The 144,179-nt window shown below is 46.4% G+C and overlaps 1 protein-coding gene across 3 annotated transcripts; it reads right to left on the bottom strand.

Annotated features, from left to right (window-relative positions):
- Positions 1–60,491: 60,491 nt before the first annotated feature.
- Positions 60,492–113,113, bottom strand: NCOA4 (nuclear receptor coactivator 4). 3 transcript variants are annotated; one of them, XM_063958837.1, is made up of 10 exons: positions 112,800–113,113; positions 76,181–76,329; positions 68,166–68,306; positions 66,857–66,945; positions 66,514–66,622; positions 65,821–65,919; positions 65,468–65,617; positions 62,899–63,903; positions 61,966–62,058; positions 60,492–61,735 (listed from the first exon to the last, which is right to left on the bottom strand). In XM_063958837.1, the coding sequence occupies exons 1-10, from the start codon at positions 112,972–112,974 to the stop codon at positions 61,730–61,732; spliced, it is 2,016 nt and encodes a 671-aa protein (XP_063814907.1). In that variant the 5' UTR covers positions 112,975–113,113; the 3' UTR covers positions 60,492–61,729. The 3 variants fall into 3 exon arrangements, with proteins under 3 accessions (XP_063814907.1, XP_063814910.1, XP_063814909.1); XM_063958840.1 differs by having other exon boundaries at positions 112,793–112,876; XM_063958839.1 differs by lacking the exon at positions 112,800–113,113 and adding an exon at positions 77,545–77,648.
- Positions 113,114–144,179: the final 31,066 nt, after the last annotated feature.

Here is a 144,179-nt window from a genome sequence, read left to right as displayed (position 1 = left end):
ATTTCATCAAAGTCCTCGGATTTGGACCGGGCTCTGAAAATCTATGTGAAGAGTACTGCTCGTCATGGAATATCGGACTCTGTTTGTCCTGTATGGTCCCAAGAAAATTGGGTGTCTTGTTTCTAAGCAGATGATCTCTCGCTGGATCCGGTTCACTATCCAGCATGCATATTCTATGGCAGGATTGCCGTGTCCTACGACTGTCAAGGCCCACTCTACTCGTAAGGTGGGGTCTTTCTGGGCGGCTGCCCGGGGTGTATCGGGAGTTAAAACTTTGCCGAGCTGCAACTTGGTCGAACACGTTTGCAAGGTTCTACAAGTTCGATACTTTGGCCTCTGATCTGAAGGTCAGTCAGTTCTGCAGGAGCCTGGAGCTTTGGTCCATCCCCATGGTACTAATGTGTACCCCAGGACGTAAGAGAAAAATAGGATTTTGATTACCTACCGGTAAATGCTTTTCTCTTACGTCCTAGAGGATGCTGGGGACTCCGTAAGGACCATGGGGTATAGACGGGCTCCGCAGGAGACATGGGCACTATAAATAACTTAGTATGGGTGTGCACTGGCTCCTCCCTCTATGCCCCTCCTCCAGACCTGAGTTAGATTTTGTGCCCAGAAGAGAGAGGGTGCATTACAGGAGCTCTCCAGAGTTTCTCTGAAAAATAATTTTGTTAGGTTTTTTATTTTCAGGGAGCACTTCTGGCAACAGGCTCCCTGCATCGTGGGACTGAGGAGAGAGAAGCAGGCCTACTTAAATGATAGGCTCTGCTTCTTAGGCTACTGGACACCATTAGCTCCAGAGGGAGTCGGAACGCAGGTCTCACCCCGCCGTTCGTCCCAGAGCCGCGCCGCTGTACTCCTCGCAGAGCCGGAAGATAGAAGCCGGGTGAGTATAAGACGACTACAAGGCGGCAGAAGACTTCAGATCTTCACTGCGCGCCATTGCTCCCACACGCTACACCCACAGAATGGGCACTGATGGGTGCAGGGGGGGGCGCTCTGGGCAGCAATACACCTCTGGTCTGGCAAAAAAGGGTACATTAGGCTGCGGAGGCAGTAAATGAAGACATACCCCGCCATTTTTTGAATATTGAAGCGGGACCGAAGCCCGCCACTGGAGGGGGCGGAGATTGATCCCTCAGCAGTAACAGCGCCATTTTCTCCACAGAACGCTGCAGAGAAGCTGGCTCCCCGGACTCTCCCCTGCAGAGGGCTGAAAAGAGGGGGGGCACATGTTTAAGGCGCAGTGAGTGTATAACATTGATTATATATATAAAAAGTGATATCTGGGTTATTCCAGTGTCAGTTTGGCTCTGGGTGTGTGCTGGCATACTCTGTCTCCCCAAAGGGCCTTGTTGGGGAATTGTCCCCTTATAGATATATCCCTGTGGGGGTGTCGGTACGTGCGTGTCGGCATGTCTGAAATGGAAGCTCGTCCAAGGAGGAAGTGGAGCAGATGTGTCGTGTGTCTCCGTCTGCAACGCCGACTCATGATTGGATGGACATGTGGCATATGTTAAATGCGAGTGTGGCCTCATTACATAAAAGACTGGACAAAGCAGAGTCCAGGGAGAAAGCAGGGAGTCAATCCACGGATTGGACTGGGTCACAGGGCCATTCTGGGTCTCAAAAACGTCCCCTATCCCAAATAGTTGACACTGGTACTGACACGGATTCTGACTCCAGTGTAGACTACGATGATGCAAAATTACACCCAAGGGTGGCAAAAAGTATTCAGTGTATGATTATTGCAATAAAAGATGTTTTGCATATCACTGATGACCCCTCTGTCCTTGATATGAGGGTGCGCATGTATAAGGAAAAGAAACCTGAGGTAACCTTTCCCCCATCTCATGAGCTTAACGAGTTATTTGAAAAAGCTTGGGAAACTCCAGATAAAAAACTGCAGATTCCCAAAAGGGATCTTATGGCGTATCCTTTCCCTGCACAGGACAGGGTACGTTGGGAATCCTCTCCCAGGGTGGACAAGGCTTTAACGCGCCTGTCCAAGAAGGTGGCGCTGCCGTCTCCGGACACTGCAGCCCACAAGGATCTTGCTGATCGCAGACAGGAGACTACTTTAAAGTCTATTTATGCGCATACGGGTGCTTTGCTCAGACCGGCAATAGCATCGGCATGGGTATGTAGCGCAGTTGCAGCATGGACAGATACCTTGTCAGCTGACCTTGATACCCTAGACAGGGATACCATTTTATTAACCTTAGCCCACATTAAAGACGCAGTCTTATATATGAGGGACGCACAAAGAGACGTTGGGCTGCTGGGTTCCAGAGCCAATGCCATGGCTATTTCTGCGAGACTAGCTCTATTGACCCGCCAATGGACGGGTGATGCAGACTCGAAGAAGCATATGGAGGTTTTACCTTACAAGGGTGAAGTGTTGTTTGGGGAGGGGCTCGCGGACTTGGTTGCCACAGCTACTGCGGGTAAATTTACCTTTTGTTCCCCAATAGCAAAAGAAAACTCCACAGTATCAGATGCAGTCCTTTCGGTCGCATAAATCCAGAAGAGGTCGGGGTCCTCCCTTGCCAGAGGTAAGGAAAGAGAACACCTGCTTCGGCTAGTTCCCAGGAGCAGAAGTCCTCCCCGACCTCTACAAAATCCACCGCATAACGCTGGGGCTCCCCTAAGGGAGTCCGCACCAGTGGGGGCGCGCCTTTGACTTTTCAGCCAAATCTGGATTCTTTCAGACGTGGATCCTTGGGTGATGGAAATTGTTTCCCAAGGCTACAAGCTGGAATTCGAAGAGGTGCCCCCTCGCCGATTTTTCAAGTCGGCATTGCCAGCTTCACCCCCGGAGAGGGAAGTAGTGTTAGCTGCAATTCAAAAGCTGTGTCAACAGCAAGTGGTGGTCAAGGTTCCCCTGGTCCAACAGTGAAAAGGGTATTATTCAACCCTGTTTGTGGTCCAGAAGCCGGATGGTTCGGTCAGACCCATTTTAAATCTAAAATCCCTAAACCTGTACTTGAAAAAGTTCAAATTCAAGATGGAATTGCTCCGAGCTGTAATGTCCAGCCTGGAAGGGGGGGATTTGATGGTGTCACTGGACATAAAGGATACCTTCATGTCCCCATATTCCCCCCTCATCAGGAGTACCTGAGATTCGCTGTACATGACTGTCATTACCAGTTTCAGACGTTGCCGTTTGGGCTTTCCACGGCCCCGAGGATTTTCACCAAGGTATTGGCAGAGATGATGGTGCTCCTGCGCAGGCATGGAGTCACAATTATCCCATACTTGGACGATCTCCTGATAAAGGCGAGATCGAGAGACCACTTGCTGAAGAGCGTGTCGCTCTCCCTAAAAGTGCTGCAACAGCACGGTTGGATTCTGAATCTGCCAAAGTCACAATTGGTTCCAACGACTCGGCTATCATTCCTAGGCATGATTCTGGACACTGAACAAAAGAGGGTTTTTCTCCCATTGGAAAAAGCCCAGGATCTCCAGAACATGGTCAGAGACCTGCTAAAACCAAAAAGAGTGTCTGTTCATCAATGCACTTGAGTTTTGGGGAAAATGGTGGCAGCCTACGAGGCCATCCCCTTCGGCAGGTTTCATGCGAGGACTTTTCAGTGGGACCTTCTGGACAAGTGGTCCGGGTCCCATCTACAAATACATCAGAAAATAACCCTGTCCCCCAGGACCAGGGTGTCTCTCCTGTGGTGGCTGCAGAGTGCTCACCTTCTAGAGGGTCGCAGGTTCGGCATTCAAGACTGGGTTCTGGTGACCACGGACGTGAGCCTCCGAGGATGGGGAGCAGTCACACAAGGAAGAAAGTTTCAGGGGCTATGGTCAAGCCAGGAGGCTTGTCTACACATCAACATACTGGAATTGAGGGCCATATACAACGGCCTACGACTAGCGGAGAATCTTCTTCGCGACTTACCGGTTCTGATTCAATCAGACAACGTCACAGCCGTGGCTCATGTAAACCGCCAAAGCGGGACAAGGAGCAGAGCGGCGATGGCGGAAGCCGCCAGGATTCTTCGCTGGGCGGAAAATCACGTAAGCGCTCTGTCAGCTGTCTTCATTCCGGGAGTGGACAACTGGGAAGCAGACTTCCTCAGCAGACACTATCTCCATCTGGGAGAGTGGGGACTTCATCAAGAAGTTTTGCAGAGATAACAAGTCTTTGGGGAATTCCTCAAATAGACCTGATGGCGTCACGCCTCAACAAAAAGCTTCGGAGGTTTTGTGCCAGGTCTCGGGACCCTCCGGCAGTAGCAGTAGACGCCCTGGTGACACCATGGGTGTTTCAGTCGGTCTATGTATTTTCTCCTCTTCCTCTCATCTCAAAAATATTGAGAATCATAAGACACAGAAGAGTGCAGATAATACTCATTGTCCCAGATTGGCCTCGAAGGGCCTGGTACTCAGATCTTCAGGAAATGCTCACAGAAGATCCGTGACCTCTTCCTCTCAGGGAGGACCTGTTACAGCAGGGGCCATGTGTGTTCCAAGACTTGCCGAGGTTACGTTTGACGGCATGGCGGTTGAACACCGAATCCTAGCTGGGAAAGGTATTCCGGAGGAAGTTATCCCTACTCTGCTAAAGGCTAGGAAGGAGGTGACTGCAAAGCATTATCACCGTATCTGGAGGAAGTATGTATCTTGGTGTGAAGCCAAGATTGCTCCTACGGAAGATTTCTATCTGGGCCGGTTTCTCCACTTTCTACAGACAGGAGTGGATATGGGCCTGAAGTTAGGCTCCATTAAGGTACAGATTTTGGCCCTATCTATATTCTTTCAGAGGGAATTGGCTTCTCTCCCAGAAGTCCAGACGTTTGTGAAGGGAGTGCTGCACATCCAGCCCCCCGTGGCACCATGGGACCTTAATGTGGTGTTAAGTTTCCTGAAATCTCACTGGTTTGAACCTCTTCAAACTGGAATTAAAATTTCTCACGTGGAAAGTAGTCATGTTATTGGCCTTGGCATCTGCAAGCCGGGTGTCCGAATTGGCAGCCTTGTCCCACAAGAGCCCCTATTTGATTTTCCATGTGGATAGAGCAGAGTTGAGGACACGTCCTCAATTTTTGCCTAAGGCGGTTTATTCATTTCATATGAACCAACCTATTGTGGTGCCTGTGGCTACGGGGGACTGGGAGGACTCCCAAGTCCCTGGATGTAGTCAGGGCCTTAAAGATTTATGTAGCCAGGACGGCTAGGGTTAGGAAAACAGAGGCTCTGTTTGTCCTGTATGCAGCCAACAAGGTTGGTGCTCCTGCTTCTAAGCAGACTATTGATAGCTGGATCTGTATCACGATTCAGTAAGCTCATTCGATGGCTGGATTGCCGTTACCAATTTCGGTTAAGGCCCATTCCACTAGGAAGGTGGGCTTTTCTAGGGCGGCTGCCCGAGGCGTCTCGCCATTACAGCTTTGCCGAGCAGCTACTTAGTCGGGTTCAAACACTTTTGCTAAATTCTACAAGTTTGATACCCTAGCTCAGTGTTTCCCAACCACGGTCCTCAAGGCACACCAACAGTGCAGGTTTTACTGATATCCGGGCTGCAGCACAGATGGTTAAATCAAAATAACTGAGCTACTAATTAAGTCACCTGTGCTGAAGCCTGGATATCACTAAAACCTGCACTGTTGGTGTGCCTTGAGGACCGTGGTTGGGAATGCCTGCCCTAGCTGATCGTTTGCTCAGTCGGTGCTGCAGAGTCATCCGCACTCTCCTGCCCGGTTGGGAGCTTTGGTATAATCCCCATGGTCCTTACGGAGTCCCCAGCATCCTCTAGGACGTAAGAGAAAATAAGATTTTAAACCTACCGGTAAATCTTTTTCTCCTAGTCCGTAGAGGATGCTGGGCACCCGTCACAGTGCGGACTGCATCTGCAAGACTTGTATATAGTTGTTGCTTTCATAAGGGTTATGTTACAGTCGGAATCTGTCATTGACTGATACTGTTTTTTGTTCATACTGTTAACTGGTTGTATTCCAGGTTAAATGGTATGATTGGTGTGGGCTGGTATGAATCTTGCCCTTAGATTAACAAAATCTTTTCCTCATGTTGTCCATCTCCTCTGGGCACAGTTCTCTGAGGTCTGGAGGAGGGGCATAGAGGGAGGAGCCAGTGCACACCCATACTAAAAGCTCTTTATAGTGCCCATGTCTCCTGCGGAGCCCGTCTATACCCCATGGTCCTTACGGAGTCCCCAACATCCTCTACGGACTAGGAGTGAAAGATTTACCGGTAGGTTTAAAATCTTATTTTCTCGTAGTCCGTAGAGGATGCTGGGTGCCCGCCCAGCGCTTTGTTTTCCTGCTGTCGTTATTTGGTTCAGTACAACTTCGTTTTAGTTGAGTACTGCATTGTTACTTGGTAACAATGCAGTACTACACTAAAAGGGTTAAACATGTCCCTATGAGATGTGTCTTCATTGGCCAATCACCTTTTATTTGTGAAGTGCAACAAATTCCACAGTGCCATGCAGCACACACAACAAATTAGCACATGCGTACCTGTTATATGCTACAATAAGGGAGCAAAAACACAAAAATCATTCCTAAAAAGCCAAATACAAGATGAGAATAATACCGTAGCATTATATCAACACACAAAACAGTGGTTAAAGGATGGGAGTTAGTATGGAGTGCCCTGCTTGTGATATTAAATATACTAGGGCGTTGGAACAAACATGATGAGAGAAGTGGGAGTTTGGTGCATGGGGCAGATGGAAGGTGACTTAGGACAAGACTGGGAAGGTAACTGAAGAAGTGAGTTATTAAGGGAGCTATTGAAAGAAAAGTTTGGAGGAGAGTGGTCAGACAGGACAGGGAGTCCATATGGTGGGGAGCAGGGTTGGTGAATTCCTGCAGGTCTTAGTGTGAGTGGTTGATGGAGGGGATGAATGGTGATGTTCATGAGTAGTGTAGTCTAATAAGAGTATTTCATAGCTTTATAAGTAAGCAGATTAAGATTTTCAAATAGGTTGGCTATAAGGACTGTTTCTTAAACCTGTATAAATCAGATCCAAGTTAGGAGTTGATGTGGGGGATGACCAGTTTTGCCATTGATGGTGGAGATCTCAGTGATTGAATTTATTGTGATATGCTAAATAGCTTATCACAATAAATTCAAAGAGGTGGATCATATATTACAAATATTAAGAACCAATATTTAAATCGGACTTTACTGTCAGCTGCATAAATAGTGTCCAAAAACTGATACAAAGTAATTCCCGCACTGCTTTAAAGGTGCTTATCTTGTATAATGGAACCAAATGATACTTTGCAATAACAGTTACTGTTCTTGAATAAGAATAGTTCCTCTATGAGGAAGCTTCAGTCGGAGAGAAACGCGTCCGAGAAGTTACCCATTGGAGATCTAAAGTCGACTCATCTGTCACTGCATTCGTCTCCGACATTACAAAGCTGTTATAACATTCTGAGGAGCAGGTTACTCTAGGAGACGGAGGACACTATAGGCCTAATTCTGAGTTGATCGCAGCAGCAAATTTGTTAGCAGTTGGGCAAAACCATGTGCACTGCAGGAGAGGCAGATATAACATGTGCAGAGAGAGTTAGATTTGGGTGGGGTGTGTTCAATCTGCAAACTAAATTGCAGTGTAAAAAATAAGATTTTACTCACCGGTAAATCTATTTCTCGTAGTCCGTAGTGGATGCTGGGAACTCCGAAAGGACCATGGGGAATAGCGGCTCCGCAGGAGACTGGGCACAACTAAAATAAAGCTTTTAGACTACCTGGTGTGCACTGGCTCTCCCACTATGACCCTCCTCCAAGCCTCGGTTAGGATACTGTGCCCGGAAGAGCTGACACAATAAGGAAGGATTTTGAATCCCGGGTAAGACTCATACCAGCCACACCAATCACACCGTATAACTCGTGATACCATATCCAGTTAACAGTATGAAACATAACTGAGCCTCTCAACAGATGGCTCATAACAATAACCCTTTAGTTAACAATAACTATGTACAAGTATTGCAGACAATCCGCACTTGGGATGGACGCCCAGCATCCACTACGGACTACGAGAAATAGATTTACCGGTGAGTGAAATCTTATTTTCTCTAACGTCCTAGTGGATGCTGGGAACTCCGAAAGGACCATGGGGATTATACCAAAGCTCCCAAACGGGCGGGAGAGTGCGGATGACTCTGCAGCACCGAATGAGAGAACTCAAGGTCCTCCTCAGCCAGGGTATCAAATTTGTAGAATTTAGCAAACGTGTTTGCCCCTGACCAAGTTGCAGCTCGGCAAAGTTGTAAAGCCGAGACCCCTCGGACAGCCGCCCAAGATGAGCCCACTTTCCTCGTGGAATGGGCTTTTACTGATTTAGGATGCGGCAATCCAGCCGCAGAATGCTCCAGCTGAATTGTGCTACAAATTCAGCGAGCAATAGTCTGCTTAGAAGCAGGAGCACCTATTTTGTTGGGTGCCTACAGGATAAAAAACGAGTCAGTTTTCCTGACTCCAGCCGTCCTGGAAATATAAATTTTTAAGGCCCTGACTACGTCCAGTAACTTGGAATCTTCCAAGTCCCTAGTAGCCGCAGGCACTACAATAGGTTGGTTCAAGTGAAAAGCTGATACCACCTTAGGGAGAAACTGGGGACGAGTCCTCAATTCTGCCCTATCCATATGGAAAATCAGATAAGGGCTTTTACATGACAAAGCCGCCCATTCTGACACACGCCTGGCCGAAGCCAAGGCCAATAACATGACCACTTTCCACGTGAGATATTTCAAATACACAGTTTTAAGTGGCTCAAACCAATGTGATTTTAGGAAACTCAACACCACGTTGAGATCCCAAGGTGCCACCGGAGGCACAAAAGGGGGCTGAATATGTAGCACTCCCTTTACAAATGTCTGAACTCCAGGCAGTGAAGCCAGTTCTTTCTGGAAGAAAATCGACAGAGCCGAAATCTGGACCTTAATGGAACCCAAGTTTAGGCCCATAGTCACTCCTGACTGTAGGAAGTGCAGAAAACGACCCAGCTGAAATTCCTCTGTTGGGGCCTTCCTGGCCTCACACCACGCAACATATTTTCGCCAAATACGGTGATAATGGTTTGCGGTTACTTCTTTCCTGGCTTTTATCAGCGTAGGATCCGGAATTCAACCGCCATGCCGTCAAACGCAGCCGCGGTAAGTCTTGGAACAGACAGGGCCCCTGCTGTAGCAGATCCTGTCTGAGTGGTAGAGGCCATGGGTCCTCTGATATAATTTCTTGAAGTTCTGGGTACCAAGCTCTTCTTGGCCCATCCGGAACCACGAGTATCGTTCTTACTCCTCGTTTTCTTATTATTCTCAGTACCTTTGGTATGAGAGGCAGAGGAGGGAATACATAAACCGACTGGTACACCCACGGTGTCACTAGAGCGTCCACAGCTATTGCCTGAGGGTCCCTTGACCTGGCGCAATATCTAGTTTTTTGTTTAGGCGGGACGCCATCATGTCCACCTGTGGCCTTTCCCAACGGTTTACCAACAGTTGGAAGACTTCTGGATGAAGTCCCCACTCTCCCGGGTGTAGGTCGTGTTTGCTGAGGAAGTCTTCTTCCCAGTTGTCCACTCCCGGAATGAACACTGCTGACAGTGCTAAGATGTGATTTTCCGCCCATCGGAGAATCCTTGTGGCTTCTGCCATCGCCATCCTGCTTCTTGTGCCGCCCTGTCGATTTACAGGGGCGACTGCCGTGATGTTGTCTGATTGGATCAGTACCGGCTGGTTTTGAAGCAGAGGCCTTGCCAGACTTAGGGCATTGTAAATGGCCCTCGGTTCCAGAATCTTTATGTGTAGGGACGACTCCTGACTTGACCAAAGTCCTTGGAAATTTCTTCCCTGTGTGACTGCCCCCCAGCCTCGAAGGCTGGCATCCGTGGTCACCAGGACCCAGTCCTGTATGCCGCATCTGCGGCCCTCTTGAAGATGAGCACTCTGCAGCCACCACAGTAGAGATACCCTGGTCCTTGGAGACAGGGTTATCAGCCGATGCATCTGAAGATGCGATCCCGACCACTTGTCCAAGAGGTCCCACTGAAAGGTTCTTGCATGGAACCTGCCGAATGGAATTTTGCTTCGTAAGAAGCTACCATTTTTCCCAGGACTCGTGTGCAGTGATGCACCGATACCTGTTTTGGTTTCAGGAGGTCTCTGACTAGAGATGACAGTTCCTTGGCTTTCTCCTGCGGGAGAAACACTTTTTTCTGTTCTGTGTCCAGAACCATCCCCAGGAACAGTAGGCGTGTGGTAGGAACCAGCTGTGACTTTGGAATGTATAGAATCCATCCGTGCTGTTGTAGCACTTCCCGAGATAGTGCTACTCCAACCAACAACTGCTACTTGGACCTCGCCTTTATAAAGAGAACGTCGAAGTACGGGATAATTAAAACTCCCTTTTTTCGAAGGAGTATCATCATTTCTGCCATTACCTTGGTAAAGACCCTCGGTGCCGTGGACAGTCCAAACGGCAGTGTTTGGAATTGGTAATGGCAATCCTGTACCACAAATCTGAGGTACTCCTGGTGAGGATGGTAAATGGGGACATGTAGGTAAGCATCCTTGATGTCCAGGGATACCATGTAATCCCCCTCCTCCAGGCTTGCAATAACCGCCCTGAGCGATTCCATCTTGAACTTGAATTTTTTTATGTATGTGTTCAAGGATTTAAAATTTAAAATGGGTCTCACCGAACCGTCCGGTTTCGGTACCACAAACAGTGTGGAATAGTAACCCCGTCCTTGTTGAAGTAGGGGCACCTTGACTATCACCTGCTGGGAATACAGCTTGTGAATTGCCTCTAGCACAGCCTCCCTGCCTGAAGGAGTTGTCGGCAAGGCAGATTTGAGGAAACGGCGCGGGGGAGACGCCTCGAATTCCAGCTTGTACCCCTGAGATACTACTTGAAGGATCCAGCTGTGAGCGAGCTCACTGATCGCTGACATTTTTGAGGCGCCCCCCCCCCCACCGTACCTGGCTACGCCTGTGGAGCCCCCGCGTCATGCGGTGGACTCAGAGGAAACGGGGGAAGAATTTTGATTCTGGGAACTTGCTGACTGGTGCAGCTTTTTCCCCCTTCCCTCGTCTCTGTGCAGAAAGGAAGCGCCTTTGACCCGCTTGCTTTTCTGAAGCCGAAAGGACTGTACCTGATAATACAGTGCTTTCTTAGGCTGTGAGGAAACCGGAGGTAAAATTTTCTTCCCAGCTGTTGCTGTGGATATGAGGTCCCAGAGACCATCCCCAAACAATTCCTCACCCTTATAAGGCAGAATCTCCAAGTGCCTTTTAAAGTCAGCATCACCTGTCCAGTGTCGGGTCTCTAATACCCTCCTGACAGAATGGACATTGCATTAATTCTGGATGCCAGCCGGCAAAATATCCCTCTGTGCATCCCTCATATATAAGACGACGTCTTTAATATGCTCTTATGTTCGCAAAATAGTATCCCTGTTTGACAGGGTCACAGACCACGCTGCAGCAGCACTATCTGCAGGTCTCAGTCTAGTACCTGAGTGTGTAAATACAGACTTCAGGATAGCCTCCTGCTTTTTATCAGCAGGTACCTTCAAAGTGGCCGTATCCTAAGACGGCAGTGCCACCTTTTTTGACAAACGTGTGAGTGCCTTATCTACCCTAGGGGATATCTCCCAGCGTAACTTATCCTCTGGCGGGAAAGGGTACGCCATCAGTAACTTTTTAGAAATTACCAGTTTCTTATTGGGGGAACCCACACTTTTTCACACTTCATTCACTCATTTGATGGGGGAACCAAACACTGCCTGCTTTTTCTCCCCAAACATAAAACCCTTTTTTAGTGGTACTTGGGTAATGTCAGAAATGTGTAACACATTTTTTATTGCCGGGATCATGTAACGGATGTTCCTAGTGGATTGTGTATATGTCTCAACCTCGTCGACACTGGAGTCAGACTCCGTGTCGACATCTGTGTCTGCCATCTGAGGGAGCGAGCGTTTTTGAGCCCCTAATGGCCTTTGAGACGCCTGGGCAGGTGCGGGCTGAGAAGCCGGCTGTCCCACAGCTGTTACGTCATCCAGCCTTTTATGTAAGGAGTCGACACTGTCGGTTTATACCTTCCACCTATCCATCCACTCTGGTGTCGGCCCCACAGGGGGCGACATCACATTTATCGGCATCTGCTCTGCCACCACATAAGCCTCCTCATCAAACGTGTCGACACAGCCGTACCGACACACCGCACACACACAGGGAATGCTCTGACTGAGGACAGGACCCCACACAGCCCTTTGGGGAGACAGAGAGTATGCCAGCACACACCAGAGCGCTATATAATTTAGGGATTAACACTATATTGAGTGAATTTTTCCCAATAGCTGCTTGTATATACAATATTGCGCCTAAATTTAGTGCCCCCCCCTCTCTTTTTAACCCTTTGAGCCTGAAAACTACAGGGGAGAGCCTGGGGAGCTGTCTTCCAGCTGCACTGTGAAGAGAAAATGGCGCCAGTGTGCTGAGGGAGATAGCTCCGCCCCTTTTTCGCAGACTTTTCTCCCGCTTTTTTATGGATTCTGGCAGGGGTATTTATCACATATATAGCCTCTGGGGCTATATATTGTGATATATTTGCCAGCCAAGGTGTTTTTATTGCTGCTCAGGGCGCCCCCCCCCCCCGCGCGCGCCCGCGCCCCCCCCCGCCCAGCGCCCTGCACCCTCAGTGACCGGAGTGTGAAGTGTGTATGAGGAGCAATGGCGCACAGCTGCAGTGCTGTGCGCTACCTTGGTGAAGACTGATGTCTTCTGCCGCCGATTTTCCGGACCTCTTATTGCTTCTGGCTCTGTAAGGGGGACGGCGGCGCGGCTCCGGGAACGAACACCAAGGCCAGTTCCATGCGGTCGATCCCTCTGGAGCTAATGGTGTCCAGTAGCCTAAGAAGCCCAAGCTAGCTGCAAGCAGGTAGGTTCGCTTCTTCTCCCCTTAGTCCCTCGATGCAGTGAGCCTGTTGCCAGCAGGTCTCACTGTAAAATAAAAAACCTAAAATAAACTTTCTTTCTAGGAGCTCAGGAGAGCCCCTAGTGTGCATCCAGCTCGGCCGGGCACAGAAATCTAACTGAGGCTTGGAGGAGGGTCATAGTGGGAGGAGCCAGTGCACACCAGGTAGTCTAAAAGCTTTCTTTTAGTTGTGCCCTGCGGAGCCGCTATTCCCCATGGTCCTTTCTGCAAATGTTATATCTGCCCCCTCTGCAGTGCACATGGTTTTGCCCAATTGCTAACAAACTTGCTGCTGCGATCAATTCAGAATTACCCCCTATATGCGGCGGTTATAGGACGGGAGCTCGTTCAGCTAAAGGCACCTGCGGTGGGCCGAGCCCGGTGCCGGACTAAAAACCTCTGGAGTTGGATGTCATCACTCCCGCTTTTCAGATCGTTTACTTTGTTGGAAATTATATGTAACTATTCTTATTCAAGAACATTAACTGTTATTGCAAAGTATCATTTGGTTCCATTATACAGGATAAGCACCTTTTAAAGCAGTGCGGGAATTGCTTTTGTATCGGTTTTTGGACACTATGCAGCTGACAGTTAAGTCCGATTTAAATATTGGTTCTTAATATTTTTAATATATGATCCACCTCTTTGAATTTATTGTGAGATGCTATTTGGTGTATATATATTTATTGTGATTAGTCATTATTGAATAAAATATTTTTTTCCTTTTAATTTCTGGATCAGGTGTACCCCATGCCTTAGTGCTTCATTTTAATTTAATAGCGCAGGAAAAAGAAAATGAATTGTTTAATTTTGTGGTTGACCTGATTGTTTCAAGTGAATCGTATTGGTTCTTTCCACGAGTCAATTATTTTCACTGCTGCTAGGTGTATAAGATAGTTCTTACCAATTGGGGTTTGAAATATTATTTGTATTTTATATAAATAATATTGTTTAATTTAGCGCCAGGCATTGGTGGTTGTGGAATTTCATTCCATAAATGGCTAAACCTCAGATGGTCATCCCTAATCTGCTGATGTTGCATCTTTGCTGCAGATGCACATATATACTAGGATTAAAGTTATATGTAGCTTGAGATTTATGCAACTAAAAGATGAAAAATAAGAATTTACTCACCGGTAATTCTATTTCTCATAGTCCGTAGTGGATGCTGGGGACTCCGTAAGGACCATGGGGATTAGCGGCTCCGCAGGAGACTGGGCACAACTATAAAGAAAGCTTTTAGACTACTGGTGTGCACTGGCTCCTCCCACTAAGACCCTCCTCCAGACTTCAGTTAGGATACTGTGCCCGGAAGAGCTGACACAATAAGGAAGGATTTTGAATCCCGGGTAAGACTCATACCAGCGACACCAATCACACCGTATAACTCGTGATACAATACCCAGTTAACAGTATGATAACAATTGAGCCTCTCAACAGATGGCTCAACAATAACCCTTAAGTTAAGCAATAACTATATACAAGTATTGCAGACAATCCGCACTTGGGATGGGCGCCCAGCATCCACTACGGACTATGAGAAATAGAATTACCGGTGAGTAAATTCTTATTTTCTCTAACGTCCTAAGTGGATGCTGGGGACTCCGTAAGGACCATGGGGATTATACCAAAGCTCCCAAACGGGCGGGAGAGTGCGGATGACTCTGCAGCACCGAATGAGCAAACTCAAGGTCCTCCTCAGCCAGGGTGTCAAACTTGTAGAATTTAGCAAACGTGTTTGACCCCGACCAAGTAGCTGCTCGGCAAAGTTGAAGAGCCGAGACCCCTCGGGCAGCCGCCCAAGAAGAGCCCACCTTCCTAGTGGAATGATCTTTTACTGATTTAGGATGCGGCAGTCCAGCCGCAGAATGTGCAAGCTGAATCGTACTACAGATCCAGCGAGCAATAGTCTGCTTTGAAGCAGGTGCACCCAACTTGTTGGGCGCATACAGGATAAAGAGCGAGTCAGTCTTTCTGACTCCAGCTGTCTTGGAAACATAAATTTTTAGGGCCCTGACTACATCCAACAACTTGGAAGCCTCCAAGTCATTTGTAGCCGCAGGCACCACGATAGGTTGGTTCAGATAAAAAGCTGATACCACTTTGGGGAGAAACTGGGGACGAGTCCTCAATTCTGCCCTATCCATATGGAAAATCAGATAAGGGCTTTTACATGACAAAGCCGCTAATTCTGAAACACGCCTGGCCGAAGCCAAGGCCAACAACATGACCACTTTCCACGTGAGATATTTCAAATCCACGGTTTTCAGTGGCTCAAACCAATGTGACTTTAGGAAATCCAACACCACGTTGAGATCCCAAGGTGCCACTGGAGGCACAAAAGGGGGCTGAATATGCAGCACTCCCTTAACAAAAGTCTGAACTTCAGGTAGTGAAGCCAATTCTCTCTGGAAGAAAATCGATAGAGCCAAAATGTGGACCTTAATGGAACCCAATTTAAGGCCCATAGTCACCGCTGACTGTAGGAAGTGCAGGAAACGGCCCAGCTGAAATTCTTCCATTGGGGCCTTCCTGGCCTCACACCACGCAACATATTTTCGCCATATGCGGTGATAATGGTTTGCGGTTACTTCTTTCCTAGCTTTAATCATGAAGGAATGACTTCCTCCGGAATGCCCTTTTCCTTCAGGATCCGGTGTTCAACCGCCATGCCGTCGAAAGCAGCCGCGGTAAGTCTTGGAACAGACAGGGCCCCTGCTGCAGCAGGTCCTGTCTGAGCGGCAGAGGCCATGGGTCCTCTGACATCATTTCTTGAAGTTCCGGATACCACGCTCTTCTTGGCCAATCCGGAACAATGAGTATAGTTCTTACTCCTCTTCTCCTTATTATCCTCAGTACCTTTGGTATGAGAGGAAGGGGAGGGAACACATAAACCGATCGGTACACCCACGGTGTTACCAGAGAGTCCACAGCTATCGCCTGCGGGTCTCTCGACCTGGCGCAATATTTTTCTAGCTTTTTGTTTAGGCGGGACGCCATCATGTCCACCTGTGGCTTTTCCCACAGGTTTACAATCATTTGAAAGACTTCTGGATGAAGTCCCCACTCTCCCAGGTGGAGGTCGTGCCAGCTGAGGAAGTCTGCTTCCCAGTTGTCCACTCCCGGAATGAACACTGCTGACAGTGCTAACACGTGATTTTCCGCCCATCGGAGAATCCTTGTGGCTTCTGCCATCGCCGTCCTGCTTCTCGTGCCGCCCTGTCGATTTACATGGGCGACCGCCGTGATGTTGTCTGACTGGATCAATACCGGCTGGTTTTGAAGCAGGGGTTTTGCCTGACTTAGGGCATTGTAAATGGCCCTTAGTTCCAGAATATTTATGTGCAGGGAAGTCTCCTGACTTGACCATAGTCCTTGGAAGTTTCTTCCCTGTGTGACTGCTCCCCAGCCTCGAAGGCTGGCATCCGTGGTCACCAGGACCCAGTCTTGTATGCCGAATCTGCGGCCCTCTTGAAGATGAGCACTCTGCAGCCACCACAGCAGAGACACCCTTGTCCTCGGAGACAGGGTTATCAGACGATGCATCTGAAGATGCGATCCGGACCACTTGTCCAACAGGTCCCATTGAAAGGTTCTTGCATGAAATCTGCCGAATGGAATCGCTTCGTAGGAAGCTACCATTTTTCCCAGGATCCGCGTGCAGTGATGCACCGACACCTGTTTTGGTTTTAGGAGGCCTCTGACTAGAGATGACAGCTCCTTGGCCTTTTCCTTCGGGAGAAACACTTTTCTCTGTTCTGTGTCCAGAACCATCCCTAGGAACAGCAGGCGTGTCGTAGGGACCAGCTGTGACTTTGGAATGTTTAGAATCCAGCCGTGCTGTTGTAGCACTTCCCGAGATAGTGCTACCCCTACCAACAACTGCTCTCTGGACCTCGCCTTTATCAGGAGATCGTCCAAGTACGGGATAATTAAAACTCCCTTCTTTCGAAGAAGTATCATCATTTCGGCCATTACCTTGGTAAAGACCCTCGGAGCTGTGGATAGACCGAACGGCAACGTCTGGAATTGGTAATGACAATCTTGTACCACAAATCTGAGGTACACCTGGTGAGGATGGTAAATGGGGACATGTAGGTAAGCATCCTTGATGTCTAGCGATACCATGTAATCCCCCTCCTCCAGGCTTGCAATAACCGCCCTGAGCGATTCCATCTTGAACTTGAATTTTTTTATATATGTGTTCAAGGATTTCAAATTTAAAATGGGTCTCACCGAACCGTTGGGTTTCGGTACCACAAACATTGTGGAATAGTAACCCCTTCCTTGTTGCAGTAGGGGCACCTTTACTATCACTTGTTGTGAATACAGCTTGTGAATTGCCTGTAACACTGCCTCCCTGCCTGAGGGAGTGGTTGGCAAGGCAGATTTGAGGAAACGGCGGGGAGGAGACGTCTCGAATCCAGCTTGTACCCCTGAGATACTACTTGAAGGATCTAGGGATCCACCCGTGAGCGAGCCCACTGATTGCTGAAGTTTTTGAGACGGGCCCCTCCGCCTGTGAAGCCCCAGCGTCATGCTGTGGACTTAGATGAAGCGGGGGAGGACTTTTGCTCCTGGGAACTGGCTGTATGCTGCAGCTTCTCTCCCCTACCTCTGCCTCTGGGCAGAAAGGACGCGCCTTTAACCCGCTTGCCCCTATTGTTCCGAAAGGACTGCACCTGATAATACGGTGCTTTCTTTGGTTGTGAGGGAACATGGGGTAAAAATGTAGACTTCCCAGCTGTTGCTGTGGAAACGAGGTCCGAGAGACCATCCCCGAACAATTCCTCACCCTTATAAGGCAGAACTTCCATATGTCGTTTGGAATCTGCATCACCTGTCCACTGCCGAGTCCATAACCCTCTCCTGGCAGAAATGGACATTGCACTAATTTTGGATGCCAGCCGGCAAATATCCCTCTGTGCATCCCTCATGTATAAAAGTGCGTCTTTTATATGCTCTACGTTTAGCAAAATAGTGTCCCTGTCTAGGGTATCTATATTTTCTGACAGGGAATCTGACCACGCAGCAGCAGCACTGCACATCCAGGCTGAAGCTATAGCCGAAATACCTTACTGACAGCGCCTAAATAAATAAATCAATCTACCAAAATGCAACCGCACCTGCGTGCTGCCGATAATAGGCACTGTGCGTGTGCCTATGGATGCAGTATTAAAAAGAGGAAAAAGGAAGTCGGCTGCGCTTAGGGTGCTTTACAAATGGGTATAGATAATGGAGAGTTGACAGATTTATATATAAAAAGGGTTTATTATGATATAAAATACATCAACAAATCATATATAACATAATGAATAAATAACTGTACTCTGAAACACCGTTATGTAAGCACACAGTATCGGTCAAGCTCTATGTATAATATTCCCCTGATTCAGGGTTTCGGATTGATACTTGTTAACAATTGTAATCAGGATGAAACTTAAATGGTTACAATTAAACTCTGCAATAAATTGTAACTTAGAAATGGGTGGAGACAACAAAAAGTTTTTTTCCTCCAATAGTCGGAAACAGAAATGCAAAGGCCCAGCGATCAGAAATAAAATAGGCAGTATACAGTTTTTACCTCTCCTATGGGCTGGTACTACCGAGCGTCCTCGGTACAGTCCTGTGTTGAGCCCACCGTATGATGTTTGAGGAGAGAAATTTGGCTGAAGAAATATTTATCCCAGTTTACTGTGGGGTTGGTGAGTCCCGGATGCAGGATAATTACCTGTGTTTTACCTAGGGCTGGTGTAGATCCTTTAGGTGCCCTGAGCATAGGTATTACACATCTTCCAGGGCATCAGAGTAACACACGCTGTTGCCGCTAATTGCGGTGAGGACTCACAGGTGCAGTGCCGATCGGAGCTGCCGCACCGGCATGCACGAGAATGAAGCGCTGTCCCACGTCCAAAGATCTGATACAGGCTAGCGTTACCAGGTGTAGCTGTAGGGCGGTGATACGGGCTGTAGTTTTCCCACTGCCGGGAGACAGCTGTCAGAGCTCGCAGTGTCCCGCGGCTAGTGTCAGCCGTCAGACGCCGTTCAGAGATAGCAGTATAGCCGCCGTGCAGGCTGGATAACTCTCCGTGGAGGGCAGAGTTTCATGGTGCTGGTGAATCAGAGACAAAATAAAAGGGGAGGAGCCTAACGCGTTTCGTCACGATTAACGTGACTTTTTCAAAGGAAATTTAAGTTTCATCCTGATTACAATTGTTAACAAGTATCAATCCGAAACCCTGAATCAGGGGAATATTATACATAGAGCTTGACCGATACTGTGTGCTTACATAACGGTGTTTCAGAGTACAGTTATTTATTCATTATGTTATATATGATTTGTTGATGTATTTTATATCATAATAAACCCTTTTTATATATAAATCTGTCAACTCTCCATTATCTATACCCATTTGTAAAGCACCCTAAGCGCAGCCGACTTCCTTTTTCCTCTTTGAAGCTATAGCCGGTCTCATTATAACACCTGTGTGTGTGTGTATATATAGATTTCAGGATAGCCTCCTGCTTTCTATCAGCAGATTCCTTCAGGGCGGCCGTATCCGGAGACGGTAGTGCCACCTTCTTTGACAAGCGTGTGAGCGCTTTATCCACCCTAGGGGATGTTTCCCAGCGTGACCTATCCTCTGGCGGGAAAGGGTACGCCATTAGTAACCTCTTAGAAATTACCAGCTTTTTATCAGGGGAAGCCCACGCTTCTTCACACACACTTCATTTAACTCTTCAGATGGAGGAAAAGCTACTGGTAGTTTTTTCTCTCCAAACATTATACCCTTTTTTGTGGTACCGGGGGTAACATCAGAAATGTGCAACACATTTTTCATTGCCTCAATCATGTAACGTGTGGCCCTACTGGAAGTTACATTAGTCTCATCGTCGTCGACACTGGAGTCAGTATCCGTGTCGACATCTGTCTGCCATCTGAGGTAGCGGGCGTTTTAGAGCCCCTGAGGGCTTTTGAGACACCTGGGCAGACACAGGCTGAGAAGCCGGCTGTCCCACATTTGGTATGTCGTCAAACCTTTTATGTAAGGAGTCGACACTATCACGTAATTCCTTCCACAGCACCATCCACTCAGGTGTCGACCCCGCAGGGGGTGACATCACATTTACAGGCATCTGCTCCGACTCCACATAAGCCTCCTCATCAAACATGTCGACACAGCCGTACCGACACACCGCAAACACACAGGGAATGCTCTGACAGAGGACAGGACCCCACAAAGCCCTTTGGGGAGACAGAGAGAGAGTATGCCAGCACACACCAGAGCGCTATATAACACTGGGATCCCACTATCAATGAGTGTTTTCCCTTGTAGCTGCTTTTTTTATATATATATATATATATATATATATATATATATATATATATAAAATCTATACTGCGCCTAAATTTAGTGCCCCCCCCCTATCTTGTTTACCCTTCTGTAGCGTTCAGACTGCAGGGGAGAGCCAGGGAGCTTCCTTCCAGCGGAGCTGTGAGGGAAAAATGGCGCCAGTGTGCTGAGGGAGAAGCCCCGCCCCCTTTTCGGTGGACTTTCTCCCGCTTTTTCTGGAATACTGGTAGGGGTAATTTTACATCTATATAGCCTCTAGGACTATATATGATGTATATTTGCCAGCCAAGGTGTCATATATTGCCCTCAGGGCGCCGCCCCCCCCCCCCCCCCCAGCACCCTGCACCCATCAGTGACCGGAGTGTGAGGTGTACATGAGGAGCAATGGCGCACAGCTGCAGTGCTGTGTGCTACCTTGGTGAAGACCGAAGTCTTCTGCCGCCGATTTTCCGGACCTCTTCGTTGCTTCTGGCTCTGTAAGGGGGATGGCGGCGCGGCTCCGGGAACGAACACCAAGGTCGGGTCCTGCGGTCGATCCCTCTGGAGCTAATGGTGTCCAGTAGCCTAAGAAGCCCAAACTACCACCTGTTAGGTAGGTTCGCTTCTTCTCCCCTTAGTCCCTCGCTGCAGTGAGTCTGTTGCCAGCAGATCTCACTGTAAAATAAAAAACCTAAATATACTTTCTTTCTAGGTGCTCAGGAGAGCCCCTAGTGTGCATCCAGCTCAGCCGGGCACAAGAATCTAACTGAAGTCTGGAGGAGGGTCTTAGTGGGAGGAGCCAGTGCACACCAGTAGTCTAAAAGCTTTCTTTATAGTTGTGCCCAGTCTCCTGCGGAGCCGCTAATCCCCATGGTCCTTACGGAGTCCCCATCATCCACTTAGGACGTTAGAGAAATTAAAATGTGACTGAATAGCATCAGTACAATAAGATCTCTTTTTGAAGACTCAGTTGCAAAAAGAGTCCTCAAAGTCCTTGAGTGCCCAGCCAGAGCCCAGACTTGAATCCGACTGAACATCTCTGGAGAGGTCTGAAAATGGCTGTGCACAGACGCTTCCTATCCAACCTGAGAGGTGCTGCAAAGAGGAATAGGCGAAACTGCCCAAAGATAGGTGTGCCAAGCTTGTGGCATCATATTCAAAAAGACTTACCGCATTGAGGCACAGAAATTTTTTTTTTATTGATTTTATGTAATATTCTAATTTTCTGAGATCTTGGATTTTCTTAAACTGTAAGCCACAATCATCAAAATTATAACAAATAAAGGCGTGAAATATATCACTTTGCATGTAATGAGTCTATATATTATATTCGTTTCACCTTTTAAGATGAATTACTCAAATAAATGAACTTTTGCACGATATTCTAATGTTCAGAGTTTCACCCGTATTCCTAGGATCAGTCCCATGTGTGCAGAACATTTGCACGCTATTCACACATATAGTCACGTTCAACTAAAGACCAATGGGTTCTCAACATCATAAACAAACAATGGTTACAACATAGTTTCATCAGTATCCAAAAAGAAGTGGTTTTTTTAATTTATTTATTGAGGACTCCATCAGAAAGAATTAAGGGGTCTATGCACTAAGCCGTGGAAAGAGATAAAATGGACAGAGATAAAGTACCAGCTCCTGTCAGTTTTCAAACACAGACTGTAACATGGCAGTTACCAGCTGATTGGCTGGTATAAGCTTACAGAACAGCCTACAAGTTTATGCAGTTGCCGGAGAAACTTGAAATCAAAAGGGCAAAGGCTTTTACTCTATATCTGTCAAGAAATGAGTGAGAGCCTTTGGTACTATATACCCAAATTGAGGAGGCTAAACGAGTTGTCAATACCAGACAATTTTCAAATTGAATCCTTGAACTCAATCTTCTTGATTAACAGCAAAAATGGCTTTCTGACCTACATAAAATTGCAACATGCTGTAATGTTGCATTAGCAGCTAAGCAGAGAATTTTTCTGAATCACATGATATGGCAAGGCCTTCAAGAATATTTTTGAAAAGTTTGATACCACAGCAGTTGCAACTTCCAGGGCAACAACCACCTTACAGAATAAACTTACTGTTATAACAGTGGTTCCCAAGACACCCTAAGGCAGAGGTTCTCAAATGCGGTCCTCAAGGAACCCTAACAGTCCAAGTTTTAAGTTTATCCATGCTTGTCCACAGATGACTTAATTAGCACCTCAGTCAATTTGATGTAACCATCTGTGCTGAGCCATGGATATACCTAAAACCTGGACCGTTGGGTGCCTTGAGGACCGTGTTTGAGAACCTCTGCCCTAAGGGGTATATTTACTAAAGTGTGGGTTTACGAAAGTGGAGATGTTGCCCATAGCGCTATAACGAATCATATTCTAGCTATCATTTTCTAGAAAATGCTAGATAAATGATAAGTAGAATCTGTTTGGTTGCTATAGGCAACATCTTCACTTTTGTAAACCAACACTTCAGTAAATATACCTCTAACAGACCAGGTTTTAAGGATACCCATGCTTGTGCACAGAAGGTAGGATCAACCTGACTGAGGTATTAATTAAGTCTGCTTAGCATGGTATCTTTAAAAAAAATAAAGTCAGGTGTATTTTCTGGTGCACAATGAATTTGGGATAAGGCAAACTCATATAAAAGGGAACACCACATTCTTTGCAGGAAAACAATTTTCATAAATAATATTGTGTAGAGTATGGCGCTTTAAAAAATATATATATGTACTGATTTTTACCTTAAAACATCAATATTTCCAATTCAATGTATATTAAAAGCAAATACAATTTATTTTCTATGCAGTTAAAAAGACATCAATTGCAAATGAATAAAGCTAAAAGTAAATATAAAGTGCAATTTACTTTCAAAATATATGTAAACAAGTGAATACAGCACTGATCCCAAAAGTTCATAAAATCTCACCCTCTATAGGTGCTGCGGTGAGCTCATGCTTAAAAGAAATGTGGGTTCTGGGTTTAGCAACTCTGCACCACCGCAGTGAGCTTTTTCAGATGTTGGATACGGGCATCAAAAGCTTATTTTAACAGAAGTTCTTTCATGCCGCCCAAATTGATATGTACTCCTTCCTCAGGCTTGGATCCATTTTGGCTACAACAAAGTGGCTTAAGAGATGCATTAGGAGTATCATGGCCTCTACCACCTAATCTAGGTCTGCTATTTTAGAGTCCAGTCTTCCACTCAAATATAGAGGAAAAAGGGGGGCCTGGACTGCACACCCTATTACTAAAGATATTAAGACGTGTTATCATACTGAGGCTTCTAATACTATGCTGGAGGAAAAGAAATGCAGATGCACACTCCTAGCACTACACAGATAGTAAGAATAATTTAAATAAACCCTCACAATTAACATGGAGTATAATTGAAGTTCATAGCACACATTTGTGCAAATATGCGGGATCATGTACCGCGATCAGGCGAGTTCATCACATGGGTCCCTAACATTCTTATCGCATTATATAAATGTATCCAGGACTTACCTTTAAATAGTGCCCTTATCAATGTGTGATCTGAAATGCAGTCCCTCTATATTTGTGTATATATTATATAATGGAAAGCAAGGCTTCCTTCCTCTGGTATTGGCAACCCTCCCATTTTCCCTTAGGTGTTTTAATTAGCAAGGTTCCTACATTTCAGAACACACATTGATAAGGTCACTATAGGTAAGTCCTGGATAAATTTATATAATGTGATAGTACAGTGATCGCCAACCTGTCGCTCGCAAGCTACTGGTAGCTCACCGAAGTAGTTTCAGTAGCTCGCAAGTGGATGGGCTTGGCAAATCACTGGCACTCCTCCCCTCTTTCACTATGGTGCCACCGTCAGCCAATCGGTGCTCGCGGACCGGCAGCGGCGGCACCTGATTGGCTGCCGGACCACAAGCTTTGATTGGCTCACTTACCGGCGCCATATTTCAAATGCCCGCCGCCGCGCCACTACTGCCGCCGGAGACTTTGTCACCCCACCTCTCCCAAGAGTCCGGACTGCACAGGAGAGGCGCGCACTGCGCTGTCCTCCCCTTCCGTCCCTACAAGAGGAGCAGCACCGGCGCCAGCAGCGGTGAGCACTGCGGGGGGCACTGTATCTGGCACTGTTGAGGCATTGTATCTGACACTGCTGGGGGCATTATTTGTATATCTGGCACTGCTGGGTGGCATTATTTGTGTATCTGGCACTGGTAGGGGCATTATTTTTGTATCGGCACTGGTAGGGGCATTATTTGTGTATCTGGCACTGTGGAGGCATTGAATCTGGCACTGGGGCACTATATCTGTCACTGTGAGGACACTGTATCTGGCACTGCTGGGGGCATTATTTGTATATCTGGCACTGCTGGGTGGCATTATTTGTGTATCTGGCACTGCTGAAGGGCATTATTTGTGTATCTGGCACTGCTGAGGAGCATTACTTGTGTATCTGGCACTGCTGAGGGGCATTATTTGTGTGGCTGGCACTGCTGGGGAGCATTATTTGTGTATCTGGCACTGCTGGGGGGCATTATTTGTATATCTGGCACTGCTGGGTGGCATTATTTGTGTATCTGGCACTGCTGAAGGGCATTATTTATGTGTCTGGCACTGCTGGGGGGCATTATTTGTGTATCTGGCACTGCTGAGGAGCATTATTTGTGTATCTGGCACTGCTGAGGGGCATTATTTGTGTGGCTGGCACTGCTGGGGAGCATTATTTGTGTATCTGGCACTGCTGGGGGGCATTATTTGTATATCTGGCACTGCTGAGGGGCATTATTTGCGTGGCTGGCACTGCTGGGGAGCATTATTTGTGTATCTGGCACTGCTGGGGGGCATTATTTGTATATCTGGCACTGCTGAGGGGCATTATTTGTGTATCTGGCACTGCTGAAGGGCATTATGTGTGTCTGGCACTGCTGGGGGGCATTATTTGTGTATCTGGCACTGCTGAGGGGCATTACTGGTATATCTGGCACTGCTGAGGGGCATTATTGGTGTATCTGGCACTGCCGAGGGGCATTATTGGTGTATCTGGCACTGCTGAGGGGCATTATTGGTGTATCTGGCACTACGCGGGGGGGGGCAATACTTGTAGTTGTGAGGCCACACCCACTTTTGCAGGAAACGCGCGCATTGGGGGTAGTTTTTTTTCTGAGGTTTTACTTTCCGAAAGTAGCTCACACCCCAATTAAGGTTGGAGACCATTGTGATAGTATTAGGAATGTTAGGGACCCATGTGTTGAAGTCACCTGGACGCGGTACATAGGCCCGCATATTTGCGCAAATGTGTGCTAAGAACTTCAATTATACTCCATGTTAACTGTGAGGGTTTTTTAAAATGATTCTTACTATCAGTGTTCCTAGTTCTAGGGGTGTGCGTCTGCATTTCTCTTCCACTCAAATTTGCAACAACTAGATATGGTGGCATAGAGATTGAATAGAATCTGCTCAGATATTAAGGAATATTGTAGTTCATAAACAGTACACTCAAACTCTAAAATCAATTCCTATGAGTTCATCTTGGGCACACTGACAGATGTGGGTTTAGAGGGGAGGCTGAGGAGTAGGCACTAAATAGTTAAGATATTGAAGCTGATCCTCCCTAGCCCCCCCTCCCCCTCCCCACCACCACCCCAAGCTGCCCTACCTCCTCTAGCTAACCAGATAAGGAGTGTTATGGTAGACTTACCATGGTTAACACTCTTTCTGCGAGGTACATTGGTTCCACAGGAAAACATTGGGGATAGAGTGGATCTTGATCCAGAGGCACCAACAGGCTAATGCTTTAGGCTGCTCCAGAATAAACTGGGGCCTCCCCTATAAACCCAGCTTCCAGGAACTGAGAGCTCAATTTCATTAACCAGTCCAATGCAGGAGCAGGCAAGAGAGAAGGCAGATGTTAGTTACATAAAACCACATTCTCACAACCGGAGAAGGTACCAGTTGCTAATGTCATACAAATCCAAAGAAGCAAGGTGCGTCAGGGTGGGCGTCCTGTGGAACCAATGTGCCTCGCAGAAAGAGTGTTAACCATGGTAAATCTACCATAACACTACTTTTCTGCAGCAGGATACATTGGTTTCCACAGGATACATCCAAGATGTCCTAAAGCAGTTCCTCAAGGGAGGGGAAGCGCCTTAGCAGGTATGAGAACCAGGCATCCAAAGGAAGCATCCTGGGAGGCGGAAGTATCAAAGGCATAGAACCTAATAAACGTGTTCACTGAGGACCACGTAGCCGCCTTGCAGAATTGTTCTGTGGACGCGCCACGGCGAGCTGCTCTAGAAGGTCCAGCAGACCGAGTAGAATGGGCTTTAATAGCAGCAGGAGCTGGGAGTCCAGCCTGCGCATAAGCTTGTGCAATCACCATTCTAATCCATTGGGCCAAGGTTTGCTTATTCGCAGGCCAGCCACATTTGTGGAAACCAAACAGGACAAAAATGGAATCTGACCTGATAGAGGCAGTCCTTTCCATATAAATACGGATAGCCTTTACCACATCCAAAGAACGCTCTTTGGAAGACAAGTCTGAAGAGATAAAGGCCGGAACCACAATCTCTTGGTTAAGGAGAAAAGATGACACCACCTTAGGCAAATAACCTGGTCGAGTTCGTAGAACTGCCCGGTCATGGTGATAAATCAAATAGGGTGGACGACAGGACAAAGAGCCTAAGACCGACACCCGTCTTGCAGAGGCTATAGCCAGCAAGAAAAGGACCATGGCCGTGAGCCATTTAAGGTCCGCCAACTCAAGAGGTTCAAATGGGCTTTTAATACAACAGTCAAATCCCATGGAGCCACAGGAGGCTGAATCCTAAATACACCCTGAGGAAAAGTATGAATGTCAGGTATAGATGCAATTTTTCTCTGAAACCATACCGATAAGGCAGATATGTGAACCTTGAGGGAGGCTAAACGGAGACCTAAGTCAAGGCCTCATTGCAGAAAAGCCAGAATTCTGGAAGTTCTGAACGTAGAGATATTATAATTCTTATCAGCACACCATGTGAAGTAAGAATTCCAAACCCTGTAATAAATCCGGGCAGAGGCCGGTGTGCGGGCTTTTGACATAGTCTGGATAACCGTGTCAGAGAAACCTTTGGCCCTCAGGAGGGTTGCTTCAAGAGCCACACCATCAGAGCCAGTCTGGCCAGGTATGGGTAGACACAAGGACCCTGTACGAGAAGGTCTGGTCGCTGAGAAAGTATAAGGGGATTCTCTGTCGACAGCCTCTGTCGAGAACCATTGTCTTCAAGGCCACGCTGGAGCGTTTAGGAGTAGTATTCTCCTTCTTGTTTGAACTTCCGTAGTATCCTGGGCAGGCGTGACACTGAAGGGAACACGTGGGGCAGCCGAAAGTTCCATGGAACCGCCAGTGTGTCCACGAACACTGCTTGAGGGTCCTTGATCCGAAGAACGGAACTTTGTGATTGTGTCGAGACGCCATTAGGTCTACGTGCGATAGGCCCCATCTGTCCACTAGGAGTTGAAAGACTTCCGGATGAAGACTCCACTCTCTGGCGTGCATGTCCTGATGACGGAGGAAGTCCGCTTCCCAGTTTAGGATGCCCAGAATGAACACTGCCGATATGGCTGTCAGATAGCGTTCCGCCCAACAAAGGATTTTTTTACACTTCCATCATTGCCATGCGGCTTCGAGTGCCGCCTTGATGGTTTATGTATGCCACCGTGGTGGCGTTGTCTGATCGTACTTGAACAGGCCTGTTCTGTACCAGAGGCAGGGCCAGAGATACTGCCTTGAACACCGCCCTCAACTCCAGAATGTTTATTGGGAGGAATGATTCCTCCTTGGTCCAATGACCCTGAAACGAGTGTTGCTCCAACACCGCACCCCATTACCTCAGACTGGCGCCCGTTGTCAACAAGACCCAGCCAGGGATCCAGAAAAGACGGCCCCTGCTTAACCGCTGGTCCTGTAGCCACTAGGTCAGCGACAGACGAACCTCCATATTCAAAGTGATCATCTGAGATCTGATCCATTGAGGTAGGCCGTCCCATTTGGAAAGGATTAACCTGTGTAGTGGGTGGGAATGAAATTGAGCGTACGCTACCATGTCAAATGCTGACACCATCAGGCCAAGGACTTGCATCGCTGAGTGTATCGACACTCTGGAGTGACAAAGGAAGCATCTTATCCTTCCCTGAAGCTAAAGGACCTTTTCTGGAGACAGAAACAGCCATTGACTGTGTGTGTCCAGAAGTGCCCCAAGGTGCACCATGCTCTGAGCTGGGACCAGCGAGGACTTCTTCCAGTTGACAAGCCACCCGTGGACTTGCAGGAAGTTTACTGTCAGTTGCAGATGACGGAGGAGGACATCGTGGGAATTTGCCAGTATCAGGTCGAGATATGGCAGGATTCTGATCCCCTGGCGACGGAGATATGCCGTCATCACGGCCATGACCTTAATGAAGATCCGAGGAGCCGTATCCAGTCCAATAGGTAGAGCCTGGAATTGAAAGTGTAGGTTGCCAATAGCAAACCGCAGATACTGCTGGTGTGACATGGCAATAGGTATATGCAAGTATGCATCCTGTATATCCAGAGATACCATATAGTCTCCAGGTTCCATAGCCAGTACAATTGAGCGCAGTATTTCCATATGAAACCTGGACACTATCACAATCTTGTTCAGGGATTTGAGGTTGAGTATAGGCCGGAATGACCCATTTGGTTTCGGGACAAGAAACAGGGTCGAGTAATAACCTCTGCCTCTCTGGTACTGAGGTATCGGCACAACCACTCCTGTACTTAGGAGAGAACTGACACTCGTTTGCAAATCTTGCGCCTTTAACGAACCAGAAGGTAGAACCATGGTGCAAAACTGGTGAGGGGGATGTTTCATGAAAGAGACAGCGTACCTGTGAGAGACAACTAACAGCACCCATGCGTCTGAAGTGGTCTTTAACCAGACCTGGGCGAACTGTAGAAGTCGGCCTCCCAGCTGGGATCCCCCAGGCGGAGGCCCGCCCCATCATGAAGCAGGGTGACGGGCTGCCCAGGATTGCTTGGCCTTGGTGAGCACAATATTGTCTCGGTATGCCTGATCTTTTGCTTTCCCTTGAGGCTGAGAAGAATGAAAGGTGGCACCTTCTGCCTTCTGTGCAGAAGGATTAGCATTAGGGAGGCAAGCAGTCTTAGAAGCTGCTAACTCAGACACACTTTTTTATTCAGGTCTTCACCAAACAAAATGTCCCCAGTCAAGGGGAGTACCTCCAAGGTCTTTTTGGAGTCTAGGTCCACCTTCCATGACCATAACCACAGAATACAGCGAGTCAGGACAGACGTAGTCGACGCCTTGGCCGCCAGCACACCTGCCTCAGAGGACACCTCCTGAATGTAATTGGCGGTGGTGGTAATGTGAGACAGGTATTGTCTGGCACTGTCAGATATATCCTCGGGCAGCTCTTCCTCTAATACCTGAACCCACGCTTCAATACCTTTTGCAGCCTAGGAGGCAGCAATAGTGGGCCTATGCACAGCTCCTGTAAGGTAGTAAATAGGGGTTCACTACGGCTGGCCGGCGGTCGGGCTCCCGGCGACCAGCATCCCGGCGCCGGGAGCCCGACCGCCGGCTTACCGACAGCTTGGCGAGCGCAAATGAGCCCCTTGCGGGCTCGCTGCGCTCGCCACGCTACGGGCACGGTGGCGCGCTACGCGCGCCACACTATTTTATTCTCCCTCTATGGGGGTCGTGGACCCCCACGAGGGAAAATAATTGTCGGTATTCCGGCTGTCGGGCTCCCGGCGCCGGTATACTGAGCGCCGGGAGCCCGACCGCCGGCAAACAGAAGACCACCCAGTAAATAGATTTCAGGCATCCCACAACACGCTTATCTGTCGATTCCTTCAGTGAGGTGACAGTGGTGACAGGCAGAGTTGATGACACCATGAGTAGGGTGATGTGAGAATCTACCAGCGGCAAATTTTCCCACTTGCTACATAACTCTGCTGGATGAGGATAGTGAGCCAAGACCCTTTTATGCAGAACTAATTTCTTCCCAGGAGTAGACCAGGGTTCTCTTCTGATGTCCACTAAATTACCAGAATGGGGTAACAGAGTTGTAACCACTTTCTGCCATTTAAACATATCAGTTTTCTCATACGTCCTAGAGGATGCTGGGGACTCCGTAAGGACCATGGGGTATAGACGGGATCCGCAGGAGACATTGGCACACTATAAGACTTTGAATGGGAGTGTACTGCCTCTGTGCCCCTCCTCCAGACACCAGTTAGATTCTGTGCCCAGGAGAGACTGGTCACACACTAGGGGAGCTCTACTGAGTTTCTCTGGGAAGACTTTATGCTAGGTTTTTTATTTTCAGAGAGACCTGCTGGCTACAGGCTCTCTGCTTCGTGGGACTGAGGGGAGAGAAGTCAGACCTACTTCTGTGAGTTAAAGGCTCTGCTTCTTAGGCTACTGGACACCATTAGCTCCAGAGGGTTCGATCACTTAATGCGCCTAGCTGTTTGTTCCCAAAGCCGCGCCATCAACCCCCTCACAGAAGACAGAAGCCGAGTGAGTATTGGAAGAAAAGAAGACTTCAGTGACGGCAGAAGACTTCAGGTCTCGGAGGTACTGCGCAGCGGTCGCGCTGCGCGCCATTGCTCCCACTCACAAGCGGCACTACAAGGGTGCAGGGCGCAGGGGGGGCACCCTGGGCAGCAATATGGGTGTGGTTCATCAAATGGACAGTATCTAGGTCGACAATGTTTAGGTCGACCGTCACTAGGTCGACATGGATGGAAGGTCGACAGGGTTTCTAGGTCGACATGTGCTAGGTCTAAAGGTCGACATGAGGATTTTTTTTTTGGTGTCGTTTTCTTCGTAGAGTGACCGGGATCCTAAATTAGTGCACCGCTTCGCTCGCCATGCTTCGGGCATGGTGCCTTCGCTCGGCACAGATTACCGTTCCAATCGTAGTCCACGTGGATCGTTAAGTATGAAAAAAAGAAAAAAAATGTGAAAAACTCATGTCGACCTTTAGACCTGTCGACCTAGCACATGTCGACCTAGAAACCCTGTCGACCTTCCATCCATGTCGACCTATAGTGGTCGACCTAAACATTGTCGACATAGATACTGTCGATCTTCAGACCGGATTCCAGCAATATACCTCTTCCTGACACTGGCAAAAGATGTATACAGTGCATAGGCACTGTATACGGACCCCCGCCAGTATAAATATGAAAAATATTAGCGGGGCTGAAGCGCGCCGAGAGGGGGCAGGGCTTAGCCCTCACAACTTGTTACAGCGCCATTTTCTCCTCATGTCCCCGCCAAAAAGCACTGTTAGGCAGCTAACAGTGAAAAACGAGGGGGGGGGGTGATTTTAGTACAAAATAGATAAATATAGCACTATATACTATAATGTGCGTGTTGGTTAATGAGTTGTAATTCTGTTCTGTGTTTTCCCTGTCACATATACCCATGATAGCTTTATAGTACACATGTGTCGACATGTGTGTGTGCTCTGCCACAAACTGGCTATGGGAATCCCTCTGTCGGCATTGTCGACTCCTGATGGTACTTGGGTCTGTAGATCAAGTGTCAGTAGGTCGGTAGTTGTATGCTTTTTTCAAAAGTAAACACTGTAGGGGTGACACAGTAGTATGTGGGTGACCTGTCGGCGCCAACTGTTATTACTGGGTGTAAATTAACATGAAGTAAATAACCTATGCCTGTGTAGGGTACGGTTCCATGGGTCTGTAGCTCTAGCACAGATGTGGTTTTATTTGTGGGGGAATGATATTAAATTTATGTGTATATACTTCCCTCGAACCCCTCGGGGTCGTAAGTATGTTATTTTTACCTAGTTACTACTATCTGTTGTCGGCAAATACTATATTTTATGTCGACCATAAGGTTTCCTGGTCAGATCCACAACTTGGGCATTCAGTACATGGCCGTACACATTCAGCACACATTAATGTCACTAGGGACCCTGGGGTTCTAGACAAAATACTTATATGTATGATAAATATATATATATAATATGTGTGTATATGTGTATTTAAGTATGTATATTCATATTACAAGTTCTAATGAATGCTGAGGTAACATTATGCCTTCTCATGTGCTGGTCGCTCTGTTGATAAAGCTCTAGGTCAGCCGTGACGAGTTGGTCTCAGATCCTCATGAGGAGTCCGAGTGTTTATTCTTTTCCCGTCCCGGATAGAATACAGTGAAAGTCAACTCCTAGTCTGCATGGGGCCCTGTCACGATGGATCATATACAGGAAGCTAAGTGATATTTTAATTATATGCTTTGATGATATTTGCATTACATGCGCATGGGGGAGTGCTTGCATTCAGAAATGGTCGGTTACTTTGGCATCCGATAGAATTACCCTAGAGAGAGAGGGGATGTTTCTTATGTTGGATTTCTCTCTATAACATTGCGACAGGTTGCCGTGCGACTACAGGAGGTATGGCCATGGGAATGCTGAGGCTGACTCCGAGAGATACTGGAGTATTTTCCCTGTGTAGGTGTAACCGCTGTTTGGGGATGCCTTAGTTAAGTTACTCTTGGCAGATACCACTGGTAAGTCTACCTTCGTGAGATGGGTTCCCCCACAACAGTTGATGACGCATTATTTTGTGGGATGCAGTCATTTTAACTGGTTGGATACCGTTCTTTTTTCCCTTTTTTTGCAGATAGTGGAAGGTGAAAAGGTAAGAGGTCTGCAGCCTTTTCAGGTTCGCAGAAGCGGGTATCGTCTTCTGTTTCTACCACATCCACCGCATGTCGCTGGGTCTATCTTGCTGGAGCCCGCACCGGTGGGAACTCGTTTAATACTCTTCAGTCAGTCCTGGAATGGACTTGGATCTGTGAATTAATAATATAATCCAAAGGGGGACATACTGGAGTTTACAGTTGATTCCCCTCACTGACTTTTCAAATAGATCTTACTGATTCTGCTCTGGAAGGGGAGGTAGCATGTGACGCCATACTAGAATGGCGTCAGGATCAGGAAATTGTACTGCTATCCCTAAAAAAAAAAAAAAAAAAGATTTCTACTTAAGTAGTTGAACTACAGGCTGGAATCTCTCAGGCCAGGGATCTCCAACACGTAAAAGAAGAAAGTGGGTTTAAATGCGGTTTCATCCACATTAAGCTTAACTGGTTTGCTATCCAGGATTGTTTTTGCCATTTCACCGGAGGGATAGCAGTATGATGGTTTTCCTTCAATAGTAAGAGCCATTATTATTCTGTTCTGAGATGCTCTCCTGACTACGGCGAGGTCAAGAAACAAGTGGTACAAATCGTTGTTTCTCTCTGACAGTTTATTCACCACAGAGAATGGCTGTTGTTCCCAACAACGCAGTTGTCGGAGGTGGGTATCACATTAGATACTGAACGGTTGAGAGTTGTTTTTCCTGTTGAAAGTGATCTGAGGATTCAGAGTCGGATCAGATTTGCAGTGGCAACCCATCAATATGTTCAGTTGATAAAGAAGATGGGTGCGGCCTAAGAGACCTTTTCGGTGAGCGGATCAAATGCCAGAGTGGTTTTCACGGGACCGGTTGGACATGTGGTCCGGGTCTCGCCTGTACATGCACCGGTATGTGATCCTAAGGACTAGGATATCGCTTCTGTCATGTATGCACAGTTCTCACCTCCTAGAGGGACGAAGGTTCGGGATCCAGGATTAGATCCTGGTGTCCATACATGCAGGTCTCCGAGGCTGGGGACAGTTTTTCCAAGGGAAGTATTTCCAGGGGAGAAGGTCAAGCTGGGAAGCTTGTCCGCAATAAGCATTCTTGAAATAAGAGTTATTTTTAACGAACATCTTCTTCGTGATCTGCCCGTGTTAATTCTGTCGGACGACTTAACAGCTTTGGCGTAAGTAAACCGCTAGGGCGGAACAAGGAGCAAAGCCGCAAGGGCAGAAGCCGCAAAAGTTTTCTGCTGGGCAGAAAGGCAGGTACACGCTATATTAGCAGTCTTCGTTACGGATGTAGACGACGGAGAAATAGTTTCCTCTGCAGACGCGATCTCCATCTGGGAAAAATACAGTAGTCATCGAGAAGTTTTCACAGAAGTGACAAGTCTTTGAGGAGTGCCTCAATTGGACATGATGGCATCTTGCCTCAACGAGAGACCTCGGGGATATTGTTTCAGGTCAAGGGACACTCAAGCTATAGCAGTGGACACCCTCGTGATACCTTGGGGTGTTTTCAGTCAGTCTATGTGTCCCCTCCACTTTCACTCTTTCTGAAGGTGATAAACATAAGAAGAACAAGGGTTCAGGCGATCCTCATTGTTCCGGTCTAGCCATGGAGGGCTTGGTATCCAGTTTTCAAGATTTACTCATAGAAGATCCCTGGCCTCTTCCTCTACGTGAGGAACTGTTACAGCAAGTTCATGGCATGTATCAAGACTTACCGCGGCTGCGCTTGACGGCGTGGCGGTTGAACGCCATATCCTAGCTCGAAAGGGTATTTCCAGTGAAGTCGTTTCCACACTTCTTCGGGCTAGAAAAGAAGTAACGGCAAAGCCTTAACACAGTATTTGGCGTAAATATGTGTCTTGGTGTAAAACCAAACGTTATTCTCCATTCTTGGCAAGCAGGTGTTGATGCAGGCCTAACGTTAGGCTCCATTTCAGTGCATTTTTTGGCCTTATAAATTTTCTTCTTCAAAAAAAAAAAAAAAAAAGAGAGAATTGGCCACCTTTCCGGAAGTTTACTTTTGTGAAAGGAGTACTGCACATCCAACCTCCTTTGGGCCCCATTGGCACCTTGACGTGGTGTTGCGTTTTCTTGTGTCACACTGATTGGAACCTTTATGAAATGTTAAAATTTATCTCTTTGAAAGTGGTCATGCTATAGGCCTTGGCGTCCGCAAGGCGGGTGTCGGAAGTAGCGGCTTTGTCTCACAAGAGCCCCTGTTTGATCTTCCATGTGGATATAGCGGAATTGAGAACTCGGATTATAGTTCTGCCGTAAGCGGTTTCTGTGTTTCGCAGAAACCAGCCTATTTTGATGCCTGTGGTTACTTAAGCATTGGCTGATTCGAAGTCTCTTGATGTAGTCAGGGCTTTGAATATTTAGGTCGCCAATTTGGCTCAGGTTGGGGAAACAGAGGCTCTGTTTGTCCGGTATGCTCACAGCATGTTTGGGGCGCCTGCGGCTAGGCAGTCTGTTACACGCTGGATCTGTGATACGATTCGGCTGGATTGCCGTTACCAAAGTCGATGGGGACCCATTCTACTAGGATGCCCGCGGAGTCTCGGCGGTTCAACTTTGCAGAGCGGCTACTTGGTCGGGTTCAAACACTTTTGTTAAGCTCTACAAGTTTGATACCCTGGCTGATGGGGACCTCATGTTTGCTCAATCGGTGCTGCAGAGTCATCCGCACTCTCCCGCCCGGTCTGGAGCTTTGGTATAAACCCCATGGTCCTTATGGAGTCCCCAGTATCCTCTAGGACGTATGAGAAAATAGGATTTTAATACCTACCGGTAAATCCTTTTCTCTTAGTCCGTAGAGGATGCTGGGCACCCGTCCCAGTGCGTACTGTAGATGCAGTTTTTGGTTATGGTTACACTCTTGTGGTGTTTCTTTTCAGTCAGGCTGTTGCTGACGTTGTTCATGCCATGGCATGCGGTATCTTATTATTGGTTATTATTGGTTGTGTTGACACACAGGTTGTTACATTTTTTTTTTCAGCATGTGGCTGTGTATTTTCATGCCGTTGGATGGTGTTCTATTGAATGCGACGTTCTGCGGCATGTTCTAGGTGTGAGCTGGTATGACACTCACCGTGTTTACACAATAAATTCTTTCCTCGAAATGTCCGTCTCCATGGGCACAGTTCTCTAACTGGAGTCTGGAGGAGGGGCATAGAGGGAGGAGCCAGTTCACACCCATTCAAAGTCTTAGTGTGCCCATGTCTCCTGCGGATCCCGTCTATACCCCATGGTCCTTACGGAGTCCCCAGCATCCTCTACAGACTAAGAAAAAAGGATTTACCGGTAGGTATTAAAATCCTATTTTCTTTGCCACAGTAATGGAATCCTCATCAGAGATTTGTAGGATTTGTTTAATAGCAACCACTAACGCAGGGACATCAATCTGCAAGGGAGAATCCTCATCAGTAACACCAGACTCAGTGTCTGACAGGACCATATGATCCCCCTCCTCTTCAGATGAAAAATCAGAAAGGCATGTGAACTGAGAGGAGGAAGTAGCCCGCTTAGATGACCCAGAGAAATGAGAGTGACCTAGAGTGGGTTTCTGTCTAACCAAAGACTGATTTCATTGTTGCAGCTGGTTAGATAAGTTTTCCGCCCAAGGCGGATTAACCATAGGGACAATATGTTGCTGTAGTGGCACAGGTGGGCATAAGGTGTTCTACCAGAGTACCCAGTAGGTTTGTTGAACGCAGCCCAGGGTGGCTCTTGAGTAGACCCAGGAGCTGCGGACTGCCAAGAAGGAATAAGACACATAGTACACAGACCATCATACAAAACTTCCCCCTCTGGTAAATCCTTGGAGCATGCTTTGCATGATGCAGGAGCTTCCACTGATTTACTGCCCTTTCTGTTAGACATTATGATATAAATGCAACAAGAGAGCGACTTAGTACGATAAAGCCAGACAAAGTACAATACCTGTGAATAAATCCGGTATTATGGGACCGAGTACACAGTATAATATACGTATAAATACTGTGTCACACTAATATATAATAAATATATATATATATATATATATATATATATATTTATTATGTGACCCAAACGCCACTAGTCCCTCAGGGTACAGTATTTAGTGACAGATATATCTGGGAATCACTGAAAGTGAAACCACACAGCAGATACAGGCACACACAGTCACAGGCAATGCAGAAACACAACAATAAGGCTGCACTGGTCTAGAATATATACACTGCTCAAAAAAATAAAGGGAACACTTAAACAACACAATGTAACTCCAAGTCAATCATACTTCTGTGAAATCAAACTGTCCACTTAGGAAGCAACACTGATTGACAATCAATTTCACATGCTGTTGTGCAAATGGAATAGACAACAGGTGGGAATTATAGGCAATTAGCAAGACACCCCCAATAAAGGAGTTGTTCTGCAGGTGGTGACCACAGACCACCTCTCAGCTCCTATGCTTTCTGGTTAATGTTTTGGTCACTTTTGATAGCTGGCGGTGCTTTCACTCTAGTGGTAGCATGAGACGGAGTCTACAACCGACATAAGTGGCTCAGGTAGTGCAGCTGATCCAGGATGGCACATCAATGCGAGCTGTGGCAAGAAGGTTTGCTGTGTCTGTCAGCGTAGTGTCCAGAGCATGGAGGCGCTACCAGGAGACAGGCCAGTACATCAGGAGACGTGGAGGAGGCCAACAACCCAGCAGCAGGACTGCTACCTCCGCCTTTGTGCAAGGAGGAACAGGAGAACTGCCAGAGCCCTGCAAAATGACCTCCAGCAAGCCACAAATGTCCATGTGTCTACTCAAACGATCAGAAACAGACTCCATGAGGGTGGTATGAGGGCCCGACGTCCACAGGTGGGGGTTGTGCTTACAGCCCAACACCGTGCAGGACGTTTGGCATTTGCCACACCAAGATTGGCAAATTCACCACTGGCGCCCTGTGCTCTTCACAGATAAAAGCAGGTTCACTGAGCACATGTGACAGACGTGACAGAGTCTGGAGACGCCAAGGAGAACGTTCTGCTGCCTGCAAAATCCTCCAGCATGACTGGTTTGGCAGTGGGTCAGTAATGGTGTGGGGTGGCATTTCTTTGGGGGGCCGCACAGCCCTCCATGTGCTCGCCAAAGGTAGCCTGACTGCCATTAGGTACCGAGATGAGATCCTCAGACCCCAAGACCCCTTGTGAGACCAGATGCTGGTGCTGTTGGCCCTGGGTTCCTCCTAATGTAAGACAATGCTAGACCTCATGTGGCTGGAGTGTGTCAGCAGTTCCTGCAAGACGAAGGCATTGATGCTATGGACTGGCCCACCCATTCCCCAGACCTGAGTCTAATTGAGCACATCATGTCTCGCTCCATCCACCAATGCCACGTTACACCACAGACTGTCCAGGAGTTGGCAGATGCTTTAGTCCAGGTCTGGGAAAAAAGATCCCTCAGGAGACCATCCGCCACCTCATCAGGATCATGCCCAGGTGTTGTAGGGAGGTCATACAGGCACGTGGAGGCCACACACACTACTGAGCCTCATTTTGACTTGTTTTAAGGACATTACATCAAAGTTGGATCAGCCTGTAGTGTGTTTTTCACTTTAAATTTGAGTGTGACTCCAAATCCAGACCTCCAAGGGTTAATAAATTTGATTTCCATTGATAATTTTTGTGTGATTTTGTTGTCAGCACATTCAACTATGTAAAGAACAAAGTATTTAATAAGAATATTTCATTCATTCAGATCTAGGATGTGTTATTTTAGTGTTCCCTTTATTTTTTTGAGCAGTGTATATTATATACACTGGGAGGAAACCCAGTGTCCCTCAGGAATTGATTTTATGGTGAGTACAAAAAAAAATTCTTTCCTCATTCATCTGGGGGACACTGCTGACTGTGGGACTTCCCAAAGCATACCTCAAATTTGGGGCATGCACCGCCCGAGCTATGCACAAAACCTTACGCAGAAAAAAAATGGTAAAGGTGTGCACAGAGGAGCAAGTAGTCACCCTGCACAGTTGTTCAACTGAAGCAACCTTCCATGCCACCCAAGTAGCACTCATATCACAAGTACAATGCCCCCAAATAGAGTTAGGCAGCACCTCACCAATAGAGACCTAATCATCTCTGCTATTAAGCAGGCTTAAGCAAACCACGGACTGCTTAGAGACAGGCCAGCCCGGCCAGTGAACATAATAGAGTACCAAGAGACTGCCCAACTTCATAAATGACGTGGCCTAGTCCACACAAATCCTCAACGCCTAGACAAAATCCAAGAATAGTAGAGGGCTATCAGAATCAGATGGATGAAAAGCCGGTAACGATCTCCTGATTTAAGGGATGGTACATACGGTTGGCTTTATATGCAGAACACCCTGCATGAAACAGGACCAACAGTACCGTAACTTGACTGTAAAAAGTAGATACGACAAGCTGAACTGAGAATCCCAGACTCCCCAGTTCTCACACCACCCAAAGTAAGTTTTCCACACGTGGTGGTAAATGGCCAAGACCACAATTGCAAGACCACAATTTTGTTTCCAGAAGACTAGCATGCTGACATGAGGTGTCATAGAGAAGCCCCAGTAACCAGGTTGGATTTGAGAAACTTGCAAAAACAACCATGTTCCTGCAAGGACAACACCACCTGCAGATGACAGCTGAGCAGGAACCTGGAGGATGCCTTGATTATCAAATCATACAGGTAATGGACATAATAGGGCAATCATTGGAGCTAGGACCTTGATGAAGACCCTGGGTGCTGTAGAAAGGCCTAAAACTGGAAGTAGAAAGACCCAATAGCAAGCTGAAGCAGCTTGTGGTCTCATTCTCAAATGGAAACGTGCACATAGGCATCTTTGATGTCGATCATGAAAGCTATGATGGAGCACAGTGATTCCATTTTAAATTTCTGCACCCATAGTTGAGGGTTTAGCAACTTGAGGCTTAGAACTGGCCACCAGAAAATGAGTGGTGTAAAACCCCAACCCTTCTTGATGATCAGACACCGGAACCACCATTCCAGGAGAGAGCTCACCACCTGCAGTGAGGTAGCACGTCTGACTTGGTAACATGAAAGAGAGGTGACCGAGAACTGGCACAGATGAGGACAAACCAAATCCTAAACATATCCTCAAGATAGGATACCCTGGGAACTTAGAGGAACCAGATGTCCTGGAACACGAGCAAGTGGCCACCTACCTCTGGAATTTCAGGGTAGGCCCGGCAGCAGTTGTGCCACACCACCTCGGACAAGACCATCCCATTGGCCACCAAAGAAACAAAGGGCCAAAAACTGGGAGATTTTACATAGGTTGAAATGACTTGGAGATATGGACTCTTCCTCTGGTCGTCTGAGTGATGATACAGTCCAGTTCTGCAACATTGCCTCCCCCATAAACAGAACCACCTTTAAACTCTTCTTGGATTCAGTATATACCTGCCAGGATTGTAGCCAAAGCAATCTCTTGGCCAAAATGGACAGTGGGGGGCATACCTGACAGTAGGGAAATAACATCCAGTAATGCATGACCGACATAGATAGAGGTTTGCTTCAAGCTGTCCATGAGAGTTAGAAGATCAGATGCATCTGCCCTTGCTTGGATGACCTCACACAACTTGTATGATCAGAGTACAATGGCTTTGGTAGTCCATGCCCTCCACTGACCAGAAGGTGTGTCACGGACCTGCCGGTCACTTCTCCAAATACGCCAATCTGAGAATCGCCGCCTGTGACGTGGGGGTCACTTCGGACACACGGGGTTATACAAACACATTCGCTGCCACCATTAAAAGACTAATTTAATGCTGGGCACAATGTACTTGCCTTTACTGGGACTTTGATACAAGCCATTCTAATTCCCCCATTTTACCCGATAGGCTTCTTGCGTTCGCAAACATACATTTTAGCTTAGCCTCTCCCTTGCCCGTTTGTTTTAATGGTATCTTATCTATATTTACAAGTGCCTTTCTAGAATTACCCTTACCGACTGTTATTCTCCTCCTCCCTCCCCACCCCATCATACTTAATACAGCCTTCCTCACCACTATCTCTATTTGACCTATTAAGACTTTCTAACACCCCGCCGATGTTAGTATCTTCCCTTATGCTATGGACATCATTTTCTATATACCGTATTGTTGAGCCATATTCGTCATTAGGTAATAAAATAAGGAATTTACTCACCGGTAATTCTATTTCTCGTAGTCCGTAGTGGATGCTGGGAACTCCGTAAGGACCATGGGGAATAGCGGGCTCCGAAGGAGGCTGGGCACTCTAAAAAGATTTCAGACTACCTGGTGTGCACTGGCTCCTGCCACTATGACCCTTGTCAAAGTCAGAAAAATATCATGATGCACACTGCCATATTTGCACCTCATATGTGTCCCCGCTGCGCATGCGTACTCTCTCCCGTGCGTGCGCATACTCGCTGTTATGTGCACCCGCAGGCGCATGGTATGCGCCTTTACGGTAGAGTTTATGTGCGCCTAGCGTGCGACTCAATCGTTACATATTTTCACCATATAATGTATTTTGTAGATTATGGTCCCTTTGATAGAATCTGAAAGTTTAGTTAATGTAGCATGTTCATAGACAAAGAGATCCCTCTTTGTTTGATATGAAGGGTCAGACAAGGGTTATACAGTGGTGTTTAGTATCCATCGGAAGAGTATTTAATTAGCAATATTCCGGTGTTGGTGTGAAGCGGATTAATCGCTCGTGCGAATAGTTATGGACATAAGACGTTTATGGACTTTTACTATTATTTGCACTTTATTATCCATGCGGCGGGAAACCTAGTTTCCCACCCACCTGAGCAGTTGGAAATAGTCACAGCCCACCTGTATGAATCAACCTATGACCTTTTGTTATAATGCGGAGATGAATTCCTGTGTCCAATGAACAATGAGATTATAGGGACCATTGTACAGTATTATGCGTAGGGTATAAAAGGACAAGCCGACCTGATCCAGCTCTCTATTCTCTTCAACGGTTCTCATTGCTGATAATCGGGAGCTGGATATCCAGAGGCGCATGCGATTGTTTCCCTTGAGCGTAAGTTTTCTCCGCAATCATATTGTCTTTCTTGTTATTGTGAGCCATATATCTCTCTCTCTCTCTCCTCCCTTTTCTCTCTCGTTTCTCTTATATTGTTATTATACTGCTATTGTATTTCATGTGTAGTTATCTGGTTAGGTAGTCTATGTTATATTGGTAGTGTATGACTTGTATTGTTTTATTCTTTTTGAACGTTCATTCATTTCCTTAAAAGGCGTTAGACCCTTAGACCGGTATTGTGTGTGTTCATTATATTGCAGTGGGTAATAGGAGCGTCTCTATCTCTCAAACAGCTTTAGTGAAAACCATCTTACACTGTGTTGTATTTTCACCTTATCACTGCACAAGGGTTTATTGCATAAATACATTGTTTATGGTATAGTTATAAAGGTTTAACATTGTGAGCGTCTGCGCCGCTGGTGATCTCCTCGTGGTCCTGAGCATCCGCTACGCTAATAGCGTATCATTACGTTAGTCGGCAGCCAATAGCGTGCCTGCCTGTGATCTCTTGGCCGTAAGCGAACGTGACGCTCGAGCGTCTCGACTACGGCTAAGCGATTGTTACGCAACGTGCGTACCCTTACGGTATACCATACGCCAATAGCGTACTGTGTTCATTGACCTCTTAAAGGGTTTTAAGTAAGATAAATAGTCAGCTTTATCACCCTCCTCCAAGCCTCAGTTAGGATACTGTGCCCGGACGAGCGTACACAATAAGGAAGGATTTTGAATCCCGGGTAAGACTCATACCAGCCACACCAATCACACCGTACAACTCGTGATATGAAACCCAGTTAACAGTATGAAACAACTGAGCCTCTCAACAGATGGCTCAACAATAACCCGATTTAGTTAACAATAACTATGTACAAGTATTGCAGATAAACCGCACTTGGGATGGGCGCCCAGCATCCACTACGGACTACGATAAATAGAATTACCGGTGAGTAAATTCTTATTTTCTCTGACGTCCTAGTGGATGCTGGGAACTCCGTAAGGACCATGGGGATTATACCAAAGCTCCCAAACGGGCGGGAGAGTGCGGATGACTCTGCAACACCGAATGAGAGAACTCCAGGTCCTCCTCAGCCAGGGTATCAAATTTATAGAATTTTGCAAACGTGTTTGCCCCTGACCAAGTAGCAGCTCGGCAAAGTTGTAAAGCCGAGACCCCTCGGGCAGCCGCCCAAGATGAGCCCACCTTCCTTGTGGAATGGGCATTGACAGATTTTGGCTGTGGCAGGCCTGCCACAGAATGTGCAAGTTGAATTGTACTACAAATCCAACGAGCAATAGTCTGCTTAGAAGCAGGAGCACCCAGCTTGTTGGGTGCATATAGGATAAACAGCGAGTCAGATTTTCTGACCCCAGCCGTCCTGGAAACATATATTTTCAGGGCCCTGACCACGTCTAACAACTTGGAATCCTCCAAGTCCCTAGTGGCCGCAGGCACCACAATAGGCTGGTTCAAATGAAACGCTGACACCACCTTAGGGAGAAACTGGGGACGAGTCCTCAATTCTGCCCTATCCATATGGAAAATCAGATAAGGGCTTTTATAAGACAAAGCCGCCAATTCTGATACTCGCCTGGCAGAAGCCAAGGCCAATAACATGACCACCTTCCACGTGAGATATTTCAGATCCACGGTTTTTAGTGGTTCAAACCAATGTGATTTTAAGAAACTCAACACCACGTTGAGATCCCAAGGTGCCACAGGAGGCACATATGGGGGCTGAATATGCAGCACTCCCTTTACAAATGTCTGAACTTCAGGTACTGAAGCTAGTTCTTTCTGAAAGAAAATCGATAGAGCCGAGATCTGTACCTTAATGGAACCCAGTTTTAGGCCCATATTCACTCCTGCTTGCAGGAAATGCAGAAATCGACCTAGTTGAAATTCCTCAGTTGGGGCCTTTTCGGCCTCACACCATGCAACATATTTCCGCCATATGCGGTGATAATGATTTGCTGTAACCTCTTTCCTGGCTTTAATAAGCGTAGGAATGACTTCCTCCGGAATGCCCTTTTCTTTCAGGATCCGGCGTTCAACCGCCATGCCGTCAAACGCAGCCGCGGTAAGTCTTGGAACAGACAGGGCCCCTGCTGTAGCAGGTCTTGTCTTAGCGGCAGAGGCCACGGGTTCTCTGAGATCATCTCTTGAAGTTCCGGGTACCATGTTCTTCTTGGCCAATCCGGAACCACGAGAATTGTGTTTACTCCTCGCTTTCTTATTATTCTCAATACCTTTGTTATGAGAGGCAGCGGAGGGAACACATAAACTGACTGATACACCCACGGTGTCACCAGAGCGTCCACAGCTATCGCTTGAGGGTCTCTTGACCTGGCGCAATACCTCTCTAGTTTTTTGTTTAGGCGGGACGCCATCATGTCCACCTGTGGACGACCCCACTGATGTACAATCATTTGGAAGACTTCTGGATGAAGTCCCCACTCTCCCGGGTGGAGGTCGTGTCTGCTGAGGAAGTCTGCTTCCCAGTTGTCCACTCCCGGAATGAACACTGCTGACAGTGCTAGTACATGATTTTCCGCCCATCGGAGAATTCTTGTGGCTTCTGTCATTGCCATCCTGCTTCTTGTGCCGCCCTGTCGATTCACATGGGCGACTGCTGTGATGTTGTCTGACTGGATCAGCACCGGCTGGTGTAGGAGCAGGGATTTTGCTTGACTTAGGGCATTGTAGATGGCCCTTAGTTCCAGAATATTTATGTGAAGGGAAGTCTCCTGACTTGTCCATAGTCCTTGGAAGTTTCTTCCCTTTGTGACTGCCCCCCAGCCTCGCAGGCTGGCTCTGCGACCCTCCAGAAGATGAGCACTCTGCAGCCACCACAGAAGAGACACCCTGGTTCTTGCAGACAGGGTTATCAAGCGATGCATCTGAAGATGCGATCCGGACCACTTGTCCAACAGGTCCCACTGAAAGATTCTGGCATGGAACCTGCCGAATGGAATTGCTTCGTAAGAAGCTACCATCTTTCCCAGGACCCGCGTGCAGTGATGCACCGATACCTGTTTTGGTTTCAGGAGGTTTCTGACTAGAGAAGACAACTCCCTGGCTTTCTCCTCCGGGAGAAACACTTTTTTCTGGACTGTGTCCAGAATCATCCCCAGGAACAGTAGACGTGTCGTCGGGACCAGCTGTGACTTTGGGATATTCAGAATCCAGCCGTGCTGGTTCAGCACTTCCTGAGATAGTTCTACTCCCACCAACAACTGTTCTTTGGACCGTGCCTTTATTAGGAGATCGTCCAAGTACGGGACAATTAAAACTCCCTTTCTTCGAAGGAGTATCATCATTTCCGCCATAACCTTGGTAAATACCCTTGGTGCCGTGGAGAGTCCAAACGGCAGCGTCTGGAATTGGTAATGGCAATCCTGTACCACAAATCTGAGGTACTCCTGGTGAGGATGGTAAATGGGGACATGCAGGTAAGCATCCTTGATGTCCAGGGAAACCATGTAATCCCCCTCGTCCAGGCTTGCAATAACCGCCCTGAGCGATTCCATCTTGAACTTGAATTTTTTTATGTACATGTTCAAGGACTTCAAATTTAAAATGGGTCTCACCGAACCGTCCGGCTTCGGTACCACAAATAGTGTGGAATAGTAACCCCGGCCTTGTTGAAGTAGGGGTACCTTGATTATCACCTGCTGGGAATACAGCTTGTGAATTGCCGCTAGCACCGCCTCCCTGTCTGAGGGAGCAATCGGCAAGGCAGATTTTAGGAACCGGTGGGGTGGAGCCGCCTCGAATTCCAGCATGTATCCCTGAGATACTACTTGAAGGATCCAGGGATCCACCTGTGAGCGAGCCCACTGATCGCTGAAATTTCTGAGGCGGGCCCCCACCGTACCTGGCTCCACCTGTGGAGCCCCACCGTCATGCGGCGGACTTGGAAAAGGAAGCGGGGGAGGACTTTTTGTTCCTGGGAACCTGCTGTCTGTTGCAGCCTTTTTCCCCTACCTCTGCCTCTAGACAGAAAAGACCCTCCTTTTCCACGCTTGCTTTTCCGGGTCCGAAAGGACTGAACCTGATAAAATGGCGCCTTCTTAGGCTGTGAGGGAACATGGGGTAAAAATGCTGACTTCCCAGACGTTGCTGTGGAAACTAGGTCGGAGAGACCATCCCCAAATAATTCCTCCCCTTTATAAGGCAAAACTTCCATGTGCCTCTTGGAATCTGCATCTCCCGTCCACTGACGAGTCCATAAGCATCTCCTAGCAGAGATAGACAATGCACTTACTTTAGATGCCAGCCGGCAAATTTCTCTCTGTGCATCTCTCATATATAAGACTGAATCTTTTATATGGTCAATCGTTAGCAGAATAGTGTCTCTGTCTAGTGTGTCAATATTTTCTGACAGTTTTTCTGACCATGCAGCGGCAGCACTGCACATCCAAGCTGACGCAATAGCTGGTCTAAGTATAATGCCTGAGTGTGTGTATACAGACTTCAGGATTGCCTCCTGCTTTCTATCAGCAGGCTCCTTAAGGGCGGCCGTATCCTGAGAGGGTAGTGCCACCTTTTTTGACAAACGTGTGAGCGCTTTATCCACCCTAGGTGGTGTTTCCCAACGTGACCTATCCTCTGGCGGGAAAGGGAACGCCATTAGTACCTTCTTAGGAATTACAAATTTTTTATCAGGGAAAAGCCACGCTTCTTCACACACTTCATTTAGTTCATCTGATGGGGGAAAAACTACGGGTAGTTTTTTCTCCCCAAACATAATACCCTTTTTTGTGGTACCTGGATGTAAATCAGAAATGTTTAACACCTCTTTCATTGCCTCAATCATGCAGTGAATGGCCCTGACAGGCATTAGGTTTGACTCATCGTCATCGACACTGTTATCAGTATCCGTGTCGACATCGGGGTCTGCAAACTGAGGTAGCGGGCGTTTTAGAGCCCCTGACGACCCCTGAGGCACCTGGACAGGCACGAGCTGAGATCCCGGCTGTCCCACATTTGGCATGTCGTCAAATTTCTTATGTAAAGAATCTATACGTGTACTCATTTCTTTCCATAAGTTCATCCACTCGGGTGTCTGCCCCGCAGGGGGTGACGTCCCTTCAAAATGCATCTGCTCCGCCTCCACCTCATTATCCTCATCAAACATGTCGACACAGCCGTACCGACACACCCCACACACACAGGGAATGCTCAACAGAGGACAGGACCCACAAAAAGCCCTTTGGGGGGACAGAGTGAGAGTATGCCAGCACAAACCAGAGCGCTATATATATATATATATATATATATATATATATACAGGGGCTAACTGAGTTATGTCCCTAATAGCTGCTTTTCATATAATATATGTATATATACTGCCAAATTTAATGCCCCCCCTCTCTTTTCCCTCTTACTGTTACTGTATATTGCAGGGAAGAGCCAGGGAGCTTCCTTCCAGCCGAGCTGTGAGGGAAAAATGGCGCCAGTGTGCTGAGGAGATAGGCTCCGCCCCTTTTTCGCGGCCTATTCTCCCGCTTTTTATGGAATTCTGGCAGGGGTATTTACCTCATATATAGCCTCTGGGGCTATATATTGAGGTATTTTAGCCAGCCAAGGTGTTATTATTGCTGCCTCAGGGCGCCCCCCCCAGCGCCCTGCACCCTCAGTGACCGGAGTGTGAAGTGTGAGAGGAGCAATGGCGCACAGCTGCAGTGCTGTGCGCTACCTTGGTGAAGACAGAGTCTTCATGCCGCCGATTTTCCGGACCATCTTCTTGCTTCTGGCTCTGTAAGGGGGACGGCGGCGCGGCTCCGGGACCGAACACCAAGGACTGGGCCTGCGGTCGATCCCTCTGGAGCTAATGGTGTCCAGTAGCCTAAGAAGCCCAATCCGGCTGCAAGCAGGCGAGTTCGCTTCTTCTCTCCTTAGTCCCTCGCTGCAGTGAGCCTGTTGCCAGCAGGTCTCACTGAAAATAAAAAACCTAAGTCTATTCTTTCTAAGAGCTCAGGAGAGCCCCTAGTGTGCATCCAACCTCGGCCGGGCACGAATTCTAACTGAGGCTTGGAGGAGGGTTATAGTGGGAGGAGCCAGTGCACACCAGGTAGTCTGAAATCTTTCTAGAGTGCCCAGCCTCCTTCGGAGCCCGCTATTCCCCATGGTCCTTACGGAGTTCCCAGCATCCACTAGGACGTCAGAGAAATAGGGATTATCTTGGACAATACCTGTGTCCATATTTCTGGTGCCAATACCCATGCAAATACCCTTGCTGGCTCATCTTTCTCTCCCCCCTTCTCCACGCCCAAATTGTTCACTACCCCCATCCTTACTGTTCTCACTGCTTGACTCGTAGCTTCTAGCTAAACTCTCCCCCTAGTCTCCTAGTTTAAAAGCTCCTCCAACTTTCTAACCATCCTGCCCCCCAGCACCGCAGCCCCCTCCTCATTCAGGTACAATCCATTGCGACAAAAAAGATGGCACCTGACTGAGAAGTCCACCCAGTGTTCCAAGAGCATTAACCCGTCCTTCCTACACCAGTCTCTAAGCCACACATTTACCTCCCTAATCTCCCTCTACCTCCCTGGGCTAGCACGTGGCACTGGTAATATTTATGAGATTGCCCTAGATGTTCTTGCCTTAAGTTTCTTGCCCAATTCCCTATAATCTTTCTTAAGGACATCCCACCTACAACTTTGTCATTGGTGCCAACACGCACCAAGACCGCCAGGTCGTTACCAGCCCCTCCCAACAATCTATCTACCCGGTCCGCGATGTGCTGTACCCGAGCACCCAGAAGACAACAGACTATACGGCGATTCAGTCATCTCCTCACTGCCATCCTCAGAATCTTCATCCAGTTGGGCAAATTTGTTGGGGGTTTGGCAGATCGGAGATGTCCTGTCTCCCCCTCCCCCTCTTCTTCCTTCTAACCGTGACCCAGCTGTCTACCCGATCCTCCTCGCCTACCAGTGTTCCCCCCCCCCCCCCCCCCCTCCCTGCAACTTCTCCACCGTTCTATCTAAACTTTGATATCGTGGAACAGTCCGCTCTAGATCAGTTACTTGGGCTTCCAGGGCAGCCGTTCGCTCACATCTCATACAAATGTACCCACACTCGGGACTGTTGTGCCAGGTGCACGATACGCACTCAGTGAGATTCTCAATCTCGGCCCCACCCATTTTTAAATTAGTGCCAACTCCCTATTGCCTTCAGAAAATTAAAAAGAGGGGGGCAATCTATATATAAGGATAATATAGTAGGGACAATAAATCGAAAAGAGTGGGACAATCTATATATAAGGACAATATATAAAAGGTACTATAGCCTAGCTGTGAAGAGACAACATTCAAACAGCAGTGATTGATCATACATACAAACAAGAAAGAAATGAAAAAATGTTTAAGAGATGAGATACTTCTGTGTCCGGCCCACATCTGGCCTGCCCTCAGCGGTGTTCTTCGGCTTCGCTGTCCAACTTCCCTGCACTCACGCTCAGTGACTCCCCAGCCCACTCACACGCCACAAGTTTTTTGGGGGGTTTTTTTTACTATCAAGCCCTCACACACACAGAACAACAGTAGCTGCTCTCTCAATATGTATCACACTTTCACCCGCAGCCTATTCGGTCCCCGGCACACACACACGGAGCAGTAGCCCTCTCGCCTGCTCCGCTAGATCCCCCTCTCACACACAAGATCTCCACCCCCAGCACAGCCTGGTTTCAGCCCGAGCCCTTCTGACTTGCTCTCTATGCAGCTGAAAGAGCACTTCCTGCTCACGCTCCTGGCAACTGCCACTTCCGGGTCTCAGTGTTTCAGCATTGCAGTCTTGCCCATCTCTTCAGACACTGTCCCGTTTACATTCAAGCATGTCTCCTCCATTCTCAGAAATCCCTCTCATGATCCTGACACTAACTACGGCCCCATCTTTCTCCTCCCTTTGCCTATGAACTGCTTGAGCAGATTGTTTACAACCGCTATCTGCCCTCTTTTCTTTCAACTACCTGCTTGTTGCATTTCAATTAATTTTTCGTCCTCTCCAATCCAGAGAAACTGCCCTTACTAAAATCAGCAATCCCCTCCATGCAGCCAAGTCCAATTGTCACTATTCTCTGCTCATTCTCCTTGACCTCTCTGCTGCTTTTGACACTGTGGACCACCATTTCTTCCTGCAAATCATGCACTCCTTCGGTCTGTAACACTTCCCTCTCCTGGCTGTCTCCTACCTCTCTAACCGTTCAGTCTCCTCTTACCAATTCAACTACCAGTAGGCGTTCCCCAAGGGTCTATTCTTGGACCTCTTCTATTCTCCTTTTATACACCCTCTTTAGTTGAGCTCATCAGGTCATTTGGCTTCCTATACCATTCTATGCTGACATTCAGTCTACCTCTCCTTCCCTGACCTGTCACCCTCTTTCCTTACTCATATTTCGAGCTGCCTCTATATTTCCTCCTAGATTTTCCAGCATTTTCTTAAACTTATGTCAAAGACTGAGCTAATAATCTTCCCAAACCTCCCAAATAACCTCACCCACAATTTTATTATCTACTGACGGCATTACCATCTCATCTAACCTGCATGTGCCCCATCTTGCAGTCATTCTTGACTCCTCCCTTCAAATCTCACATCCACTACCGTTCGCATTCCTGCCATTTCCATTACAAAAATATCTCCATGATCAGACCCTCACATGATGGAGGCAAGCCCCTAATCCACTCACTGGTCATATCTAGACTGGACTACTATACCCTCCTATTATCTGACTTCCCGGTCTACTCTCCAGTGCTGATGCCCAGCTCATCTTCCTCTCCAAATGCACTCACCTTCCCACTCATGATCCAATTTAAATGCCTCACACTCATGTACAAATCCATCACACAATCCTGTCTATATCTGACCTCGTATCTCATTACACGCAGGCCCATCCACAAATAAATGCTGCCTCTCTTCCCTACTAATTACTTCCTACCATTGGAACACTCTCCCTTATCAGCTTCTCCACAAAGTTTCAAACAGGCTATCATGATGTAATTATCAAAGCTACCAGCTCTCCTACTAACCCATAGCTACATACTCATTTTCTCTCTTTGGGTCACCAGTCTGTCCCACTCTCCCCTTTACATTGTAAGCTCTTGAGCAGGGTCATCTCTCATGTGCTTTTCCTACCTTCACTTGTACTTTCATCTCCAACAATGTCCATGTCATGCAATGTTCTGTACTGTAAAGCTGGGTACACACTTTAAAATCTATCGTCCAATAAATAGTCCAGAGGCAGATTGGAAGGACCTACTTCTAGTGTGTACACCCAATCCATAATTTTCACCTGTCATTCATCTCATCTTCCAATCTGATGTGTTGCACGTCAGATGATAAGATGTACTGAACGTCGTGGTACACATTATGGTACTATGTAAACACAGCTGCGCACACTGTACAGGAAAAATTAATTGGATACAATCCTCCAACATGATATAGTGTGTATGTTCTATATCATGTGTTGTGGGATTTTGTGAAATTGGAATGACATTTGATAGGTGTAGCCATCTTAAGTCACTTTTTATTTTTGTTCATGCTGCTTATTATCCTTCATTTATATGGTGCCACAAGGGTTCCGCAGCGCCCAATTACAGAGTACATAAATAATCAAAACAGGAAAGCAGCGATTTACAGCTGAAGGCAATATAGGACAAGTACTGTACAGGGTAAATAAACATAGCTACAGCAGCAGATGACACTGAAATAAGTATCAGGTGGCAGAAGATTGCTGGATTTGGTGCAATTGAAGATTATTAAAGTAAGAAAAGGGATAAGTACATGAGGGACTCTATTTACTCTGGGGTATTGCAAACCACTTGTACCTTATAAATAAATGAATAATACTGAAAACTACTGTAAGAATAAAAAGTACAATACAATATTAGTTACTCAAGTTGCTGCATATGGTCACTTTGAATTTAAGTGTATATGGTCACTAAGTAATTCTAATCATCGTCCAGTGTTACAGTAACTTCAATAAATTAGTGACCTGCTTTTCTAAAAGTTTCGTGTGGAGTTTGTCAGTAATCAATTATTATATTTTATATTTATTATGTATAACAGATTAATATTCAGCCAAATCAATAATTTACATTAACTATATAAATGCCATCTGTACTTTATAAATGCAAATACTCAAATGTTTTTTTGACTGACAGCAAAAATAAGAATTTACTTACCGATAATTCTATTTCTCGTAGTCCGTAGTGGATGCTGGGGACTCCGTAAGGACCATGGGGAATAGCGGCTCCGCAGGAGACTGGGCACATCTAAAGAAAGCTTTAGGACTATCTGGTGTGCACTGGCTCCTCCCCCTATGACCCTCCTCCAAGCCTCAGTTAGGATACTGTGCCCGGACGAGCGTACACAATAAGGAAGGATTTTGAATCCCGGGTAAGACTCATACCAGCCACACCAATCACACTGTACAACTTGTGATCTGAACCCAGTTAACAGCATGATAACAGAGGAGCCTCTAGAAAAAATGGCTCACTACAGCAATAACCCGATTTTTTGGTAACAATAACTATGTACCAGTATTGCAGACAATCCGCACTTGGGATGGGCGCCCAGCATCCACTACGGACTACGAGAAATAGAATTATCGGTAAGTAAATTCTTATTTTCTCTAACGTCCTAAGTGGATGCTGGGGACTCCGTAAGGACCATGGGGATTATACCAAAGCTCCCAAACGGGCGGGAGAGTGCGGATGACTCTGCAGCACCAATTGAGAGAACTCCAGGTCCTCCTCAGCCAGGGTATCAATTTTGTAGAATTTTACAAACGTATTTGCTCCTGACCAAGTAGCTGCTCGGCAAAGTTGTAAAGCCGAGACCCCTCGGGCAGCCGCCCAAGATGAGCCCACCTTCCTTGTGGAGTGGGCATTTACAGATTTTTGGCTGTGGCAGGCCTGCCACAGAATGTGCAAGCTGAATTGTACTACAAATCCAACGAGCAATAGTCTGCTTAGAAGCAGGAGCACCCAGCTTGTTGGGTGCATACAGGATAAACAGCGAGTCAGATTTTCTGACTCCAGCCGTCCTGGAAACATATATTTTCAGGGCCCTGACAACGTCTAGCAACTTGGAGTCCTCCAAGTCCCTAGTAGCCGCAGGCACCACAATAGGTTGGTTCAGGTGAAACGCTGAAACCACCTTAGGGAGAACTGAGGACGAGTCCTCAATTCCGCCCTGTCCGAATGGAAAATCAGATAAGGGCTTTTACAGGATAAAGCCGCCAATTCTGACACGCGCCTGGCCCAGGCCAGGGCCAACAGCATGACCACTTTCCATGTGAGATATTTTAACTCCACAGATTTAAGTGGTTCAAACCAATGTGACTTTTGGAACCCAAAAAACTACAAGAAAATTGACAGGGCCGGAATTTGAACCTTAATGGACCCCAATTTCAGGCCCATAGACACTCCTGTTTGCAGGAAATGTAGGAATCGACCCAGTTGAATTTCCTCCGTCGGGCCTTACTGGCCTCGCACCACGCAACATATTTTCGCCAAATGCGGTGATAATGTTTTGCGGTTACATCCTTCCTGGCTTTGATCAGGATAGGGATGACTTCATCCGGAATGCCTTTTTTCCTTCAGGATCCGGCGTTCAACCGCCATGCCGTCAAACGCAGCCGCGGTAAGTCTTGGAACAGACAGGGTCCTTGTTGGAGCAGGTCCCTTCTTAGAGGTAGAGGCCAAGGATCCTCCGTGAGCATCTCTTGAAGTTCCGGTTACCAAGTCCTTCTTGGCCAATCCGGAGCCACGAATATAGTGCTTACTCCTCTCCATCTTATCAATCTCAGTACCTTGGGTATGAGAGGCAGAGGAGGGAACACATACACTGACTGGTACACCCACGGTGTTACCAGAGCGTCTACAGCTATCGCCTGAGGGTCCCTTGACCTGGCGCAATACCTGTCGAGTTTTTCCCAACGGTTTATAATCATGTGGAAGACTTCTGGGTGAAGTCCCCACTCTCCCGGGTGGAGGTCGTGCTGAGGAAGTCTGCTTCCCAGTTGTCCACTCCCGGAATGAATACTGCTGACAGTGCTATCACATGATTTTCCGCCCAGCGAAGAATCCTTGCAGCTTCTGCCATTGCCCTCCTGCTTCTTGTGCCACCCTGTCTGTTTACGTGGGTGACTGCCGTGATGTTGTCCGACTGGATCAACACCGGCTGACCTTAAAGCAGAGGTCTAGCTAAGCTTAGAGCATTGTAAATGGCCCTTAGCTTCAGGATATTTATGTGAAGTGATTAGTGATGAGCGAGGTTCGGTTTTACTCGGTTCTCAAAACGGCATCTTATTGGCTATCCAAAACACGTGACATCCGTGAGCCAATAAGATGCTGTTTTGAGAACCGAGTAAAACCGAGTAAAACCGAACCCGCTCATCACTAGAAGTGATGTCTCCAGGCTTGACCATAAGCCCTGGATATTCCTTCCCTGTGTGACTGCTCCCCAGCCTCGCAGGCTGGCATCCGTGGTCACCAGGACCCAGTCCTGAATGCCGAATCTGCGGCCCTCTAGAAGATGAGCACTCTGCAACCACCACAGGAGGGACACCCTTGTCCTTGGTGACAGGGTTATCCGCTGATGCATCTGAAGATGCGACCCGGACCATTTGTCCAGCAGGTCCCACTGGAAAGTTCTTGCGTGGAATCTGCCGAATGGGATTGCTTCGTAGGAAGCCACCATTTTACCCAGAACCCTTGTGCATTGATGCACTGAGACTTGGCTCGGTTTTAGGAGGTTCCTGACTAGCTCGGATAACTCCCTGTCTTTCCCCTCCGGGAGAAACACCTTTTTCTGGACTGTGTCCAGGATCATCCCTAGGAACAGAAGACAAGTCGTCGGAACCAGCTGCGATTTTGGAATATTGAGAATCCAATCGTGCTGCCGCAACACTACCTGAGATAGTGCTACACCGACCTCCAACTGTTCCCTGGATCTTACCCTTATCAGGGAATCGTCCAAGTAAGGGATAACTAAAATTCCCTTCCTTCGAAGGAATATCATCATTTCGGCCATTACCTTGGTAAAGACCCGGGGTGCCGTGGACCATCCATACGGCAGCGTCTGAACTGATAGTGACAGTTCTGTACCATAAACCTGAGGTACCCTTGGTGAGAAGGGTAAATTTTGACATGAAGGTAAGCATCCTTGATGTCCCGAGACATCATGTAGTCCCCTCCTTCCAGGTTCGCAATCACTGCTCTGAGTGACTCAATCTTGAATTTGAACCTCTGTATGTAAGTGTTCAAAGATTTTAGATTTAGAATCGGTCTCACCGAGCCGTCCGGCTTCGGTACCACAACAGTGTGGAATAATACCCCGTTCCCTGTTGCAGGAGGGGTACCATGATTATCACCTGCTGGGAATACAGCTTGTGAATGGCTTCCAAAACTGTCTCCCTGTCAGAAGGAGACATCAATAAAGCCGACTTTAGGAAAACGGCGAGGGGGAGACGTCTCGAATTCTAATTTGTACCCCTGAGATATCACCTGAAGGATCCAGGGGTCTACTTGCGAGTGAGCCCACTGCGCGCTGAAATTCATTGAGACGGGCCCCCCACCGTGCCTGATTCTGCTTGTAAAGCCCCAGCGTCATACTGAGGGCTTGGCAGAGGCGGGAGAGGGTTTCTGTTCCTGGGAACTGGCTGATTTCTGCAACCTTTTTCCTCTCCCTCTGTCACGGGGCAGAAATGAGGAACATTTTGCCCGCTTGTCCACGAAAAGACTGCGCCTGATAATACGGCGTCTTCTCATGTTGAGAGGCGACCTGGGGTACAAACGTGGATTTCCCAGCTGTTGCCGTGGCCACCAGGTCTGAAAGACCGACCCCAAATAACTCCTCCCCTTATTAAGGCAATACTTCCAAATGCCGTTTGGAATACGCATCACCTGACCACTGACGTGTCCATAACCCTCTACTGGTAGAAATGGACAACGCACTTAGACTTGATGCCAGTTGGCAAATATTCCGCTGTGCATCACGCATATATAGAAATGCATCTTTTAAATGCTCTATAGGCAAAAATATACTGTCCCTATCTAGGGTATCAATATTTTCAGTCAGGGAATCCGACCACGCCAACCCAGCACTGCACATCCAGGCTGAGGCGATTGCTGGTCGCAGTATAACACCAGTATGTGTGTAAATACATTTTAGGATACCCTCCTGCTTTCTATCAGCAGGATCCTTAAGGGCGGCCATCTCAGGAGAGGGTAGAGCCCTTACAAGCGTGTGAGCGCTTTATCCACCCTAGGGGGTGTTTCCCAACGCACCCTAACCTCTGGCGGGAAAGGATATAATGCCAATAACATTTTAGAAATTATCAGTTGTTATCGGGGGAAAACCACGCATCATCACACACCTCATTTAATTTCTCAGATTCAGGAAAACTACAGGTAGTTTTTCCTCACCGAACATAATACCCCTTTTTGGTGGTACTCGTATTATCAGAAATGTGTAAAACATTTTTCATTGCCTCAATCATGTAACGTGTGGCCCTACTGGAAGTCACATTTGTCTCTTCACCGTCGACACTGGAGTCAGTATCCGTGTCGGCGTCTATATCTGCCATCTGAGGTAACGGGCGCTTTAGAGCCCCTGACGGCCTATGAGACGTCTGGACAGGCACAAGCTGAGTAGCCGGCTGTCTCATGTCAACCACTGTCTTTTATACAGAGCTGACACGGTCACGTAATTCCTTCCAACAGTTCATCCACTCAGGTGTCGACCCCCTAGGGGGTGACATCACTATTACAGGCAATCTGCTCAGTCTCCACATCATTTTTCTCCTCATACATGTCGACACAAACGTACCGACATACAGCACACACACAGGGAATGCTCTGATAGAGGACAGGACCCCACTAGCCCTTTGGGGAGACAGAGGGAGAGTTTGCCAGCACACACCAAAGCGCTATATATATATATATACAGGGATAACCTTATATAAGTGTTTTTCCCCTTATAGCTGCTGTATTGTTAATACTGCGCCTAATTAGTGCCCCCCTCTCTTTTTTAACCCTTTCTGTAGTGTAGTGACTGCAGGGGAGAGCCAGGGGAGCTTCCCTCCAACTGAGCTGTGAGGGAAAATGGCGCCAGTGTGCTGAGGAGATAGGCTCCGCCCCTTTTTCGCAGACTTTTCTCCTGCTTTTTTATGGATTCTGGCAGGGGTTAAAATTCATCCATATAGCCCTGGGGGCTATATGTTATGTATTTTCGCCAGCCAAGGTGTTTTTATTGCTGCTCAGGGCGCCCCCCCCTAGCGCCCTGCACCCTCAGTGACCGAAGTGTGAAGTGTGCTGAGGAGCAATGGCGCACAGCTGCAGTGCTGTGCGCTACCTTGGTGAAGACAGGATGTCTTCTGCCGCCGATTTTCCAGACCTCTTCTGTCTTCTGGCTCTGTAAGGGGGCCGGCGGCGCGGCTCTGGGACCCATCCATGGCTGGGCCTGTGATCGTCCCTCTGGAGCTAATGTCCAGTAGCCTAAGAAGCCCAATCCACTCTGCACGCAGGTGAGTTCGCTTCTTCTCCCCTTAGTCCCTCGATGCAGTGAGCCTGTTGCCAGCAGGTCTCACTGAAAATAAAAAACCTAAACTAAAACTTTCACTAAGAAGCTCAGGAGAGCCCCTAGTGTGCACCCTTCTCGTTCGGGCACAGAGATCTAACTGAGGCTTGGAGGAGGGTCATAGGGGGAGGAGCCAGTGCACACCAGATAGTCCTAAAGCTTTCTTTAGATGTGCCCAGTCTCCTGCGGAGCCGCTATTCCCCATGGTCCTTACGGAGTCCCCAGCATCCACTTAGGACGTTAGAGAAATGAAAATATACAACTATATTGCAGCAGCTGGTAAACTATTCCATTTTCTAAAGTTATGCACATTTGATAAATCCATAGTAAGTGGAATTCAAACACGAATAGCGGATCCATCTGCAGATCAGTAATGAGGATGGATCTATTGCTTTGCACACTCCGGAGCAGAGCATATGAAGCACAAGTGATGCTGTTAAACGCACAGGAGTCACATTTCCACTTATAGCTGAAGCAGCATAACTGGTAATGGGGCACTCATACCTAGGCAATATTCAGAGAGTAAGTGTGGATGCAACTGTGAGCTATGCAGAGTTAAGTGTACAAATAATTGAACCTGTTTCCTGATGGTTTTTTTTGCACCTGCCCTATCGCTGGTGTAAAAGATTAATCTGCAAACAGACTCCGTGCAGACATATGCAATGTACTTGTGTGTGTAATGCAGGAGCAGTGGCGGCCGCTACCCACACACTCCAGGAGGGAGGGGGTTTACACATGCAAACATACTAACACCTACCATACGAAACATCTGATGTTGTAAAGGCTGCTAAACTTGTACATAAAGACAGAATATTGGGCGGAACGTAATACCACCCGAGTTTGGCAGCCGCGCGGGATGCCAGCCGAAGTTAGACTTTTTTTTTAAAGGGGTGTTCGCTTACAAGGCAAAACCATGCCTTGCAAGTGATTGCCACTACACCTTTGGATCATAGATGACCATTATTGGGAAACGTATGGGGTTTATACATATCTATCTTTCCAGACAGACAACTCTCAATTTTACATCCATTTATTGATCTTGCAATCCCATTGATAACACACCATGGTGGAGATGTACTAAGCCTTGAAGAGTAATAAACGGTAATAAACGGTAAAGAGTAATAAACGGTAATAAAGTACCAGCCAATCAGCTCCTAACTGCCATGTTACAGGCTGGGTTTAAATGACAGGAGCTGGTTGGTCGGTACATCATCACCGTGCAATTTATCACTTTTCAAGGCTTAGTACATCTCCCCTCGTATCCGCTCTTCCCTATATGACAAAAGAATCTAATTTCTCAGAACAGCTTTTGGAAACTACAAGGCCATTATGGAAGACCAAAGTAATGTTTTCTGCATAATTTACTTGCACGCAGTAGGCTTCTGCAATAATGTTATGTAAGATGTTAGAAACAGGAATAAAATAAAGTACACAATACCCAACATATTAAGAAAATAAGTCAGGTCATTGTGCCTTCAAAACAGAGAAATACATAATATAATGAAGATGATTTTTACATTTTACTGTAAAGGCTAGAGGAAGGTTTAGCAGAACCAGCAGAGGCTGGATGACTGGTGAGATGAATGAGCATTGCTGCAGTCTTCATAATAACCTGGAGTTATATCAGCTTAAGTAGAGGAACACCAATGGTGTAGGGTATTATTTCATCAAGTCTTCTACTGCAACATCACCATGTAGGGAAACGAAAGCAGCATTGTAAAATTACCACTATTATAGGACTTCTAATAAACAGCTCAAATAATCCCAATTCCGGTTGAACAAATTATTACTAAATTACACATTTAGTTAGAACCTCGTATAAGTTCTCTTATTATGGGTAACAACATGATTTCTATAAAAATCCAGTAGTGCTATTGCCATATTAGTTGTAATTTAGAATCCAGACTTCAATCAGTTCTCTGTAGAAGTTTTTTTTTTTTTATATTTGGTCAGTTTAATATTTTTTGTAACAGACATTAAAACTTCCCTTCCCAGAAGAAATGAATGGTGCTGGTATCATGTCTGAGCAATAAAATGTGTTCCAGTCATACCACTATAGCTCTCCCCTAATTTTCCAGGCATCAATATGCCTGGAGAACTTCAGTTGCACTGTAATTGGTAGACACATTAAAGCATGAAGTTCTACCTCTCTGTAATACCCTTTTAAGACATGCATCAAAATCCCAGGTTGATGCACATGAATGCACATCAACCCGGGATTTTGGTTCGTCTGAATGCAAACGACCCAGGGACTCTTATCCCTACCAGGGTCATGGAGATCAGACCCAGGAATTTGCCGGTGTGCTAGACCCGGCAATTTCTTGGGTCTGATGTCTGAAAAGGGTATACGTGAAGACAATAAAGTATGTCAAGGAAACATTGTAGGGAGGATGTCCATCCACAACCCTGTGCCCCCAAAACCATGTACACTCAAACACTAAAAAAAATAGATTTTTTAAAAAATGTGTCCGTTTCAGCATACCTTAGGGTATGGGATGAAGACACATGGACTAGACCAATTACCAATTTTCTTTTATTTTTTACATTTGATAAATCAGTGGATCTCAACCCTCAAGTTTCCCGAAACAGGTCATGTTTTGAAGATTTCTATCAGCGGAAACAGGTGAAATAATTACAGACCCAGCAACTCACCTGTGCATGATTGAAGAAAGCCACAAAACATGACCTGTTTGTGGTACTAGTACTGAAGAACCACTATGTATAATTATAGATAAATACAATTTTTCCTTCTAAGAGCGTTTTCAATTCAACATTATAAATTTGCACCTTAACAACCATCCCTTCAAGATCAAAGATGCACTGTTTAAGAAAAAAAGAAAAACACACCACAAAGCCAGAGGTGTATTGCTGTAACTCTTTAATGGAACACGTCAAATGAAAGTAAAGTAATACATTGTAGACATTTATCCATTATGACAATTAATGTAAAACAAAGGCTTACGATGTTTGATGGAAAACAGATCATGGCACCTCTGTATACTAAATAAAAATTTATCAGCACGACACATTTGAGTGCTCCAGCTAATCACCTACAACATCCTGATTGGGTATGCTGGGAGTTGTAGTCAATCAACAAACTGAAGAATATACTGTGCCCATCTCATTAAGACAGTTATTATAATAAAATGTTCTTCATGTGTTTTGCTGATGGAAAGAGATTATATAATAAGCTAAACTAAACATAAAAAGGTTAAACCAATAAAATAAATGCTTCCAAACAGTTACACATAATAAAAATATATAGTTATTGTAAAGTGGACAGATTTCTGGAAGCAAGAAAAAAAATAATTATCTTAAAATGTTAAGTCATGAGGTTTTAAAATAAATTGCCTTTTTCCCCATCTTTCTGTGCAAATTGCTAAAATTGAAAAGGACTAGGAGGTTTCCTGCTCATTTCATTACCTGTATAAGAAATATGATTTAAAGCACCTTTGTCTTCAAAACAAAACTGAAAAGGCAAATTATGACTGAAACAAAGTGGTCTGTAATAAGGATCTTTTGCTGTAATAACTTTTTATTTCACTATCAACTGATTACAACTATGGTACAACAGAACATTGTAATATGCTCAGATGTCAGTTGGTGTACATCACTATAAACAATGCACACAGCAGACTTTAAAGGTGGATCTCAGGAATGTCCGATAACACTTATCTAGATGACCAGGGACATGACGGTAACTAGATGTAAGTAAGAAACCAGTTCCCGGGTACCATTAGGCATATCTACCACCTGCTGACAATATTTCAGGCCACCTTTTCCATCTAACGTCTAATCATTTTACAGCGGCAGAAATCCATTACCACTACAGATGTATTATATGTGGTCACTGGAGAATATCATATAGTGAAAACAGAATTTGATATAACAGAAGCAAAATGTTTCTAATGTTTAAGGGTCACCTTATATGTCACATTTCAACACGAGTTAATGATCAGCAGGACGACATTCTAGATGACAAAAGAGAACAGAAAAAGAATGTGCAGAACAAACAAACAAACTTTTTCATGGAGGTTTGAGAGTGTGCGTCGTCAGCATGAAGGTCGAGGAGTGGTTCAGAAATCACAAGGTGCTACATTCACATCTGTAAAAAGAAAAGTATTCCAGCAATTACAATACCTGTATGGCGATAGTTCAGCAATATTATGCAGGCCCTTTAAAGAATTGTGCAACCATGAAGTTACAAACAACTTTAAGGTAACTGCATGACTAGTTATTCGGTGTTTTATACGAAGATGATAATTTCTGGACCAAGTCTTGATAAATATTATGTAGATTATTTTCCCAGGTGAAAGAGATTATGGAAGATGTTACCTGTAGGGGTGTATGGAATAACCACTTGTCTTTGTCAGCTGCAAGCTTCATACAGGCAAACAGGTCACAGACACTCGAAAGTCCATTATAATCCTAAAGAACAAAAATAAGGAATAAACAAACAGTACTTAAAATACTATGGGCAAAATCCAATTAGCCGTGATCATGCTGCGGCCGTGAAAAACAAGTTTTTCGCAATTTATTCTATCACTAATTTATCATCACCGGTACACCATTACATAGTGAGAACACATAGGGTCCGTGAAAAGCCACAGACCTAGGTAACTTATCACAGGAAAAATAGTCACCTATTGGGTGCCGGCATTGGGGTATAAACGGTGATTATAGGATAGCCCCCAGCGAACCAATTAGCCGCAGTAATGGATACTGCCCTCTTGTGATATAACCCATAAATAACTTTAATGTAGTGCTTCTGAACATGCTATTAACATTGGCCAGGTTTAGCTGTGTAAAATGTCTAAACCCGACCAAAGTGCTGGACGCGTCGAGAAAAATGCCATTTGGTTGCCCAAACGGGTCACTTTCCACGCAATTCAGCTCGCCAGCTCAGGGGGCTGCGAGCTGAAATGTGTCTCCAAGCGCCCAAGTAGAGCACCAATTGAATTGCTTTATTGGGTGCCATCTACTGCCAGCTGCAGGGAGAAACATTTGAATCCCCCTACTGTATGCAAGTTATTTTCTTCAAAATAAATGATACACCTACACAGCACAAATAGCAGCAAACGTACTGTATTGTAAATGAAGTAATAATGGATGATTATCACTCAATGATACTATACTATAATAAATAGAATAGAATATAGCTCTGTGGAATTCCTCATTGCTAAGTTATGTATATTGGCTGCTTTCTGTTTCCTAGTTGCACTAATCTACAGAGAGGACACTAATAGAGACCGTTATCTGGACACTTACATGTGCTCTTTTACGCAGTAGCCACTTATCCTCCAGTCCAAGCTGTTCTAGTTTTTCCACGTTATCTGTATCCTTTGGGGACAACACCCAGCTGTCTGCATTTAGAGGCAAACGAAATGGAGAGAGCGTTTCTACTGTGGGATGCTTCCATTTACTGTCCATGGTATTTTTTTCTGCTTTTTCGTTTGTTGTACAGGACTTGATAACCCAGTTGGTCAGTGGTGTTTCGAGCAGAGATTTGAAATGCCGAAGGCAGTTGTCACGTTCTTCTGTCCTCTTGCTACAACTCTGGTCTTCGGAGTCTCTTCTGCACGGATGTAGCCACATGTTAATGGAAGGTTTTGACTTTTCAGATTGCCCAGTTTTTTCCTTGTGCTCCTGATGTATGGGAATCCCATTCTTATCTTTGCCTTCTTTTTTTAACAGCCACTTTCTAAGGGCCTCTTTCTCACAGCTTTCATCGCAAACACACTCAGAGAAGGAAGAGCAGGGCTCATTAGCTTTGCAGATTTCTTCCATCTTAAAATTAGGCTGAGCTTGCTTTAAGAGCCACATATCATTGGTGGAACCTGATGTCTTCCTTCCTCCAAGCTGCTCCGTAAGACACTTGAGGTTGCCAAGATTTTCTATCTCCAAAGCAGATGTTTGACCACCGCAGCAGTTACTACAGGACTCCATTTTCTGAAGCCAATCACTAATACTGTAGTCTTCCACAAAAGGTTGGAAGAGGAGCCTCATCTTGTCCATAACTTCAGTGGATTGTTTGGTTTCAGCTGGGGAAATTAGCCACTCTGAGAGATCCATCTCTTCTTGATCTTGAAGGCCAAAATCATTGTCTACTTTTTCAAAAGAAAAAGAAGAGCTGGAAAAGGAGTCCTCATGTGCACGGATGCTAGTTGTCTCTGGGCAATCTTCCTTATTCTGGGACTGGAGCCAATTGTGCAATTCCCAGAGTTGACCCCACGTTTTCTCAATATTAAATGTAGGTTTGGGAGTTTCGGAACACTGTTAAGTATAGAGTAAATAATTAGCTGCTAAAGCTAGCAAACTTTCACAATCTAGTTTATGGGCTTTAAGCTTGAGAACTATAGACTGTACAACTTAAAAAATGCATCAAATACACTTCACATATAGCCACTCAATTGCAACTTTAAAGAACATTCAAATATTTACACCCCAGGCTCTCAAACTCTAGGCCTAATTAAGACCTGATCGCGGCAGCAATACTGTTCTCAAATGAGCAAAACCATGTGCACTGCAGGTGGTGCAGATATAACATGTGCAGAGAGTTAGATTTGGGTGGGTTATATTGTTTCTGTGCAGGGTAAATACTGGCTGCTTTATTTTTACACTGCAATTTAGATTTCGGTTTGAACACACCCCACCCAAATCTAACTCTCTCTGCACATGTTATATCTGCCCCCCTGCAGTGCACATTGTTTTGCCCATTAGATAACAATTTTGCTGCTGCTATCAGGTCTTCATTATGCCCTCTGTCCTCAGGACCCCACACAGTGCATGTTTTCCATGTCTTCTCACACCTTTTCAAATGTGTTAATGAGTAATTAATACAACTGTGCACCTGCTGGGTTGCTTGAAAAACATGCACTGTGTGTGGTCCTGAGGACTGAGTTTGAGAACCTGTGATTTACACATCAGAAACGTATAGCAGTAATACAATTACTTAAATTATAAATTAAAATTTGTTACTACACAAAAATGTTGCTGCATAATTAAAAACATTCTACTTAGCACAAAACAAGGACTGATGTTACAGACATTGCCAGGGAAGGGCAGTTCTAATCTATGGCTTTCTAAATTGTGGCTTCTGAAAAAAGTCCTTTTTCAAGGATCAGGAACCAGTCCGGTAATATTAACACAAAATTATTTTTACCAATTAAGGGACTGCAGGAAACTAACAATGATAAAACAACAATAATGAAAGTGGGCGCTAGTGAAATGGCTGTGAAAACACTCAATGATAATTGTAGACACTTCTCATCAACCGCAGCTTCCTTCTTTGAGGGGCTGAACCTCAAAAAGATTTGTGTATAAAACGAAAAAACAGAGGGAAACGCTGTCTGATAGTATCAAACAATCCACAATTTATTGCACATATATTACATAGACTCTCAAACACATTAAAATAAAAAATAAAAATGGAACAATATAAAAATATATAGTATGACAATACACATCAATATAAATATAAAACCACGCTCTCTTTAGAGCCATTGGACAGACTTTAGACCCAGCACTGGGAGTGGATCAGTTGTATCCTTTTAGTAATTTGGGAAAGGAATAATTTGTATTGTTCCAGTTTTATTTTAATGTGTTTATCAGAGTCTATGTAATATATGTGCAATAAATTGTGGATTGTTTGATACTTTCATAGACCGCGCTTCCCTTTGTTTTTTCTTTTTATACACAATTCTAACAATGATGCTGGTTCATAAGACTCAATGAATTAAATATTTGATCAAACATGTAATCATCATATAGAGCTCTTAAAATCACTACAAATGGTAGCAAGTTATCATATGAACCAATGGCATGCTTCAAAACTTACCTTGATAGGTTCAGTAAGTTGCGTTTTCAAAAGCCAATCTTGGGGAGAAGAGTTTGGAATGTACAGAGCAGGACACTGGTGAAGGTTGGTAGCCTGGTGTTCCAACAGCCAATCGGACAGAGGGGTGTTCAAGGTCCCAGAAAGTGGTTTCTACTCACAATAGAACACTCAATGTAAATAAACTGAGCAATACAGTTCATGGATTTACTTTATAAATGTAATAAAACTGCTTGCACTAAGCGACTGATTCTAATTTACAGCGATACAAGTTCAGTATTCACATTAACTCTCCCTTACTGGCAAACAGTCAAACACTTTAAGGAAAAGAAATAAGAAGCAGAGCTAAATATTACCTGTTCAACTGGCCGAACATAATGGTTGAGAAGCCAGGGATTTTGATTGACAAAACTACAATGTGTGGCGTTAGCAGTCTCTGTTATTTCATCACAGTTCTTGGAAAACAAGAAGAGAGGGAAAAAAAAAAGAAGGAAAAAAGCCATAAAATATTTTAATTTGCCAAGTGACCCACGGGAGTAACAACTTTAATATTATATCCACTGGAGGGCAAAAATACAAATTCTATAGGTGCATACACACTAGACGATGTCGCTCTATAAGCGACGTCATCTAGCGTTTCCCCTCCTGGGCTGGGTGGTCGCCCGTACACACTGAGCGATATGACTGTTCATGCAGCGGCCGGCCGAGCAGGCAGCTCCTGGACGACAGTCCAGACTGAGCATGCATGCACTGCCGTCAGCGAGGATCGTTGCTGACCTGAGGGGCCGCGCGTCGCTGGCGGCATATACACTTGCCGAGAAACGTCGCTCATTTTCTCTGCAAGTGTGTATGCACCTTAAAAATGCAAAAACGACAGGGTCCTAACATTAAAGAGGCACAACAAAGGATTTACGGAGTAAATAGTAATGGAAACAATGCAGAATAATACTACCCATCACTGCAATACCTTGTCATTTAGATGTTATTGGGAAGTCTGTAAACAGAATTATTTCACTTTTAGTGAAGAGCTGATTTTACATTTTTCTTACCATAGTTTGGATTGATCCAAACAGAGTAATTGCTTTTCTGAGAGAAGGGACATCTGCTTCAAAACTCATGGCGGAGGATTCTTCAGGTTTCAGAGCAAGGCTGCCCAACCTGGTGACACAAAACAAAAACTCCATGTAAAAAAACAGTGCGCAAAACAGCATGTACAGATTTTGCAGGTACTCCATTTGCCATAAATAAAAACCAGTAAAACTGGACAGATGAGAACAAAAGTCCTTATATATATATATATAAAAAAAAAAAAAGTAGTACACACTGTTTACCTGACCAAATCACCACAGTATATTAAAGTTATGCTTTTTTTTTTTTTTTTTATGTACCCACCTTTCTAAGCAAACAGTGATCTGATTGGCAAGATCATTACTATGAGGGGTCTCCAATTGATGAATCAGGCAATTGAACTGCCCCAACAACTAAAACAAAGATTCTAGTGTTAGAAAAGCTAAAAAAATGTATTAAGACAACAAATGCTCAACATTCTTTAAGAAAATGCAGACAAAAAAATAAAACAGTGAAGAACTGTATAGTAATTTTAATCACCATACTGCAGTAACTTCCAAATTGGAATAACTGCCGTGACAACAAACAAACTTGTGTCTCCTGCATCTAATTCCAGGTACATTAAGCTGTGAAGACTTGCTCTGCAGGCCTGCTACCTCCATGTAACACAGACATAGATCATACCACGTCACGTGTATTGGGGCCAGAATATGGGTGCTCCAGGGCAACTTACTCGTGGGTGAAAAAAAAAAACCACACGTTTCCCTGGCGCCAATTAAATACCCGGTGTTGATCACAGATTTGCAGCAGCTTTCACACAGACCGGGAATACTCAACCCTTTTAGAGTAAGCAGAAAACCAAAAAATTTAAAGCGCTGGCAAACTGAATGTATACAAAATTATTTTTATTTTATTATCTAGTCAAATTTAAAACATAATATCAGCAGGATAATATTAAAACAAGCATTGACACACTTCCCCAGATAAAACATCTCTATATGCCCTTTGCGAGTCACAGAAGCGGATTCGTTTTGATATTTATTCTCTACATATTACTTGTAATGTATCTACTTGGGCTCCGTGACTTACTCTGTGTCTTACTAGTGGATGCCCTTACCAATAATTGTGTCAATAAGATATGCTGGTGAGGTTATTAAACAGTACAGTGTGGAAATACTCCACGCACCACAAATGTGTTCAACACACTGCAGCAGCCCCACACAGAAATTCCAGTTCACATATGCCACAGTTCCCGCCACACTGGTAATATATATGGATACCTATAAAAGTGTATAGGGATTCCAGGGTAACTGCCCCCGCCACCTTGTGGGTAGGACAAAGTGTTGTTTCCCTATCAATGAGCATCTGTAATCACCTAACCCTGATGACTCAGTAAGCATTTGAGAAAGGCCACCAGTAACTTACTAGGTGCCTCAGCACTGACTTTTCCCACCCCTGAATATATTTATGAACACTATTATTAACATGTAAATGCTAGATATACAACATATATAGTATGACCTAAGTAGTTTATACATACTTATCGCTTTCAAACTATTCACTGGTCACCATTAGCCAGTTCCAATATATGCCTCCAAGGATACTCAGAAAGCAATGTGAAAGTAACCCTTACCCAATACAGTTGCTGAGCTTGTTGCTGTAGGGCCTCTTCCTTAAGCTGCTGTATCAGGTCTGCCTGTTCCAAAAGCCAGATTTCACGGCTGCGCAGACACTCCAAGTTACGGCTAATGCAAGAGTGGATCTCCGCTTTCACCTGCATGGTAAATATTTTTTGTACCAAAATGTCAGCGATCCCCAAATAATTTAATAGTTTAATGTCATGAACAGACTTCAGTTGTGTTACGCAACTTTGAAAGCAATGGCTCAGCAAGTATAATCAACTTTCATGAGGACAAATTTATATTTATATATACACACAATATATATATATATATATATATATATATACATACACACACACATATACACATATAAATATATACATATATATATATATATATATATGTATGTATATATATACACATACATATACACATATAAATATATACATATATATATATATATATATATATATATATATATATATATATATATATATATATATATATATATATATATATATACACAAATATACATACACACACGCAAATGTCAAGCAGTGTGCACTAATGTTTCAGCCACCAAGACACTTTCTGCAGGGAGTGAAGACCACAACAAGAAATTGTAAGCTTGTGGCACTTTGTCCACGAATATTTGTTCAGTACAACAAATAGAAAATCAAGTCATCTCTAAAAGTGTCAAGAATCCGTTTTAAAGCATTGACTTCCTTACCCTAACTCACCATAGAACATTCTTTGTTAACTGGATTGGGCAACAGATTATTAGTTTAACAGCTATACTGCTAAATGCCGCAACACAAGTAGAACATGGATGAATGTATCTTTTCAGGTCACAAACACAAACAGATGTTTCTGAAGTTTTTGAATCATATGAAGAAAAAACCAGGATAAAATAATTGGGTTGCGGATTAAAGATGATCCTAACAGAATTGCATATTGCATCAAAACAAAAAAAACAGGAAAGTAGGTTTCCTGCACAACAACATACAAATCTGTGGTAAAAAAACCCCGATGTGTGCGCAGTTTATACATTGAACAGAAACTTGACCAAGATGTCAATATTTTTAATTCACTAGTTCTTATTAAGACTGATGACAGTCAGGAAACTAATCTAATATGGTCAGCATAAGTCTGATCCAAATCTGATTAATTTTGTTATACTGCCCACAAATTGCATGATCTGCGTCTCCGCCTACCTAGAGACAGGATCCAACACAGGCGACACATGTAGGCAGTAGATATTGCCAATTTTTTTTCACCACTGTTGGTTGTTCCTGTATCTGTTCCATGGTGTGAACACTTATTAAGGGGGGTATTTATCAAAGCATGGAGAGAGATTACGTGGAGAGATATAAAGCACTTACCAATCAGCTTCTAACCCTCATTTTACAGGCTGTGGTTGAAAAATTACAACAGCAGATTGGTTAGTAGTTTATTTCTCTCCACTTTATCTCTTTGCGTTTGATAAATACTCCCCGGTATGTACACCCCTACATACTGGGGTGAAAATAAAAAACGTTTTTGGGCTCTATAATTCATGACTTTTGTACAGCTGTGATATTGCCCATCACACTATAAAGAATTGTGACATTTCAGATACATGATAATACCGTATAGGGCAGCAAATTTTACTTTGATTTCATCACTTAAACGGTATTGGTCTACTATTCATGCTGTTTATGACCAGCTCTGCACCCATTCAAATCATTGCTGCATGCACAAGACACTGGTATTTATGTAGCCTTCCAAGTATGGAGGACAGTGTCAACTTCATTAATATAAACTATAAATGTATATAGTCTAAACTACATTAAATGCTGTCCTATACAATATATAAAGATGGATAGAATCTGAGGACTTTCACATTGGGTTTCACTACTTGACACACCTTAAGATTTTGCAAATCAGTGTATCTGACCTATATAGCTGTAGGGTGGTGTAATACTGTCAATTTTCTCTCAATGTTTAAAGCACAGTGCCAAAACCAGGTACTGAACTAATTTCCAAATAGTAACCCCTTCCAACTGAAATAATTAAGACTTGATCAGACACTATCACAGTGTTTTAAACACCATTATAAGCTGTGAGCTGTAAAAAAACAAAAAAACTTTCAGCAGAGGTAAAGAGAGGATCTTGGTTCTTACCGATAAATCCATTTCTCTGAATCCACTCGGGGACACTGGAGATCTAGACAGCTTTGGGGTGTGAAGGATGCAGACCGGAGGTAGCACAATATAATACAAAAAATTATGCACAGCTGGCTTCTCCACCTTCACCCCCCCCTTCCCCCTTGCCTCCACCTCCGCCTCCCTCCAGTTTAAAAAACTGACAGAGAAGAGGGAACATGAAAGATCAAGGCCATATGGGAAGGAACAAACACGTCAAACAGCAACCAAGAACTAATAACACATAAACCAAACTGTTTGAACTAAATTTGTAAGAACATGCAGGCTGACAGCACCGAGGTGGGCGTCCAGTGTCCACAAGTGGATTCAGAGAAATGGATTTATCGGTAAGAACCAAAATCCTCTTAGCTATCATTCACTAGGGGACACTGGAGATCTAGACAGGTGGGGATGTCCCAAAGAAACGTCCCTGGGTGGGAGTGCTGGCCAAAGCCTGAAGAACCAAACGACCAAAATTTGCATCTCTAGATCCAAGCGTATCAAACTTGTAGAAACAAGTGAACGTGTGTGCCGACGACCATGTCGCAGATCTGCAAAGTTGGAGGGTGGAAGCTCCTCTAGCCGCAGCCCATGAAGCTCCTACTGACCCGGTAGTATGAGCACCTACCCGAAATGGCACTCTTACCACTAGAGATCTATGCCTGTTTTATTGTTAGTCGTATCCATCTGGCTAATGTTTGTTTTGAAGCTGGCCAGCACCTCCTGGGGCCATCATACAGTACAAACAAACAAAGCGTCAGGCTTCCTAATAGAATCCGTTGCCTGTACGTAGATTCGTAAGGTCTGACCACATCCAAGGACAGGTCCCCCTCTGAAAATACTCGGAACGAGGGGACCACAAATCGGCTGGTTTATGTGGAAACCCGAAACCACCTTTGGTAAAAACTCCACTTTTGTACGGAGCTCCGCTCTGTCCTCATGAAAAACTAGGAAATAACTTTTACTTGACAGGGCACCCAACTCTGAGACCCTTCTTGCTGATGCTAAAGCAAGCAGGAGGACTGCTTTGCAGCTCATATTTTAGATCTGCCCTTTCCAAAGGTTCGAAAATGGGCGATCTCAAAAATTATAGCACCAAATTTAGATCCCACGGGGCCCTGGAAGGACGGAAAAGTGGTTGTATTCTCAATACACCCTGTAAAAATGTCTGGACCTCCTGCAAGGATGCCAGAAGTTGCTGGAAAAGGATCGAGAGGGCCAAGACCTGTGCCTTCAAGGATCCCAATCTCAAACCGCCACCCAAACCATTTTGGAGAAACCTTAACAGTCTAGTAAGGTGGAACTCTCTGGGGTTCCAACCTCTAGGCTGGCACCAGTCCATGTATTTCTTCCAGATTCTATAATAGTGTGCTACAGGGACTGGCTTCCTTGCCACTAACATGGTAGGAATAGCTGATTTCGGGATAACCGTCTCTCAGTATCCTGATCTCAAGAACCACGCCGTTAAACGTGGACGGTTCAGATCTGGGTGAAGGAATGGACCTTGTGACAACAAGTCCTCCTTCTGTGGCAGTTTCCAGGGATCTTCCACCAGGAGTCCCCTAAGGTCCGAGTACCAACTTCTGCGAGGCCAGTCTGGTGCTATTAAAATCACCCACACTCTTTCCTGTTTCACCTTTTTCAGTACTCTTGGTAACAGGGGAAACGGTGGTAAGATGTACACCAGTTCGTATGTCCATGGAATCGCTAGCGCATCCACCGCCTCTGCTGCTGGATCTCGCATCCTGGCCACATATCTGCGCAGCAGATGGTTGTTCCGCGAGGTCATTAGGTTTATCTGTGGTAGACCCCACCTTCTTACCACTGCATCAAATACCTGTGGGTGTAGACACCACTCCCCTGGATGCATATCTTGACTGAGGTAGTCTGCTTCCCAATTTTCCACTCCTGGAATGATGACTGCCGACAGAATGATGTGACACTTTTCTTTCCAAGACAGAATCTTTGTGGCCTTTTTAAAGCCATGCGGCTTCTTGTTCCTCCCTGACTGTTTATGCATGCCGTTGCTGTCACATTGTCCGACTGCACTCTTACACGGTGAGCCCATACTAGGACCTCCACCAGAAGAAGTGCATTGTAAATGGCTCTTAACTCCAGTAAATCTATTGGAAGACTGCTCTCCTGCGGTGACCAACTGCCCTGAAACTGATGGTTGTCCAGTACTGCTCCCAATCCTCGGAGACTGGCATCTGTTGTCAAAATTTTCCAATCCCAGATTCCAAACCTCTTTCCTGCCGCTAGGTTCTTATGGACCGACCACCAAATTAACGAGGTCCTGACCTGGGGCGACAAGTGAATCCTTCGGAGAAGTAGTAAATGACTGCCCCTTGAGCAATCCGATTCAGCTGAAAAGGTCTGAAATGTAGTCTGCCGTACTGGATCACTTAGAAGGATGCTACCATCTTTCCTAGAAGCCATACACAAAGATGCAGAGAGACCGCCCAGTTCTGTAGAACTTGACGTACCATTTCCCTGATGTCTCAAATCTTGTCTACTGGGAGAAACACCTTCAGTTGTATTGTATCCAAAATGAGACCCAGGAATCGAATCTTCTGTGTCGGTTCCAGATTGGATTTTTTTGAAACTCACAATCCAGCTATGTTGAATCAGAAACTGATGACTGATCTGAGCATTCTGGATCAAACTGGTCCCGAGAGGGAGCCTTGATAAGGTCGTCCAGATACGGTATTATTGTTACCGCTAACAATCTCAATTTCGCTACCATGATCTTTGTGAAGATTCCCGGGGCTGATGATCGGCCAAATGGTAGAGCTCTGAATTAGTAATGAGTCTTGCCCACTGCAAACCGTAAATAGGCTTGGTGTGGGGTCCAAATTGGGACATGGAGGTATGCATCTTTTATGTCCATCGACACCATGAACTCCCGTTGCTCCAGTCCCGCAATAACCAACTGTATTGATTCCATCTTGAATCTGTAAACCGTCAGAAATTAACACCTTTAAATTGAGGATTGGCCTGATAGACCCATCCGGTTTTGCCACTACAAAAAGATTTTAATAAAATCCTGTTCCTCTTTGAGAAGTCGTGACAGGCATAATTACTTCCGTCTGAAGTAACTTTTGAATAGCCGTGCCTAATGCCCTCACTCTTTGAGGGCACCGAGGAAGGCCTATCGTAAAGAACTGACTGTGAGGTCAGTAATTTCTCCTGACTGGTGGCGTAGTCCTAGGATATGTGGTAGGCAGAAAAGTAGATTTTCCTGCTGTTGCCTGTGAAATCCACTTGTCTAATTCCGGACGAAATAAAGCCTCCCCACCGAAATGAATCGCCTCCACTGCCTTCTTTGAATCGGGAGTCCACTTGCCATTCCCTGAGCCACAGAATCCATCTGCTGATATAGACGAAGCTGAGATGCATGACACTATCCTGTTCGCATCCTTTGTAGCTTGGCAAATGTATGTGGCCGACTCACGGATATGCTCCACTAGTCGAACTATTTCTTCCTGGCTGTTATCTTTCACCACTGCCTGAACAATTTGACCAGCCACTGCTACAATAGCCTTGTTCACCCAAGGCTGATAATCGTAGGTCTATGTGATGCTCCTGCAGCCACAAAGATAGATTTTAGTGCTGTATCTAACTTACGATCTGACACATCCTTTAGTGTAGTCACGTTTGGTATCGGTAAGATTGTCTTTTTTGACAGTCTAGCTAGGGAGGAGTCAACAATCGGCGGAAACCTCCCACTTAGCCATAACACCCTTGGGCAGTGGGTAATTAGCCGTGAACTTTTTGGGAATTTGGAAGAGTCTATCTTGCTGCTTCCATGCCTCTCCCATCTGATCCTGGAGAGTCTGAGAAATCGGAAAAACTGCTGTTTGTGGTTTCTGAGGATCAAATAGATCAAAGACTTCAGGTTCCTTAACCTCTTCTTCCTTGTAGCTAAGGACCTATTTTACCACTTCAATAAGGGATTCTAACCCCCTGACCTCAGCATCCTCCTCCTGAGGACTCACATCAATTATCACCTTGATTGACTCTCCCTCCTCCTCTTCCTGCAGGAGAGGGACGGGTCTCTTTTACTGCTTTACACACATTCTTTTCTACCTGCGTGGGTGGGGTAACTCTAATTAGGAATTCCTCCATAGCTTTGGAAAAACCTGAAGCCCATTCTAAATGTTGCTTGCGGGATTCCACCATTTCCTTAGAAACATCTGCCAGGGCATTTTCCCATGACCCAGACAGACCACTGCTCCCAGGTTGGGCATCCATTCCCAAACATGCGTCGCACACCCCGGAGCTCCAAACATTAGTGCTCTTTTCCCACATTTTGAACATACATAACAAGTCTTTGAGGTCTTGGTTGGTGCTTTAGACATGTTAAAAACACACACACACACACCAATCAACAGTACTTTCACCCTATTAGAATAGAAGGAGAAAGACCGCAGGGATATAGGGAGCAATAAAATATTGGGAGTCACACAGCTGGAATTATATTTAAAAAGTAAACATTTCAAAAAAGCATTTTATTTTTTTCATAACCAGTCTGACGTTTACAACCCTCACACAACCAACTGTTGATACAGCTTGAGTTGCCCGGGTTGAGAACTCTGGTGCTCCTCCTCCGCAGGACCTGTCAGCAGTGTCCTTTGGAAGATAAAACATGTAGTTTTAGATCAATTAAAATCAGACAGATTTCAGCAGCAGAGCCCCTAACAACCTCCTTTCTCCAAGCCAGCAAGGAATACAATGCTAGCAGTATGCTGCAGCCCCTATCCACAGATTATAAGTCTCCAGTTCCCCTTCCGTGAACAGACTCTGAAAATGTCCGCGCTCCCCCCCCCCCCTCAGAGTAAAATCCCGCTCTATCGGCGTGCCTACAAGAAAATCAAAATGGCTGATTTTTTTTATAGTCACTTTGCAGCCAGTCCTTCAGCGCAGAGACTATATTACACTGTCCTGCAATCCTGCGCGCCCACAGGGAGCATCCATGTCCACCCCCCTCAGCGGCTCTCTGTTCCAGCGCGCCAAACTCCTTAACCACATCTATCCTTAACCGCGTCTACTTACTGTGCGCTACCAGTCCTTCAGCGTGACCGCTGCTCCAGAGCATTCCGGTTCCACCGTGTCCTGGCTACCTGTGCCCTCTGCCACTGGGTCTCCGGCTGCTTCAGCGGTGACCTCAGCGGCTATATACCCTCTTCAACTCGCTCACTGCCGGGGAGATTAACACGTGCGGTTGCTGGGGGGATATGGCCGCCTTGCTGCCCGCTATGCCTACCCCCTAACCGCCTGCTCAGTTACTCACTGCTCTGCTTGCCGATCCCTTCCACCGGGATCTTTGTCTCCCTTAAATTGAAGTACAGTCGTGGGAGCTTTCACTCTCCTTTCAGACAGGCTGGATCGGCTCACTTATATATTAGAAAATAAAAAAATAAAAAAAGGTTCCTATGGAGCAAGAGCTCGTTTCCTGTGCTGCTACCTTCAGCACAATTTTTCAAACTAGAGGGATATGGGAAAGGGGGGGCGGGGGGGGGGAATCCTGCTGTGCATAATGTTTTGTATTATATTGTGCTAACTCCGGTCTGCATCCTTCACACCCCAAGCTGTCTAGATCTCCAGTGTCCCCTAGTTGATGATAAAGAAAACACACAAGTGTAATATCACCGTATTAAGTCCAGTTTCTCACACAAAGCCAGCTCACAATCACAACTAAATTAACAAAACATGTAACTGTACGATGTTAAGGAATGTAATGGATACTATGGGATTAGTGATATCCTATATCTTGAAACACCTCCATGCATATTATGGCTGGTTTTTCCCATGAATTACAGTTTATATAACAAATACAGTACCTCTCTACTGTTCTCTTTTACTTGTTGCTCTGCTTTTACTAGTGCTTCAATTGCAGCTTCCAGTTCCTTCCTGGCGTGCAGACATTTAGACAGCGGATCTCGGCCACAGGAGGAGAGGTCTTGGCCCAAATCCATTTCTTTTGGCACTTCTATAAAGACAGAATGAACATGAATGTGTGTGTCCACCAGGCAGTTCTACACAAAGTGCTGCTCTCTCCAGGGATTGCAAACTCAGCAGCATTAACTACATGGAAAATATGCTGTAACAAACAGATAAAGTCTTATCAGTAAATCTCTACGTGAAAACCCTGCACAAAAAAGAATTTGCCTCACAGAAGCAAGCAATACACATGCTTTAACACCCAGAAATATCAGCTCAGGAGAATTGTAAAAAGAGTAACAGGAAAAAGATGCTGCTTTTAAATATTAGTTGCTTATTATTCATAAAAGTGCAGTGCAGCCAATCTGTAGTGAAAATAAACAAAACCCCTAGTTTGAAACTTCATGAAACAAGATATTTAATGTATGTATCTTTTCTGTAAATACTAAACGTATTTCAGCAACAGATAACGTAATAAAATAGAACCGCTTATATATTATTACAGGAACAACTGTAGATAACTATGCTGCACAGGCGTGACGCGTGTGTGATTATAGATAGATAGACACGAAATATATATATCTATATACATATCTATATATACACACACACACATATAGATAGATAGATAGATAGATAGATAGATAGATAGATAGATAGATAGAGACCTGACATGTAAACACCATTTCCAGCCGTGGTCACAGGGCCCCAGCACAAGGATCACATTCCAGGCTGCTTACAGAAGCAAGCTACACTGCAACTCATTCTCTAAACTCTCACGCAGCATTATCACTTAAGTTTGCCTCCACCAGCCCAATTTGATGTAGATCTACATTTATTTGTGCAGCTTTTAATGTTTTCTCCTAACCTGCGCGGACAGACGGAGGTAACAATACACCTGTTCAGGCAGCAAGAGAAAGCTGTATTCTCGGCAATGGTAGTTAGCCTGCATATAAATCACACACACACACATTAAATTCTTACTGTACAGTCACTGTGACAACAGGCTGACAGAGGAATTAAACACTATATAACACACAGGCCCTGTGTTGCGCTGGATGTGTGTAAGCAGCACTCAGTCTCAAGTGCATCCATAGAGTTCAATGTCATTATCCTGGTGGTGAGCGAGACACAGGGTACAAAGGAGGGTGCATGCATTACATACTGCAGCCTATAGCGGGGCACAGGGTCGCTCACAGAGCAATGTGACAGACACGCAATGATCTGCAGAGGCGCAAGCCGTATGACTACAGACGCCCGGTACCTGGGTCCTCGGAGAGACGCATAGCCGTCAGCAGCGGCGGCAGCAGCAGGAGGAAGCGCAGGCCCGTACAGCAGTAGCGTATAAAGCTCTGCCGTGACGTCGGAGCACCGGGGTGGGGCTTAGTGACAGCAGACGCCACTAGCCGGGAGCTGCTGCTCACGTACACACTGTTCTGACAGGGCAGCGGGGAGAGTGGGGGGCAGTGCCGTCACTGTTTCCGCATACACATAGAACAGCTCACCCTGTGCAACACCCGAGTAGGCAGAAAGATTACACATGTATGTGTGTGTAAATAATAATAAAAAAATAATATCTCTCTCGTGTGTGCGTACACAGTACACACTTCTACTTGAACCATCCTAAAATATGGAATGTATGACGTGCTACTAATGACTGCCTTATAATTTTGCTGAGAAGCCTGGAAAGAGCACTTGCTAGGCAAAAACTTGCTAGGCACTAATCCTTCCCCAAAAATATCATAAACAATGTTTGCCTAAGAGCTGTCACTTTCCTTTTTTTCTTTACAAAATCATATTCCCTGAATGATATCATTTACACAAGCCAAGAGTCCTTTTCTTTTTATTATTTAAATTTAGATGGCTGAGAAAAACAAACATATCCATAAGCTAGGATATAAACCAAAAGACAATTCACTCTGATCAGCAATGTTAAGAAAAACAATATTCATTAAAAAAAAATCATTTTTTTCCGAATGACATTGCATGTTTAGAAATATTCTGTTTTCTTTCTTACTAAAGAAACAAAAATTGTATCGAAATGGCAAAATAGTTTTTTTTTATGGGGGGGGGGGGGGGGGTTACAGAAAGTATTGGAAATACTTTGTGTTTAATGCGTCAGTAATAATCCACCTTATAAATATTGCAGTCAGCATAACTACTTGTGGGTTTTCATAACTAAACCTGCACTTTTTTATTTTTTTTTATATTGACACGTGATTGGGAGCTCTAACCTATAGATCCCCATCTGTAGATTTTTATTTTTTCTATTTTATTTTTTAATATGGTTTATGTCATTGCCTGCTTATCACCAGACAATAACTGATGAGAGGACTCTGCTCTTTCAAATAAGTGGGTTATTCCACACCAAATCAATACAAATCTCAGACTGACCATTTCAGATTGTAATTAAAATAAGATTTTACTCACCGGTAAATCTATTTCTCGTAGTCCGTAGTGGATGCTGGGACTCCGTAAGGACCATGGGGAATAGCGGCTCCGCAGGAGACTGGGCACAACTAAAGAAAGCTTTAGGACTACCTGGTGTGCACTGGCTCCTCCCACTATGACCCTCCTCCAGACCTCAGTTAGGATACTGTGCCCGGAAGAGCTGACACAATAAGGAAGGATTTTGAATCCCGGGTAAGACTCATACCAGCCACACCAATCACACCGTATAACTCGTGATACTATACCCAGTTAACAGTATGAAATATAACTGAGCCTCTCAACAGATGGCTCAACAATAACCCTTTAGTTAAACAATAACTATATACAAGTATTGCAGACAATCCGCACTTGGGATGGGCGCCCAGCATCCACTACGGACTACGAGAAATAGATTTACCGGTGAGTAAAATCTTATTTTCTCTGACGTCCTAAGTGGATGCTGGGACTACGTAAGGACCATGGGGATTATACCAAAGCTTCCAAACGGGCGGGAGAGTGCGGATGACTCTGCAGCACCTAATGAGCAAACTCTAGGTCCTCCTCAGCCAGGGTATCAAACTTGTAGAATTTTGCAAATGTGTTTGACCCCGACCAAGTAGCTGCTCGGCAAAAGTTGTAAAGCAGAGACCCCTCGGGCAGCCGCCCAAGAAGAGCCCACCTTCCTCGTGGAATGGGCTTTCACTGATCTAGGATGCGGCAGTCCAGCCGCAGAATGTGCAAGCTGAATCGTACTACAGATCCAGCGAGCAATAGTCTGCTTTGAAGCAGGAGCACCCAGCTTGTTGGGTGCATACAGGATAAATAGCGAGTCAGTTTTCCTGACACTAGCTGTCCTGGAAACATAAATTTTCAGGGCCCTGACTACGTCCAACAACTTGGAATCCTCCAAGTCTTTAGTAGCCGCAGGCACTACAATAGGTTGGTTCAAATGAAAAGCTGATACCACCTTAGGGAGAAACTGGGGACGAGTCCTCAATTCTGCCCTATCCATACGGAAAAATCAGATAAGGGCTTTTACATGACAAAGCCGCCAATTCTGACACACGCCTGGCCGAAGCCAAGGCCAACAGCATGACCACTTTCCACGTGAGATATTTCAAATCCACGGTTTTAAGTGGCTCAAACCAATGCGACTTTAAGAAATCCAACCCCACGTTGAGATCCCAAGGTGCCACTGGAGGCACAAAAGGGGGCTGAATATGCAGCACTCCCTTAACAAATGTCTGAACTTCAGGCTGTGAAGCCAGTTCTTTCTGGAAGAAAATCGACAGAGCCGAAATCTGGACCTTAATGGAACCCAATTTTAGGCCCATAGTCACCCCTGACTGTAGGAAGTGCAGAAAACGGCCCAGCTGAAATTCCTCCGTTGGGGCCTTCCTGGCCTCACACCACGCAACATATTTTCGCCATATGCAGTGATAATGGTTTGCGGTCACTTCTTTCCTAGCTTTAATCAGCGTAGGGATGACTTCCTCCGGAATTCCCTTTTCCTTCAGGATCCGGCGTTCAACCGCCATGCCGTCAAACGCAGCCGCGGTAAGTCTTGGAACAGACAGGGCCCCTGTTGCAGCAGGTCCTGTCTGAGCGGCAGAGGCCATGGGTCCTCTGAGATTAGTTCTTGAAGTTCCGGGTACCAAGCTCTTCTTGGCCAATCCGGAACAATGAGTATAGTTCTTACTCCTCTTTTTCTTATTATCCTCAGTACCTTGGGTATGAGAGGAAGAGGAGGGAACACATAAACCGACTGGTACACCCACTGTGTCACTAGAGCGTCCACAGCTATTGCCTGAGGGTCTCTTGACCTGGCGCAATATCTTTCTAGCTTTCTGTTTAGGCGGGACGCCATCATGTCCACCTGTGGCCGCTCCCAACGGTTTACAATCAGCTGGAAGACTTCTGGATAAAGTCCCCACTCTCCCGGGTGTAGGTCGTGCCTGCTGAGGAAGTCTGCTTCCCAGTTGTCCACTCCCGGAATGAACACTGCTGACAGTGCTAACACGTGATTTTCCGCCCATCGGAGAATCCTTGTGGCTTCTGCCATCGCCATCCTGCTTCTTGTGCCGCCCTGTCGGTTAACATGGGCGACTGCCGTGATGTTGTCTGACTGAATCAGTACCGGCTGGTTTTGAAGCAGGGGTCTTGCCTGACTTAGGGCATTGTAAATGGCCCTCAGTTCCAGAATATTTATGTGTAGGGAAGTCTCCTGACTTGACCATAGTCCCTGGAAGTTTCTTCCCTGTGTGACTGCCCCCCAGCCTCGAAGGCTGGCATCCGTGGTCACCAGGACCCAGTCCTGTATGCCGAATCTGCGGCCCTCTTGAAGATGAGCACTCTGCAGCCACCACAGCAGAGACACCCTGGTCCTTGGAGACAGGGTTATCAGCCGATGCATCTGAAGATGCGATCCGGACCACTTGTCCAACAGGTCCCACTGAAAGGTCCTTGCATGGAACCTGCCGAATGGAATTGCTTCGTAGGAAGCTACTATTTTTCCCAGGACTCGCGTGCAGTGATGCACCGACACCTGTTTTGGTTTCAGGAGGCCTCTGACTAGAGATGACAGCTCCTTGGCTTTCTCCTCCGGGAGAAACACTTTTTTCTGTTCTGTGTCCAGAACCATCCCCAGGAACAATAGACGTGTATCGTAGGGACCAGCTGTGACTTTGGAATATTTAGAATCCAACCGTGCTGTTGTAGCACCTCCCGAGATAGTGCTACCCCGACCAACAACTGCTCCCTGGACCTCGCCTTTATCAGGAGATCGTCCAAGTACGGGATAATTAAAACTCCCTTTTTTCGAAGGAGTATCATCATTTCGGCCATTACCTTGGTAAATACCCTCGGTGCCGTGGACAGACCAAACGGCAACGTCTGGAATTGGTAATGACAATCCTGTACCACAAATCTGAGGTACTCCTGGTGAGGATGGTAAATGGGGACATGCAGGTAAGCATCCTTGATGTCCAGTGATACCATGTAATCCCCCTCGTCCAGGCTTGAAATAACCGCCCTGAGCGATTCCATCTTGAACTTGATTTTTTTTATATATAAAAGTGTTCAAGGATTTCAAATTTAAAATGGGTCTCACCGAACCGTCCGGTTTCGGTACCAATAACATTGTGGAATAGTAACCCCGTCCTTGTTGAAGGAGGGGCGCCTTGACTATCACCTGCTGGGAATACAACTTGTGAGTTGCCTCTAGCACAGCCTCCCTGTCTGAGGGAGTTGTTGGCAAGGCAGTTTTGAGGAAACAGCGAGGGGGAGACGTCTCGAATTCCAGCTTGTACCCCTGAGATACCACTTGAAGAATCCAGGGATCTACCCGTGAGCGAGCCCACTGATTGCTGAAGTTCTTGAGACGGGCCCCCACCGTACCTGGCTCCGCCTGTGGAGCCCCAGCGTCATGCGGTGGACTTAGAGGAAACGGGGGAGGACTTTTGTTCCTGGGAACTGGCTGTATGCTGCAGCTTTTTCCCTCTATCTCTGCCTTGGGGCCGAAAGGACTGTACCTGATAATACGGTGCTTTCTTTGGTTGTGAGGGAACATGGGGAAGAAAAGCTGACTTCCCAGCTGTCGCTGTGGAAACGAGGTCCGAGAGACCATCCCCAAACAACTCCTCACCTTTATAAGGCAAAACTTCCATATGCCTTTTAGAATCTGCATCCCCTGTCCACTGCCGAGTCCATAACCCTCTCCTGGCAGAAATGGACATTGCACTAATTTTAGATGCCAGCCGGCAAATATCCCTCTGTGCATCTCTCATGTATAAGACTGCGTCTTTTATATGCTCTATGGTTAGCAATACAGTGTCCCTGTCAAGGGTATCAATATTTTCCGACAGGGAATCTGACCACGCAGCTGCAGCACTGCACATCCATGCTGAAGCAATAGCCGGTCTTAAAATAATACCTGAGTGTGTATATACAGACTTCAGGATAGCCTCCTGCTTCCTATCAGCAGGCTCCTTCAGGACGGCCGTATCCGGAGACGGTAGTGCCACCTTCTTTGACAGGCGTGTGAGCGCTTTATCCACCCTAGGGGATGTTTCCCAACGTGACCTATCCTCTGGCGGGAAAGGGTACGCCATTAGTAACTTTTTAGAAATTACCAGTTTCTTATCGGGGGAAGCCCACGCTTCTTAACACACCTCATTTAATTCATCAGATGGGGGAAAAACCACTGGTAGTTTTTTCTCCCCAAACATAATACCCTTTTTTGTGGTACCTGGAGTAACATCAGAAATGTGCAACACATTTTTCATTGCCTCAATCATGTAACGTGTGGCCCTATTGGAAGTTACATTAGTCTCATCGTCGTCGACACTGGATTCAGTATCCATGTCGACATCTGTGTCTGCCATCTGAGGTAGCGGGCGTTTTAGAGCCCCTGATGGCTTTTGAGACAGTTGGGCAGACACGAGCTGAGAAGCCGGCTGTCCCACATCTGCTATGTCGTCAAACCTTTTATGTAAGGAGTTGACACTTTCACGTAATTCCTTCCACAAGTCCATCCACTCAGGTGTCGGCCCCGCAGGGGGTGACATCACATTTATCGGCATCTGCTCCGCCTCCACATAAGCCTCCTCATCAAACATGTCGACACAGCCGTACCGACACACCACACACACACAGGGAATGCTCTGACTGAGGACAGGACCCCACAAAGCCCTTTGGGGAGACAGAGAGAGAGTATGCCAGCACACACCAGAGCGCTATATAACACAGGGATTAACACTATAACTGAGTGATTTTCCCTTATAGCTGCTTATATGTATACTACTGCGCCTAAATTTAGTGCCCCCCCCTCTCTTTTTTACCCTTTGTAGTCTTGAAACTGCAGGGGAGAGCCTGGGAGCGATCCTTCCAGCGGAGCTGTGAGGGAAAAATGGCGCCAGTGTGCTGAGGGAGATAGCTCCGCCCCTTTTTCGGCTGACTTCTCCCGCTTTTTTATGGATATCTGGCAGGGGTATTTTTCACATATATAGCCTCTAAGACTATTATGTGAGTTTTATGCCAGCAAGGTGTTTAATATTGCTGCTCAGGGCGCCCCCCCCCCCCAGCGCCCTGCACCCATCAGTGACCGGAGTGTGAGGTGTGCATGAGGAGCAATGGCGCACAGCTGCAGTGCTGTGCGCTACCTTGTTGAAGACCGAAGTCTTCTGCCGCCGATTTCCAGGACCATCTTCTTGCTTCTGGCTCGACCGAGGCTGGGCCTGTGTTCGATCCCTCTGGAGCTAATGGTGTCCAGTAGCCTAAGAAGCCCAAGCTAGCTGCAAGCAGGTAGGTTCGCTTCTTCTCCCCTTAGTCCCTCGTAGCAGTGAGTCTGTTGCCAGCAGATCTCACTGAAAATAAAAAACCTAAAAGTATACTTTTTCTAGGAGCTCAGGAGAGCCCCTAGTGTGCATCCAGCTCAGCCGGGCACAAGATTCTAACTGAGGTCTGGAGGAGGGTCATAGTGGGAGGAGCCAGTGCACACCAGGTAGTCCTAAAGCTTTCTTTAGTTGTGCCCAGTCTCCTGCGGAGCCGCTATTCCCCATGGTCCTTACGGAGTCCCAGCATCCACTTAGGACGTCAGAAAAATTCAGTATTCTAAATACTGCCATGGGTGTAAAAAAAAAAAAAAAACCACCAAACTTAGGCCGAAATGTTCAATGGTTTTGAAGTTATAGGCCTTCAAAGCTGTAATTTTTTTTTTCATGAAATATGTGCTTTTAAAGTTTTATTAAATTGCACTTGCAGCTCACCTCATTGAGCTGGAGAGCTGGGCAAGATCTCACTTTAAACCTTTTTATGGGCTTTCATATAATATGTAACAGCAGGATGTCACCATAAACATTTTTTTTTAAAAATTTAAAAAACAATTTTTATTTTCTCAAAAGGCCATTATTTTATTTTTTTGGCAAAATCTCAAATATTGTTGATGATAAATCCCCTAAGTTTTATTTTGGGATCATGATGGGATCACATGCTATAAGAGCTTTCATGTTTGAGTAATTTATGAAAATTGTATTTAAAAATCAGCAAACAATAGGTTTTCCAGTTCGCACCATTTGAGGTGTGTTTGGGGACAAGATTCTACAGACATCGAATGCTCCCACTTCTGTGCATTTTCCTGGACCACTTAGGTTTGGGTGGGCTTTAAACAGTGAAGAAAGCCCATTGGTCACTAAGTTAAGCCCACCCTACCCTAACCTGTTCCTGGACCATTTGTGTCGCATTTAAAAAAGCAGAGTGTTTAATTACAGAGGAGTATCAGACTGGGAGCAGGAAGGAACAGCAACTTGGAGAATGGGTGCTGGTAGGGAGAGACACAGCAGACTGGGAGGCAACACTGTACTCGCAAGAAAAAGCCTCAGTCACCAGGCTATCACTGGACCAGTGCTCAAGCTGTAATTCTCCTATTTGTGGTGTATTACAAAGAAGAACCAAAAACGGAGCATCTTAGCTACGCTGTTATTTCAGTCTGTCTGGAACACAACACAGTGCTTCCAGAGGAAACTCAAACTTCTTGTAGAATAAATTTGAAAAACCACCAAAAATATTTTCTACTTCTCAGAAAGGTCTGCCACCCAAACCTATCCTGTCCCTGGACCACTTGTAGTCTTCCAGGAAAATGTAAAAGGCTGCCTATTTAACACAATTGAAGTGTATTTCAACATGGGAGTATCTTTCCACTTATGTTTATGCATCTGCACAGAAGTGGGAGCAGGCATTGGTGGTCATTCAGAGTTGTTCGCTCGCTAGCCGTTTTTAGCAGCCGTGCAAACGCTATGCGCCGCCCACTGGGAGTGTATTTCAGCTTCGCAGAAGTGCAAACAACGGGATCGCAGAGCGGCTACAAAAAATTTTTGTGCAGTTTCAGACCTACTCAGCGTTTGCGATCACTTCAGACTGTTCAGTTCCTGTTTTGACGTCACAAACACGCCCTGTGTTCGCCCAGGCACGCCTGCGTTTTTGCTGGCACGCCTGCATTTTTCCGAACACTCCCTGAAAACGGTCAGTTGACACCCAGAAACGCCCACTTCATGTCAATCACTCTGCGGCCAGTAGTGCGACTGAAAAGCTTCGCTAGACCCTGTGTGAAACTACATAGTTTGTTGTAATAGTACATTGCGCCGCATGCGCAGAAGTGCCTTTTTTTGCCTCACCGCTGCACAGCGAACGAATGCAGCTAGCGAACAACTCGGAATGACCGCCATTGTCCGTAGAGTCTTGTCCCCAAACACCTGAAGAGGAACATTCATTCCTCTAATGTAGCGAACTGATAAAAATATTGTTTGATGATTTTTAAATACAATTTTAATGAATTACTCAAAAATTAAAACTCTTATAGTACATGATGCCAAAATAAAACTTTGGGGATTTAACAGCATGAACAATTTTTTAGATTTATAACAAAACAAAAAAAAAAAAATACTGTTTTTTTTTTTAGAAAATAAAAATTGTTTATGAAAATGTTTACATTTTTTATGGAAACATACTGCTGTGTTATAGATCATAAAAAAAACAACCCATAAGAAGATATTTAACATGGGACCTTGCCCAACTCTAGCTCTAGCTGCTAGTGCAATTTTAAAAAAACATGTTAATAGCACATTTTTTGTGAAAAAAATGCAGCTTTGAAGGCATATAACTTCAAAACCATTGAACATATCAGCCTACGATTTGGGTGGGGTTTCTTTACACCCATGGCATTTATTATACCAAATGTCATCACAATCTGAAATGGTCAGTCTGAAACCTGTGTTGATTTGGTGTTGAATAACCCAAGTGTAATCCGTATTTGTGCACAAGGCAGTATAGGGAAGATAGGGTAAAAAAAAAAATATTCTCATTGTGCAGGGTGATACAATAGCAGCTAAGTGGGCTGCACCATTCGCCTGGTTTGAGGTTTCATCTGAACCATGTTTCCATAGTCCTCTCCAATATATAACCTATTGTATGATGGCATATAGTCATATACAGTATATAAAGCACATTACAGTATCAAAATAGCAGTAAAGCTGCAATGTAATGCATCCATACAGGCAGCTGAGCTTTGTGCAATGACTATTCTGCAGTATAACTCTGGAATCAGCTGGATAAGTAAATAGTGGACATTATTGTTTGGGGGTGGTGGTAATTATTTTGGCTGTAGAATCCATTTCATTTCTAAAAATAAAATAAAAGTTATATGCTCACAAAAGCACGCCAAGTTCATTGTCTGTCCATATTGACTTTCCTTGCAGGAAAACTACCTGAAAGGTGCCTGCAGGATAAGGAAACCAACGTCTACAGAGTTATGCGACCTTGTGGGGTGGCAAATTGGAAACTTGAGCTGAAAGGGGGGGAATCCGGTCTCTAGGTCGACAAGACTTAGGTCGACCACTATTGGTCGACAGTAAGTAGGTCGACAGGGACTCTAGGTCGACATGTACTAGATCAAAATGACAAGAGGTCGACATAAGCTGAAAGGGGGGGGGGGGGGGGGGGGGGAGAAATCCGGTCTCTAGGTCGACAAGACTTAGGTCGACCACTATTGGTAGACAGGGACTCTAGGTCGACATGTACTAGGTCAAAATGACAAGAGGTCGACATAAGTTTTTCAACTTTCATACTTTACGATTCATGTGGACTACAATTGGGAACGATAACCTGTGCCGAGCGCAGCGGTAGCAGAGTAAGCCACCTTGCCCGAAGCATGGCAAGCGAAGCGAGCCATGCGAGGGGACACTGTGCACTAATTGGGGTTCCCGGTCACTCTACGAAGAAAATGACGCCAAAAAAAACTCATGTCGACCTAGAGCCCCTGTCGACCAATAGTGGTCGACCTAGACACTGTCGACCTATTCTTGTCTATCTAACATACCACACCCATAATGGGGGTACATACAAAGAGATCCGTGCTTAAAATCTAAGCAATCTGACTAGATTGCTTAGATTTTAAGCACAGATCTGTTGTGTGTATGCCCCACAGCGATAGCAATGTGTGGCCCCGCACATCACTATCGCAGGTGCTAGACTGGCCTGCCCCCCATCCCCCCCTCGCTCGGTAAAAATCGCGCTGTGTGCTGAGCAGGGGGAGAGATGTGTGCTGAGCGGTCTGTGACAGATCGCTCACCACACATCTCTCCCCGTGTGTAGTGCCCTTAAGTGTAAATTAGATATAAAAGTACATTATAGTTAATGCTAAAGGCTGCAACCTTGGAATTATTGAAGTGTTACATTTGTTGCAATTTGGAAAAGTTTAAAGGGATACCAACATCAATATTACGCATAATATATTTATTGATAAACAAAACAGAACCTTGATATAACATTTTGCCCAAAAAGTATTTTTTTTTTTACCGTTTTATTCCTGGATCTTCAAGAGATTTTTGCCGATGCCTACCTTCTTTAATATTAAGGACTCACAACTATGGTGCATACACAAGAAACAACCACTACTGACCGTGTGGGATATAGCTCAGCTAGCGTGTGTCAAGCTAGAATATAAAATGCTCATTACCTCTACCTGAAAACAGGCACTATTGCCCTTATTTATCAATGAGTGATAAATTGCAACAGCTAATCCACTCTTAACTGCCATGTTACAGACTGTGTTTGAAAAATGAAAGTTAGGAGCTGATTGGCTGGTGCAATTTATCACTCACAGTGAAATTTATCAATCATTGATAAATAAGGGCATATAATTGTAAAACTGGTAGGACAACTGCTTTAGCCCCAGATTTATCAAGCCTTGGAGAGTGATAAATAGCACGGTGATAAAGTACCAACCAAGCAGTTCATAACTGTCATTTTTCAAACACAGCCTGTGACATGGCAGTTAGGAGCTGATTGGTTGGTACTTTATCACCGTGCTAGTTATCATTCTCCAAGGCTTGATAAATAGGGGCCTAGTCTGAAACATAATATGCCTTTAAGAAAATCATAATCATGTTCTCGTTAAAGATTGAGGGAGTCTCAGGGAAAGGACCACTGTCATTCAAGTCAGTGAGGGAATATAAAGTAAAGATTAATTATCCTTTTAAAAATTGCTTTACGCTGCAAAGTAGTTCATGTGACATGTAGCAATCACAATGACATTTTCTCTGTTAGGAACAGTTCTCAACTGCTTATTCAGCTTGTCTGTTTAAACAGATCTTTGTTAATATGTTGTGCAATATAGTCAGCTGGCTGTAAATACATAAGAACACCTTTGGATAGGTTTTATTCTGGGTTTTTTTTATTGAACACTGAAGTGCTGACACCACCATTTTTTTCCCTTCTTCAATCATTGCTCGCATATTTTAAACCACCTACCTGTAACTTATACTGTATCATCAATAAAAAGTAACAGTTCTCACATAAATTACTGAAGGTCCTGTGTACAGGCAAGTGTCTCTTTGGTCTACTAAGTTGAGGAACAGAGGATTCTGGTGAAACAAGTACACAGGACCTTCAGAAGTATACGTGAGTACTGGTAATTTTTATCACTGAAATAAAAGCACTGATCCTTATTTTAATGCTATCCATGCTTAGGCATAGATGGTGTAATCAAACTGACTGAGGTACTGATTAAGTCACATTTGCTGAAGCATGGATATCCTTAAAACATGGACTGTTAGGGTACCATGAGAACAGAATTTAGGACTATCGGCTTATTGTGCATGCTGGACAGACCGCCGAGGGGTCTGTACTTGTACGCATATGCACAAAATGACAAGCTCCTAGAGACTACATTGGCTGCATTATCTAGAAGCCAGGCAGAGCTGCCGTGATAGTAGGGGAGTAGCTTCCTATGGCAACCACTCTATTATTGCAGTCCGGACAAACACCTCCCCCTGGGGCTGACTGTTGATCATGTGATTAGCAGGGAGCGCTTCCTAATGGTGGCCATACATCAGGACGATATCTTTCCAACCAGCCAACTAGTTGGCTGGTTGGAAAGATAATCTGGCAGTGTGTGGGAGGAAACTATTATCAGCCGTTTGCTCCCACACGCTAAAAAACGGCCAGAAACGGTCTGTCCAACTAGTTGGGAAAATCAAACCTGTTTGATTTTCCCAACTAATCGTTCAGGTGTAGGGGAAACTCTCCCCCTAACTGAACGATAAGTAGGTGGACACAGGCTGACAGTGTCCACCTACTTTTGTCACCATCACTGCTGGCCAGCCCAGGATCCCAGCGGTGGCATTGGAGCTGGAGTAGTGATGAGGTTCAGGGGCAGCTGTGGCAGTCCATCAATGCTGCCGTGCTGCCCCTGTCATCGCGGCGGCGGCAGGAGGAGAAGCAGGGACGGGCTGCGGGAGTACTTCACTCCTGCCCCGGGACATCAGGGCTCATCAGCGGCGGCATTGGAGCAGTAGCAGGTGAAGTCCAAGGGAACTGCAGGCGCTCAGCAGCGGGGGGCATTTGGAAGCTGCAGGCAAAAGCAGGGGAGGCGGACACTGGCTGTGGCAGGAGCTGCAGGATCTCATCGGATCGGCAGTGGTGGCAGCGGCTGGGGTCGAGGCAGGCACTGGTGGGAGTCAGGTACAGAGAGCCGCCAGGCTCCATCCCCCTCCGGCCACAAGGACCAGTCACCCCTCCCTCTCTGCTACCAGCCTCCATCCTCAACCAACTGCAGAGGGGGCACAGCCTCCATCCTTCACAAGCTGGGACTACCATCCTACCTGTACTGGCCGCCAGCCTCCCGCACAGTCCATCTCTCCCCGCTCCGGCCGCCAGCCTTCTCCCCGCACAGGCCACCATCCTACCTGCACCGGCCACCAGCCTTCCCCACAGTCTATCTCTCCCCGCTCCGGCCGTCAGCCTTCTCCCCGCACAGGCCACCATCCTACCCGCACCGGCCGCCAGCCTCCCGCACAGTCCATCTCTCCCCGCTCCGGATGCCAGGCTCAATCCCTCTCCACTGGACTGGACATGACTCTGGTCCCTGAAGTGTTTCCTGTCCCCTTAGTCCCATAATATTCTGAAACAAACTTTATAATTACTTTTTGGTACAGTTATTTATTACTTTTTAAACCACAGCAAAAACTCTGTTCACAATCATTGGATGGCATACAGGCCTGTCCTATTTAAAAGAAGCAGTTACAGGTGGTGATATTAATTGACATAATGCTGAACCACTTTATGAGGTAAAATAGCCAAGTTTATGAGGCCTGTGTTGAGAAAATATGGCAACTTTGTTTACCAACTCTGCTAACTGATACTAGAAGTATGTAACAATTGTAACCAGCTTATGATTCTGAACATTGGTTACATTTTTGGATACTAATTCGAGTGTCATGTGTGGGGCTCAACCTCTACTGGAGGAAGGCACTGTCCGCCTACTTTGGTGACATCACAAGTTGGACAGAAGTTGGCAGGTTGGTTGGTCTGATGATAAGTTGGTTAGATGTGTGGAGCACTGATGAAAAGTTGGTTAGATGTGTGGAGCACTGTTTTTGTTGGACAGACAAGTTGGACGGTTGGAGGTTTGAAGAGTTGGAGAAAAGTTGGTCTGAAGTTGGTCTGATGTATGGCTAGCTTAACTCCTAGGTAAAATCTGTCACTGATCTCCTCTACTTTAATGCATTTCAGACGTTTTGTATTAAATACAGATGCAAAAGCACTGTAGGAAGCATTGCAGCAAGTTCGCCAGACAACTCCTATGATCAACGTGTGGAACATGTAAGCTTTCACAGACACACTTCAAAGGCCACACAAATCCTGATTTCAGACCAAAAATGCAGTAGTGCACTAGAGCGAATGCTGTAGTTATAAAAAAGAATTAAAGCCACTTGTGACTACAGTCACCTAATCCAGCCAGTGAGTATATACCCTGTTACCACTTTTCATACAAGTCAAACACTGCCATTTAATAGAACAAGTCACAACTTTCCAGGAATCGGTCACTGAAGAATGTAAAGTTAGGCACAGTTATATTTAATGTGAAACGTTATGCTAGTCAGGAGCTATAGGGGTACATTCAATTGCAGTCGAAAACTGCCGTCTGTCGAAAAGACGGCAGTTTTCGACTTTTTGAGGTCGAATCCTGATTCGACCTATTCAGAGCTTTTCGACAAGTCGAGGCATTCGACTTGTCGAAAAGCACGTGGATCGGCGGAATAGCTGCCAATCCATGTGTTAATGTCGAAAACGGGGCCAAATCCGACAGGTTTTGGCCCCCTTTTCGACTATCTCAATCTGACATCAAAATGATGTCGGAATGAGATAGACCCGGAGGAGGCGAGGGGGGGAGCCGCAGGGAGACGGGAGGACAGGCGGCGGGCATACAGGAGATCAGCGTTGCAGCTGGATGTCACTCACCCGCCCGACCTCACGGCTGTCCCCCCCGCGGCTCGCCCCCCTCTCCTCCTCTGGGTCCCATCTAAAATTCGACTTGAAAAAGTCGAATTTTAGATAAGATTGAATAGGGGCTGTCGGATCCATTCCGACAAATACATGTCGGAATGGATCCGACTTTAATTGAATATACCCCATAACCTCCATGAATACATTTGTCATCGTTTGTTTTGTTTTCTTTCGTTTAAATTGTTTTAAAAACACTGAACCAGTTTTAAACTTTAGTATTCATAATGAAATTGATGGAAAGGAACAATGAGAAATACAATTACTGAGAATATGGGAAGCAAACATGTTTGTATATAATGTTTTCAAAATGTATTTTAAAGTTGCATGCTTCTAGCAAAAATGTTACTTAAAAATATTCTGAGGGGTCAGTGTGTCACAAAAACAAGTTTGTTCCTTGTTACGTTCCAAAAGGGCAAAAAACTGCCACATTCTCTAGAAAGCAAAATATATATCAAGACTTGAAACCACAAACCAAAGGATTTGCACAGTCACCTTCTGGTTCTATTTGACCAACTTAATGAATTATATACTGTATTTTTTAGAATCTCCACCGACTATACCAGAAGTTCCCAAACGCGGTCCTCAAGGCATCCCAAAAGGTCCTGGTTTTAAATGTGTCCATGCTTGGCCACAGGTGACTTAATTAGCACCTTAGTCAATTTGATTTAACCATCTGTGCTGAGCCATGGATATACCTAAAACCTGGACTGTTGGGGTACCTTGAGGACCGCGTTTGGGAACCTCTGGACTATACTATAAAAATAATGCTTCAAATCACTAAAACATCTTATTATATGACAGTGTTGAGATGTTGCATAATGGTAGTATACACAATATAACAGTGCTATACTCTTAAAATAAGGAAGACCTTTTAAAGTTAGGATGTCTTCCACTATGCGCATGTGCCAGGTCTACAAATAAAGCATGTCTGTGGATATAATCGATCATACCTACACACCTATTAAATAGAGTTAGATGATTGGTGGCCAACATTTGCTTTCTGAAGAAGCAACAGATCTTATGGTATCAAAAGTTGCTGCAACAGAGTGAATTATTACTACGTAAACTCCAGATTAACATTTTATATATTAATTCTTCTCTTCTTCTTAAACTGGGTACATACTAAACTGATGGATCAGCCGTCTATCTGGTCCGCCATCCTCTCTCTGACATTGGGATCCGGTCTGAAGATCGACAGTGTCTAGGTCGACAATGTTTAGGTCGACCACTATAGGTCGACAGTCACTAGGTCGACATGGATGGAAGGTCGACAGGGTTTCTAGGTCGACATGTGCTAAGTCGACAGGTCTAAAGGTCGACATGAGTTTTTCACATTTTTTTTTTTATTATTTTTTCATACTTAACGATCCACGTGGACTACGATTGGAACGGTAAAGTGTGCCGAGCGAAGCGGTAGCGGAGCGAAGGCACCATGCCCGAAGCATAGCGAGCCATGCGAGGGGACGCGGTGCACTAATTTGGGATCCCGGTCACTTTACGAAGAAAACGACACAAAAAAATATATATCCTCGTGTCGACCTTTAGACCTGTCGACCTAGCACATGTCGACCTAGAAACCCTGTCGACCTTCCATCCATGTCGACCTAGTGACTGTCGACCTATAGTGGTCGACCTAAACATTGTCGACCTAGATACTGTCGATAAAACGAACCACACCCCTGACATTTGGTAAGTGCATACACACTTACAGATTATCGGTCTGACGCCACAACTGGGCGAGCATTTACATGTCACCGGCAGCTTCAGCAGCAAGTGTATACAGATATTTCTGCAATAGGCTGTGCGGCAGAGCCAATGACATTGTTCACAGACATATCGGAGGTACATACCCAACGACGCACCCATGATACGGCCAATCGAACTGCTATCTATAGCACTTGCAGAACGATTGAATATTTCTGGTTTGGTGACCATTACCTAGATGCACCCAAAACCAATCCCGCCATTGAGTGCAACAGTGTTTCTTTTTCTTTATAGATTAACAATTCATTTAGGTGCCAGGGGGATTCACCCGGCACTGCAGCAATTATGTATATATATTTTTTAAATGTGTATGCGGTGGCCTTTAACTTCCATTTTAATTACTGGAAAAATAAAATGTGCATGTCACCGGCCTAACAGGCATTGTTCTGTCACTAAAAGCAAACCAAACAGTAACAACCTCAGATCATGTAGTGCAGACGACTAATATACCAAACTTCAGCTAAGACAGAAGATAAGGAGAATTAACTTCAAAGATCACAGCTATTCCACAGGTGTGTGACCAAACAACGCTGGAGACATTCCTCTTAACTGTTTAGCTGAACTAAGAGGTCTTTCAGTTGGACTTAAAGCTCAGCACAAGCTCTAAACAGAGTTTGGTGAAGGTTATTAGATAAAGTAGCACCTGTGCAAATCGTTTTAAAAAGAAGCGGCTGCAGCAACGCGTCAGTCTCCTGATAACAACTGGGACGTCAAATATTCATAAACTGATTAAAGTGAATAGTATAGTTTAGGGGCATTTTAAGAATGACTGGGCCTGTCTGCGGGATTAGTACACACAGTCAAGGAGACCCTGTGCTACCCACGCTTATAATGCAGACTATGGGGTCAATTCTATTCGGCAACTAAAGAATAGCGCCGGGAATTAGCTCCCGACGCTATTCAATTCAGCTAAAGTTAAGTCGGCGATGTCCCGTTCTCGCCGACTTAACAGGTAGTTTTGTCGGGAGAACGGGCATTCTCCGACTTAACTACCCGGCGCGAGGCTGATTCCCGACAGAATCAGCCTCGCGCCGGCCGCGAGGCAGCACTTTTGTCGGGTTTCTTCTCTCATCCCCCGGGGATGAGAGAAGAATTCCCGACAATTGCGGGCAACTAGTAGCAGAATTGAATAGCATCGGGAGCTAATTCCCGGCGCTATTCTTTAGTTGCCGAATAGAATTGACCCCAATGAAGAGCTCTGCTCCCTTATGTCGCAAAGGCTCTATGCAGATATATTGCACTCAGAAGATAATTTACTCCTCCCTACCTGCCTCACCAGACTTGAGCTCCGTTCCCCCAGGCATTGACTGCTTGGTACGGATGGATGGATGGATGGATGGATGGATGGATGGATGGATGGATGGATGGATCTACAGTCTTGTGATATGTCAACACATTAAGTCTAGCTGGGAAAGCTAGAGTGAGAATGATCTTTCTAAAGCTGGGTACACACTTGAAAGATCAGATGATCTACCGCCCACCCGATACAATATGTCATGTCGGCGTACACACTGGACGATTTCCCATATGATGGCAATGTCCCGCACTGCCCAATCTGATGTACAGCACTTCAGATGGGAAGATGCGAGGAACTGTGTGTACCACAACAAAATGGTCGTGCAGAGTGGCCTCAGGTACCATGATTGCATGACAAATCATGTAGTGTGTACCAAGCTTTAGCGCAATATGGGAGGTGGGGGCTACAGAGCCTCAGCGCTACATGGATGTCAGTTATCCTCGTCAGGAGGTAAAAAATATTTCTGGCCACAGTATCAAGTCTGGGTAATATGGGCACCAAGTGTGCAGTCACATAATTATTGGCATCGTTGGTAGCAGTACAGTAGTTAGCATGGGTGTCTCGGCACAGGGGAGAAGGTTCAATTTCACACCCCACACTATCTGCCTGTAGGTACTCATAAGATGGCCATACACCTAAAGATTTATTGTCCGATCAGGCTGGTTGGAATGAAAATCTGGCAATGGATGGGAGCAAATGACAATTTGCTCCGAAACACTGAAAAACAGACAAAAAATAAGATTTTACGCACCGGTAAATCTATTTCTCGTAGTCCGTAGTGGATGCTGGGAACTCCGTAAGGACCATGGGGAATAGCGGCTCCGCAGGAGACTGGGCACAACTAAAGAAAGCTTTAGGACTACCTGGTGTGCACTGGCTCCTCCCACTATGACCCTCCTCCAGACATCAGTTAGGATACTGTGCCCGGAAGAGCTGACACAATAAGGAAGGATTATGAATCCCGGGTAAGACTCATACCAGCCACACCAATCACACCGTATAACTCGTGATACTATACCCAGTTAACAGTATGAAATATAATTGAGCCTCTCAACAGATGGCTCAACAATAACCCTTTAGTTAGGCAATAACTATATACAAGTATTGCAGACAATCCGCACTTGGGATGGGCGCCCAGCATCCACTACGGACTACGAGAAATAGATTTACCGGTGAGTAAAATCTTATTTTCTCTGACGTCCTAGTGGATGCTGGGAACTCCGTAAGGACCATGGGGATTATACCAAAGCTCCCAAACAGGCGGGAGAGTGCGGATGACTCTGCAGCACCGAATGAGAGAACTCAAGGTCCTCCTCAGCCAGGGTATCAATTTTGTAGAATTTTGCAAACGTGTTTGACCCTGACCAAGTAGCAGCTCGGCAAAGTTGTAAAGCCGAGACCCCTCAGGCAGCCGCCCAAGAAGAGCCCCCTTCCTTGTGGAATAGGTTTTTACAGATTTAGGATGCGGCAGTCCAGCCGCAGAATGCGCAAGCTGAATTGTGCTACAAATCCAGCAAGCAATAGTCTGCTTAGAAGCAGGAGCACCCAGCTTGTTGGGTGCATACAGGATAAATAGCGAGTCAGTTTTCCTGACTCCAGCCGTCCTGGAAACATAAATTTTCAAGGCCCTGACTACGTCAAGTAACTTGGAATCCTCCAAGTCCCTAGTAGCCGCAGGCACCACAATAGGTTGGTTCAAGTGAAAAGCTGATACCACCTTAGGGAGAAACTGGGGACGAGTCCTCAATTCTGCCCTATCCATATGGAAAAACAGATAAGGCTTTTACACGACAAAGCCGCCAATTCTGACACACGCCTGGCCGAAGCCAAGGCCAATAGCATGACCACCTTCCACGTGAGATATTTTAAATCTACGGCTTTAAGTGGTTCAAAGCAGTGTGATTTTAGAAAATCCCAATGTGCCACTGGAGGCACAAAAGGGGGCTGAATATGCAGCACTCCCTTTACAAATGTCTGAACTTCAGGCAGTGAAGCCAGTTCTTTCTGGAAGAAAATCGACAGAACCGAAATCTGGACCTTAATGGAACCCAATTTTAGGCCCATAGTCACTCCTGACTGTAGGAAGTGCAGAAATCGACCCAGCTGAAATTCCTCTGTTGGGGCCTTCCTGGCCTCACACCACGCAACATATTTTCGCCAAATGCGGTGATAATGGTTTGCGGTTACTTCTTTCCTAGCTTTAATTAGCGTAGGAATGACTTCCTCCGGAATGTCCTTTTCCTTCAGGATCCGGCGTTCAACCGCCATGCCGTCAACGCAGCCGCGGTAAGTCTTGGAACAGACACGGACCCTGCTGCAGCAGGTCCTGTCTGAGCGGTAGAGGCCATGGGTCCTCTGAGATTATTTCTTGAAGTTCCGGGTACCAAGTTCTTCTTGGCCAATCCGGAACAATGAGTATAGTACTTACTCCTGTTTTCCTTATTATGCTCAGTACCTTGGGTATGAGAGGAAGAGGAAGGAACACATAAACCGACTGGTACACCCACGGTGTCACTAGAGCGTCCACAGCTATTGCCTGAGGGTCTCTTGACCTGGCGCAATATCTTTCTAGCTTTTTGTTTAGGCGGGACGCCATCATGTCCACCTGTGGCCTTTCCCAACGGTTTACAATCAGTTGGAAGACTTCTGTATGAAGTCCCCACTCTCCCGGGTGTAGGTCGTGTCTGCTGAGGAAGTCTGCTTCCCAGTTGTCCACTCCCGGAATGAACACTGCTGACAGTGCTAACACGTGATTTTCCGCCCATCGGAGAATCCTTGTGGCTTCTGCCACGCCATCCTGCTTCTTGTGCCGTCCTGTCGGTTTACATGGGCGACTGCCGTGATGTTGTCTGATTGGATCAGTACCGGCTGGTTTTGAAGCAGGGGTCTTGCCTGACTTAGGGCATTGTAAATGGCCCTTAGTTCCAGAATATTTATGTGTAGGGAAATCTCCTGATTTGACCATAGTCCCTGGAAGTTTCTTCCCTGTGTGACTGCCCCCCAGCCTCGAAGGCTGGCATCCGTGGTCACCAGGACCCAGTCCTGTATGGCGAATCTGCGGCCCTCTTGAAGATGAGCACTCTGCAGCCACCACAGCAGAGATACCCTGGTCCTTGGAGACAGGGTTATCAGCCGATGCATCTGAAGATGCGATCCGGACCACTTGTCCAACAGGTCCCACTGAAAAGTTCTTGCATGGAACCTGCCGAATGGAATTGCTTCGTAGAAAGCTACCATTTTTCCCAGGACTCGCGTGCAGTGATGCACCGACACCTGTTTTGGTTTCAGGAGGCCTCTGACTAGAGATGACAGCTCCTTGGCATTCTCCTCCGGGAGAAACACTTTTTTTCTGGTCTGTGTCCAGAACCATACCCAGGAACAGCAGATGCGTCGTAGGAACCAGCTGCGACTTTGGAATATTCAGAATCCAGCCGTGCTGTTGTAGCACTTCCCGAGATAGTGCTAGTCTGACAAACAACTGCTCCCTGGACCTCGCCTTTATAAGGAGATTGTCCAAGTACGGGATAATTCTTTCGGCCATTACCTTGGTAAATACCTCGGTGCCGGGGACAGACCAACGGCAACGTCTGGAATTGGTAATGACAATCCTGTACCACAATTTTGAGGAACTCCTGGTGAGGAGGGTAAATAGGGACATGCAGGTAAGCATCCTTGATGTCCAGTGATACCCTGAAATTCTCCAGGCTTGCAATAATCGCCCTGAGCGATTCCATTTTGAACTTGAACCTTCGTATATAAGTGTTCAAGGATTTCAATTTTAGAATGGGTCTCACCGAACCGTCTGGTTTCGGTACCACAAACATTTTTGGAATAGTAACCCCGGCCTTGTTGAAGGAGGGGTACCTTGATTTCACCTGCTGGAAGTACAGCTTGTGAATTGCCGCCAGTACTAACTCCCTATCTCCGAGGGCAGCAGGCAAGGCTGATGAGAGGTAACGGCGAGGGGGAGTCGCCTCGAACTCCAGCTTGTATCCCTGTGATACCACTTGCAGAACCCAGGGATCCACCTGTGGGCAAGCCCACTGGTCCCTGAAGTTCCCGAGATGCGCCCCCACCGCACCTGTCTCCACCTGTGGAGCCCCAGCGTCATGCTGTGGACTCAGAGGAAGCGGGGGAAGATTTTTGATCCTGGGAACTGGCTGTCTGTGCAGCTTTTTCCTTCTTCCCTTGTGCAGAAAGGAAGCGCCTTTGGCCCCCTTGCTTTTCTGAAGCCGAAAGGCCTACCTGATAATACAGTGCTTTCTTAGGCTGTGAGGAATCCTGAGGTAAAAAATTTTCTTCCCAGCTGTTGCTGTGGATACGAGGTCCCAGAGACCATCCCCAAACAATTCCTCACCCTTATAAGGCAGAATCTCCATGTGCCTTTTAAAGTCAGCATCACCTGTCCACTGCCGGGTCTCTAATACCCTCCTGGCAGAATGGACCTTGCATTAATTCTGGATGCCAGCCGGCAAATATCCCTCTGTGCATCCCTCATATATAAGACTACGTCTTTAATATGCTCTATGTTAGCAAAATATTATCCCTGTCTAGGGTATTAATATTATCTGACAGGGTATCAGACCCTGCTGCAGCAGCACTATTCATGCTGAGGCAATTGCAGGTCTCAGTATAATACCTGAGTGTGTATATAGAGACTTCAGGATAGCCTCCTGCTTTTTATCAGCAGGCTCCTTCAAAGTGGCCGTATCCTAAGACGGCAGTGCCACCTTTTATGACAAACGTGTGAGCGCCTTATCCACCCTAGGGGATATCTCCCAACGTGACCTATCCTCTGGTGGGAAAGGGTACGCCAGCAGTAACTTTTTAGAAATTACCAGTTTCTTATCGGGGGAACCCACGCTTCTTCACACACTTCATTCACTCATCTGATGGGGGAACAAAACACCGGCTGCTTTTTCTCCCCAAACATAAAACCCCTTTTATGTGGTACTTGGGTTAATGTCAGAAATGTGTAACACCTTTTTCATTGCCGAGATCATGCAACGGATGTTCCTAGTGGATTGTGTATATGTCTCAACCTCGTCGACACTGGAGTCAGACTCCGTGTCGACATCTGTGTCTGCCATCTAAGGTAACGGGCGTTTTTTTGAGCCCCTGATGGCCTTTGAGACGCCTGGGCAGGCGCGGGCTGAGAAGCCGGCTGTCCCACAGCTGTTACGTCATCCAGCCTTTTATGTAAGGAGTTGACGTTGTCGGTTAATACCCTCCACCTATCCATCCACTCTGGTGTCGACCCCACAGGGGGCGACATCCCATTTATCGGCCTCTGCTCCGCCTCCATATAAGCCTCCTCATCAAACATGTCGACACAGCCGTACCGACACCGCACACACACAGGGAATGCTCTGACTGAGGACAGGACCCCACAAAGCCCTTTGGGGAGACAGAGAGAGTATGCCAGCACACACCAGAGCGCTATATAATTTAGGGATTAACACTATAACTGAGTGGACAACAACAAGATGAGTCAATTGATTCCCTTGGCGCATGGGGAAATCTATGTAACAATATATTACTTTCCTAAATACAGTAGTTGATTTCTACTTTTCTGCGTACCCCCACTCACGTTGGTCTAAAGTGGGTGGCACACATAAAGGTATCTTTATCCTTTCCTACGCAGAGCTCAGAGTCTGAAAGTAGTCTATGAATGTCGTACCCCAACTCACACGGCAATAAAGGTCTGGACTCCTATCAAGGTTTCTTTCAGTCGCCGTCTCAATACGGTCCAGAAAATCCTTCCTCGCCACAAGGTGATGTCATTAACATAAAAAATAAAACAAGGGTATCCAATGTGTAGTATTCCCCTTATTATATCTCGTATATTATAATATACATAAATAGCTTCCGTGCCTTAAATACACCCTGGAAAACTCCAATGTGCCCGGTGTTTTTAAAGAAAATGTGTTGTCGGCATATCACCCCTTCACCAGGTGTATCAAATAGAGTTTGCGTACCCCTAACTCACACAGTGAACGTTGGTGTAAATCCTATCACGGTATCTTTATATTGCACACAATACATCAAATGGGCGTACCCCAACTCACACGTGGGTATGCTGTTTGAATCGCATCAAGATATCTTTTTACTTGTTCCTTACTTCATAAAATAGTCTCAAATCAGACCCTGAAACAAAGACCTTTGGCACGGAAGTTCTTGATCTTCAACACCAATTTAGTCTTCAAATAATTAATCCTTAAAAATCATATGTGAAGGTCCCAAACAAGCACACATATGCAGAAAAAAGTTCAACGCAGTTTATTTTTTTTAAAATCACATAAAACAAAAAAGACAAAAATAGTCCATTAAAACATTAATCCATCAAAGTTATCTGTCAGAAAAATGGCTACTCACACAGCAGTCGACGCGTTTCGGTCTCTTGGACCTTTTTCAAGACAGATGTCTTGAAAAAGGTCCAAGAGACCGAAACGCGTCGACTGCTGTGTGAGTAGCCATTTTTCTGACAGATAACTTTGATGGATTAATGTTTTAATGGACTATTTTTATCTTTTTTGTTTTATGTGATTTTTTTTTAAAATAAACTGCGTTGAACTTTTTTCTGCATATGTGTGCTTGTTTGGGACCTTCACATATGATTTTTAAGGATTAATTATTTGAAGACTAAATTGGTGTTGAAGATCAAGAACTTCCGTGCCAAAGGTCTTTGTTTCAGGGTCTGATTTGAGACTATTTTATGAAGTAAGGAACAAGTAAAAAGATACCTTGATGCGATTCAAACAGCATACCCACGTGTGAGTTGGGGTACGCCCATTTGATGTATTGTGTGCAATATAAAGATACCGTGATAGGATTTACACCAACGTTCACTGTGTGAGTTAGGGGTACGCAAACTCTATTTGATACACCTGGTGAAGGGGTGATATGCCGACAACACATATTCTTTAAAAACACCGGGCACATTGGAGTTTTCCAGGGTGTATTTAAGGCACGGAAGCTATTTATATATATTATAATATACGAGATATAATAGGGGGAATACTACACATTGGATACCCTTGTTTTATTTTTTATGTTAATGACATCACCTTGTGGCGAGGAAGGATTTTCTGGACCGTATTGAGACAGCGACTGAAAGAAATCTTGATAGGAGTCCAGACCTTTATTGCCGTGTGAGTTGGGGTACGACATTCATAGACTACTTTCAGACTCTGAGCTCTGCGTAGGAAAGGATAAAGATACCTTTATGTGTGCCACCCACTTTAGACCAACGTGAGTGGGGGTACGCAGAAAAGTAGAAATCAACTACTGTATTTAGGAAAGTAATATATTGTTACATAGATTTCCCCATGCGCCAAGGGAATCAATTGACTCATCTCGTTGTTGTCCATTCAGTTAAAAGTTGGATTAGGGGTGATATCCATTAGAGTCAAGAGTTTCCATAGGCTGCATCCCCTTGCGCCACTTTTGTAGTGTTTACAAAAATATCTTTTCCCCACTATAACGGAGTGAATTTTCCCGAATAGCTGCTTGTATACACAATATTGCGCCTACATTTAGTGCCCCCCCTCTCTTTTTAACCCTTTGAGCCTGAAAACTACAGGGGAGAGCCTGGGGAGCTGTCTTCCAGCTGCACTGTGAAGAGAAAATGGCGCCAGTGTGCTGAGGGAGATAGCCCCGCCCCTTTTTCGGCGGACTTTTCTCCCGCTTTTTTATGGATTCTAGCAGGGGTATTTATCACATATATAGCCTCTGGGACTATATATTGTGATTATTTTGCCAGCCAAGGTCTTAATATTGCTGCTCAGGGCGCCCCCCCCAGCGTCCTGCACCCATCAGTGTCCGGAGTGTGAGGTGTACATGAGGAGCAATGGCGCACAGCTGCAGTGCTGTGCGCTACCTTGGTGAAGACTGAAGTCTTCTGCCGCCGATTTTCCGGACCATCTTCTTGCTTCTGGCTCTGTAAGGGGGACGGCGGCGCGGCTCCGGGAACGAACACCAAGGACGGGTCCTGCGGTCGATCCCTCTGGAGCTAATGGTGTCCAGTAGCCTAAGAAGCCCAAGCTAGCTGCAAGCAGGTAGGTTCGCTTCTTCTCCCCTTAGTCCCTCGTAGCAGTGAGCCTGTTGCCAGCAGGTCTCACTGTAAAATAAAAAACCTAAAATATACTTTCTTTCTAGGAGCTCAGGAGAGCCCCTAGTGTGCATCCAGCTCGGCCGGGCACAAGATTCTAACTGAGGTCTGGAGGAGGGTCATAGTGGGAGGAGCCAGTGCACACCAGGTAGTCCTAAAGCTTTCTTTAGTTGTGCCCAGTCTCCTGCGGAGCCGCTATTCCCCATGGTCCTTACGGAGTTCCCAGCATCCACTAGGACGTCAGAGAAATGGTCAGACAAATTGGTTAAATCCATTTGATTTAACCAATTTGTCTGAACAACAGTTTGTCAGTTTTCCAGCACTTTGGAGCAAATGTTCAATTGTCATTTGATCCCATACATTACCAGATTTCCGTTTCAACCAGCCAGATCGGACAATAAATCTTTAGACGTATGGCCAGCTTTAGGGTTTAATTTTCAATACTGCACAATAATTGTGCAAACCAGCCAACTTATTTGAACAATTACCGTTCAATGTATGGATCTAAATAAAAGAAAATGAACTATTGTATAAGCCAGTGGTTCTCAAATGTGGTCCTCAGCTCTCCCAGCAGGTGTATTCATTGCTCACTGACACATTTTAAAAGAGCCACAGGTGGAGCTAATTATTTCACTTGCAATTCTGTGAGGAGACCTGGAAAACTAGATGTTTGGGGTCCTGAGGACGTGTTTGAGAACCTGTGGTACAAGCCATTTTAAACTCTCAAGGGGCTCCCAGCAATGTCTCCGTATGGGATTGAAAACAAAAAATTCCAAAACAAACCACATCTTCCTGAGGGGCAGATTTATTAAGCTCGGTGAAGTGATAAAATGGAAGGTAATAGAGGACCAGCCAATCAGCTCCTAACTTCCATGTCACAGGCTGGGTTTGAAAAAATGACAGGAGCTGACTGGCTGGTGTGTTATCACCTTCCACTTTATCACTTCACCGAGCTTAATAAATCTGCCCCTGAGTGACAACTGATGTCAAATATGTTCATTTCAGAAGAGCTGAATAGACATAAACATATGATTGTGTCTGTGGTTGTTATGACTGTTTTATATAAGATGCACTATTAATGCAAATAATAGTGTGCCTGATTAAAAACCAGAAAACATTACTTGGTTAAAATACATTCATGAAAAAACATGTAGAATTTGGAAAGGTTTAAAATCATATATATCTTTTAGAACACCATTATTCACACACACATAGTTCTTACAACACCCACGGTGGATTATGTCACCAGCACGTAAGATATTGCTTAATCAAAACAAAAATAGATTACAAAGAACTGTTCTAACATGGTTTCATAAAACATTACTATAAAAACCACAAGTATATTGTCTAACAATATAGCGTTACTAAAAAAAAAAAAAAGCACAAAAAAACCCCAAGTATATTGTCTGCAAATAACGCATCTTGCAAACAGCCACTATGTGAATTGAATCACCAGTAACATGTACAGCCTTTAGTTTATAGATTAACTATGGGGTAATGGATTTCATTAAAAATATAGCTCTTCAGAACCAAAAAAAATGTACAAGTGGTCCACAAAATAACATTTACATGCCACATAACCACTGCCATTTCACTTTTTTTTTTACACTTTATTTTGTGCATGATTTGCATTTTAACGAGAGACTGTTGGCTTCCTGATGTGTTGCAATGCAATATCACACAGAAATAGCCCAACCAGCATTCTGAGAAACACTAGAGGCTATGATGACACCTGAGAGAATGGTTTCTAGTGTCAGTCCAGGTTACAAGGGTTATATACAAGCTGACAACACATGCAAAATACATTTAAAAAGCAACTCTGGCTATGAGGCCAAAAGTATATCAATGTCAGAAAATGGGGCAGAAGTATTAAGCTTGGGGAAGTGATAAAGCAGTGATAACGCACCACCAATCATTATGGGTTTGAAAAATTACAGTTAAGGGGGGTACACACAGAGCGATGTTCACCTAATTTCTAAGCAATCTGACTAGATTGTTTAGAAGTTAGAAACACATGACCCCGTGTGTAGGGGTGCCGGCAACAGAGATGTGCGGTCCCGCACGTCGCTATCGCCGATGCATGCAGGCACAATCTAGCAGGTCGCTCATCTCACCGCTGGGTGAAATGAGCGTCCCCCCTCGCTCAGCACACATTGCGCTGTGCTGAGCGGTCTGTGCTAGACTGCTCAGCACACATCCCCTTCAACTCTCCCAGTATGTACGGCCCTTTAGGAGCTGACTGGCTGGTGCATTATCACCTTCCACTTCTCACTTCTTTATCACTTGTTCAGGCTTAATACGTCTGCCCCTGTGTGTGTGTCCCACCAAGCAGATCACATTCTTGTGAATATAAATCTCTGGAAATATGAACATTTTTAAATATTGAGTATTAAATGTTTTTTTATTTAGATTTTTACTCCATATTAGCAAACGCAACATAATAAAAGTGTATGAGTAATGAGAAACAGACAATACTAGATTAAAATGCCTCCTGATGTATATTTTTTTTTTATTTCACAAAATGTATTGTTTGAATGCCTCAAAGCACAGAGGTGGGTTTGATTCCCTCCAAGGCCCTGTGTGGAGTTTATATATTCTCCCCCTGCTTGCGTGGCTTTTCTCCCACATTTTTAAAAATATACTGGTAGGTTAATTGGCTCCTGACAAATTAACCAGAGTATGTCTGCGCGCGGGATGTAGTATGTTATGCCGGCGTCGGGATCCCGACTGCTGGCATGCAGGCAGCGGGGTGAGCGCAAAAGAGCCCCTTGCGGGCTCACTATGCGCGCCACGCTATTTATTCTCCCTCCAGGGGTGTCGTGGACACCCCAAGAGGAAGAATAGTTGTCGGTATGCCAGCTGTCAGGTTTCCGGCGTCGGCATGGTGAGCGCCGGGATCCTGACAGCCGGCATATCGAATGCCTCCCATGTGCGCGTACATGGGCAGACTAGATGGGCCAAGTGGTTCTTATCTGTTTTTATCTAAAACTCATGTGGGGACAAACAAGTAAATTTGACACACTTCAAACTATTAAATGACATCTACAGCCTTTTCTTTTTCTATGAATTCAAGTATCTGGACCTTACTATCATAATAAAAAGTAAAAAATAAGATTTTACTTACCGATAAATCTATTTCTCGGAGTCCGTAGTGGATGCTGGGGTTCCTGAAAGGACCATGGGGAATAGCGGCTCCGCAGGAGACAGGGCACAAAAAGTAAAGCTTTTTCCGATCAGGTGGTGTGCACTGGCTCCTCCCCCTATGACCCTCCTCCAGACTCCAGTTAGGTACTGTGCCCGGACGAGCGTACACAATAAGGGAGGATTTTGAATCCCGGGTAAGACTCATACCAGCCACACCAATCACACCGTACAACTTGTGATCTAAACCCAGTTAACAGTATGATAACAGCGGAGCCTCTGAAAGATGGCTTCCTTCAACAATAACCCGAATTAGTTAACAATAACTATGTACAATTTATGCAGATAATCCGCACTTGGGATGGGCGCCCAGCATCCACTACGGACTCCGAGAAATAGATTTATCGGTAAGTAAAATCTTATTTTCTCTATCGTCCTAGTGGATGCTGGGGTTCCTGAAAGGACCATGGGGATTATACCAAAGCTCCCAAACGGGCGGGAGAGTGCGGATGACTCTGCAGCACCGAATGAGAGAACTCCAGGTCCTCCTTAGCCAGAGTATCAAATTTGTAAAATTTTACAAACGTGTTCTCCCCTGACCACGTAGCTGCTCGGCAAAGTTGTAATGCCGAGACCCCTCGGGCAGCCGCCCAAGATGAGCCCACCTTCCTTGTGGAGTGGGCCTTTACAGATTTAGGCTGTGGCAGGCCTGCCACAGAATGTGCAAGTTGGATTGTGCTACAGATCCAACGAGCAATCGTCTGCTTAGACGCCGGAGCACCCATCTTGTTGGGTGCATACAATATAAACAACGAGTCAGATTTTCTGACTCCAGCTGTCCTTGCAATATATATTTTTAATGCTCTGACAACGTCCAGTAACTTGGAGTCCTCCAAGTCACTTGTAGCCGCAGGCACTACAATAGGCTGGTTCAGATGAAATGCTGACACCACCTTAGGGAGAAAATGCGGACGAGTCCGCAGTTCTGCCCTGTCCGAATGGAAAATCAGATATGGGCTTTTGTAAGATAAAGCTGCCAATTCTGACACTCTCCTGGCAGAAGCCAGGGCTAGAAGCATGGTCACTTTCCATGTGAGATAATTCAAATCCACCTTTTTTAGTGGTTCAAACCAATGAGATTTTAGGAAATCCAAAACCACATTGAGATCCCACGGTGCCACTGGAGGCACCACAGGAGGCTGTATATGCAGCACTCCCTTAACAAAGGTCTGGACTTCAGGGACTGAAGCCAATTCTTTTTGAAAGAAAATCGACAGGGCCGAAATTTGAACCTTAATAGATCCCAATTTGAGACCCATTGACAATCCTGATTGCAGGAAATGTAGGAATCGACCCAGTTGAAATTCCTCCGTCGGAGCACTCCGATCTTCGCACCACGCAACATATTTTCGCCAAATTCGGTGATAATGTTGCACGGTTACTTCCTTCCTTGCTTTAATCAAAGTAGGAATGACTTCTTCCGGCATGCCTTTTTCCTTTAGGATCCGGCGTTCAACCGCCATGCCGTCAAACGCAGCCGCGGTAAGTCTTGAAACAGACAGGGACCCTGCTGAAGCAAGTCCCTCCTTAGAGGTAGAGGCCACGGATCTTCCGTGATCATCTCTTGAAGTTCCGGGTACCAAGTCCTTCTTGGCCAATCCGGAACCACTAGTATCGTTCTTACGCCTCTTTGCCGTATAATTCTCAATACTTTTGGTATGAGAGGCAGAGGAGGAAACACATACACCGACTGGTACACCCAAGGCGTTACCAGCGCGTCCACAGCTATTGCCTGCGGATCTCTTGACCTGGCGCAATACCTGTCCAGTTTTTTGTTGAGGCGAGACGCCATCATGTCCACCATTGGTCTTTCCCAACGGGTTACCAGCATGTGGAAGACTTCTGGATGAAGTCCCCACTCTCCCGGGTGAAGATCGTGTCTGCTGAGGAAGTCTGCTTCCCAGTTGTCCACTCCCGGGATGAACACTGCTGACAGTGCTATCACATGATTCTCTGCCCAGCGAAGAATCCTTGCAGCTTCTGCCATTGCACTCCTGCTTCTTGTGCCGCCCTGTCTGTTCACATGGGCGACTGCCGTGATGTTGTCCGACTGGATCAACACCGGTTTTCCCTGAAGCAGAGGTTCTGCCTGGCTTAGAGCATTGTATATTGCTCTTAGTTCCAGAATGTTTATGTGAAGAGACGTTTCCAGGCTCGTCCATACTCCCTGGAAGTTTCTTCCTTGTGTGACTGCTCCCCAGCCTCTCAGGCTGGCGTCCGTGGTCACCAGGATCCAATCCTGTATGCCGAATCTGCGGCCCTCCAATAGATGAGCACTCTGCAACCACCACAGAAGAGACACCCTTGTCCTTGGAGACAGGGTTATCCGCAGGTGCATCTGAAGATGCGACCCTGACCATTTGTTCAACAGATCCCTTTGGAAAATTCTTGCGTGGAATCTGCCGAATGGAATTGCTTCGTAAGAAGCCACCATTTTTCCCAGGACTCTTGTGCATTGATGTACAGACACCTTTCCTGGTTTTAGGAGGTTCCTGACAAGCTCGGATAACTCCTTGGCTTTTTCCTCCGGGAGAAAAACCTTTTTCTGAACCGTGTCCAGAATCATCCCTAGGAACAGCAGACGAGTTGTCGGCATTAACTGGGATTTTGGAATATTCAGAATCCACCCGTGCTGTTTTAGCACTTCCTGAGACAGTGCTAATCCCATCTCTAGCTGTTCTCTGGACCTCGCCCTTATTAGGAGATCGTCCAAGTATGGGATAATTAATACGCCTTTTCTTCGAAGAAGAATCATCATCTCGGCCATTACCTTTGTAAAGATCCGAGGTGCCGTGGACAATCCGAACGGCAGCGTCTGAAACTGATAGTGACAGTTTTGTACAACGAACCTGAGGTACCCCTGGTGTGAGGGGTAAATTGGAACGTGGAGATACGCATCCTTGATGTCCAAGGATACCATAAAGTCCCCCTCTTCCAGGTTCGCTATCACTGCTCTGAGTGACTCCATTTTGAACTTGAACTTCTTTATGTACAGGTTCAAGGACTTCAGATTTAGAATAGGCCTTACCGAGCCATCCGGCTTCGGTACCACAAAAAGAGTGGAATAATACCCCTTCCCTTGTTGCAGAAGAGGTACCTTGACTATCACCTGCTGAGAGTACAGCTTGTGAATGGCTTCCAACACCGTCTCCCTTTCGGAGGGGGACGTTGGTAAAGCAGACTTCAGGAAACGGCGAGGTGGATCTGTCTCTAATTCCAACCTGTATCCCTGAGATATTATCTGCAGGATCCAGGGATATACTTGCGAGTGAGCCCACTGCGCGCTGTAATTTTTGAGACGACCCCCCACGGTCCCCGAGTCCGCTTGAGAAGCCCCAGCGTCATGCTGAGGCTTTTGTAGAAGCCGGGGAGGGCTTCTGATCCTGGGAAGGAGCTGCGTGTTGCTGTCTCTTCCCTCGACCTTTGCCTCGTGGCAGATATGAATAGCCCTTTGCTCTCTTATTTTTAAAGGAACGAAAGGGCTGCGGTTGAAAAGTCGGTGCCTTTTTCTGTTGGGGAGTGACTTGAGGTAGAAAGGTGGATTTCCCGGCTGTAGCCGTGGCCACCAAATCTGATAGACCGACTCCAAATAACTCCTCCCCTTTATACGGCAAAACTTCCATATGCCGTTTTGAATCCGCATCGCCTGTCCACTGTCGCGTCCATAAAGCTCTTCTGGCCGAAATGGACATAGCACTTACCCGTGATGCCAGTGTGCATATATCCCTCTGTGCATCACGCATATAAAGAAATGCATCCTTTATTTGTTCTAACGACAGTAAAATATTGTCCCTGTCCAGGGTATCAATATTTTCAATCAGGGATTCTGACCAAACTACCCCCGCACTGCCCATCCAGGCAGTCGCTACAGCTGGTCGTAGTATAACACCTGCATGTGTGTATATACTTTTTTGGATATTTTCCATCCTCCTATCTGATGGATCTTTAAGTGCGGCCGTCTCAGGAGAGGGTAACGCCACTTGTTTAGATAAGCGTGTTAGCGCCTTGTCCACCCTAGGAGGTGTTTCCCAGCGCTCCCTAACCTCTGGCGGGAAAGGGTATAATGCCAATAATTTCTTTGAAATTATCAGCTTTTTATCAGGGGCAACCCACGCTTCATTACACACGTCATTTAGTTCTTCCGATTCAGGAAAAACTATAGGTAGTTTTTTCATACCCCACATAATACCCTGTTTAGTGGTACCTGTAGTATCAGCTAAATGTAACGCCTCCTTCATTGCCAAAATCATATAACGTGTGGCCCTACTGGAAAATACGGTTGATTCGTCACCGTCACCACTGGAGTCATTGCCTGTGTCTGGGTCTGTGTCGACCGACTGAGGCAAAGGGCGTTTCACAGCCCCTGACGGTGTTTGAGTCGCCTGGACAGGTACTAATTGATTGTCCGGCCGTCTCATGTCGTCAAACGACTGCTTTAGCGTGTTGACACTATCCCGTAGTTCCATAAATAAAGGCATCCATTCTGGTGTCGACTCCCTAGGGGGTGACATCCTCATATTTGGCAATTGCTCCGCCTCCACACCAATATCGTCCTCATACATGTCGACACACACGTACCGACACACAGCAGACACACAGGGAATGCTCCTAACGAAGACAGGACCCACTAGCCCTTTGGGGAGACAGAGGGAGAGTTTGCCAGCACACACCAAAAGCGCTATATATATATCAGGGATAGCCTTATAATAAGTGCTCCCTTATAGCTGCTTTGTTATATCAAAATATCGCCATAAATGTGCCCCCCCCTCTCTGTTTTACCCTGTTTCTGTAGTGCAGTGCAGGGGAGAGACTTGGGAGCCGTCCTGACCAGCGGAGCTGTGAGAGGAAATGGCGCCGTGTGCTGAGGAGATAGGCCCCGCCCCTTTTCCGGCGGGCTCGTCTCCCGCTATTTAGAAAAATTAGGCAGGGGTTAAATATCTCCATATAGCCTCTAGGGCTATATGTGAGGTATTTTTAGCCTTTATAGGTACTCATTTGCCTCCCAGGGCGCCCCCCTCCCAGCGCCCTGCACCCTCAGTGACTGCCGTGTGAAGTGTGCTGAGAGGAAAATGGCGCACAGCTGCAGTGCTGTGCGCTACCTTTAGAAGACTGCAGGAGTCTTCAGCCGCCGATTCTGGACCTCTTCTGATTTCAGCATCTGCAAGGGGGCCGGCGGCGTGGCTCCGGTGACCATCCAGGCTGTACCTGTGATCGTCCCTCTGGAGCTTGATGTCCAGTAGCCAAGAAACCAATCCATCCTGCACGCAGGTGAGTTGACTCCTTCTCCCCTCAGTCCCTCGCTGCAGTGATCCTGTTGCCAGCAGGAATCACTGTAAAATAAAAAACCTAGCTAAACTTTCTCTAAGCAGCTCTTTAGGAGAGCCACCTAGATTGCACCCTTCTCGGCCGGGCACAAAAATCTAACTGGAGTCTGGAGGAGGGTCATAGGGGGAGGAGCCAGTGCACACCACCTGATCGGAAAAAGCTTTACTTTTTGTGCCCTGTCTCCTGCGGAGCCGCTATTCCCCATGGTCCTTTCAGGAACCCCAGCATCCACTAGGACGATAGAGAAATAATAATACATGTTCAAGTTCAGTACATGGGGTTTGCAAAATTAAACTGCTACAGATCATTAAACTTGTTCAGCACATTAAAACGTGTACCCTCGCCATGCTTCGGGCAAAGTGACTCACTCCGCTTGCCACAGGTTATTATTCCTAATAGAAGTCCATGTGGATAGTACTAACTCAAGATTTGGTATGATATACCGGCACACAAGATGCTGGCTGGTGGTACACAGTCAGTGAGTCCGCTCTCCGCACTTCGGGCCTGGTAGTGAGCTTTGCTCGCTACAGGTTCTATTCCCACTCATTTGGTGGCATGGACCCACCAACCGAATGGGAATTACAGGCAAGTGTCGGCATGCCACCTACAACCAGCAGTCAGCTAGCAAGAGCAGCACAATACACAGACGTGTAGCAAGGTAAACGTACTGGATCTCTGTGTGACATCAGAATACATTTTGCATTGTCTCCTCCAGAAAATCTGCCGGATCCTGTGGATCACCACAGCTACAGCCCAGCAACAGGGACAGCGGAAAGTGACACCTCCCAGTCACTGTGCGTTATGTCCCCCCTCACAGCAGCCAGCGCATTACACAGTAAGATAGGCCTGTACACTGACCCATACAGTATGTTTACCCCTCACCTCCACCCTATGAGGCTATGTTACCCTCCTCTGCCGGACACTACTACCGCGCAGGCGCAGCTCTCCAACACAAGACTCCCGTTATACGGCAGCGGCCAGTGACCAGACTATAGCAGCAGGGGAAGGTGACTCTGACATGGGGAGCACGGAGCACCAGTCACTTACCCCGTACCTTCCGCGGGGAACCAACCTCCTGCTGATGATCCGGCCTGTAGGCCGAAACCCGGCGTCCTGGTGCGCAGCAGCAGACAGCAGAGAAAGGAAGAGGGCGGAAAAGGCGTGCAGTTAGGGTTGTGTCTATGTTGCCTTCGTGCAAAGGACCTGGACGTGACAAATCGAGTGGGCATGAGAGAACTTCCGCCCTTACATCTCCTAAATGTTTTCTTCGTTCTCCGATCGTTTGGGGTATTTTTTTTTCTTTCTATTCAGCATTGGACGCTCGCCACGCATCGGGCACGGTGTCTCGCTCCACTCGCCACACTTTTCTATTCCAAATAGATTGTGACATGGACCCAGGGGGTTATGGGAAAGGTCCTCTGCACGAAGAGAATCTAGACGCTACCGTGCAGTTAGTACAGATGTTAGAGGTGACTGGTAACAGTTACTCCCAGCGATGCGGTGCTGCCCTCTGCTGATTGGAGGATGTTTTGCAAATGACAGAGTTTATATGTCTCACAAAATGTATTATTTATTTATTATTATTATTATTATTATTATTATTATTATTATTATTATAATAATAATAATAATAATAATATCTCCCAAAAGGTATGAAAGTGCTTTACATTTGCAAAAAAATACAAGATACAAAATATACATAAGCATGAATAGTCTACAGAAAAGAGAGCTAAGTACATGGCCATATTCTTATATTTTTCTTATATTCTTGTTGTCATTTCTCCCAACACATGTCACATGTCAGCAAAAACCCATGTCAGTTAAGTGGTTAATGTCTTGAGTCTGCTTTTGAGGTTGTTTTTTTTTAAGGGCCCTACACACTGGCCGATTGACTGCCGAGGTGCAGGCATAAACGAACCGGCACCAACGATGAACGAGCGCAGGGCCACGCATTGTTCATCTTTGGTGCCTACACGCTGAAAGATATGAATGAACGTTCATATCTTTCAGTGTAATCGGCCAGTATGTAGGGCCTATTAGAGTAGAGGCCTCTTGAACTCTGTGAAGACGTGCGTTCCAGAGAATCAGAGCCACAAAGCGAAGAGCCTGATATGCATTTAGGGAGACTCTTAAGTCAATGGCATATCTAAAGTATAACAGGTGCAGGATGTGCGGTGCACATTGTCCCCTGGGTCCAGGGGGTTAACATTGCACACCCTGCACCCATATACAGATATACTTACCTCTCTGCCATCTCTGGAATCCCACGTCGACTGGTGGCCTGGCATTGCAGAGGAGCAGAAATAACAGGAAAAATGGCCCAGTAGCCATTACCCAGTACCTCTGTGATTTCCGCATGTGCAGTAGAGAAGTCCCCAGGAATAAGGTGCGAGTGCCATTTTCTAGAGACCTGTACATTTGTAGACACAAATCCAGAGTCCACTGCACTGCCAGAGAAGAGGGTGTCTGTAAGGATTCTGCAAACGGGCTCTCCTATCTTAAACCACCAGAAAGAGCATAGGCGTCGGAATGGGGGGGGACAAGGGGGCAGCATGCCCCCACCAAATATGTCAGAGGCGTGGGGAGGGGGAGCGCTTACCCCCAGATCACTGCGGAGACTCCGACTTCAAAGCTCCGGCGCCACAGCGTGCGGCCCCGTCTCCCATCCAGCCGGTTCTTCAAAGAGGAATTACTGTGAGGAGGCGGGGATGTCCCAGCAGGCTTAGCAAGGCCACGCCTCCTCCCAGTAATGCATCTGAGAGTCGGCTAGGACAGGAGGACACGGGGCAGCATGCTGCGGCGCCGGAGCTTTGAGGTCAGATTCTCTGCGGTGATCTGTGGGGTAAGCGGCCCCTGCATGGGGTGGGGTGGGAGCGCCAAAATGTATTTTTATATATGGCCCCCCAACCACAACATGTTCTGGCACCCCTGAGACAGAGATAGAGTTAATCTGCACACTGTAATAGTAGATTCGATTTTAAGAGAACACTGCCCGATAGGTTGATAAATTCTACATTATGGGGGGTTGCTACCTATGATAACCAATAATAGAGTCAAAGTACACAAAAGGAAAAATGGGGTTATACAATTAAGGTGCACACTAATAATATTAAAATGTAACTATTATTTACATTAAGATGCCAACTGGTGGCTTGTACAGTAGCAAAATACATGATTAAAACAAATGGCAGAATTAGATATACGTGCTCTAAGATAGAAAATGTGAACAAGAATTAAAAGAAAGGTCTGCTCCGTTTGTCTCAAATAATATGTTATTATTTGTAAATATTCCTTTTTCTGTTATGTATATCTTTATGCCCTGCAAAAAATAGATTCCAGCAAATAGAGTGGATGTAGTCATCGATTTGTGCTGTTAATTTGGTGCTCAGCAACAATGTATCCAAATGTGTTATCTTAAATTTCTCTAACGTCCTAGTGGATGCTGGGGACTCCGTAAGGACCATGGGGAATAGACGGGCTTCGCAGGAGACTGGGTACTCTAAGAAAGAATTAGGACTACTGGTGTGCACTGGCTCCTCCCTCTATGCCCCTCCTCCAGACCTCAGTTAGAATCTGTGACCGGACGGAGCTGGGTGCATTTTAGTGAGCTCTCCTGATCTTGCTAATAAGAAAGTATTTTGTTAGGTTTTTTATTTTCAGAGAGCTTCTGCTGGCAACAGACTACGTGGGACTGAGGGGAGAGAAGCAAACCTACTAACTGCGGCTAGGTTGCGCTTCTTAGGCTACTGGACACCATTATCTCCAGAGGGATCGAACACAGGAACTTAACCTTGGTCGTCCGTTCCCGGAGCCGCGCCGCCGTCCCCCTCGCAAAGCCAGAAGACAGAAGCCGGCGGGTGAAGCAAGAAGACGTCAAAATCGGTGGCAAAAGACTCCTGTCTTCATATGAGGTAGCGCACAGCACTGCAGTTGTGCGCCATTGCTCCCACACTAACCCACACACTCCGGTCACTGTAGGGTGCAGGGCGCAGGGGGGGGGGGCGCCCTGGGCAGCAATTGAGTACCTCCTGGCAAAATAGGGCATATATACAGCTGGGCACTGTTATATGCATGAGCCCCCGCCATTATTTTTACACAAAATCGCGGGACAGAAGCCCGTTGCTGAGGGGGCGGGGCTTCTTCCTCAGCACTCACCAGCGCCATTTTCTCTCCACAGCTCAGCTGAGAGGAAGCTCCCCAGGCTCTCCCCTGCAGAAGCATGATAGAAGGGGATGAAAAGAGAGGGGGGGCACATAAAATTGGCGTAAAAGCAATATATACATCAGCTACTGGGTTAACACTACGTTACTGTGTGATTCCTGGGTCATATAGCGCTGGGGTGTGTGCTGGCATACTCTCTCTCTGTCTCTCCAAAGGGCCTTGTGGGGGAACTGTCTTCAAATAGAGCAGGCCTGGCCAACCTGTGGCTCTCCAGCTGTTGTACAACTACAAGTCCCATCATGCCTTGCCACAGTTTTGCTATTAGGGAATGCTAAAACTATGGCAGGGCATGCTGGGATGTGTAGTTTCACAACATCTGGAGAGCCACAGGTTGGCCAGGCCTGAAATAGAGCATCCCCTGTGTGTGTGGTGTGTCGGTACGTGTGTGTCGACATGTCTGAGGTAAAAGGCTCCCCTAAGGAGGTGATGGAACTAATATGTGTGTGAGAGGGTGTCTCCGTCGACAACGCCGACACCGGTTTGGATATGTGTAAGTGCTAAGGTGAATTTATGGCACAAAAGATTAGAGAACAGACAGGAAATCTAGCCATGTCTGTCCCTCTGTCGCAGAGACCTTCAGAGTCTCTCAATGCTCACTATCCAAAATAATAAACACTGATATCGACACGGAGGTTGACTCCAGTGTCGACTACGATAATGCAAAGTTACAGCCAAAATGGCAGAAAAGTATTCAATATATGATTATTGTAATAAAAGATGATTTGCATATCACTGATGACTCATCTGTCCCTGACACAAGAGTACACATGTTTAAGGGGAAGAAAGCTGAGGTAAATTTCCCTCCTCTCATGATAAAAAAAGAGCGGGAATCTCCAGACAAGAGATTGCAGTTTCCCACAAAGAATTCTCAGGCTTTCCCCACTAGGGCCAGGATACGATGGGAATCTTCCCCTAGGGTGTCACAAAAGGTAGCCCTGTCGTAACAGCTATTCTCAGGGATCCTGCAGATAACGTGCACATTCTGGTACACTACTCAGACCGGCGATGGAGTCGGCATGGGTTTATAGCGCTGTGGCAGCGTGGACAGTTACCTTATCAACAGAGATTGAGACCCTAGTATGTAGATATATATATATGTGTATATATAGAGATATATATATATATTAAAGATCCTGTCTTAAGATATATATATATATATATATATATATATATATAAAACATGCCCAAAGAGACATGAGTATACTGGGTCCTAGAGACAAAGCTATGTCGATTTCTGCTTGACGTGTCCTGTAGAATATGCAATGGACAGATGATGCCGACTTAAAGAAGCATATGTAAGGCTGAGGATTGTGTGGAGGAAGGGTTCTCGGACCTGGTCTCCACAGCTATAGCTGGTAATTCTGATATTTTGCCGTATATTTCTGCACAGCCTAGGAAAGCACGACATTATCGAATGCAGCCTTTCGAACAAAGAAACAAGAAAGTCCGAGGTGCGTCCTTTCTTGCCAGAGGCGGGGGCAGAGGAAGGAAGCTGCACAACACAGCTAGGTCCCTGGAACAGAAGTCCTCCCCGGCCTCTACAAAAATCCACCGCATGTCGCTGGGGCTCCACAGGCGGAGCTAGGCCCGGTGGGGGCACGCCTGCGTAAGTTAAGCCACAGGTGGGTTCACTCCCTGTTAGATCCCTGGGCAATAGATATTGTGTCTCAGGGATGCAAGCTGGACTTTGAGGAGATGCCCCCTCACCGACGGCCCTGCCAGCTTCCCCCTTAGAGAGGGAATTAGTGTTACAGGCAATTCACAAATTTTATCTCCAGTAGGTGGTGGTGCAGGTTACCCTCCATCAACAGGGAAGGGGTTACTATTTCACAATGTTTGTGGTACCGAAACCGGACGGTTCGGTCAGACCCATTTTGAATTTAAAATCCCTGAACATTTACCTGAAAAGGTTCAAGTTCAAGATGGAATCGCTCAGAGCGGTCATTGCAAGCCTGGAAGAGGGGGATTTTATGGTGTCTCTGGACATAAAGGATGCTTACCTGCATGTCCCCATTTATCCACCTCATCAGGAGTACCTCAGATTTGTGGTACAGGATTGTCATTACCAATTCCAGACGTTGCCGTTTGGTCTCTCCACGGCACCGAGAATATTTACCAAGGTAATGGCGGAAATGATGATGCTCCTGCGAAAGCAGGGAGTCACAATTATCCCATACTTGGACGATCTCCTCATAAAGGCGAGGTCCAGAGAGCAGTTGCTGATCAGCGTAGCACGCTCTCGGGAAGTGTTACAACAGCACGGCTGGATTCTGAATATTCCAAAGTCGCAGCTGATTCCTACGACACGTCTGCCCCTTCGGGTCATGATTCTGGACACAGACCAGAAGAAGGTTTTTCTCCCGATGGAACAGGAACTCATGACACTGGTCAGAGACCTCTTAAACCAAAACGGGTGTCGGTGAATCACTGCACGCGAGTCCTGGGAAAAGATGGTGGCATCTTACGAGGCCATTCCCTTCGGCAGCTTCCATGCGAGAACCTTTCAATGGGATCTGTTGGACAAGTGGTCCGGATCACATCTACAGATGCATCGGCTGATCACCCTATCCCCCAGGGCCAGGGTATCTCTTCTGTGGTGGCTGCAGAGTGCTCACCTTCTCGAGGGCCGAAGATTCGGCATTCAGGACTGGGTCCTGGTGACCACGGATGCAAGCCTCCGAGGGTGGGGGGCAGTCACACAGGGAAGAAATTTCCAGGGTCTGTGGTCAAGTCAGGAGACTTGCCTTCACATCAATATCCTAGAACTAAGGGCCGTATACAACGCCCTAAGTCAAGCGAAGACCCTGCTTCGCGACAAATCGGTGCTGATTCAATCAGACAACATCACCGCAGTGGCTCATGTAAAAAGCCAAGGCGGCACAGGGAGCAGGGTGGCGATGGCGGAAGCCACCAGAGTTCTTCGCTGGGCGAAAAAATAAGATTTTACTCACCGGTAAATCTATTTCTCGTAGTCGGTAGTGGATGCTGGGGACTCCGTAAGGACCATGGGAATAGACGGGCTCCGCAGGAGACTGGGCACTCTAAGAAAGATTTAGTACTACTGGTGTGCACTGGCTCCTCCCTCTATGCCCCTCCTCCAGACCTCAGTTAAGGAAACTGTGCCCGGAAGAGCTGACATTACAAGGAAAGGATTTTGGAATCCAGGGTAAGACTCATACCAGCCACACCAATCACACCGTATAACTTGTGATAACATACCCAGTTAACAGTATGAACAACAACAGTGCATCAGCCAACCTGATGCCAACATAACATAACCCTTTATTAAGCAATAACCATATACAAGTATTGCAGAAGAAGTCCGCACTTGGGACGGGCGCCCAGCATCCACTACGGACTACGAGAAATAGATTTACCGGTGAGTAAAATCTTATTTTCTCTAACGTCCTAGTGGATGCTGGGGACTCCGTAAGGACCATGGGGATTATACCAAAGCTCCCAAACGGGCGGGAGAGTGCGGATGACTCTGCAGCACCGAATGAGCAAACACAAGGTCCTCCTCAGCTAGGGTATCAAACTTGTAGAATTTTGCAAAAGTGTTTGAACCCGACCAAGTTGCTGCTCGGCAAAGATGTAATGCCGAGACCCCTCGGGCAGCCGCCCAAGAAGAACCCACCTTCCTTGTGGAATGGGCTTTTACTGATTTTGGATGCGGCAATCCAGCCGCAGAATGAGCCTGCTGAATCGTGTTACAGATCCAGCGAGCAATAGTTTGCTTTGAAGCAGGAGCACCCAGCTTGTTGGATGCATACAGAATAAACAGCGAGTCAGTATCCCTGACTCCAGCCGTTCTGGCTACATAAATCTTCAAAGCCCTGACTACATCTAGTAACTTGGAATCCTCCAAGTCACGAGTAGCCGCAGGCACCACAATAGGTTGGTTCAAATGAAAAGATGACACCACCTTTGGCAGAAATTGCGGACGAGTCCTCAATTCTTCCCTGTCCATATGGAAAACCAGATAGGGGCTTTTACATGACAAAGCCGCCAATTCTGACACACGCCTAGCCGAAGCTAAGGCCAATAGCAAGACCACTTTCCATGTGAGATATTTTAACTCCACGGTCTTAAGTGGCTCAAACCAGTGAGATTTCAGGAAACTCAACACCATGTTAAGATCCCAAGGTGCCACTGGTGGCACAAAAGGGGGCTAAATATGCAGCACCCCCTTTACAAAGGTCTGAACTTCAGGAAGAAAAGCCAGTTCCCTTTGAAAGAAAATGGATATGGCCGAAATCTGGACCTTGATGGACCCTAATTAAAGCCCATAGTCACTCCCGACTGTAGGAAGTGAAGGAAACGGCCCAGCTGGAATTCCTCTGTAGGGGCCATCCTGGCCTCACACCAAGCAACATATTTTCACCATATACGGTGATAATGCTTTGCTGTCACGTCTTTCCTAGCCTGTATCAGCGTAGGAATAACTTCATCCGGAATGCCTTTCTCCGCTAGGATCTGGCGTTCAACCGCCATGCCGTCAAACGCAGCCGCGGTAAGTCTTGGAACAGACAGGGCCCCTGTTGCAACAGATCCTGTCTGAGAGGCAGAGGCCATGGGTCCTCTGTGAGCATTTCTTGCAGTTCCGGATACCAAGTCCTTCTTGGCCAATCTGGAACAATGAGTATTGTTCTCACTCCTCTTTTCTCTGACGTCCTAGTGGATGCTGGGAACTCCGTAAGGACCATGGGGAATAGACGGGCTCCGCAGGAGACTTGGCACTCTAAAAGAAAGATTAGGTACTATCTGGTGTGCACTGGCTCCTCCCTCTATGCCCCTCCTCCAGACCTCAGTTAGATTTCTGTGCCCGGCCGAGCTGGATGCACACTAGGGGCTCTCCTGAGCTCCTAGAAGAAAGTATATGTTAGGTTTTTTATTTTACAGTGAGACCTGCTGGCAACAGGCTCACTGCAAGGGCGGAGCTATCTCCCTCGGCACACTGGCGCCATTTTCTCTTCACAGTGTAGCTGGAAGACAGCTCCCCAGGCTTTCCCCTGTAGTTTTCAGGCTCAAAGGGTTAAAAAGAGAGGGGGGGCACTAAATTTAGGCGCAATATTGTTTATACAAGCAGCTATTGGGGAAAATTCACTCAGTGATAGTGTTTATCCCTACATTATATAGCGCTCTGGTGTGTGCTGGCATACTCTCTCTCTGTCTCCCCAAAGGGCTGTGTGGGGTCCTGTCCTCAGTCAGAGCATTCCCTGTGTGTGTGCGGTGTGTCGGTACGGCTGTGTCGACATGTTTGATGAGGAGGCTTATGTGGAGGCGGAGCAGATGCCGATAAATGGGATGTCGCCCCCTGTGGGCCGACACCAGAGTGGATGGATAGGTGAAAGGTATTAACCGACAGTGTCAGCTCCTTACATAAAAGGCTGGATGACGTAACAGCTATGGGACAGCCGGCTTCTCAGCCCGCGCCTGCCCAGGCGTCTCAAAGGCCATCAGGGGCTCAAAAACGCCCGCTCCCTCAGATGGCAGACACAGATGTCGACACTGAGTCTGACTCCAGTGTCGACGAGGTTGAGACATATACACAATCCACTAGGAACATCCGTTACATGATCCCGGCAATAAAAAATGTGTTACACATTTCTGACATTAACCCAAGTACCACTGAAAAAGGGTTTTATGTTTGGGGAGAAAAAGCAGGCAGTGTTTTGTTGCCCCATCAAATGAGTGAATGAAGTGTGAAAAAGCGTGGGTTCCCCCGATAAGAAACTGGTAATTTCTAAAAAGTTACTGATGGCGTACCTTTTCCCGCCAGAGGATAAGTTACGCTGGGAGATATCCCCTAGGGTGGATAAGGCGCTCACACGTTTGTCAAAAAAGGTGGCACTGCCGTCTTAGGATACGGCCACTTTGAAGGTACCTGCTGATAAAAAGCAGGAGGCTATCCTGAAGTCTGTATTTACACACTCAGGTACTAGACTGAGACCTGCAGATAGTGCTGCTGCAGCGTGGTCTGTAACCCTGTCAAACAGGGATACTATTTTGCGAACATAAGTCGTCGTCTTATATATGAGGGATGCACAGAGGGATATTTTGCCGGCTGGCATCCAGAATTAATGCAATGTCCATTCTGTCAGGAGGGTATTAGAGACCCAACACTGGACAGGTGATGCTAACTTTAAAAGGCACATAGAGCCTTATAAGGGTGAGGAATTGTTTGGGGATGGTCTCTGGGACCTCGTATCCACAGCAACAGCTGGGAAGAAAATTTTTTACCTCAGGTTTCCTCACAGCCTAAGAAAGCACTGTATTATCAGGTACAGTCCTTTCAGAAAAGCAAGCGGGTCAAAGGCGCTTCCTTTCTGCACAGAGACGAGGGAAGAGGGAAAAAGCTGCACCAGTCAGCCAGTTCCCAGAATCAAAATTCTTCCCCCGCTTCCTCTGAGTCCACCGCATGACGCGGGGGCTCCACAGGCGTAGCCAGGTACGGTGGGGGGCCGCCTCAAAAATTTCAGCGATCAGTGGGCTCGCTCACAGGTGGATCCCTGGATCCTTCAAGTAGTATCTCAGGGGTACAGGCTGGAATTCGAGGCGTCTCCCCCCCGCCGTTTCCTCAAATCTGTCTTGCCGACAACTCCCTCAGGCAGGGAGGCTGTGCTAGAGGCAATTCAGAAGCTGTATTCCCAGCAGGTGATAGTCAAGGTGCCCCTACTTCAACAAGGACGGGGTTACTATTCCACACTGTTTGTGGTACCGAAACCGGACGGTTCGGTGAGACCCATTTTAAATTTGAAGTCCTTGAACACATACATAAAAAAATTCAAGTTCAAGATGGAATCGCTCAGGGCGGATATTGCAAGCCTGGAGGAGGGGGATTACATGGTATCCCTGGACATCAAGGATGCTTACCTACATGTCCCCATTTACCATCCTCACCAGGAGTACCTCAGATTTGTGGTACAGGATTGCCATTACCAATTCCAAACACTGCCGTTTGGACTGTCCACGGCACCGAGGGTCTTTACCAAGGTAATGGCAGAAATGATGATACTCCTTCGAAAAAAGGGAGTTTTTAATTATCCCGTACTTGGACGATCTCCTTATAAAGGCGAGGTCCATGGAGCAGTTGTTGGTCGGAGTAGCACTATCTCGGGAAGTGCTACAACAGCACGGATGGATTCTATACATTCCAAAGTCACAGCTGGTTCCTACCACACGCCTGCTGTTCCTGGGGATGGTTCTGGACACAGAACAGAAAAAAGTGTTTCTCCCGCAGGAGAAAGCCAAGGAGCTGTCATCTCTAGTCAGAGACCTCCTGAAACCAAAACAGGTATCGGTGCATCACTGCACACGAGTCCTGGGAAAAATGGTAGCTTCTTACGAAGCAAAATTCCATTCGGCAGGTTCCATGCAAGAACCTTTCAGTGGGACCTCTTGGACAAGTGGTCGGAATCGCATCTTCAGATGCATCGGCTGATAACCCTGTCTCCAAGGACCAGGGTATCTCTACTGTGGTGGCTGCAGAGTGCTCATCTTCAAGAAGGCCGCAGATTCGGCATACAGGACTGGGTCCTGGTAACCACGGATGCCAGCCTTCGAGGCTGGGGGGCAGTCACACAGGGAAGAAATTTCCAAGGACTTTGGTCAAGTCAGGAGTCGTCCCTACACATAAATATTCTGGAACTGAGGGCCATTTACAATGCCCTAAGTCTGGCAAGGCCTCTGCTTCAAAACCAGCCGGTACTGATCCAATCAGACAACATCACGGCAGTCGCCCATGTAAACCGACAGGGCGGCACAAGAAGCAGGATGGCGATGGCAGAAGCCACAAGGATTCTCCGATGGGCGGAAAATCACGTCTTAGCACTGTCAGCAGTGTTCATTCCGGGAGCGGACAACTGGGAAGCAGACTTCCTCAGCAGACATGACCGACACCCGGGAGAGTGGGGACTTCATCCAGAAGTCTTCCAACTGTTGGTAAACCGTTGGGAAAGGCCACAGGTGGACATGATGGCGTCCCGCCTAAACAAAAAACGAGATATTGCGCCAGGTCAAGGGACCCTCAGGCAATAGCTGTGGACGCTCTAGTGACACCGTGGGTGTACCAGTCGGTTTATGTATTCCCTCCTCTGCCTCTCATACCAAAGGTACTGAGAATAATAAGAAAACGAGGAGTAAGAACGATACTCGTGGTTCCGGATGGGCCAAGAAGAGCTTGGTACCCAGAACTTCAAGAAATAATATCAGAGGACCTATGGCCTCTACCGCTCAGACAGGATCTGCTACAGCAGGGGCCCTGTCTGTTCCAAGACTTACCGCGGCTGCGTTGGACGGCATGGCGGTTGAATTCCGGATCCTAAAGCAAAAGGGCATTCCGGAGGAAGTCATTCCTACGCTGATAAAAGCCAGGAAAGAAGTAACCGCAAACCATTATCACCGTATTTGGCGAAAATATGTTGCGTGGTGTGAGGCCAGGAAGGCCCCAACAGAGGAATTTCAGCTGGGTCGTTTTCTGCACTTCCTACAGTCAGGAGTGACTATGGGCCTAAATTTGGGTTCCATTAAGGTCCAGATTTCGGCTCTGTCGATTTTCTTCCAGAAAGAACTGGCTTCACTGCCTGGAGTTCAGACATTTGTAAAGGGAATGCTACATATTCAGCCCCTTTTTTGTGCCTTCTGTGGCACCTTGGGATCTCAACGTGGTATTGAGTTTCTTAAAATCACATTGGTTTGAGCCACTTAAAACTGTGGATTTGAAATATCTCACGTGGAAAGTGGTCATGTTATTGGCCTTGGCTTCGGCCAGGCGTGTGTCAGAATTGGCGGCTTTGTCATGTAAAAGCCCTTATCTGATTTTCCATATGGATAGGGCAGAATTGAGGACTCGTCCCCAGTTTCTCCCTAAGGTGGTATCAGCTTTTCACTTGAACCAACCTATTGTAGTGACTGCGGCTACTAGGGACTTGGAAGATTCCAAGTTACTGGACGTAGTCAGGGCCTTAAAAATTTATATTTCCAGGACGGCTGGAGTCAGGAAAACTGACTCATTTTTTATCCTGTAGGCACCCAACAAAATAGGTGCTCCTGCTTCTAAGCAGACTATTGCTCGCTGAATTTGTAGCACACTTCAGCTGGAGCATTCTGCGGCTGGATTGCCGCATCCTAAATCAGTAAAATCCCATTCCACGAGGAAAGTGGGCTCATCTTGGGCGGCTGCCCGAGGGGTCTCAGCTTTACAACTTTGCCGAGCTGCAACTTGGTCAGGGGCAAACACGTTTGCTAAATTCTACAAATTTGATACCCTGGCTGAGGAGGACCTTGAGTTCTCTCATTCGGTGCTGCAGAGTCATCCGCACTCTCCCGCCCGTTTGGGAGCTTTGGTATAATCCCCATGGTCCTTACGGAGTTCCCAGCATCCACTAGGACGTCAGAGAAAATAAGATTTTACTCACCGGTAAATCTATTTCTCGTAGTCCGTAGTGGATGCTGGGCGCCCATCCCAAGTGCGGATTGTCTGCAATACTTGTATATAGTTATTGCCTAACTAAACGGTTATTGTTGAGCCATCTGTTGAGAGGCTCTGTTATATTTCATACTGTTAACTGGGTATAGTATCACAAGTTATACGGTGTGATTGGTGTGGCTGGTATGAGTCTTACCCGGGATTCAAAATCCTTCCTTATTGTGTCAGCTCTTCCGGGCACAGTATCCTAACTGAGGTCTGGAGGAGTGGCATAGAGGGAGGAGCCAGTGCACACCAGATAGTACCTAATCTTTCTTTTAGAGTGCCCAGTCTCCTGCGGAGCCCGTCTATTCCCCATGGTCCTTACCGAGTTCCCAGCATCCACTACGGACTACGAGAAATAGATTTACCGGTGAGTAAAATCTTATTTTTCTTTCGATTCTCAGCACCCTGGGTATGAGAGGAAGAGGAGGAAACACATAAACCGACTGGAACACCCACGGTGTCACTAGAGCGTCCACAGCTATCGCCTGAGGGTCTCTTGACCTGGCGCAATACCTTTGTAGCTTTTTGTTTAGGCGGGATGCCATCATGTCCACCTGTGGCAGTTCCCATCAATTTGTAATCTTGATGAAGTCCCCACTGTCCCGGGTGGAGGTCGTGCCTGCTGAGGAAGTCTGCTTCCCAGTTGTCCACTCCCGGAATGAACACTGCTGACAGTGCTCTTCACATGATTTTTCGCCCAGCGAAGAATTCTGGTGGCTTCCGCCATCGCCACCCTGCTCCCTGTGCCGCCTTGGCGGTTAACATGAGCCACTGCGGTGAAGTTGTGTGATTGAATCAGCACCGATTTGTCGCGAAGCAGGGTCTCCGCTTGACTTAGGGCATTGTATATGGCCCTTAGTTCTAGGATATTGATGTGAAGGCAAGTCTCCTGACTTGACCACATACCCTGGAAATTTCTTCCCTGTGTGACTGCCCCCCACCCTCGGAGGCTTGCATCCGTGGTCACCAGGACCCAGTCCTGAATGCCGAATCTTCGGCCCTCGAAAAGGTGAGCATTCTGCAGCCATCACAGAAGAGACACCCTGGCCCTGGGGGATAGGGTGATCAGCCGATGCATCTGTAGATGTGATCCGGACCACTTGTCCAACAGATCCCATTGAAAGGTCCTCGCATGGAACCTGCCGAAGGGAATGGCCTCGTAAGATGCCACCATCTTTTCCCAGGACTCGCGTGCAGTGATGCACCGACACCCGTTTTGGTTTAAGAGGTCTCTGACCAGTGTCACGAGTTCCTGAGCCTTCTCCGTCGGGAGAAAACCTTCTTCTGGTCTGTGTCCAGAATCATGCCCAGAAAGGGCAGACGCGTCGTAGGAATCAGCTGCGACTTTGGAATATTCAGAATCCATCCGTGCTGTTGTAATACTTCCCGAGAGCGTGCTACGCTGATCAGCAACTGCCTCGCCTTTATGAGGAGATCGTCCAAGTATGGGATAATTGTGACTCCCTGCTTTCGCAGGAGCACCATCATTTCCGCCATTACCTTGGTAAATATTCTCTGTGCCGTGGAGAGACCAAACGGCAACGTCTGGAATTGGTAATGACAATCCTGTACCACAAATCTGAGGTACTCCTGATGAGGTGGATAAATGGGGACATGCAGGTAAGCATCCTTTATGTCCAGAGACACCTTAAAATCCCCCTCTTCCAGGCTTGCAATGACCGCTCTGAGCGATACCATCATGAACTTGAACCTTTTCAGGTAAATGTTCAGGGATTTTAAATTCAAAATGGGTCTGACCGAACCGTCCGGTTTCGGTACCACAAACATTGTGAAATAGTAACCCCTTCCCTGTTGAAGGAGGGTAACCTGCACCTCCACCTGCTGGAGATATATGTGAATTGCCTGTAACACTAATTCCCTCTCTGAGGGGGAAGCTGCCAGGGCCGTCGGTGAGGGGGCATCTCCTCAAAGTCCAGCTTGCATCTCTGAGACACAATATCTATTGCCCAGGGATCTAACAGGGAGTGAACCCACTTGTGGCTGAACTTACGCAGGCGTGCCCCCACCGGGCCTAGCTCCGCCTGTGGAGCCCCAGCGACATGCGGTGGATTCTTGTAGAGGCCGGGGAGGACTTCTGTTCCTGGGACCTAGCTGTGTTGTGCAGCTTCCTTCCTCTGCCCCCGCCTCTGGCAAGAAAGGACGCACCTCAGACTTTCTTGTTTCTTTGTTCGAAAGGCTGCATTTGATAATGTCGTGCTTTCCTAGGCTGTGCAGGAATATACGACAAAATATCAGAATTACCAGCTATAGCTGTGGAGACCAGTTCCGAGAACCCTTCTCCACCCAATCCTCAGCCTTACATATGCCTCTTTAAGTCGGCATCATCTGTCCATTGCATATTCTACAGGACACGTCAAGCAGAAATCGACCTAGCTTTGTCTCTAGGACCCAGTATACTCATGTCTCTTTGGGCATGTTTTTATATATATATATATATATATATATATATCTGTTAAGACAGCATCTTTTATATATATATATATATATATATATATACATATATATATATCTACATACTAGGGTCTCAATCTCTGTTGATAAGGTACATGTCCACGCTGCCACAGCGCTATAAACCCATGCCGACGCCATTGCCGGTCTGAGTAGTGTACCAGAATGTGCACGCTATCTGCAGGATCCCTGAGAATAGCTGTTACGACAGGGCTACCTTTTGTGACACCCTAGGGGAAGATTCCCATCGTATCCTGGCCCTAGTGGGGAAAGGATACTGCCTGAGAATTCTTTGTGGGAAACTGCTGTCTCTTGTCTGGAGATTCCCACTCTTTTTCATCATGAGAGGAGGGAAATTTACCTCAGCTTTCTTCCCCTTAAACATGTGTACCCTTGTGTCAGGGACAGATGAGTCATCAGTGATATGCAAATCATCTTTTATTACAATAATCATATATTGAATACTTTCCTGCCATTTTGGCTGTAACTTTGCATTATCGTAGTCGACACTGGAGTCAACCTCCGTGTCGATATCAGTGTTTATTATTTTGGATAGTGAGCATTGTGAGACTCTGAAGGTCTCTGCGACATAGGGACAAACATGGGAGGATTTCCTGTCTGTTCTCTAATCTTTTGTGCCATAAATTCACCTTAGCACTTACACATATCCAAACAGGTGTCGGCGTTGTCGACGGAGACACCCTCTCACACACATATTAGCTCCATCTCCTCCTTAGGGGAGCCTTTTACCTCAGACATGTCGACATACACATACCGACACACCACACACACACACAGGGGATGCTCTATTTGAAGACAGTTCCCCCACAAGGCCCTTTGGAGAAACAGAGAGAGAGTATGCGCTATATGACCCAGGAATCACACAGTAACGTAGTGTTAACCCAGTAGATGCTGGATATATTGTTTTTACGCCAAATTTATGTGCCCCCCCTCTGTTTTCACCCCCTTCTATCGTGCTTCTGCAGGGGAGAGCCTGGGGAGCTTCCTCTCAGCGGAGCTGTGGAGAGAAAATGGCGCTGGTGAGTGCTGAGGAAGAAGCCCCGCCCCCTCAGCGGCGGGCTTCTGTCCCGCGATTTTGTGTAAAATAATGGCGGGGGCTCATGCATATTACAGTGCCCAGCTGTATATATGCTGCTTTTTGCCAGGAGGTACTCAATTGCTGCCAAGGGCGCCCCTCCCCCCCCCCCCCCTGCGCCCTGCACCCTACAGTGACCGGAGTGTGTGGGTTAGTGTGGGAGCAATGGCACACAGCTGCAGTGCTGTGCGCTACCTTATATGAAGACAGGAGTCTTCTGCCGCCGATTTTGACGTCTTCTTGCTTCACCCGCCTGCTTCTGTCTCCTGGCTCTGCGAGGGGGACGGCGGCGCGGCTTCGGGAACGGACGACCAAGGTTAAGTTCCTGTGTTCGATCCCTCTGGAGCTAATGGTATCCAGTAGCCTAAGAAGCGCAACCTAGCCGCAGTTAGTAGGTTTGCTTCTCTCCCCTCAGTCCCACGTAGCAGAGAGTCTGTTGCCAGCAGAAGCTCTCTGAAAATAAAAAACCTAACTAAAATACTTTCTTAATAGCAAGCTCAGGAGAGCTCACTAAAATGCACCCAGCTCCTTCCGGGCACAGATACTGTCAAAGTCGACAAATATCATGATTCACATGCCTTGTACTAACCAGTCATGCACATGCCCGCTGCTCGTACACCCAGTCTGCTGTGCGTGCACATATCCGCACTTTGCGTAAGATCGCTCCGGCGATCACGCGCGTTGTATGCGCATTTACGGTAGAGTTTGTGAGCGTGTAGCGGGCGACTCGATCGTAGCATATTTAACCCATATAGTGTGTTTTATCTCCTATATAATAGCCCAGATCTGTGACTTTGTGATTAATTTGCTAACGCTGGGCGGAGTCACAACAGTGGACGGAGTTAGTCAAATGAGTCACAGATCTGGCCAAATCTACAGTCTCCTATATAATAGCCCAGATCTGTGACTTTGTGATTCATTTGCTAACGCTGGGCGGAGTCACAACAGTGGGCGGAGTTAGTCAAATGAGTCACAGATCTGGCCAAATCTACAGGAGACTAGGAGCAGAAGCAGATAGTATGGGCATGGCACAGGCAGGGGTGCATACCTCCCAGCTTTCTGCAGGAGCTTTCTTCAGACAGAAGGAGGGACACACACTCGGCGAAAAGGGGGCGTGGCTTCACGGGAGGGCCCCGTTTTCGTCAATGAGGGGGCATGCCCAGTGCTCTTTGAGCTGCTGGCATGTCCCCAGGGGCTGATTATGAGTACGGGGGGACCAGGGCACTTGAGACAGGGGAGCCCTATCTCATTGCTGTGCCTGCTGTGGGTTGGGGGCGTGGCCTAATCGCGGGACGCGAGGCCACGCCCCCTTACGCAAATTCCGTGTTTTTTTTTTTTCTTTTTTAAATGGAATTTTGGCCCCTCAGCTAGGGGTAAATCAAGAGGAGGTGGTCGCTCCCACCTACACACCCGCACAGGCAGAAGAAAGCAGGGAGACTGCTGCCTCCCTGCAACACCACAGACCTGCCAACACGCAGCAGCGTGTGCTGACAGTAGCACAATGCTGCAGTTGTTGCTGGCAGGACGGGGGGGGTGGGGGGCTTCTGAGCTGGGACAGAGCTACTCGAGCCGGGGGGCCCCCTAAAACTGTGGGGCCTACGGTACGTACCCCCCCCCCTTAATCCGGCTCTGCTGCTGGAACCCCCCCTTAATCCATACCCCCTGATGCCCCCTCTCCCTCTGTCTCCACTATTCACCGCTGCTCTGCTAAGCAGAACAGCGAGTACAGGAGCTTTCCAACTGACCCCCCGTTACCGCGGGACACTGCGACCCGCGGGTGGGACAGCGGGACAGACCCAAAAAAATGGGACTGTCCCGCGAAAATCGGGACATTTGGGAGGTATGGGGGTGTGTGAGGGGGTATGCCGTACAGACAGACGGGCACCGGCTCACTGTGTGCTTGACCCCCCCCCCTCTCTGGCGCGGAGGAGCGTCACTTTCTGGCACACTCCACGCTTCTTAGCTGCAGTTTTGTGGGGCACCTGCCGCTGTGCAGGTTCCGTACTGCCTCTGTTATCTCCAGCCCCGGCAACCCCACCGCTAGCTGCAGCGCTGCCACCCACAGTGAGGTGCGCCCAGCTCCTTCACACACTTTAGCCGGCGGGTAACGCTGCAGAAGTCCGAGCTGCTTGCAGGCTCCGACCCCCTCCTCCCTCCAGCCGCAGCATCTCCTGGGGGCTAACCAGTCACTCCCAGTCTCCCCTTACCACAGTGCCCGGCAGCTGCGCGAGGTCTGCGGTGTGTGACTGAGGAGGGGGGGAGGGATGCGGACGGGCAGAGGAAGCAGGACTCCAGCCTAAGAAAGTCAGCCATGCCAAGTCTCCACCAGCAGCAGATCCCAACAGGTTGGAGTGGAACAGCAGCAGCCAGCAGCAGTGACTCCGGTAAGACACATCTGTCTGTCACCACTGTTTTGTCCCTAATACCAATCTCTCCCGTGCCCTGTGTTCTGTCATGTCCCTGTCACCCCTGGCCTTGCCCTGCCACCCTTATCCTAGCCCTTTCACCCTTATCCTGGCCCTGTCACCCTTATCCTGGCCCTGTCACCCTTATCCTGGCCCTTTCACCCTTATCCTGGCCCTTTCACCCTTATGCTGGCCCTGTTACCCTTATGCTGGCCCTGTTACCCCTATCCTGGCCCTGTTACCCCTGTGCTTGCCCTGTAAACCCTATACTGGCCCTGTCACCCCTGTCCTGTTCCTGCCACCCCTACCCTGGCCTGTCACCCCTATCCTGTCCCTGTCATTTCTGTCCTGGCCCCGTCGCCCCTGTCCTTGCCCCGTCAACCCTGTTCTGACCCTGTCACCCCTGTCCTGGCCCCGTCAACCCTGTTCTGACCCTGTCACCCCTGTCCTGGCCCTGTTACTGCATACCCTCCAACTACCTTTTTGGCAGGTACAGTACCCGCAGCGCCTCCAGACCTCTCCCCAATGCACCACACCTCTGCACCTTCCCCTCCACCCCTCCCCCACACGCTGTGCCTCCAGACCCCCTACACCACCCGCGGCTCCCACTCCTCCGCCCCTTCACCACCCACAGCACCTCCAGGCCCCCTCCACCATCCACCCCCTTTATATGTCTCCCCCCACACCTGCCCCCCTCCACCCGCAGCATCTGCAGACACCCTCCTCCATCCGTGGTCCCCCCCTCACCAACCCCTCCCCCACCAATGGCACCACCGCACCTGCCCCTCCACCACCAGCAGCACCTCCGGACCTCCTTCCCTATGCGCCGCACCACCCGTACCTGCCCCTCCCCTACCCATGGCGCCTGCGGACCCCTACCCCACCCCGCGGCACTCCCGCCCCTTCCCATCCCACAGCACCTCCGGAACCCTTCACCCATCCACAACATCCCCACACCTGCCCCTCTCCCACCCATGGCACCCCTGCCCCTCCCCCACCTGCAGTGCCTCCGGACCCCTCCCCAATCTGCATCCCCCACTCCTCTGCCCCTCCCCCACCCGCAGCACCTCCTGACTCTTCCCCATCCGGGCCCCACCCCCACTTCTGCCCCCCCTCCACCTGCAGCATCTACAGACACCATCCGCAGTCCCCCCCGCGCCCGCTACATTCTACATGCCCTGCAGGTGCTGTTCACGCTGTCGCAAGGGGCTGAGCCTCCTTCACCATCGCACGCCCTTTCATTGTGCAATATTTAACCACTAACAAAGGAATGCAGGTAATACTTTATATAATACAAATATTGAACCCCAGAAAGGCATGCAAGGGTTAAGGGGGCGTAGCCCCTTGCAACGGTGTGAAGAGCGCCCGTAGGGCGCGATGAAGCACCTAGTAGTTAATATTCCCCTAGACAACGTCAGCAAGTATGTTTAGTTTAAACGGTTCCTGGACAGAGATTCCTCTTTGCATGCTAGGAAGGGTCAGATAAAGGTTGAAAGGTGGTGTCTAGTATCCAGCTGTAGGGTATTTTAAGGGTAACATTTCGGTGTTAGTTAGGAAAAGATCGCTCGCTCCTGCGTATAGTTATGTACAAAAGTAGTATATGGACATTAACTGTATTTACTGTAAATTACACATGCGGCGGGAATCCTGAGGATACCTCCCACCTGGGTAGTTGGGGAAAGACACAGCCCACCTGTTCAAATCCACATATGACCTTTGTTATAATGTGGAGACACATTCCTGTGTCCAATGAACAATGAGATTGTAGGGACCATTGTATTGTGAATGTATGTTGTGTATATAAAGACCACCATTGCCTGGCCAGTCACTCACTCTCTCTGAAGGCTTACTCTATGAATGCTGAGGGCTGGATCCAGGACGCGCTTGCGAATCATCCCAACGTAAGTATTATTCTCTGTAGCCATTTTGTTATCCTTTCTGTTTGCCATTTGTTCTCATTCTGTTTGCTCGTGTTTGCGATTGTTCGCTGTTGTTCATATTATTCTTTGTTATTCTGTTTAGATTTCTATGTTAGTTTGTAGTGTATAACTTGTACTGTTTTCCCCTTTTACTCTAAAACATCCACGGCAGGGTTAGAGCTGTTGTGGTTTTTAAATCCAAATCAAGTCTTGTGTTTTCACTCCTACGCAAAGGGCTCTTTTAGCATCTTAATCGCTCATATAGTATACTCATTGTGAAAGTTTTTAAGCGTTACATCATACAGTACTTAGTTAATAAGGTTTACGGTATAAGCATATCCTAACTGTGTTTAAGGTTTAAAAGGTTATCGACTGTGTGTACGCTCGCTGTGTGTATTCCGTACACTCAGCGCAGCATGTGTACGCAACGTGCGTACCACGTACGGTACTCTGTACGCAAATAGCGTGCAAAGTGCGTAGCACGTGCACGTGGTCTAGCGGCCATAACGGCTCCACGGTATTAGTACATAGCTTTATGTTTAAAGGTAATATTTGACATTATCAATTGAGGGCTCGTCCGGTCCTCCTCTTATCCGCAGCCTAGCAGGACAAGGCAGGCGTTTATCTATCAGCAAAGGGCGGGAAGGTAGTATCCCCTGTTAGCCGTTTGGTGGTCGGGGATACAGTAGTGCTGATTAGATAAGCGTCTGCTCCGCTTGGTTTGTAGGGATGCTGGTGGGATCCGGATCCGAAAGGTAAGAACATTAAGCTATTGTCTTTTAAATCTGTTTACATTTCTGTTTGGTTTCAACTGCGCACGCAACACACGCAACACACGCATGCATTTGTATTTCATTTGTGTATTTTCGCATATCTACCTTTCTGTTTGCCATTAGCATTGATCACGTGCTGGGAAATTTGTTGCTATCTAGTTAACAGTAAAGAGTAATACTTAAGGGAGTAATTGTAAAAGCACACACGCAGCCTGACCCAGTTATAAAGGTTTATACAGGAGATACTGTGTGATGCTTGGTAAGCGATTATAGTTAAATATCGTTTGCATTTATAGAAGAGTGTTATTTGTGTTACTGCGGACGTATCTGGCCTGTGTACATGTGTCTCTGACCGCGTGCGATACTGCGTACGCAACGCATAGGCCTACACACGTGGCGTATATTACGCAACGTGCGTACAGATACGTCCACTGAATACAAATCACACGATAGCATTGGTTTAGTTTAGGCAATACGGAAGCCACGCGATAATAGCACAAATTTGTTTCAGTTTCCAAAATTTTAGTTTAAAAGATCCTCCTTTCGTTGCATCACCTCTGGGATTAGCCTGCCCACCTGAATGAAAGAAATTTTCTGTACAGAAAAATCAAAGTGTATATGAAGTGAACGAGCGTGTGTATGCAAATAAAGGTTTTATGAACCCCGGAATTCGGGATCTCGTCGAAGGACACCCGTGAAGTGAACACGTGGTGGCGTGGGAGAGGCCATCTCACGTTAACATTGTATAAGGTATAAAGGAGCAAGGTAGCATACAGCAGACCAAAAGGTCGGCGAAAGTCAGAAATCCGTTTAAGGTAAGTAATGAAGTTCTGAAAACCCTGACTTAAGAAAGGTCAGAGGTAGTGAGCGCAGCCCCGGGGGTTGGCGCAGTACCCATATAGGCCCGTTTTGAGAATACGCTCAGGCTGAGGTTTCGCAGCCTAAACAATCGATTCCGCTGGTCGTTCAGCGGATAAGTAATAGTTACTTATACGCAGTGCGACTGTACCGCATGTAATTGTGTGCATTAGTTGGTTACCTTGACACCCATTACACAATTTGCGTACACTTTGCGGGATCATAAACGCTATTTGTACACTTTGACGTGATTTGTGTAGGTTTTTTTTTATTTTAAGGGAGTTTCGCTGTTCACTCAGGAATTCTCCAGCAACTGAAATTTACTGGGAGGGGTAGCATACTCCCACACGCTCCCAATGAATCGAGGTTACACAGGGGCCCTGGGTTGGGTACGCCAGCACTGAGGACGGTGTGTGGGTGTATTGGGCGAAAGTGAGTGAGAGCACTTGTTGAACTTTCACCGTTGCCTTACCTCTGGGAACTTGGTTTTTGTAGGAATTCGCTGAGAAGGCAATACCTGCAAAGAATGGGGGCCAGTTGCTCAAGTAAGGGACGATCAACCAAGGTTCAGATTGATATAATTCCGCGGCCAGTAGGGTCGGCGAGGTATATAATGTGTGAAAAATATGGATCACACGCAGAGGTCTTATGCAATGAATGGGAACGTATGACTGTGAACGATGGGGAAAAGTTCCCTAGGGTAGGCAGTATTAATCCTGAGGTTTTGCAAAATTTAAGGAGAAGGATATGTCTGATAAAATCCGGAAAGCAACGGATTAGACATTATGATTATTTACAGTTATGGCAACAGGAAGGTGAGCTACAACAGGGATTAGCACAAGCAGCTGGTTCCAACCCTATCAGGAAACTGATAGCTACAGCACCACCACCACCATACATAACAGGAGAGAAAGTGGCTACAGAGAATGGCATACTGGTATATGATAAAAGTTCACTTAATAAATGTATTAATGATAAGAGTAAAGTAGATAAGTGTATTAATGCTAATGCTAACCTGTGCAAGTTGTATCCTGTCTTAAACTTCCCTCAGGACTGCGACCAGGAAGATGAGCCTACCACAATATCGGCACTCTCTCTAGCAGCCACCATACGAGAGACTACAGTGGGCACGGCCCAACCAGTAAGAGGAGTAGCAAAGGCCCCTAGTGGAGGGACAGGTGAGGTCGTGTCCACAGGTAAGTTCGGTACTGTACATTATGCAGAAACAATTACACCATACATTGTAGAATCAACCCAGAGTGATGTGATTGAACTTAATCCTGTCAGGGTCATCGCAGTCCCAAATGGAAAGACTGACACTCAGGGAGTCACTCCCGTCAGGAACATTGCAATGCATTGCCCCTGGTCTCGGACAGAATTAAGGACAATTATGTCTGAATTTCCTGATCCTAGGAAAGATCTAGTTGCAAGCCAAAGGTTCATTAAAGAACTAGGTAACTCCGCAGAACCCAATAACAAAGATTGGCGGACATTGCTGAGGACATGTTTGCCCTCCAATATCAACCCTGCAAAATGTATCACTGATTGTAAGTTAGATGAAGAGGTGCCTCTCACTGATGAGTACAATCAGGACAATGTAAAACGGATCAACCTGCAGTTAGGAGTATATTTCCCAGCTGTTTTCAAGTGGAACAAAATCTTCTCCATAAGACAAAAAAAAGGTGAAACTGCTCCTGATTATTTCCATCGGGCACTGCAGGAAATGGCTAAGTATACTGGAATAGAAGACATTAAGAGTAATGTGCACCATAGGGAAGTAGCGGTTTCTGTATTAATGGATGGTTTAAAGGACGTGTTGAGAACAAGGGTACAGACCACTCAACCTAACTGGAGAGGTATGTCGGTGGCTGCTTTGAGAGAGACCGCTATTGAGCATGATCGGAATATCATTAGACACAGGGAGTCACAGGGCGATAAGCTGATGGCAGTAAGTATACAGGACCCTTACAACAAAGCCACCTCAGCCTAAGCCCCAGACCCCTGTTGGTAAGTCGAATGTGATAACATGTTTTAACTGTCAGAGAGAGGGACATTTTGCACGAGGTTGTATGTTTAAAGACCCACATAAGGTATATCGACCCCCTAGACAATAACATGACACACGTAATTGGGATCAGGGACCGCAGAGAAGAGGTTATGAGCCACATGCAGGGGAAACAAAAAGGTACCCACCAAGAAGAGACTGGCAGGTCTCTGAAAATTACCAGTTACCCCCTTCACATGTTGTAGCTGCCAGCGCGCTGCGGGGAGGTCACCACATACAATAGGGGTGGGGCCACACCTGTAGTCTGCAGCCAGTGAAATTAATTGCGAGCCTTGGAAGTGAACCCGAGGTCACAATTGATGTAGCTGGTAAATCACTACCTTTCCTTGTAGATACGGGGGCGGCCAAGTCAGTGTTAAATTCAACGGTGGGTATGAAGACCACTGGTAAAACAATTCCAGCAATGGGAGTAACAGGAGTAGTACAACACTACCCTTTAAGTAAACCAGCAGAGATTACGATAGGGCCTTTGCAGACCAAGCACTCCTTTTTGCTAGCTGCATCGGCTCCGACTAATCTACTTGGGAGAGATTTACTGTGCAAGATGGGTTGCGTCATATATTGTACTCCTGGAGGTGTTTTCTTAGATATACCCGAGAATCATGCTCAGGAAGTGCAGGATATGCTAGACTCCCCTCAAAGGTTAATGTCACACACTGCTGTTACAGATAGGTTTCCATCCAAGGTAGAGGAAATGATCTCCCAGATACCAGAGTCACTTTGGACCAAGGATGGACAAGACACTGGATTGATGGCAAATGTAGCTCCTGTAGTAGTTCAAGTAAAAGATGGTAGGATAGCTCCAAAAATCCCACAGTATCCTCTGAAGCCAGAGGTGGAGTTAGGAGTTTACCCAGTAATAGAGCGCTTGCTACAACAGGGCATTCTGGTTAGGACGTCCAGCACTGCCAATAGTCCCATCTTCCCTGTGAAAAAGAGTGGGGGGAGGGGTTACAGGCTAGTGCAGGATCTAAGGGGGATCAACAAAATAATTGAGAGCCAATTCCCCGTAGTGCCAAATCCAGCTGTCATCCTTATGCAAATCCCTCCCACTGCAACATTTTTCACTGTGATTGACCTCTGCTCCGCTTTCTTTTCGGTTCCTCTGCACCCTGACAGCCAATACTTGTTCGCATTTACATACAGAGGAGTACAGTACACCTGGACTCGTTTACCCCAAGGTTTCATTGACAGCCCAAGTATTTTCTCACAGTCTTTGCATGATTGTTTACAGTTCTTTCAACCTGAGAGCGGATCAGTATTAATACAGTATGTAGATGACTTACTGCTGTGTTCTGATTCACTCGAATCGTCCTTGAGAGACACGAAACAGCTTTTGTCTCATCTTTCTGATACGGGACACAAGGTTTCAAAGGATAAGTTGCAGTTATGCCAGACTAAGGTAAAATACTTGGGACATTGCTTGACACAAGGACTGAGACACCTCACCGCTGATAGAATACAGGCGATTTGCGACATGACTCTGCCACAGACCCAGCAACAGATTCGCACTTTCCTAGGAATGTGTGGGTACTGCCGCAACTGGATCCCAGGGTTTTCCATACTAGCCTTACCTTTACAAGAGATGGTCTCATCAAACAAACCAGATCGGATTTCGCACACAGACGAGTCCGAACTGGCATTTGAGAGACTCAAACAGTGCCTATCACAGGCACCAGCATTAGGTGTGCCAGATTATGGGAAACCCTTTGAGCTGTTCGGTATGGAAAGTGCTGGGTGTGCGGCAGGTGTTCTAACCCAGAAACATGGTGATGCCAGCAGGCCGCTAGCCTACTACAGCGCTCAGCTAGACACCGTAGCACGATCCCTCCCCACATGCTTGCAAAGTGTTGCCGCGATAGCATTGCTAGTAAGTAAAAGCAAAGATGTAGTGTTAGGACACAACCTGACCATCCATACACCTCATGCAGTGTCAGCCTTACTGAATTCTGCCCAAACCAGACACGTCTCATCTGCACGGTTTACAAGGTGGGAATTAGCACTAATGGCCCCTGTAAACATCACCATAAGGAGATGCAGCGCACTAAATCCTGCAACGTATCTCCCAGGTGTGCCTGGACAGGCACAAAGGGTGGGGGATGAGAGTGATGGTGAAGGAGGATTTAGTACAGACACTGACACACATGATTGTATGGAATATTTGACCCAAAATTTCACTGCAAGGCCCGACATCAGTGACAACCCACTGGAAGGTGTAGATTTTACTTTTTACACTGGCGGTAGTTGCCACAGACAGACGGACTCGGGAGACTTGTGTACTGGATACGCAGTCGTAGATGACAAAGGCACCATAGAAGCGGAATCCCTGGGCCCACCTCACTCAGTACAAGTTGCTGAGCTGGTCGCCCTAACCAGAGCGTGTGAATTGGCAAAAGGTAAGTCAGCCAATATCTACATGGATTCTAGGTATGCCTTTGAAGTAGTGCATGATTTCGGGGCCCTATGGCGCCTCAGAAATTTCATGACGGCAGCTGGCACACCCGTGGCGCATGCAACCCACATCAAAAGACTTCTAGCAGCGATACAGGAACCCAACAGAGTGGCTGTTATCAAGTGTAAAGCCCACACATACAGCCAAGACCCAGTGTCACTTGGTAACAGCTGGGCAGATGAAGCTGCTAAATCAGCAGCCAGTACCCCCATACAGACAGACATCACACGACTGATGGTATTCAATACCGTCAGCACACAGAAATTGAGTGAAATGCAAAATTTGTGTTCCCCACAGGAAAAGGCAGTCTGGAGGTCAAAAGAATATGGCCAGGGGTCCTCAGGACTCTGGACAGATGGACAGGGTAAGCCAGTGGCACCCAGAGCATATCTTCCAAGTTTAGCTGAGGCGGCACATGGTCTGACTCATCTAGGCAAAGAAGGTATGTGCAAGTTGGTAAGAACCTACTGGTGCGCGCCAGGATTTTCTTCCCATGCGGGTAAGAGAGCAATGACATGCCTCACCTGCTTGAGGAAGAACATTGGAAAGGCAATACAACTGAACCATCCCATATCCCGCCAACGGACGGCCCTTTTCCGGTAATACAAATTGATTTCATACAATTGCCACCCTGTAGAAACTTAAAGTATGTATTGGTTTGTATTGATGTATTTTCAAATTGGGTTGAAGCGTTCCCCGCTGCCACAAATACTGCTGTGTTTACTGCAAAGAAAATTGTGCAAGAATTTGTGTGCAGGTATGGTATCCCTAGGATAATTGAAAGTGATAGGGGTACCCATTTCACAGGTGAAGTCTTTCAGGTAATGTGCAAATTAATGGGAATTAATAGTAAGCTGCATACTCCGTACCGCCCCCAGGCGAGTGCGAAAGTGGAAAGAGTAAACAGCACTATTAAGAACAAGTTGAGCAAAGTAATGGCTGAAACAGGATTGTTGTGGCCAGAAGCTTTGCCACTTGTACTGTACAGCATCAGAACCACTCCCAGGTCCCCTCTTAACCTGTCACCCTTTGAAATTCTTTTTGGTCGACAACCCCATGTAATGATTGACCCCCAGGATGATTTGAAATGTAACAATGAAGTAACTGTAAAGTATTTGGTTAAGATGAGCAAGCAGTTGAGGAATCAAAACAGCAATATAAAGCTAGTGATTCCTGATCTGCCGGACAGTAATTGTCATGACATTGAACCTGGGGATTATGTAATGATTCGCAATTTTCTACGCTCAGGTTGCCTGATTGACTGGTGGGAAGGACCGTACCAAGTCTTACTGACCAGCACGACAGCATTGAAGGTTGCCGAAAGAGAGACTTGGGTCCACTCGTCCCACTGTAAGAAGGTCACTGACCCAGAGAGAGCCCGTGACAAAGAGCAGAGTGTGGAGGAAACCATATCACTGGAGTGTTTTTTCCGGGAATGTTGAGAGGCAGGACTGTTGTCACGGCACCTGAGCACGGAGAACTACAAGATCAGAGGCGGTTGTCGCGCCAAGTTTTCTTTCCCTCCTAGCTATTTTCTTTTCCCCCATTACAACTCTTTGTTTCTCCTCCTGCAAGATGGACTTGCCCCAAGAGACTGCAGTCCGTGTTTTCCTGTAGACCCTGTTGTTGACCAGAGCAGTCTGTTTCGGTGAGAGTACCAGAGAGGTCGAGAAAGGATCTGGAATGGGTTCTGATGACCAGGATGGATTCGTAGAATTCCAAGAGCAACACAATCACCGAGCAAAGGCGAGTATCAGAAAACGATCTGGTAGCCATGACACTAAGAGACATTGTGAAGGATTGTTAGCTGAAGAGAATTGTATCTGTAGGAATTGTGACAACATAGTTGAGGACGGGTGCATTCAGAGATGTCAGTCCCGCCTTAATATCAACATGGACCGACATCCATTGAGTGACTATCACTCATTAGTGGGTAAGGTTTTAAACCAAACGGAATGCTGGGTGTGCTCGCAAGTACCTCAAGGCCATAGAAAGTCAGGACTAGTGCCATATTCTTTAACAATAGATGAGGTGCTTGAATTAAGGGGTGGGAGACCGGTGGACAAGAAATTTAATATTTCTAGGCCTCCTAGTTTGAAGCTCCACCAATATCATGTGGATAGGTCCTTGATATGCTTTAACATTTCCAATCCCCGAAAGCCGGGAAATTGGGAAGTGACATGGAACAACCAAACCATGACATTCTCACACAGAGCCGATAGAATGCCCGTAGACTCAGAGCTTATACGCCAAATAGCCAACGGTGGGAGATATTTTCAATATAGGTATACTCTAGGAAGTAGGATCATGCGGGTTGGAGAAGTATCACCAGGATACTGTGCGCATATCATACAGCCTGATACGTGTACTAGACAAATGAGAGAGTTAGGGATAGGATTTTTCACCTGGAAGGTTTGTAATATGGTGATGTCATATTCTGTCCCATATGACCTCCCCGATGATGCATATTTCATATGTGGGAGGAAGGCGTATAAGTGGCTTGCCCCAAACTCAGAGGGATTGTGTTACATTGGAAGAGTGGTGCCGGAAGTAATGACCATTACCCATGATAAGATGAAAGACGTTCACCGCAATGCTCAAGCTCCTTACACTCACACCCATTACGAACACATTGTAAAGAGACACCTTATGGATAGGACAGAGCATGCAGCCTCTGATTTGATCCACGAATCCACCGGGATTCAACTCCTACTCACGCTAGATATCACCCGTACCGCCAGAGGAGTTATAAATTTTAGGTATATAACTGCGCTAGCGAACCTGATAGACAATATCACCGAGATGTATGATGACACCTTTAGGTATACTGGGAGAGAATTGCAGGCTTACAAAACGGAACTGATCCAGCACAGGATGGTTCTCAATTACATCACAGCGGTGACAGGCGGGTATTGTGTCACCCTAGCAACTCAGTATGGTGTGAAGTGCTGTACATATATCACAAACAGCACTGATGACCCAACCGAGGTAATAGATCAAAAGATGGACGATATCTTGCAATTGAAATGGGAGTTCCGAAGGAGGCACAACCTTACCCTTACTTCTGTGAGTAATTATCTGACCGGCTGGGTATCATGGTTGAACCCACGCAATTGGTTCTCAGGTTTAGGAAAATGGGCTCAAAATGTTATCGTTAATGAAGGGAAATTCCTCTTGTGTATCCTAGGAGTTGTCATAATGATTGGTTTGATATTTAGATGTGTTCGGATTTTAATGCATTGCAAGCGCAGTACCAAATTGATGAGTTTGAGGAGCGAGGGCATTGTAACAACAACTGGTTTAATTTATGACCCATCAATCGAGACAATGCTGTGATAAGACGTGATTCCACGGTCCGTTTCTTTCACCCGTTTCTCCTTTGTTTTTCTCCAAGGTAAAAAGACATCCACTCAGAAGAAGATTTTGATGACCCTTTATACAGACCATTGATGAACTTTTTCATAGACATTTGATGAACTTTTAGAGACTTTAACTTTTATGGACACTTGAAAAACTTTGCTTGCCACTTACAGCAAAGATACAACAGCCTGGACAAGACATCAACAAGACATCAACAAGACTTCAACAAGACATCCAAGGACAATCACATACATTATCATAAGAATGCATTTATAACACATGTTTCTTATCTTCATCTCTACGATCTTCAGGTAGTGACACACATAGTCAACAGGTGATATAAACACATATATTAGCACTCACATATTTTCCCCCCATCATGTATCATCAACTAATGTGCACCCCCATTTGTTGGAACTAAAAGTCGAAAAGAGCTCGGTAGAGTTTGTTAGCCCACTTACAGACCCTTAATACGGGATAAGAAGGATTCAATGTATACTTCGCAATACCTCGAAGCTTATTTTAGAACATGTACGGCACGATGATACATGACCCCTCAGACATGAATTTTATACACACATGCTTTTTACTATCTCACTAGGTCATACATTTCCCACCTTCTCCTCTCCTCCCTACTCCCAATCATATATAGATATTTCATGGTATTATATATTTTTCTGCTTGAATTGTTTAGATAGTGGCAGTTATTGGTGACTGCCAAAGGGTGGACTGTCAAAGTCGAAAAATATCATGATTCACATGCCTTGTACTAACCCCTCATGCACATGCCCGCTGCTTGTACACCCAGTCTGCTGTGCGTGTACGAGCACTTTGCGTAAGATCGCTCCGGCGATCACGCGCGTTGTATGCACATTTACGGTAGAGTTTGTGAGCGTGTAGCGGGCGACTCGATCGTAGCATATTTAACCCATATAGTGTGTTTTATAGTTAATATTCCCCTAGACAACGTCAGCAAGTATGTTTAGTTTAAACGGTTCCTGGACAGAGAGATTCCTCTTTACATGCTAGGAAGGGTCAGATAAAGGTTGAAAGGTGGTGTCTAGTATCCAGCTGTAGGGTATTTTAAGGGTAACATTTCGGTGTTAGTTAGGAAAAGATCGCTCGCTCCTGCGTATAGTTATGTACAAAAGTAGTATATGGACATTAACTGTATTTACTGTAAATTACACATGCGGCGGGAATCCTGAGGATACCTCCCACCTGGGTAGTTGGGGAAAGACACAGCCCACCTGTTCAAATCCACCTATGACCTTTGCTATAATGTGGAGACACATTCCTGTGTCCAATGAACAATGAGATTGTAATGACCATTGCATTGTG

This window comes from Pseudophryne corroboree, chromosome 3, assembly GCF_028390025.1.
Source record: "Pseudophryne corroboree isolate aPseCor3 chromosome 3, aPseCor3.hap2, whole genome shotgun sequence".
In the NCBI taxonomy this organism is placed as follows: Eukaryota; Metazoa; Chordata; class Amphibia; order Anura; family Myobatrachidae; genus Pseudophryne; species Pseudophryne corroboree.
This window is presented reverse-complemented; position numbering and strand designations above follow the sequence as displayed.

Bases quoted from the DNA above. Each gene is read 5' to 3' on its own strand.
- NCOA4 (XM_063958837.1), bottom strand. From the start codon at position 112,974: ATGCCCACTCGATTTGTCACGTCCAGGTCCTTTGCACGAAGGCAACAT. The intron at 66,946-68,165 runs GTAAGGGTTACT...TCTTTGTTTTAG, and splicing joins AAGCTCAGCAACTGTATTGG to TTGTTGGGGCAGTTCAATTG. The intron at 62,059-62,898 runs GTAAGTGTCCAG...TTTGTTCTTTAG, and splicing joins TACTGCGTAAAAGAGCACAT to GATTATAATGGACTTTCGAG.